Consider the following 144,179-nt stretch of genomic DNA (forward strand, 5'->3'; position numbering starts at 1 on the left):
TTATTTCACTTATAATTCACTGTATCACAATTCCAGTGGGTCAGAAGTTTACATACACTAAGTTGACCACAGTATAAACAGCTTGGACAATTATGTCATGGCTTTAGAAGCTCTGATAGGCTAATTGACATCATTTGAGCCAATTGGAGGAGTACCTGTGGATGTATTTCAAGGCCTACCTTCAAACTTTCAAGGCCTACCTTCCTTTGCTTGACATCATAGGAAAATCAAAAGAAATCAGCCAAGACCTCAGAAAAGAAATTGTAGACCTCCACAAGCCTGGTTCATCCTTGGGAGCAATTTCCAAACGCCTGAAGGTACCACGTTCATCTGTACAAACAATAGTACGCAAGTATAAACACCATGGGACCACGCAGCCGCCATACCGCTCAGAAAGGAGACGGGTTCTGTCTCCTAGAGATGAACGTACTTGGTGCGAAAAGTGCAAATCAATCCCAGAACAACAGCAAAGGACCTTGTGAAGATGCTGGAGGAAACAGGTACAAAAATGTCTATATCCACAGTAAAACGAGTCCTATATCGACATAACCTGAAAGGCCGCTCAGCAAAGAAGAAGCCACTGCTCCAAAACCACCATAAAAAAAACCAGACTACAGTTTGCAACTGCACATGGGGACAAAGATCGTACCTTTTGGAGAAATGTCCTCTGGTCTGATGAAACAAAAATAGAACTGTTTGGCCATAATGACCATTATGTTTGGAGGAAAAAGGGGGAGGCTTTGAAGCCGAAGAGCACCATCCCAACCGTGAAGCACAGGGGTGGCAGCATCATGTTGTGGGGGTGCTTTGCTGCAGGAGGGACTGGTGCACTTCACAAAATAGATGGCATCATGAGGCAGGAAAATTATGTGGATATATAGAAGCAACATCTCAAGATATCAGTCAGGAAGTTAAAGCTTGGTTGCAAATGGGTCTTCCAAATGGACAATGACCCCAAGCATACTTCCAAAGTTGTGGCAAAATGGCTTAAGGACAAGAAAGTCAAGGTATTGAAGTGGCAATCACAAAGCTCTGACCTCAATCCAATAGAACATTTGCGGGCAGAGCTGAAAAAGCATGTGCGAGCAAGGAGGCCTACAAACCTGACTCAGTTACACCAGCTCTGTCAGGAGGAATGGCCCAAAATTCACCCAACTTATTGTGGGAAGCTTGTGGAAGGCTACTAAAAACTTTTAATCCAAGTTAAACAATTGAAAGGCAATGCTACCAAATACTAATTGAGTGTATGTAAACCTCTGACCCACTGGAAATGTGATGTAAGAAATAAAAGCTGAAATAAATCATTCTCTCTACTATTATTCGGACATTTCACATTCTTAAAATAAAGTGGTGATCCTAACTGACCTAAGACATGGAATTTTTACTAGGATTAAATGTCAGGAATTGTGAAAAACTGAGTTGAAATGTATTTGGCTAAGGTGTATGTAAACTTCTGACTTCAACTGTATATGGTCTGACTACATAGTTAGTAGCCTCCCATCTTTGTGACAACGAGTCAGCTGATGTTTCTGCTACCCTCTGCAGCATGGGGGATCCGCGTTCGGAGGACGACACGGTGGATTCTCAGACATTGATGTGGAGGAGAAGGATTTGGCTCCAGGGCAGCCAAAAGCCCCCTGGCTATGGAGGTTGCAGGAGACACCCAGGGGGATAACGCGTCCTTCATTGGACGGTGTCGCAGAGTGACCGGTCATGTGACCGGTCATGTGGCCTGATCCCCTCCTGTAACAGAGGGCGACTAGGTTCTGTGGGATCTTCCTGCCTCCTGTGCCTACCTTAGTCTGGCACGCCTGGCCTCTCTTCCCAGACATTGAAGACGAGCTGAAGGCAAGCTGTGACAAGCCTCGTTCAGGTCGACTATTCCTGGATGTGGAGGGAATGAAGGAAGCTTGTGCATGCACCCCCGGTGGAGGAAAAGCTGGCTAGCAACCTGCCCTCGTCGACAAATGGGAGTGGGGCTAATGCTAACTCCACTCTCCCTTCTGGGCAGTGTCACTTCTCAAGCTTCCCAGCTGGACAGATTGTACTGTGCTGAGGGACAAGTTCCCCAGTCGCTGAGCTCGGTCACCATGCTACAAGTCTATCACCGTGCGCACACTCAGGAACAGCATGATCGCTACAGTAGTGGCCCAGCGCCATCTTTAGCTAACACTCTCTCTGAGATGTCGGAGGAGGACCAGCAGCTCTACCTGGGTGAGCCGATCTCTCCTGGTGGGTTATTTGGCGCGGCATTCTAGTCGCTGCAGACGAGGCGTTGCAAGTCATCCTTCCGCGTAGGTCCTTTGCGTCCGTCTGGAACGACTTTGGGCCCCTGGCATCTAGCTCGGGTAACCTAGCTCGGGTAACCTAGCTCGGGGGGTGTTGACACAGGGTTTGAGACACCTGTTGTGCCCTCCACAAAAGTTTACTGTGAAAACAGTGCATCACCATTGACTGGAGCCCCTTTGACTAGAACCCCTGTACCCAAGGGGGTCCGTACTCCATATCTGCAGTCACGAAACCACAATGTATGTTGGAAGCATATCCACTGCAATAATGCCCCTTCTTTTACCCCTTAGTTCCACAGTGTTCAAGGAGTTCAACTGGTTTTGTTTTTTTCAGTATTAAAGTAATACAATTAGTTCACCTCCATATTCAGACACGTTGTGTTAAGAGTGGTGAAGGTAAATAAACATTTAAAAAAGGGCAACTCGCCCATAAGGGGCCACCCCTCTGGGTGATCGTCGCCGATTCTGGACGTGACGTGCACTCACACTAGTCCCTATAATGTGTTTAGTTCGGCGGTTATGGTCTCCGTAGGCGATTGATTGGTGGCAGCGGCGCCTAGGGAAACAAGCAGCGTTGAATACACCTGTGCTATTATTTCACGCACAGTTTAAATTATAAATTGTTTCTACAGAGGGTGTCTGTATTTAAAAGCCATCTGTCCTGTTTCCAGCCAGGTTACAGCGTTTTCGCCAGTACCTAGATCTGTTGGGTATGATAATCCCCGTGGTAACGTTTTTTTCCCCCTGGGTGTTTTTCAAATGCGTGCACTCCAGCGTTGGGTTCTAGCCTGTTACCTGGACACGTCACATCTAACCACCTAAACGGGGTGCTTCAGGTTTCACCTTCTTACCTACAGGCCCTGTCTCTGTGGCGAGACCCTCTGCTTCGGCACAGGGTGGTCCCATGGGCAGGACTTTATCAGGAGATATGATAACGCCATCCAGTGAGGGGCATAGTAGATCGATACGGGGATGTGGAGAGCTTACTCCATATATAATGCCTGATGTTGTTCTCGCTCTCAAACGACAAGGAGAGGGACTCTGTTCTCTCCCTCTCAATGTGGGCTTGTGGTGAATGCCACAAACTTTACTCAGTTCCTCCTCTGGGGCTGATTCAGCACTGGGTAGGGTGCGTCTGAAGGTCTTTAGTTCTTTTAGCCTCCCAGCTATTCCCATTTTGGCCCCTCTGTTGCGTCGGAGGCGCTAGTGTGACCAGCTTTTTGTCTGTATTGCTAGTCCAACCCGTGGTAGAGCGCTTTATAAGCAAACTCTCTTCCACATGATTATGGAGGCTATCTTCTTGGCATGTAACAGCGAGCGGCAGGGGTCACCTAGTGGTACACACCGTCGTGAGTGTCTTTCACGGGATTGAGTGTTAGTGATGGCTGTGTGGCAGCCAGTTGGGCATCGGCCCACACGTTTGAGGTTTTATCGCTTGGATGTCACTCGTCTCTCTGTGGCTTGCAGTGTTCTTACTGCAGGGACAGTAGAGCGTCGCTAGGCAGCGTGTCGTTATGCGCCATATCCAGGTCACCACATTTTATGCGGATTAGAGTGATGGGTGGTCTGCTGTGGGCCGTTCTCAATTGCTATTCGCTGGCGTCAGCTTGTGTGTGTGTGTGGGGGGGGGGGGGTGATTGTATGTCCCCATAGCTGTGTTGTACAAACTGAACTGACTGAAAGGGGACTTAAAGTTATGAATATAACTACTGTTCCCTGAAGGAAGGGAACGAGGTAAAACAAAGTAGAAGAACTTGGTCTTGGTAGGAGGACCTCTGTTCTATCCATTTTCTCTTGTTTGGATTGGTCGCCTTTTTTTAGGGGAGGAGTGAAGTGAGCAGGGAATTTGTGTGAGGTAAGAAAAGTCCATGGGAAGATAAAAGGGGCATAAAAAGGGTTTAAGTAATAAAGTAAAAGACCATAGAGTGGAATTTGTGTATTAAAACCCGGTTTGGATGGGCCTCCCGAGTGGCGCAGCGGGCTAAGGCACTGCATCAGTGCTTGAGGCGTCACTACATACCCGGGTTTGATCCCATGCTGTGTCACAGCCGGCTGTGATCGGGAGACCCATGAGGCGGTTCACAATTGGCCCAGCGTTGTCCGGGTTAGGGGAGGGTTTGGGATTTCCTGGGCCGGGCGCCTGCAAGATAAGGTGTTTCCTCCGACACATTGGTGCGGCTGGCTTCCGGGTTAAGCGAGAAGTGTGTCAAGAAGCAGTGCTTGGCAGCATTGTGTTTTGGAGAACGCATGGCTCTCGCCTTTGCTTCTCCTGAATCCGTACGGGAGTTGCAGCAATAGGACAAGACTAACTACCAATTGGAGATTGGGGAGAAAACATTTTTTTTTTACGGTTTGGGGTAGGTTAGTAGTGTTCAGTATGGTGGAGAGTCCTTGGGGGAATGAGGCTGCACCCCTTGATTTTATCACCTTTTGAAGCGCAGTTTCTTTGTCCTTGTCCGGCGTGATTGAAAGGTTCTTCAGACAACTAGCAAGGGTTGCGACTCCCCCATAGTGTGTCGTACCTATTTCCTTCAGTGAACAGTAGTTATAGTCATAACTTTACATGTTGTGTACTCTTATTTTCTTTAGCTCTATCAGATAAAAAGAGCCAGAGGACCAAAAGAAGAAACGTGGGAAAGAAGCCTGCATCTTTGGTTCTGATGAACCCTCGTAAACAGGATGAAACCGCTCAGCAACTTCATCATGTGTCTACGCTGCTTGATTAACTGATGAATGAGCCTGTACAGTCAGATCATCTTTAAACATGTCTGACAACATAAGTCCACAAACCTTGTCAGAGGCCATGGCAGAGACACAGTTGACAGTGGAGCAAGGTGACAAGCACATTGGGCAGAGTAATGTTCTTCAATCGCCTACGAAACAGACATTCAAGTCAGCTCCAAATGGCACTATTGCCGTTATACCAGACTCAGGGGACAAGTTCTCCAGCTCCTCTCATCAGTCCCTTTCAGAGGAAGGAACAAAGATCGCTGGTCAAAAGGCTGATGCTAAAAAAACTAAAAGCAAGAGAAATATGGCAACTTTGGACAAGAATGCTGAAGACCAGATTGTGAACCAGAATAGGCAACCCGACCTACAAGACCAGGACTCTGCGCAAACTACTGCTGTTGTTAAGGATATCTGTTTTGGTTCTCAAAAGGTATCGTAGCTTTTATGATTTAAAGAGGATTTTGTTTGATCAAGTAAAAATATGTCATTTTCAGTTATATAGTGAGGGCCATCTGTGGCCGTTTTGGTTTCTTGTTGAGGTATTTGAGTGTTAAATTTGTTTAAATTTACTTCACTGAACAGACCGAGACCATAGGTTCCAGTGTTGACCCACCGGAAGTGGAGCCTATGGAGATTGAGCAGTCTTCACCAACTAGTCCAGATTTTAAGATGGAACCAAAGGACAACACAATAATTGGATCTGAGGTATCGTAGCTACTTGAATGTTAAAGAGGATTTTGCTGTTTGAACAATTTTAAACTGATGGATCCAATACAATTTGTCATAAGAATTGGGGGATCTATTTGGCCATTTTGTTTCATTTTGAGGGGCAGTTAAGTGTTAATGTGTATTACATGTTTTACTTTACTGAACAGACGGAGGGCGGAGGTGCCAGTGGGGACCGACACTCCGAGCCTATGGAGGTTGAGCAGTCTGCCCATGGGAAAGAAGATTCCTCCCTTTCACCAACTAGTCCAGATTTTAAGAGGGACAACACAAGTGATGCCTCTGAAAGTCCGGCTGAAAGGTATCCCAACATTTTCTTCTAGTCAGAAGTCACTCAATACTCATACTTATTTTTAAATGACCTTAACCAAGACAATTCCTGCTCACTTCATCTTAAGACAATATTCATCTGAATTTTGTTTTTTCTTTGTTCCAATTCCAGCACAGCCATGGTTGGATCAGAGGTATCGTAGCTTCTTGATTTTTAACCCTTTACACTGGTACCCGTAGGCGGGTTGAAAATGGCAGATTTGGGCACTGATAAGCACCTAAACTGGATCGCAGTGGCTGCAGGGCCGTAACTAGGGTTTTAGTGCAGTTCGTAAGGATGCTGTAGGTTCATCAGTCGATCGGCTGTGTTTTTTGTAGAAACACAGCCAATCTACAAAAAACACAGCCGATCTACAAAAAACACAGTCGATCTATTAGCTGTACAATTGTAATGTTATACACCTGAAATGGGGGAAATATTAGAAATGATCCACACTGACATGTAGCATCAGTAGCAAAACAAAAAATGTAGGACATTTTTATAACTGTATTGTTTGCATTTTAATGTCAGCCTATAGGGAAGATAGGCCCTGTGGAGGTGTTCATATTGAAACATACAATAGTTATATTTTAATGTCAGCCTATAGGGAAGATAGGCCCTGTGGAGGTGTTCATATTGAAACATACAATAGTTATATTTTAATGTCAGCCTATAGGGAAGATAGGTCCTGTGGACGTGTTCATATTGAAACATACAATAGTTATATTTTAATGTCAGCCTATAGGGAAGATAGGTCCTGTGGAGGTGTTCATATTGAAACATACAATAGTTATATTTTAATGTCAGCCTATAGGGAAGATGGGTCCTGTGGAGGTGTTCATATTGAAACATACAATAGTTATATTTTAATGTCAGCCTATAGGGAAGATAGGTCCTGTGGAGGTGTTCATATTGAAACATATTTTTTTAAGTTCCTAATTTCTTTGATAAGTATAGTACAGGTTCTTTTAGGGGACCCACCCCATGTTTGGGAACCACTGTACAAACCTCTTTCTGCTTGCTTCCTCCCTCTCTCTGTCTCCTCTGCTTCCTCCTGCATGCATTGCAGTCTGCCAAAGCCTCACCACTGAGCTCCACATCACTGCCTGTCTCCGTAGCAGAGCATGTGAGCGGAGTTGAGCGGTTGGAAATCCCGCTCATCGCTCATGGAGCTCCGGCGCTCCATGTCCTTTCCTGCTGCTCTGCTAAAAACCACTCACTGCTTACAGGATCACAGGGGGAAAAAAACTGCAGCTCCAAATTCGTTCCATTCATTAAAATCGCAATTTAACCAACACCCATCTATTTTTGGTACTACCTGGACCTACCAATTGGTTTATATTTATTGAAACCAAACCATATGGATTTGAATGAAAAGTATTTGAATAATAATGGAGAGGTGAATGTAAGAAGCGAACAATTTCAAATAGGCTACATGTCCTATTAAACAGCATATACAGTGTATTCGGAAAGTATTCAGACCCTTTGACTTTTTCCACATTTTGTTACGTTACAGCTTTATTCTAAAATTAATTAAAAAATAAATAAATCCTCATCAATCTACACACCATAACTCATAATCACAAAGCAAAAACAGGTTTTTAGATTTTTTTACAATACATAAGTATTCAGACCCTTTACTCTGTACTTTGTTGAAGCACCTTTGGCAGCGATTACAGCCTCGAGTCTTCTTGGGTGTGACGCTGCAAGCTTGGCACACCTGTATTTGGGGAGTTTCTCCCATTTTTCTATGTAGATCCTCTCAAGCTCTGTCAGGTTGGATGGGGAGCGTCGCTGCACAGCTATTTTCAGGTCTCTGCAGAGATGTTAGAGCGGGTTCAAGTCCGGGCTCTGGCTGGGCCACTCAAGGACATTCGGAGACTTGTGCATCCATCCTCCCAGTCTCTGCCGCTGAAAAACACTCCCACAGCATGATGCTGCCACCACCATCCTTCACCGTAGGGATGGTGACAGGTTTCCTCCAGATGTGACCCTTGGCATTCAGGCCAAAGAGTTCAATCTTGGTTTCATCAGACCAGAGAATCTTGTTTCTCATGATCTGAGGATCCTTTAGGTGCCTTTTGGCAAACTCTAAGCAGGCTGTCATGCTTTTTACTGAGGAGTGGCTTCCATCTGGCCACTCTACCATAAAGGCCTGATTGGTGGAGTGCTGCAGAGATGGTTGTCCTTCTGGAAGTTTCTCCCATCTCCACAGAGAAACTCTGGAGCTCGGTCAGAGAAACCATTGGGTACTTGGTCACCTCCCTGACCCAAGGCCCTTCTCCACCGATTTCTCAGTTTGGCGGCCAGCTCTAGGTGAAGTCTTGGTGGTTCCAAACTTCTTCCATTTAAGAATGATGGAGGCCACTGTGTTCTTGAGGACCTTCAATGCTGCAGAAATGTTTTGGTAACCTTCCCCAGCTCTCTGCCTCAACACAATCCTGTCTCGGAGCTCTACGGACAATTCCTTCGATCTCATGGCTTGGTTTTTGCTCTGACATGCACTGTCAACTGTGGGACCTTATATAGACAGGTGTGTGCCTTTCCAAATCATGTCCAGTCAATTGAATTTACCACAGGTGGACTCCAATCAAGTTGTAGAAACATCTCAAGGATGATCAATGGAAACAGGATGCACCTGAGCTCCATTTCGAGTCTCATAGCAAAGGGTCTGAATACTTATGTAAATAAGTAATTTCAGTTTTTTATTTTTAATACATTTGCAAAAAAAAAAAAAAAAATGTAATACATTTTAGAGAATGAGGCAGTAATGTAACTTGGAAAAGGGAAGGGGTCTGAATACTTTCCGAATGCACTCTAAATAGGTCAGGAGCCAAACAGGGAGCCTAAGATGGAACCGATAATGAATTATTTAGCTATATTATTTCAATTAATTCAAGGCTATAGCCTACAAAGAAATGTGTTGTGACAAATTTGCTAGTGTGACACAATAGGCTGGTAGGGACATAAAAGCACTCAGCATTTAGACAACATTTCATTGTATTGAATCATTATAGTTTATAAATTGTGCGTTTAGGCTGTGACTTACTTAGAATGAAATTCATATTTTATTTTTTTAAAGAAACACGAGTTTGGTCATCTGTGGTTTCAGGCTCATGTAATGGTGCCTGGAGAGCTGACCAGCTGACCATATCCTCTCCACACGTGTAGCGCCATTGGGGATGCTAGACACCCTTTTGGCCACTCCTGTCAGACAATAGTCTATGTGAAATAGTTAACAACATAATAAAGAAATAAGACGCTGATGAGATTGGTAACTACATAATATACTTATACCAACCTCCTCTGTATATTTCTCAGAAAAATGTATTTTATTCAGGATTGCTCTGTCTTTGGCCAGCTTCTCTATGAACTCCTGGCAGGGGAGGTTGAAGTTTGTCTTCACAATAAGCATGGCCTTGATGGTAGGAACAGTGAACCTATTTCTTGCTGCTGTCCATAGATCATTCATTTGGGAGAACACTCTCTCGACTGGTGCATTACTTCCAGGTAAACACATGACAACAGACGCTAATCTAGCCAGGTTAGTGTGTGGGATGTCATTCTCTTTGAAGTGGGTAACCACCGTGCTCCATCTCTGGCTAAACGGTGTCTCAGATGTTTTCCATTCTTCAAGCGATCCCCCCTTTAGGAACTCTTGCAGGCCAGTAACCTCGTCACATAATGTATCCTCATTGATGGTCACATTGGGGCATTTATCCTGCAGTTTGCCTGCTGCCTTCTGGATCTCTTCACGCTGAGGTTGCCTTTTTAAAAGGAGACAATGTAAATATTTTAGATGATCTGTGTGCTTTCCCCATGCTTGCAAGTAGTTCACAGCCGTAGTGAAGAATGATTGGGATGTTTTGAGAAAGCTCTCTTTAGACATGGCTCCATTTCCCTCTAGCTCTCTCAGAAGTCCTCTGACCAAAACTGGAATGAAGTTCTCATCACGTCTTGCAGTTAATTTTGCCTCAACGTTTCTCAGAATTGCAGCGGACTCCACAGCACAGCGGTCCTGGCCTCCAAGCATCTTGATCGTGTCACTGAATACGGTCAAGTTTCCACGGACAAAGGCCAGCCAAAGTTCAGTCAGTGGATCTTCAAACATTGTTCGCAGGACAACAGGGCATTTGTCTTCAGAAATAAAAGGATTTCAATGGCACATACTTTTTCAGCACTCTTTCTAGAGCAGGGAGCATGGACATCCAGCTGTGGACATCCAGCGAACATTACTGTGTCCTAAAATGTTATGGTACTCCTGGCCAACAAACTCACAAAAGCCCTTCAGTCTTTCTACTCTGACGGTGAAAATATGAACATATCCAAATATCTTTGTGAGCAGGTACTCAACATCATATCCAAAGCTGTTCTGGCCGTGTTATGAATGATGTGGGCAGGACAACCTAAGCCAATCACCTCCCGCTGCAGAGCATTTTTAACTTTGGTATGGACATTGACCCTCCCCAGCCTCTTCAGTCCTCTAAAGTTGGTATTTGTTGTCGGCAGAGAATGTTTTCCAGGTTACATTTTTAGATGACCACCAGGACCTCAGCTGCAATCTCCTCTGCTGTTTCTCCTTTCAATTCAACAAAATCAAGCAGTTTTGTTTCCACAGATGTGTTGCCACCATATATCTTACAATATCTGACTACTATTGGCAGTAGCTTCACATGTCCATGATTGGACGCATCAATGGACAGGGACACAAATTCAACCTGGTCTAGGTCCTGTGTTACCAAAGTAGTTGTCCATGTTGCTAACACGTTACTCACTGTGGCGTCACATTTTGTCCTAGCACTTGTAAACTTCGGCTCATAAAGCTTCCGTGTCAGTTGTGCTGTGCAGTCCATAGATCTGTAACTATGATTGTGTCGCATAGTGTGGTATGCAAAGACACCCTCCTGCACAGCTAAATCATATTCTTCTTGGGAAGGCTCTACCTTCTTGAAGAATGTGGTGACAGAGGGCATACCAACACGGCCAATCAGAGAGGCTTTATGCTTTTTCATCTGCTGATGTTCTACCACTGCCGTTCTTCTCCGGCTGCCAATTGAAAGAGAGGAATTACAAAGGGTGCGGTGAACCATTCTATCGTCTTGACCTGAGCGTATAAATGGACATTCTCTCATCATGTTTTTCATAAAAAGCGCATTTACGTTTCTTGGAAAGAGTCATTGTATCTCCTGTCTTCTTCTTCACTCTCCTTGTGTCACTCTCCTTACTCTAACTTTTTCTCCTCCTCTTTTCTTCACTCGTCTTCCTTTCCTTCTCTTCCTTTCCACCTCACTCTTCTACACTCTCCTTGCTTCACTCTTTTTACTCCCTTAATTTTTCCTTCTCCTTCCTCTCCAATCTGTATTAATAAATAGCACACTATTAGATAAAATACTTTGGTTAACAGATTCCCATTGTTTGCCTCATTTTTGTATTTTATCTTAAAAACATTGTTTGGAATAATAAATTGGCAGGCTCTGTAACCATATCTTTACCTTTCCTCCTCTGTCTCCTTCACTCTTCTTCCTATCCAGTCTTCCTCCTCTCCTTCCTCTCCACTGCTAATGTTATCCATGAACATTTCTAAATATATTTTCACACTACTTATTATAATGCCAAACCATTAAAATTGTAATCTACAAAAATATTCTCCGAATTAATTGTGCATTAATATAATCATTTTCAGAATCGCCCGTCCACTTCATATTTACATGTGAACATTTCTTAACCTAGCTACCATAACAGTAGCTAGCTAACTTAGTCTACATAGCTAACGTTAGCTACCATAACCTATTTAAAACCTTATAGAGCAGATCATCTATCTAATATAATAAATTGTGACATTATAATATCACTAGCTAGTATCTCAAACGATTGTAACCTGGCTTGAAAAGACGTTTGTGGTGATGATGTGGATTCACTTGACACTTGCTAGCTTCTGGCCGAGCTTTCTACAGCAGTTTTCTCCAAAACTATCGCGAGCAAGTAGTTGGTAGAAGAAGAAGAGTGAATGGAGCTGCTGTAGCGAGCAGGTAGTTAGTAGAAGAAGAGTGAATGACGCTGCTATAGCGAGCAGCCCCCTCTGCTGGACAAAACAAGCACAACGCGGTTGAGACGTCAACCGGTAGGCTCTGCTGCCCGGTCTTTCTTGCCAAGTAAAATATTTCACTTTGCGGTCTGTTTTTAACGCACAGTTAAAAACGGGGACATTTCTGGGGACAGCTCCAGCCGGGGACAGGCCACCAAAAACGGGGACTGTCCCCGGCTAACGGGGACGTCTGGTCACCCTAATCTATAAGCGACTGTTTAATGGTCGACTTTGGGCACGAAAAACGGTCCAACTCCTCGTCTTTCTGAACTTTTAAAGAGAAATGGGGTGTGCTTTTGGTGGTTCATCTGTTTCATTCTGGTCATGCATGCCGCGACCGTCGTAGCTAGTTCGTTAGCTAATGGTGCTTTCAATACAACTGGGAACAAAAACAAAAGTGAGGTCAAATCACAACGTCAGTGATCTTCCGATCGGAAAGTCAGAGCTCTAGAAAGAGGCCCCCGTTCCCGACTTGGAATTCTGAGTTGGGATGAACGTTCAAAACAAATTTTCCTAGTCGGAGTAATTTTTCCCCCCAGAATTCCAGGTTGTCTTGAACGCACTGAAATCGCACATCGTATATTTCCCAGATCTGAGTTCCACTTGAAGAAACTTTCAAAGTTCTTGAAATGTTCTGGATTGACTTACCTTCATGTCTTAAAGTAATGATGGACTGTCATTTCTCTTTGCTTATTTGAGCTGTTCTTGCTAAAATATAGACTTGGTCTTTTACCAAATAGGGCCATCTTCTGTACACCACTCCTACCTTGTCACAACACAGCTGATTGGCTCAAACACATTAAGAAGGAAAGAAATTCCACAAATGAACTTTTAATAAGGCACACCTGTTAATTGAAATGCACTCCAGGTGACTACCTCATGAAGCTGGTTGAGAGAATGCCAAGAGTGTGCAAAGCTGTCATCAAGGCAAAGGGTGGCTACTTTGAAGAATCTCAAATATTAAATAGATTTTGATTTGTTTAACACTTTTTTGGTTACTACATGATTCCATATGTGTTATTTCATAGTTTTGATGTCTTCACTATTATTCTACAATGTAGAAAATAGTAAAAAAAAAGAAAGAAAGGAAAAACCCTTGAATGAGTAGGTGTGTCCAAACTTTTGACAGGTACAGTATATATGACCTAGAATTAATTACAATATGAGTGAAATAGTTTTCCTTACAAAAAAATAAATAATTTAGTCTGTTAAAAAAAGCATATTTTCTGTGTCGGAATGGTGTGGGCATACCCCAACAACAGAAGGGTGTGGGCGCATACTGGTCATTAAAAATATAATAGTAAGCATTTCACTGTTAGTCTGCACCTGTTGTTTACGAAGCATGGGACCATTTGAACTAGTCTGTTTGAGAACATTTTCCTCCAATTTATGATTTGGCAACATACATATAGGATGAGTCAAACATTATTTGGGTATGAGTTAACAGAATATTAACTTTTAAAAGTGACATTTTCAGTGGACAGTTACTTTAAAACTGCAATATTTTCTCTCATCCTCATGACAAAATGTGAAGAATAGCATCAGATTATCTATAAAACAGCAAATGTTTCTCTCTGCCCCATTGCAAAATTTGTAGAATTGTAGGACATTCGCTTTAAAAATGCAAAATGTTCTGACTCATGACAAAATGTGTAGAATATCATTATAAAACTGAAAATATTTCTCTGCCTTATGGTAAAATGTGTTTAAATGCAGGAAGTTAGCTGTTTGGAGGGGGTCCCACTTTCCACTTATGTGTTTTCAAAATACCCCTCCCTATAGCCTTCTCTATTCGCCTCCAAATTGCCTTCCCCTAATTGTGTGATGACGGGGTTGCAGAGTTGTGATCAAAACAACTGGAAGTGTGCTTGCTGTAGCTCCTCAACGGCACAGCTAGGAGAGCTCAAATAACCACCTTATAGTTGAACAGTCTTCTTTGAGTCATATAAACTCATTGAAATGACTTAGGAACTGTGCCCACTTTGGAGAGGTGTGTGGCCACTTGGAAACACTAGTTTAGTCCTCTCACTCAAACCCTTGTCATGTGTCTTATGTTGCACCTACCCCACATTTATCATGTCCCAATGTATCCAGAGTATTTTCTGGTTTCGTTATCGACAAATGTGGCAAAAAGTACAGTAAATATAAAACGCACATAAAATCAACAGTGTAACGATTCAGTCTTGTGTCAGGTGAACTGTTGTTGTGTCCTTAACTTTGGTCTAATCATTTTCCCATAATCCACAAACTGTTCACTTTCAATTTCTACCATGCTACGCATATGATCTTCATATTTCTTCTGTAAGAAACATTTCAATTTAGCCCTATCCATATCATTATATATATATCATATCCATATTGGCCAATTCCAATGAGTGTAAAGGGTTAAAAGGATTTGCTGTTTGAGCAATTGAAACTAATGGACCCAATAAAAGTTATAATGAGAGGTCTATTTGGTCATTTTCATTTGAGGGACAGCTAAGCGTTAACAGGTGTTTTGTATGACTTGTTTAACAGACAGGCAGCATCCCCTCCAGTGTTAGCCTACAGGAGGATGCCATGGAGGTCGACCAGTCTGACCAAAGGAAAGGAGACACGAAAAGTGATAACTCTGGAACTATGGAAGAAAAGTATCCTTGTCCACCTCCAAAAAGGTATCCATTCCAAAACGTTCTGCTAAACAGATGTCATTCAGTGCTCATGGTTATTTAAATCCCCTTCCCCAATACAAATCCTGCATACCTGCATATGTTTAGACTCTCCAACCATCTTCTAGGTTTTTCACTCCAACCCAAATTTAGCACACCTGATTCTAATAATTAGCTGGTTGAACCAAGTTAGATCAAATCAAATGTTATTGGTCACATACACATGGTTAGCAGATGTTAAAGTGTAGCGAAATGCTTGTGCTTCTAGTTCCGACAGTGCTGTAATATCTAACAAGTAATCTAACAATTCCCCAACAACTACCTTATACACACAAATCTAAAGGGGTGAATGAAAATATGTACATATAAATATGAGCAATGGCCGAGTGGCATAGGCAAGGTGCAATAAAACACAGTATACACATACGATATGAGTAATAAAAGATATGTAAACATTATTAAAGTGGCATTATTTAAAGTGGCATTGTTTTAAAGTGACTCGTGATCTATTCATTAGAGTCCAGTGATTGGGTCTGTGTTGGCAGTAGTCTCTCTGAGTTAGTGATGACTATTGAACAGTCTGGTTGGCCTTGAGATAGAAGCTGTTTTTCAAACTCTGTCCCAGCTTTGATGCACCTGTACCCCAGTTACAACTGGAGTTGGACCAAAACGTTACAGGAGGGTAGTGCTCCAGGAACAGAGTTGTAAGACCCCAGGTTTAGACAATACTCATCTGATTATTGTTTCTTTTCATTTCAGGACAGCCACAGGGAATTCACAGGTGTCGGCTAAAGAGAGACTTAAAATATATTTCCACGCAATCCTCTCAAAGGACTTCAATCTTGACCAGAATGAGGATCGCCTTTTCATATGGGCAGGGGAGGAAACGGGGAGCTGGGAATCCAATGCAGTTGAGCTAACCGTGACAAAGTGGGTTTTGGTTCACGTGTATGTCTACTGTATGTTCAACCCGGAATTTAGTGGTTTGTCCCATTTGTGTGTTGCCATAAAAAGTAATCCTATAAGTAATGTCATTCTACATAAAGAATGATGTAACACATCCTAACGTTATAACCCTTGTTATGTTTTAAAGCCACAAACTAAATAGAAGTAGTCAGGTTTCCATTGACCCGGGTTTATTCCACACGCAATGTCGGCCCCAAAAAAACATTTTTGACGTGTGTAATAGAAACGGCAGATGTACGAGAAATCTTCTAAAGATCAACACATTTGATCTGTTCGACGGGTGGGTTTTTCTTTTGTCTTAACTTTCTTTTCAGCGACACATTATGGTGTTTTTCAAATAAATGTTGATTGACGAATCATTTTTGAAGGTACAGCGGGGCAAGTGATGTCATCATGTAACTATAGAACAATCCGCTCCACATTTAAATTCTAAAGGTCTACTGCTCGCAAAATCATTTTTTTTTTTAGCTATATATTTTTTTAGCTATAAAAATTGTGTTTCTTTGCAGGACAACGATTGTCTTGAATTTCTGAATTGCTCACCTTGCTTGGTGAAACTCTGGTTGCAAGTTTCACCATCCCAATTGTTTCAGATCTATAGGAGTGTAAAGTTTCACCATCCCAATTGTTTCAGATCTATAGGAGTGTAAAGTTTAACCATGGCACGGACGTGGCTAAAAGTTGGCACATGAGTATTGTTAGAATATGGCAAATATTATTCAATTCTATCCATGCTGGCTATTGCGGGCTACCTGTCACATGATAAATATAGGTGACAGCCTGCTCACCTATTTGTTAAGGCTCCATTTGCTTAATTGGATAATGGAAACACTTTCAACCGCATCTTTGTTCGACGTTCTAGGTTTTGGTGAAAACATTTATTTTTTATGGTGTGACTCATTACGTCCAGCTGTTTTTATCAACGCGACAGTTCGATGGAAACGCAGCGTGGCACAGACGTCAGGTCAACGTCTAGCTTTGATTTACATTCGGTTGAGTTGTCAACTAACGTGAATTCATTGGATTTAGGTTGAGTGAAGTAGATCAAATTCCCTTAACATTGATGACTTTTTAGCAAATCCAATCTGTTTTCTACGTTGATTCAATGTCATCACATGGAATTTTTGTTGTTGTTGAAATGTCGTGTTGATTCAACCAGTTTTTGCCCAGTGAGAAGTAAATCTATTTTCTATGCAAACGTTCTAAATGTCGGCAAAACAATCCCTGGACAAGTTAATGGAAACCTAGCTATATTGAACCCGTATTTCTCCAACACTCGCTGCCTCGGGTCTGCGTTGAAACTGAGGCAACAGGGCGTTCAGTGTCGTTACTCCTGACCTGTGGACTGCCCTTTTGTCACGGCCGTTGAATGAAGAGGACCAAGGTACCGCGTGGTGAGCGTACATATTCCGTTTTATTAGGTGATGACGCCGACTAAACAATAAACAATACCAAACAACCGTGAAGCTTAAGGCTAAGTGCCACAAACAAAGTTAACCTCCCACAAAGACAGGTGGGAAAAAGGGATACCTAAGTATGGTTCTCAATCAGAGACAACGATAGACAGCTGTCCCTGATTGAGAACCCTACCCGGCCAAAACATAGAAATACAAAAAACATAGAAAATAAAACATAGAATGCCCACCCCAAATCACACCCTGACCAAACCAAATAGAGACATAAAAAGGCTCTCTAAGGTCAGGGCGTGACACCTTTCTAGGGTAATCAGGGTGGCACACATCGGAAAATACATCAGGTTAATCAAAAATTATTTTAAAGTTTTCTTATGTTTTTACATGTTTACTTACAATCTCTGCAGGGAACTGGGAGTACATGGATTCTTAGTCGAAGGAATCCTGGTCACTGACCAAGCTGTGTCCATACCATACCAATATCTTGTCTACAGTTCCAAAAAGGCAACGTATGAGTATGAGTACAGTGATTCTACACATCCCCCCAGAAGAAGAAGTCTTTCTGTAAAGACCAAACTACTCGATGAGGAAGGTAGGAGTTTTGTAGAATTTCTACAACTGTTTTTAATTGCGATGGATGCATTTAATTGGAACACATGAGATGACAGCTTTTGGGTGATGCTCATCCCATTTTAGAAACACTTTTTTTTAGCTTTGTCATTATGGGGTATTGTGTGACGATTGATGAGGGAAAAACAAACAATTTAATCAATTTTAAAATAAGGTTGTAACATAACAAAATGTGGATAAAGTCAAGGGGTCTGAATACTTTCTGAATGCCCTGTAGATTCAGCTTGATCTGACTTTATTAAGCAAGCACCATTCTCCATTCATCACTGAACATCGCCAGAGTAGCCTGTTCTTTGGGCAGCTGAACAGGTAGAGCAGAGATTGTGCGTAAAGAACAAAATCCCACTCATACGCATAAGCTTCAAACTTACAAAAAAAATTATCTAAATCAACTATTTTAGGTCAAACTCGACTGTAAACCAAGTTGAAATTAGTTTTGAATCAAGTGCATAGTATTCCTTTTTTATTTATTTTTTTAGCAAAATATCAAATTATTTGTGCTGTCAAAATGTTTCTTTCCTGCTTTGCCAAGAACATCACATAAACCGGCTAAAGTGGCATCTTTTTTTTGTGTCCACCCCTCCTCCACCACACCCCTCCTCCACCACACCCCTCCTCCACCCCTCCCCTCCTCCCCCCTCCTCCACCACACCCCTCCTCCACCCCTCCCCTCCTCCCCCCTCCTCCACCACACCCCTCCTCCACCCCTCCCCTCCTCCCCCCTCCTCCACCACACCCCTCCTCCACCCCTCCCCTCCTCCCCCCTCCTCCACCCCTCCCCTCCTCCACCAAACCCCTCCTCCACCCCACCACAGGGGCTTGGCATCAGTATGATGACATTATCTGTGCCTCGCCATCCAAGGATGTGTCCAAAAGAATAATCCAAGGCAGAGAAATCGCAGGGAAGATAATGCTTCAGACTATTTTTGAACTCCTTCACAGCTGGAATGACATTCAACTCAACTGTTTCATGAAACGACTGATTCAATTTGAACAGATTTACAGGAAACCGTCATTGTATGCAGGCACCAACAAGAATATGAAAAAACAAGAAACAAATAAAGATGTGAGTTATTTTAAAATAATTGTTAAATAAACATAATGGCATTCAGATAATGCATAGACCAGCGATAATGCATAGACGTTATGCCAAATTATTCATAGAAAAATATATGCTGTTTTACAGTGATTAAATAGATGAGAAAGAAATGCATTGCCGTTTACAAATGTCTTAAACAGTCTTCTAACATTCTGTTTTACTCCAAGGTTCAAAAGCTGCTGAAACAGTTCATTCTGGAGAGTGTGCTTCCTCAGCTGGTGAAGAAGGGAGAGGGAAAGAGTCCCACTATTCAGGACCAAATGAAGGCCGCTGTGATCGTACTGTATATGTGTAAACATTATGAGATCCCACTAGACAAAGCAGAAATTGCTGGTCTATGCTTTGCTCTCTGCCTGCCCAACCTGCCTAAAGACGAGTTCCTGCAGTATTGGACAGATTTTACACAACCCGTCGTACTTCTCAAAAAGTGAGTACATTGTTTTAACATGACAGTTTCTCAGCTATTGGCCTAAACCAAAGATGGGATGCTTCACATACAATTCAATAACTCAGTGGCAGTTGCATTTCCCTACAGGTTATATAGAGGCGGACGGACCAGAAAGGCTGTTGGTTTAATGCTGCATTCATAACCAAATGGAAAGGTGGTAAATACCAGTTGTTAAGTTGGATGCATTCACATGCTTTCAACTCATTGAGAAACACGACTCCAATCAAGTTGTAGAAACATCTCAAGGATGATCAATGGAAACAGGATGCACCTGAGCTCAATTTTCGAGTCTCATAGCAAAGGGTCTGAATACTGATGTAAATGTAATTTTTTAATTTTATACATTTCCAAACGTTTCTAAAAACCAGTTTTTCCTTGTCATTATGGGTTATTCCAAATCAAAGTTTATTTGTGACGTGCGCCGAATACAACAGGTCTACACACCTTACAGTGAAATGCTTACTTACAGGCTCTAACCAATAGTGCAAAAAAGGTATTACATGAACAGTAGGTAAGTAAAGAAATAAAAACAACAGTAAAAAGACAGTGAAAAATAACAGTAGCGAGGCTATATACAGTAGAGAGGCTATATACAGTAGAGGCTATATACAGTAGAGGCTATATACAGTAGAGAGGCTATATACAGTAGTGATGCTACATACAGTAGAGAGGCTATATACAGTAGCGAGGCTATATACAGTAGCGAGGCTATATACAGTAGCGAGGCTACATAAATAGCGAGGCTACATACAGACACTGGTTAGTCAGGCTGATTGAGGTAGTATGTACATGTAGGTATGGTTAAAGTGACTATGCATATATGATGAACAGAGAGTAGCAGTAGCGTAAAAAGAGGGGTTGACGGGTGGTGGGTGGCGGGACACAATGCAGTGTGTAGATTGCAGTGTGGTGGGACACAATGCACTATTGTGTGTACATTGATGAGGGGGGGAAAACTATTAAATCCATTTTTGAATAAGGCTACAAAATGTGTAACAAGTCAAGGGGTCTGATTACTTTCTGGGATGCTGGCCTTCTAGGCAGAGTTCCTCTGTCCAGTGTCTGTGTTCTTTTGCCCATCTTAATCTTTTCTTTTTATTGGCCAGTCTGAGATATGGCTTTTTCTTTGCAACTCTGCCTAGAAGGCCAACATCCCGGAATCGCCTCTTCACTGTTGACGTTGAGACTGGTGTTTTGCGGGTACTATTTAACGAAGCTGCCAGTTGAGGACTTATGAGGCGTCTGTTTCTCAAACTAGACACTCTACTGTACTTGTCCTCTTGCTCATTTGTGCACTGGGGCCTCCCACTCCTCTTTCTATTCTGGTTCGAGCCAGTTTGCGCTGTTCTCTGAAGGGAGTAGTACACAGCTTAGTAGTACACAACAGATCTTCAGTTTCTTGGCAATTTCTCGCATGGAATAGCCTTCATTTCTCAGAACAAGAATAGACTGCCGAGTTTCACAAGAAGGTCTTTGTTTCTGGCCATTTTGAGCCTGTAATCGAACCCATAAATGCTGATCCTCCAGATACTCAACTAGTCTAAAAAGGACAGTTTTATTGCTTCTTTCAATCAGAACCACCGTTTCCAGCTGCGCTAACATAATTGCAAAAGGGCTTTCTAATGATCAATTAACCTTTTTAAAATGATAAACTTGGATTAGCTAACACCACGTGCCATTGGAACACAGGAGTGATGGTTGCTGATAATGGGCCTCTGTACGCCTATCTAGATATTCCATGAACAAATCTGACGTTTCCAGCTACAATAGTCATTTACAACATTAACAATGTCTACACTGTATTTCTGATCAATTTGATGTTATTTTAGTGGACCAAAAAAATGTGCTTTTCTTTCAAAAACAAGGACGTTTCTAAGTGACCCCAAACTTTTGAACGGTAGTGTTTTATTTGTTATGTTTCCCTTTGATACTGGGGTTAGCGATTCAAGTCCAGGAGTGTCAGATATATTTGAGATATTTCCACAGTGAGAATCATGGGCGGAATAGCTGCCGGTGGCATGAAAAGGTTTTTGATGAATAAATAAGTTGTAGGTGTGATGAGGGCTTGACTACTCACTGACCAATCATAAGTTGTAGGTGTGATGAGGGCTTGACTACTCACTGACCAATCATAAGTTGTAGGTGTGATGAGAGCTTGACCACTCACTGACCAATCAACGTTCCCTATTGTTCCCTATTGCTTAATACTGTTTAATACTGCTTGCCGTTGTCTCAAAATGTGTAGATTATTGACAGTCTTTGATTGGCTGGAGGGTAAGGATTATTCTCGTCCTAGTCCAGTGTGAATTGATAGGCTAATTTTTAAATAGCATCATGCTAAATAGGTTTGGCGTGTTTCTAGTCCACATTGTTGTAATTGGCTTCAACATGTAGTCTAGGCATAAATGTCTTTAAGCATCACATAGACATTACTTCTCTCCTAAACAGATTGCCAGATCTGTTGGTGACATTACTTCTCTCCTAAACAGATTGCCAGATCTGTTGGTGACATTACTTCTCTCCTAAACAGATTGCCAGATCTGTTGGTGACATTACTTCTCTCCTAAACAGATTGCCAGATCTGTTGGTGACATTACTTCTCTCCTAAACAGATTGCCAGATCTGTTGGAGAAACTGATAGACATTGCGAAGGAGGAGGGGATTCTAGTGATTCCCATGCTCCATCTCCTCAAAGGTTCCTCAAAACCATTTGAACCAATCCCTGTCACAATTACACCAAGTTGCAAGACTTGGGCAGGTCTGCAAAATACTTGGGCAGGTCTGCAAAAAGTGACCAACACCAGCAAGGACAGCAGGTACCATATTTCTCTCCCGTTTCACGTAGGCAAATATTTGTGACTATCGGGGTTGGGGTCTGTTCCATTTCAATTCGGTGAATTCAGTGTCCAACTGAAATTCTCATAAAAAAAAAAAAAATCTCATATAAAAGCATTGAGGAAAATTTGAATTAGAATCTGTTTAGGCCTAGTGAATTCACTGAATTGAAATGGAATTAGCCCCAACCCTGGTGACTATATCACCAGATAAAAGTGAATATTTTACTTTTAGCTTAGTTTAGTCCTCTTACATGTTTTTCTTTTGGGGGGTGGACGTTACTAATAACCCTTAAAACTCCTCCATTTTTAGAACAATGTTGAATCTCATTAAAGCCAATGGACATCTAGTGGAGATGGACAGACTAGCGAGCCGATCCTGGATGTGTCTACTGACCGTAGACGATCTGGCAGAGTTCAGCTCCATCGTCAGAGTTGAGCTCCTGGACATGCTTGTTGTTTTTACCGTGAAGGCTCCTGTGAGTGTATCCAGCAGCAACAACAGGGTGAGTTAAAATCACTACTGTGAGTTGAAGACATTCTATTGTACTAAGGTAACGCACCAAGAATGGTACTAACTTAAATGTTATTTTCATGCCTTACAGAATTTCACTGCCACTCTTTCACATATTCAAAAGCATCTTAAAGAGCAAAAGTACAGGTGATTTGACATGTCTAATGAGTTTGTTTCAATATTGTCCGTTTTGTTTCTTTGATGACAGTTGAAAACTATACATATTTTTTTTTTTTTGCAGTTGTTTCAATGATGGTTATGGGAGTGAGTGCTTGGCAACAACAGTGGAACTGCTTAAGAAGATATGCAATGGAGGCCGATCCTCAAAATTCACAGCCGTCCCTGTAGACTGTGTGAGCTTGTTAGTCTCAGTGTCAAACTTTTCCCAGTCCAAGGTATGTAGAAATTATATTACTGTTACCATTATTTAATCAGGAAGGTTATGGAGAACACATTCTCTGTGACAAAAACAACCTGATGACCTGACCGTTCTCTTTCACAACAACGATATATAAAGCAATGCTGGCAATATACTGTCCGGTATTAGAATGATTTTGAACAATTCACTTGTTGAAGAACCTAATGTCAGGCAGTGTCCATGTTATGTTTACATGGCTGTGTGACATCGTATGTAATAATATCATTAAAAATATATATTATAAACTGGGTGGTTCCAGTCCTGAATGCTGATTGGCTGACAGTCGTGGTATATCAGACCGTATACCACGGGTATGACAAAACATTTGTACTGCTCTAATTTACGTTGGTAACCAGTTTATAATAGCAATAAGGCACCTCGGGGGTTTGTGATATATGGCCAATATACCACGGGCTAAGGGCTGTGTCCATGCACTCTGCGCTGTGTTGTGCCTAAGAACAGCCCTTAGCTGTGGTATATTGTCCATATACCACACCCCCTCAGGAGCTTATTGCTTAAATAAATACTAGGATATATATCCTCAGCAGTCTTGACTCTGAGGTAATGGAACCAGTGTCTTTAAACCTAAACCATTGGCACCAGTGTCTTTAAAATCATACTAGTTCCTAGTATTAGATTTAATGGGATGGCCGTGTCCGAATACTCATACTAGTGTTCTAAAGTATGCATTTTAGGTAAGCGAAAACAGAAAGTTTTGTATGCTTTAAATGCCAGAATGTCATATTCATTTCGGCTTTGCATCTAGTAGAATTCGCTGCACACTAAAAAGACGATCGTCTTTTTCCAGATTCACATGTTTAACAACAGCTGATAATCAAATAATGAGATAAGGGGGACACGCTGTACCCAAAATGTACGAATGGTGGGAATCGACACAGTTCTGCATTAGATGAGGAATTCTCAGGATGCCAGTGGGTTGTTATGTGCTGCTTACTGCATTCGTTTTTACTGAACAGTAAGTATGTACTGTAGTGTAATGTAGTAGTAGGCAAGTCAGATTTCGGGCACAGCCATTAGATTTCCTACTGCCAAACAATAATTACCAGACTTTATGTAGACTATAGATTAATAAATCAAATTCAAATCAAATGTATTTATAAAGCCCTTCTTACATCAGCTGATGTCACAAAGTGCTGTACAGAAACCCAGCCTAAAACCCCAAACAGCAAGCAATGCAGGTGTAGGTGCACGGTGGCTAGGAAAAACTCCCTAGAAAGGCTAAAACCTAGGAAGAAACCTAGAGAGGAACCAGGCTATGAGGGGTGGCCAGTCCTCTTCTGGCTGTGCCGGGTGGAGATTATAACAGAACATGGCCAAGATGTTCAAATGTTCATAAATGACCAGCATGGTCAAATAATAATAATCACAATAATAATAGATTTGGTTTGACATGTACTAGAAGCACAGGGGGGGGGGGGGGGTTGTTCATGTAACCTGGTTGTCATATTTATTGGTGGCTTGTATACAAGGATACCATACAATCGATCAAATATCGAAATCTTAATTACATTTTCTTATCACTTTTTATAAACAAATGGATGTGATTTACTTGTTTTGAACTAATCCTTGTGGGTTCTGTATTTCCTAAGAGTAAAATCCTAACCTGATATCTGTGATCCCTCAGACGATTGCACGAGTCATGCAATCATTTTCAGAGATATATATGTGATTTAAGATTTTTTTAAACGATTAATTTTCTAACTTAAAAAAAAAAAAGTAATTTTGAAAATGTCATTTTTTTTAAGACATGTGACGCGGGAGAAGACACTATCCGTTCAAAGAATCAGAGGCTGTTGTCTGAGTCAATCGACATCGTCAGATCCTGGATCAGCACGACCTTCAAAGACAAGTTACGCGATACCTCAGAGATCAAGGTGAGGGAATTACTTAACTTTTTAATTGCACATATTATGGGCCACGCATTTTTTAAGCTACATTTAAGCTACAATGTACATTTAAGCTACATTGTTAATGCGGTAACCTTTTACTTGCATGCAGGTGTGTCCATGTTATGTTTACATGGCTGTGTTACATCGCATGTAATAATATCATAAAAAAAAAATATTATAAACTGGGTGGTTCGAGCCCTGAATGCTGATTGGCTGTCAGCCACCACGGGTATGACAAAACATTGTATGCATGTATGAGCCTTTTATATTATATTATAACTGACTCAAAACAGCTGCTATTTAGTCAGGATTTCTCTTATAAGACATTATAAAGGGGTCATACACCACAAGTTTCATAATGTATCGTACATGCTAAATAAATATATAAATAGATAGTTAATGTCAGATTCATTAATGCCGTATGTTGTCTTATAGCAGTTTTTTTATTAAATTTAAAAAGTATTATTGTACGTTAATTTGTTAACCACCTGCTCTCCTTATTGGTTATGATTCACAGATGTGGAATAGCATCATCTCTCTCAGTTTTGTAAATGTGGATTTCACCAAGAAATGGAGACAAACTTTCTGTACGGATTTAGAGGGCAAACTTAAACAGGTGTGGTGGAACTGCTACAAAGAGCATTGATTTTTAACTCTCTTATTATTATTTGTGTCCGGTGGAAATGTTTTGATTTGTTAAAAACACGTTTTCAGATCTCCTCTCTGGATCAAATAGAGATATACTGCTCCAAGATGGAGGAACTGGATAACTGTCATCCTAATGTGACTTGTAGTATTGAGAAATGTGCTCTTGAAGCTGTCCCCTCGTTGTGCCAGGTATGAGTACTCCTCAAGTAGTCCAAATGGAAACCTTTTTAAATCCTCATATTTCCGCATCCACTTTTTAAATGAACAGGAAAAATGTGTTTAAAATGTTTGTTGGGGCCTAATGCTTACAGGAATACTTTTTGTTGGTAATAAATACAGGTAACTGCCAAAATAATGGAAACACTTGAGTAAATTAGGTTTTCTGGCGGCTCTGTTGTGGAGTGCATTTTCCTGGCATGGTTTAGCTCCACTCAACCCCTTAGAGGCCAAGGTAAATGCCAATAAATACACAGCCATTCTGAGTGATCTACTTTCAGCCTATGGGGAATCATCTCGATCCTGATGGGAGTGGTCTCTTCCAGGATGACAACGCCCCCATCCACAGGGCACGAGGGGGTCAATGAATGGTTTGTTGAGCATGAAAACGATGTAAATCATATGCCATGGCCGTCTCAGTCTTCAGGTCGCAACCCCAAACTTAACACTTATGAGAGATTTTGAAGTGGGGCCTGAGACAGCGTTTTCCACCATCAACAAAACACCAAATGGTGGAATTTCTCGAGGAAGAATGGTGTCACATTCCTCCAATAGAGTTCCAGACACTTGTAGAATCTATGCCAAGTGCTTTGAAGCTGTTCTGGCGGTTGGTGGTGGCCCAACACCCTATTAAACACTATGTTGGGGGGGGGGGGGTCTTTTATTTTGGCAGTTACTTGAATGAGTGTAGGCATATGCACGTGCTGCATTACAAATGGAAAATAATCTTAAACTAATGTAATTTTGAATGATTTTTCTCACACAGAGTAAATCAGAGGGGAAACTCTTTGAGAGGTTTCAGATTAACAGGAAGTTTGGGAAACTCATCACAGCCATAATCCAGAAAACCTGGCCAAGTGATAACCATGGAAACAAGGACGAGGTGGTCTTCCAACACCTCATGACTTGGACTGCAGCCAAGAATATATTTGAACTACATGGTACTTACGCTTTTCTATTAAGCGTCGTGTAGCTCAAAACACTTCATCCATTCAAACACTTAAAATGTACCGTGTGTCGTTCTTTGCGTGTCGTTTTAGATGCTGATGACAAGCTGATCGAGCAACTCTCTAAAGAGGCCACGGTCAAAATTACTGAAGCAATCTCATCCTTCAAAGTCATTTGTAACCGGCTGATCGACGGAAGCATCAAGATCAAACTGCTCAACGACATCTTAGGAAAGACAGATACTTTCACAGAGCTGATGGCGATAGGTAATGGAAGGTTGTGTGTTCTATCTGGGGGCGGCAGGTAGCCTAGTGGTTAGAGCGTTGGGCCAGTAACTGAAAGGTTGCTGGATCGAATCCCCGAGCCGACAAGGTAAAAATGTGTCATTCTGCCCCCTGAACAAGGCAGTTAACCCACTGTTCCCTGTTCGGCCGTCATTGTAAATAAGAATTTATTCTTAACTGACTTGCCTAGTTAAATAAAAAAATATATATATTTTTAAGGCTTGTGATCAGCTCTGTTTTTCTGCTCATGAGGAAATGGGTAAGTTATAATGACATTAACGGCTGTGATATGCTTGTTTGGATCTCAATGCAGATTGTCTATCTTTGAATGAGAAGTGCAAGAGCCGTGCCTCCGTGGAGACGCTCCTCAATCTGAGGTCTGAGGAGGCTAGAGCTGTCAGCCATGAGAAGGAGCTGGTGGACATCTTGCTCACCATGAGCCGCAAACTAAACGAACACATCACAGGTGTGTGTGTGTGTGTGTGTGTGTGTGGGTGTGTGTGTGTGTGTGTGTGTGTGTGTGTGACTGGGAGAATCTGATTGTAATAGCAACATATTTTTTACTGTTTTTATGTGCCATTTGCAGTTCATTTTGGGGACATGGAAGAGAGACAACTGACCAACATTGAGGACATGACCTTGGACCAGTTCATGAAGGTTCACCCGTTTGACCAGCCCTCCTCTGGAATGCATGGTGTGGTTACGTACTTTGATCTTGATCAGAGCATGCGAGAGATGGCAGATGTTTGGCACATGTTTGGAGACAGCCACATATTCAAGATGTTGTGGGAGAAACAGACCAAAGACTTTGCTTCTGAATTTGATTCCTTGGTAACACCAAAGGAGGTAACCAATGGTATTTTTAGACCTTGCTACACTAAATACAAGAAGAACTACGAAGGCCTGAAGAATGGCAGTCTCAAGCTTAAAAAGGTTGATATCCTCTTCAATGACTACAAGGGCAAATATGAAAAGCTGGCAATGGATTTGGACATTATGTGCAGACTTAACAAGTCAGATAACAAACACTGGATCAAGGAAAGGGTCCAGCAGATTGAGCAGTACCATGGCCTTCACTTGGCTGTGAAGTCTGCTCAAGTTATTATGAAGGTCAAGGAGACCCTAAATCTTCAAGGCGACTTCAAGGCCCTACAGACACTGCTAGACATTGTAAGGAGCTGATTTCTGAATTTAAATTGTCTAAATTTTTGTGAAACTCCCATTTTTTGTTTTTGCATGATTTTACTCAAAACCCATAGTGAAATAGATTTACTCCTAAGCGTGAAATAAGGGATAATCAACGAGGGCAGGGGGAGTCCTGGGTAAATAACCCTTGATGAGAAGCGCACCCCGACACGCAGCGGAGGGGCTGACCTAGCATGTAGTGGGTTCGTTCCGCAGGACTCAACAGAGCCCTGAGTTATATAACGCGTACACCATGGCTGTTGCCACAGAAAACAATACTAACGCACACATTTGCCAGTAGAAAAGTATTCAATTGAAATAATTCATTGTCTCCTTACTCCCGAGTGGCGCAGCAGTCCCTGGTTCAAATCCAGGCTGCATCACATTTGGCCGTGATTGAGAGTCCCATAGGGCGGCGCACAATTGGCCCAGCGACGTCTGGGTTTGGCCAGGGTAGGCCGTTACTGTAAATAAGAATTTGGTTCTTCACTAACTTGCCTAGTTAAATAAAGGTTAAATAATAAAAAAGATTCTGTGAACATCCACTGAAGCTAGCTAGCGAACTAGTTATCTAGGTTACAAAAATCTATTTTAACAATGCCAATTACGTTTTTTAAAATTATTTTTTAATTAACCTTTGAAACAGCAGATCAGAGGGAACATGTGGTAATGTTTGACGTTCAGTTTCACCTCTTGGCAACATTGTAGCTGTCTAGACCGAGGTGATTCATATGGCTCCTGCACCACAAACCAAATGTGGCAAAAAACATGACAGAGCTTGTCAAAAGTAAATGAATGCTAGCTAGCTAAATTAATCTGCCTCCTCTGTCCACATTGGTCTTTGGTTTGTGTAGATAGTAAAGTCGTTTGTAGCTAACATTGATGCCAATGAATATAAAGTCAAACCAAATGTGATTTGTCACATACACACGGTTAGCAGATGTTAATGCGAGTGTGGCGAAATGCTTGTGCTTCTAGTTCCGACCATGCAGTAATATCTAACAAGTAACCTAACAATTTCACAAGTAAAGTGGGTTTTGTGAATGGATATTGTACGTACAGTATTTAGGTACTTTTTTGGGGGTTTGAATTTCTTCTTAGCCGTGGAATATAATTTTTTTTGCCGGGTGTTTATTTGTCAAGTCAAGCTAGGATTAAGTGTGTATAAAGTGATTATTTTGACTTTTAATCTAACCGTTTGCTGCATTCACTTTTATTTAATTGCTTTTAGTAGTTGTACACCACAACATAAACCAGTGGTAACTGAACAACAATGGATCCAGGTACATTTCTCAGGGTTTTTTCTTCTTCTGTTCTCAGATGAGTACAGATTTGAATGAAGAGCACCTTGATCGGATTGACAATGACCTAATGCAGGCCAAGACAGATCTGGTGGACGTCACAGAGCCTCGCAGACTATGCCTCTTGGAACTTGGCCACGCAAAAGATTTTGTCATCTGGGTTAAAGAGGCCCTGAAAGGTAAAGAGGCTTATGGTTAAACATTTTCGTTACTCTAATACAGAGTTTCCTAACGTGCGGCCATCTTGAACTAGGGTCACTGGATCCCAAGGGGTGACCGTTTTGGGTTTTTGGCCTAGCACTACACAGCTGATTCAAATAATCAACTAATCATCGAGTTTTGATCATTTTGAATCAGCTGTTTAGTGCAACAACAAACAAAAAAACGTGCACTGCTTGAGGTCCAGAGGACTGAGTTTAGGAAACGCTGCTTTAATACATAAAAATCTGTAAAATAAATCTGCATTGATTATAAATATTTTTTTACAGATATCAATGAGCTGAAAGTGTTTGTTGACCTGGCCTCCATCTCTGCCGGGGAGAATGATCTTGATGTGGACCGTGTGGCCTGTTTCCACGACGCCGTTCACGGATACTCCTCACTGCTCTTCGAACTGAAGCAAGATTCTGGTTTTCAGACCGTTAAAGAGGTGATGAAGAAGCTCTGGAGAACATTGGATAATGATTCCAACCTCCCAAAAAAGCTGGTGAGATGAACATTTAACATTAAAAATAAAAAAAACGACCGTTTTAATAATCCGTTTTGAATGAAGCAGTCAATGTCCGACACTTAATTCTCTGTTTGAAGCATGACACAGCACGACACTTGGAGTGGTTGAAAACTGTGAAGGATTTCCACGGGTCTGTGGAGCTGTCCTCCATCTCCTTAGCAACCGCCATCAACAAAAAGGGCATCTACACCATCAGTGCACAGAACCAAAAGAAGGTAGACAATATTACCATGTAATATATACTGTATGGATAACATTTTCGTCAACAACAAAAAAAAAATCAGATCTGCAATGTGATTTAGGTTCTATCTTAAACAACGTGCGTGAGATGGAGGCCATTGCATGATGCCATTACCATGTGAAGTATTAGGAACTACCTGCTATCAGACGGGCAAAGTGTTGTACACCCTATATGTTGTTGTACCACAAGGGGTTCTAGTCCTGCAGACTGTGTTGTTGTGTAATTTAAGTTTCACAGATAAGATGATATGCACAAATAAAATGCCCAACGGACCAATGAGCATACATCTGACTTTCCCCTGAAGCGTAAAGAAACGTCCATTTTTAAGAATGTTGTGTGAAAGTAACACGGATACATTATTCTGTGTTCATTCTGAAACATTAAAGGAATATTATGTGCATTTTTTTTAATTAACATTTTTTAAACTTCATAACAACTGGACAGATGTTGTGTTTTAAAGAAACCGGTCTTATGTAATGACCCACAGCCTAATTAATGTGTCCACAATCTACTTACATGTTTTGGGAATGTTTAGAGAACACAAAAAATGTAGTCAACATACCCAAGTTGCACAGTTTTGCGAAAATCAAATCAATAAGAACTGTAAAATGTAAAATGTATCTCTGTGTGTTGCTTTATTCTCAATCAAGTTGAGTCTTGAGACTGCCCTGAAGTTACACATCTCTGAGGAACATGGTGAGGAACAGGAGATGCGTTCCTACTCACTGGAGGACCTGAGGGAGCTGCAGAACAAACTGATGCTCATGTCTGGCAAAGGGGACCAGTCTGAGGTGAACCACTTTTCAGAGGTAAATCTCTCAGTATTTCAAAATGTTTTCAGATACTACTTGTAATGTTGTTGTGCCTTAGTTTAACTAGAAGGAACATTTGATTTTTTCAGTTATAATTAAGCACTTTTGTGTTCATTTTCTTAGGTTTTCGCCAGTGTCCAGAGATTGGCTGTGGCATTCATTGCCCTGTTTACAGCTGGGAACCCCCTGTTCCGAAACTGGAAAGCCAACATCAACTGTAGTTCACTCAGTGAGGAGGCTGACATTATCATGGACTTTAACCTGGGCAGTGTTGTCAGTCTGATTACGGTGGAGGGCAACATCGTGGATCAGCTTCCGGAGCTGTGCAGGAAGCTGGAGAAATGTCTGAAGTACTGGAATGACTTTATGGACAAACAGAGATCCCACCATTACTACCTGAACTACTACAATGCAGAGCAGATAGTCTACCTGTGCAGTAAGCTGACTCAGCAAAATGATTTTGAAGACCAAGTTCTCATGATGCTGTCGTTCGTCAAACCCAACTGCACAGCCTCTGATCTGAGACAGTCCCTCCATGCACTGCAAAGTGAGATCCTCACCGTACAATCAGAGCAAAATGAGGAAATTGAATTTCATACCTTTGTTGAAGTGTCAAGCAGCAGAGAGAGAAGTCCAGATTTTATGGTGAAGTTGAGTGCTCTATCCGATAACCTGCCGAGTCTCATCGAACAAGAAATTGGCTCAGGAAAAGTTCATCTGATTTGGAATGCTTACATGAGAGACATGAAGAACTTTCTTCCAGACACTCTTGATGTCAGAAGCTTCGGACGATTTTTAGAAATATTGGCCAACAAAAAGGAATATAAATATTTGCCAAAAAAATGGAACGACAAACCTATTCAAAGGGATCTGCACAAGGGCCTAGCTATTGGGAGCCCAAACCTTATTGTTTGCCCTCACGACGAGATCCTGGCATCTTGCATCTCCGTTTACATGAGTAGTGAATGTCAGCCATTGCCTACGTATGATGAGGTGCTACTGTGTAACTCTACCACACCTTTTGAGCAAGTGGAGCTGTTCCTCAGACGCTGCCTCACCCCAGGCTACAGAGGACAGAAGATCTACACCATGCTCTACGGGGATCAGCTGAGTTATGAAGTGAGCTCCAAAACGGAGAGATTTTTCAAGAGTATCGCAATGCAGTGCCGGAAAGACTACAGGCTTGTGATCATCTGCAGTTTGGATCGAGAGCACACCTACCTTCCCTCAGCCTTCAGCCAGTACAGGTTACACATGGTGCCCCAGGAACCCTTGGTCATGATTCAGCGTTACCTGAGCAGACACTATACAGTCCCAGCAGATCAGACCAGTGCTGCTGCTGTGTTCAAAGACCGACAGTTTGTTGGAGTTGTGTCGTCTGAAAGAGCAGGAGTTGGTCAGTATATTTTGTTGACATTTCCTGCCTGTAAATTAGTACAAATATGTAGATAATGTCTGCAGAAGTAAATCATGTATTGAAGTGACTTTAACCCAACATCTAGCGACCTCATCAAGAGGTTTAGACGGTTAAGGTGTTGGCTTGGCAGTTGTTGGACCAGGGTTTAAGTCCCGGTTGGGGCTACCCCCCCAGAATTTTGTTACAATTACATTTTCTGAACATCATTTGACACTAATAAGTAATACAAAAACAATTATTTCACACACATCCCTTTACAGATGTTTGTTTTAGGGTTATGATAAAGTAAGGAACTAGTGCTAAGCTAGGTCAGATAGTTATATGCTGTTTTTTTTTTTAACAAGGGAATTGAAACGGTCACTAAATTGCTACATGTTGCTCCTGAAGACGTTTGATTGACTAATTTGTCTTTATTTAAAATGCCTCACTCTTCAGCTTGTTTGGTTCCTCTCAATAATAACATGTTGTTGACCCTTTCAGGTAAATCCCTTTATATCAAGAGGCTATTTGAAAAACTGAAGGACATCTTCATGAAGGCTACAGCGCTGAAATGCATTCGCTTGATCAAGCCAACGGTTGATGAAAATGTAATTCTTCAGTCTCTTCTCAACAACCCTGGGAAGAAAGAGCTGACCATCTTCCATTTTGATGTCACATCTACGGTAATTATATTGGGGGGTATTTATTAAAGCTAGTTAGGTTTTCTCATGTGGGGGGGGAAAAAATTGTGCCTCTGAAATTGATTTGCCTTGTAGGCTTTAGGAAATAATTTTCCTGGCGATTTCCCACAACAATCATTTGTGCGAATTGCCTGCGAGCCTTTAGTTTTGAGCTATGATGTTTTCACATCAAACACTTATTTTTTTTTTTATATATATATATATTTTTTTTATCCCATTTTCTCCCCAATTTTCGTGGTATCCAATCGCTAGTAATTACTATCTTGTCTCATCGCTACAACTCCCGTACGGGCTCGGGAGAGACGAAGGTCGAAAGTCATGCGTCCTCCGAAGCACAACCCAACCAAGCCGCACTGCTTCTTAACACAGCGCGCCTCCAACCCGGAAGCCAGCCGCACCAATGTGTCGGAGGAAACACCGTGTACCTGGCCCCCTTGGTTAGCGCGCACTGCGCCCGGCCCGCCATAGGAGTCGCTGGAGCGCGATGAGACAAGGATATCCCTACCGGCCAAACCCTCCCTAACCCGGACGACGCTATGCCAATTGTGCGTCGCCCCACGGACCACCCGGGAGGCCCATCAAACACTTATTTTATACAAACAGTGACTTGTAAAAGATGTTGAACTACAATAAATGTAACTTCCTGGACAGACAAAAGCTGAGCAACTGACAGGTAAGGAGTTCTGATGACCCTCTGAACTGCTGTACCGTGTGCTGAGCAGCAAGGCAAAACACACAATTGATGACTTGTCATTTTCACAGTTACTGGTCCTAATGGCCATGGCTAGTGCTGAATATGCTCTGTGTGAGGTCATGGGTCAACTACCGAAACTGTGGATTATGATAGGAGGATTTGGTAGGAATAGGCGTGACTCTCGCTCACACTTAAAATCTTGATGCTTCATATATATCCGATTCGAGTTAAAATCGTTTCGGACGTCAATGTCCTTCATCTGATTGCAATAACATCCCAACCCGACACTACGATCATAGGACTTCACAACAATCATGAAAGTTTGTCTACAAAAATAATCGGAGTGAAATCAAAAACAACAGAAATGATTGATATGCTTGAATCTACTTTGAACTTAATTACATTTAGTCTTTTTTTGTAAATTCTTTTACCCTCATTGTTTTTAATGCAACGTTTAACAGATACAGAAGGGTCTGGATGAATGTCTGTTTAAACTGCTGGTCCTGGGCTATTTGATGGATTCTGAGGGAAGGATGTGGAAATGCAGCAACAAGCAGTTGTATGTGATTGAGATTCTACAGTCTACCGTAAACCAGCACAGAAATGAACCAACACTGGTATGTTTTTTTTTGAAGACTATCCCATGTTCATTTGTTATCAGAGCCTGTAATCAATGTATATGTATTTCTTGATTTTCTTAATCACACTTCTCTCCTCTTTACAGAAAGCACCTGTCAACTTTACCTTCCCGGCTGTGTTCCCAAACGTCTTCTGCCGCCCACCCAATGAGATTCTAGAGCTGGAAATGAGGATGCAACACGATCCCTCCATTACGAAGCCTGAAGACCCACTTATGGATGACCAAGAGTTCAAGAGTGACGCTTACCAACGACCATACCAATATCTGACACGATCTCATAATCACATCAACTTGGACAGTTTTATGTACAGTGGAGTTGAAGGGAGCCATGTCAAATGTCTCCAGTTGCTCCTTCTGTACTGTGGAATTAAGGACCCCTCGTGGGCGGAGTTGAGGAATTTCACATGGTTCCTTAACCTTCAGCTGCGAGATTGTGAGACGTCCGTCTTCTGCGATGCCTCTATCACCGGGGACACTCTTCAGGGATTCAAGAACTTTGTGGTGGACTTCATGATTCTGATGGCCAAAGATTTCGCTACTCCTTCACTCAGCATCTCTGACCAGAGCCCTGGGAAGCAGCAGATAACCGGAATACGAGAAGAAGACTTGGCACCCTTCCGGATCAGAAAGAGATGGGAGTCAGAACCACATCCTTACATCTTCTTCAATGATGACCACATGTCAATGACCTTCATCGGCTTTCACCTTCGGCCCAATAAAGAAAACTGGGTAGACGCCATTGATCCATCCACAGGGAGTGTGATCAAAAGAAACATCATGACCAAAAAACTGTTTGACGGCCTGACGCTACAGAGAGTCCCTTTCAACATTGATTTCGATGAACTGTCGAGACGGGATAAAATCGAATGCATTTGCAATGTTATGGGAATCCGGCAGCATCTTGATCCTGATGAAACATATGAGCTTACGACTGACAATATATTGAAGATGCTGGCAATTCTCATGCGGTTCAGGTGCAGCATCCCTGTAGTGATCATGGGGGAGACGGGGTGTGGGAAAACGAGGCTCATCAACTTCCTCTGTGAACTACAGAAGAGAGCCGTGACCACTCAGAATATGAAGCTAGTCAAAGTGCACGGAGGAACTAGCTCAGACATGATCTACAGCAATGTCAGAGAAGCAGAAGCCATTGCTTATCGCAACAAACAAAGCTACGGCTTTGATTCTGTTCTCTTCTTTGATGAAGCCAACACAACAGACGCCCTCAGCAGTATTAAGGAGGTCATATGTGATCATACTGTAGAAGGAGAACCTTTGCAATCCCAATGTGGCTTGCAAATCATTGCTGCATGCAACCCTTACAGAAAACACACAGATGAGATGATTCACAGATTGGAGTCAGCTGGCCTAGGATACAGAGTACGAGCTGAAGAGACAGATGAAAAGCTGGGGTCCATCCCTCTCCGCCAGTTGGTGTACCGAGTCCAGGCCTTGCCCCCCAGCATGATCCCTCTGGTGTGGGACTTCGGACAGCTCAATGATCACACTGAAAATATGTACATCAAGAAAATTGTCAAGAGGGTGGTTCAGACCAACATGATCAATGTGACATATGCAAGTTGGATCACAAATGTCCTGTCGGCTTCACAGAGGTACATGCGGAAAAGGAAAGATGAATGTAGCTTTGTAAGTCTCAGGGATGTGGAGCGTTGCATGCAAGCTTTTGTCTGGTTTTACAAAAACCATAAGATGCTACTTGCTGCTCTGTGGGAGTTTGAGAGAAATCAAAATGCGGAGAGGCGTGAAAAAATCCGAAGAGATCCAGTCTTGTGGTCTCTGGTGATGGCAGTGGGCGTGTGTTACCACGCCTGCTTGGAAAACAAAGAAGAGTACAGACAAAATATCTGCAAGTATCTCACTGGAATATACACCCCATTGAAGGTGATGCAGGAAATCTCACTCATGCAGGATCTTTTCCTGAGTGGAGTGCCGCTGGGGGAAACAATTGCACGAAACAATGCTCTGAAAGAGAACGTCTTCATGATTGTCATCTGCATTGAGCTAAGAATCCCTCTCTTCTTGGTAGGGAAACCTGGGAGTTCTAAATCGCTGTCTAAAACCTTGGTGGCAGACGCCATGCAGGGTCAAGCTGCACACTCTGACCTCTACAAAAGGCTGAAGCAGATTCACCTGGTGTCCTTCCAGTGCAGCCCTCACTCCACACCAGCCGGCATCATCAACACGTTCAAGCAATGTGCTCGTTTCCAGGAGGGAAAGAACCTGAAGGAATACATATCTGTGGTGGTGCTGGATGAAATTGGATTGGCTGAGGACTCTCCCAAAATGCCCCTGAAAACCCTCCATCCTCTGCTAGAAGAGGGATGCATTGATGATGAGCCATTACCACACAAGAAGGTTGGATTCATTGCCATTTCCAACTGGGCTTTGGACCCCGCGAAGATGAACAGAGGGATCTTTGTTTCACGCGGTGACCCTGACGAGAAGGAGCTGATTGAGAGTGCGAAAGGCATATGCTCGTCTGACACAATGATTTTGGAGAAAGTCAGAGATTTCTTTCAACCCTTTGCTAGGGCCTTCCTGAACATCAGTCCAGAAAAAGGCAAAGGTTTCTTTGGTTTACGTGACTACTACAGCTTAATCAAGATGCTTTTCGCAATTACCAAGTCCTCAGAGCAGATCCCTAGTGCAGAGAAGATTGTGGAGGCGGTACTGAGGAACTTCAGTGGAAGAGATGATGTGGACGCGGTCACAGTCTTCACCGAAACACTTAAGATCAATCCAAATCTGGAGAGGATCAGTGCCATTGAGCTTGTGAGACAAAACCTCTCAGCTCAGGAGGAAGACTGCCGCTATTTGCTGCTACTGACCAAAAACTACGCCGCTTTACAGATCCTCCAGCAGACCTTTTTCTCAGAGAGCTGCCAGCCTGAGATTATCTTTGGGTCCAGCTTCCCCAAGGACCAAGAGTACACCCAGATCTGCCGCAACATCAACCGAATCAAGATCTGCATGGAAACCGGTCGAACCGTTGTGCTCCTGAACTTGCAGAACCTCTACGAAAGTCTCTACGATGCTCTCAACCAATACTACGTCTGCTTAGGGGGACAAAAGTACGTTGACCTGGGACTGGGAACCCATCGTGTCAAATGTAGAGTTCACAAAGACTTCAGGCTCATTGTCATTGAGGATAAAGAAGTGGTCTACAACCAGTTTCCAATCCCTCTCATCAACAGGCTTGAGAAACATTACCTGGATATCCATACTGTCCTCAGTAAAGAACAAAGGGAAATTGTTGCGGACTTGGAGAGATGGGTTGGGCAGTTTGTAGATCTTCGACAAAGCTCACCTGCACCACAGACCTACAGGTACCAACCTCCTGATGTTTTCATTGGCTTCCATGCGGACACGTGTGCCTCGGTGGTTCGTCAAGTGACAGAGAAACCGAGGGGAGACATGGACATCCCAGACCAACAAAGAAGAGTACTAGATGAGGCCAAACTCATCCTGGTGAACTGTGCCACTCCAGACTCTGTGGCTCGGCTGGACTGCACAGGACTCTCTAAAGTGGAGATCGACCATCTGACCAGGTTCTACTATGAAGAGCGAAAGCACAGCTCTTTGGCTGACTTTGTCTGTCACACACAACAGGTTGAGCAGAGCGCTTCCTGCTTCATAGAGGTAATTTAGTCGTAGTTGAATTCGAACAGTACATTTTATGTCTTATTTCTCCACCCCTTAATTTTATATCGTAACTTCCCCAGGTGACGACATTTTCCAGACTGTTGACAGAATCGGATATTGGACCTCTGAAGGAGGTGGTGCACAATGTAGAGCTCCTGTCACTACAGCAGTTTGACACAGAGCTCTCTTTCCGCAAGAAGATCAGGTTGACTTATTTTCAATGTTTTAGGTCTGTAAATCCTATATTTAGTGTTGTTTTTTCTCTCCAGTTAACATAGTTGTTTTTCCCCCCTAGGGAATTTCTGACACCTGGAGATGCATCTAACAACAAACTCCTCATTATTCAGTCAGATTTGGATGAAGCATCCCACAATGCAAGTGTCATAGCATCTGCAAAGTAAAGTCAATATAGTTTCATAAATATCTGCAAATAAATGAAAACTAGGGTCGATCTAATTTCATAAATATCTGTGAACTAAATGAGATACTGTCTGAGAAAATGTTTCGTTGTTTTCAGGTACTCTGCCATAAATGAAATCAACAAATCAAAACATGAGGAGATTGAAGGCAAGGTGTTTGTCTACTTCATTACCAAACTGTTAAGATTGGACAGTGGCACTTCCTTTGTTGGATTTCATGGAGGTGAGATGATCTTATCAATACCGTTTTAAAGCCTGTTGTGATTAAAAAAAAAAAAAAAAGCAATTTATAACATGGAATCAGAAAGTGTCAATAAAAGGCTATTGGTCATTTTCTGCCAATAGGCCCCTGGACGTCCGTTCACATTGATGACCTCAGAAGATCCAAAGATATTGTGTCAGACATCAGAGTCTTGCGGAACCTTGCCATCTGTCAACTGTTTGAGGAAAAGCAGGATCAGCCTCAAGGTAAAAAATAAATAAATGAAAAGCTGTGTGTGATTATGTAAATGACCTGCTATGAAAATCCTTCTGACACTGAGTACAGTTACACGCACACAATAATGAGATTATTGTGGATAGTCAGATTAATATAATAGTTTGTCTATCCTGTTTACATGGATACATCTGAAATCAGGCTACCTGATGACACACTGATAAATGCAGAAAATCGGCAATCAAAATAAACGTTCTACCTCAGCGACTGTTATTTTTTGGGAAGCACATTTTATCCTGAGTTCGGACATATAAAGTTTATATATGAAAACTACTTCTAAGACATACATTTTGTTGTTTCCGAGAACACACCACTCGCTCTATAGAGGGAGGCATTTAGTTGTTCCGAGAACACACCACTCGCTCTATAGAGGGAGGCATTTAGTTGTTCCGAGAACACACCACTCGCGCTATAGAGGGAGGCATTTAGTTGTTCCGAGAACACACCACTCGCTCTATAGAGGGAGGCATTTAGTTGTTCCGAGAACACACCACTCGCTCTATAGAGGGAGGCATTTAGTTGTTCCGAGAACACACCACTCGCTCTATAGAGGGAGGCATTTAGTTGTTCCGAGAACACACCACTCGCGCTATAGAGGGAGGCATTTAGTTGTTCCGAGAACACACCACTCGCTCTATAGAGGGAGGCATTTAGTTGTTCCGAGAACACACCACTCGCGCTATAGAGGGAGGCATTTAGTTGTTCCGAGAACACACCACTCGGGCTATAGAGGGAGGCATTTAGTTGTTCCGAGAACACACCACTCGCGCTATAGAGGGAGGCATTTAGTTGTTCCGAGAACACACCACTCGCTCTATAGAGGGAGGCATTTAGTTGTTCTGAGAACACACCACTCGCGCTATAGAGGGAGGCATTTAGTTGTTCTGAGAACACACCACTCGCGCTATAGAGGGAGGCATTTAGTTGTTTCGAGAACACACCACTCGCTCTATAGAGGGAGGCATTTAGTTGTTCCGAGAACACACCACTCGGGCTATAGAGGAAGGCATTTAGTTGTTCCCGAGAACACACCACTCGCGCTATAGAGGGAGGCATTTAGTTGTTCCGAGAACACACCACTCGCGCTATAGAGGGAGGCATTTAGTTGTTCCGAGAACACACCACTCGCGCTATAGAGGGAGGCATTTAGTTGTTCCGAGAACACACCACTCGGGCTATAGAGGAAGGCATTTAGTTGTTCCCGAGAACACACCACTCGCGCTATAGAGGGAGGCATTTAGTTGTTCCGAGAACACACCACTCGGGCTATAGAGGGAAGCATTTAGTTATTTCCGAGAACACACCACTCGGGCTATAGAGGGAGGCAGTTAGTTGTTCCGAGAACACACCACTCGCTCTATAGAGGGAGGCATTTAGTTGTTTCCCGAGAACACACCACTCGCGCTATAGAGGGAGGCATTTAGTTAATATGTTAATATGTCCTAATAGTTCTAAAGATTGCTCAGGAAACCAGGGCTTTTAATCAGCGTATGTTTACTTCGATTGTGACCTCACACCGATTTTAAGATAAGCAGAGTTAAGGTTGTTCACATGACTGTTGCGTAATCTACCTACTGCCAATAGCAGTTTAATATCAAATGATTGGTGTGCATGTAAACGTACTCATTGACTCCTGAGGTGATGACCTGTTGCACCCTCTATACCAGGCTCAGATAATAACCATATAATAATAACAATAATATAATAATGATAACCATATTATGCTGGTCATCGCTGATCGTCTTGAATGTGTTGAATAACGATAAGGCCTTAATGGCCACACGTACTCTTTTTACATTTATTTTCTCCCCAATTTCGTGGAATCCAATTGATAGTTTACAGTCTTGTCCCATCGCTGCAACTCCCGTACGGACTCGGGAGAGACGAAGGTCGAGAGCCGTGCGTCCTTCCGAAACACAACCCAGCCAAGCCGCACTGCTTCTTGACACAATGCCCGCTTAACCCGGAAGCCAGCCGCACCAATGTGTTGGAGGAAACACCGTACACCTGGTGACCGTGTCAGCGTACATTCTGCCCGGCCTGCCACAGAACTTGCTAGTGCACGATGGGATAAGAACATCCCTGCTGGCCAAACCCTCCACTAACCTGGACGACGCTGGGCCAATTGTGCCCCGCCCCAAGGGTCTCCCGGTCGCGGCCGGCTGCGACAGAGCCTGGACTCGAACCAGGATCTCTAGCTAGCACTGTGATGCAGTGCTTTAGACCACTGCTCCACTCGGGAGGCCCAAGGCCACATGTACTCTTAAATCTCCACCCAGCACAGCCAGACGAGGACTGCCCCCACCCCCTCGGAGCCTGGTTCCTCTCTAGGTTTCTTTCTTAGGTTCCTGCCTTCTAGGGAGTTTTTCCTAGCCACTGTGTTTCTGCATCTGCATTGCTTGCTCTTTAGGGTTTTAGGCTGGGTATCTGGATAAGCACTTTGTGCTTTACAACTGTTGATGTAAAAAGGACTTCATAAAATAGATGTGATTGATGGAAATGCAGAGCGAAGTAGACAAAGTATAATTTCATGATCTCATCCCATGTCAGGAAGTACTAACTGAAATCTGTAAAACACTTCCCCTAAAAAAAACAAATTGTTTGACTTACAATTACAAAAACATTCTTAAATTTTGTGCAGGTTTGGATGACATATATACTGGGACAGATAAACATGACATGGAATTTGAAGGCCAAACCGTGAGTAATATCCAAATTCATCTGCAATTTGATCGACTGATCATGCACAAATATATATATATATATATTTTTTTAGCATTTTCATTTTCCTTGGGCTCTCTCTACCTTCAGCAGGGCTGGAAGGATGTCCTGGACACCACACTGTTGCTGCGTAGCTGTGTGCAGAGCGCAGTGGGCATGCTCAGAGACGAGATGGAGGGTGGGTTCCGTAACACCAGGAGAGTGGAGATCCTGCTGACTCTCCTGACCGACAACGAAGAACAACAAGGTAGTAGAGCTGAGCAACAGTTATTCCGTAGTTTTTTTTAGTAATGCTATCCGTTCACATTTCATCCGACTGTTTCTAATTCACGTTTAAGGAACAGCTGGATTTCTGAGCATTCTTAAGAGACGTCTCCACTCCTTACTGGAAACTCGGGAAAAACACACTAACTTAACAAAAAACTGGGTCATTAGTGAAGCTTCCAACATTGATGCCTTGCATGAGGGAGGGACATTTAGGTGAGTGAGCAATGAATTGAGAGACACAAACCCCATCCATATGCTTGTGAAAGATGTCGAAATATTGACTGAAAAAAAAAAAAAAATCTAGACTTGAATAACACAATGTAGCTGTTTTACTCAGTGCCTTACTAAGCTAGTTTTTGTGCTTTATTAACAGACAAACCCTATGGAAACGAGTTCAGGCGGTGGTCATTCCACTTTTGGCACAACTGGTCTCTGTCATTGACCGTGATGGTAATCTAGACCTCCTGCTGGACACCAACTCTGAAGAGCCAATTAAAAAGTTGTGGTTAGACATCTTTGGGGACGATAAACTACTTGATGTTCCCTTTCCCTATTCTAGTGTGGACAACAAGTAAGTGGCCTCGGTGACGAGGAGCATTGTCTTCTGTATGGTCTTATTCATTGTGAAAATGTAACATTTTCTTTTTAATATATTTTTTAAATTGGACGATATATTAATCACGTACAGGTGTATGTTCTTCGTCTCGGCACCCAGAACCAAATCTTGTGAGTGCCTGCCTGCTCAGCTACTTAGAAATGTTTATTTAGCTTATTCTAGATCTTCTATGCAGGATATTGGCTATTGACATTCGTTTACTCACCATGGCTGGTCTATAACCTAAATTAAAGGACAAGTTAGCTTTCTTTTCTTTCTTTTTTACCAAGTGTCACTTAGTTTTGAGAAACTTTGAGAAACTTAACCCACCAGCGATAGACTTCCTCAGGTTTATTTTGCAGTTTGGATAAAACATGAACAAAGGCTCCAGAAACACAGAAATACGTCCTTTTTAAAAACATCAAAGCTCTCAGTATAGTGACGCAGGTCTTTAAACGTTGTACACATTAAATTGTGTCATTCCGAACTTTATCGTTATATTCCATTTTGTTTTCCGTGTTTGAGCCATACACATGCCTTCTCGTTCCCATTGAGGTGATGGTAATTTGAGGTGATGGTAATATGGAAAATGTTGAATTGGAATTTGGTTTACTTTCTGAATTTAAATGGAATTGGAATCCCAACTCTCTGGAATGCATTAGCCTGGGTTCTATTCCTGCTATGTCTAAAACAGAATCAGACTGGCACCAAGGCTAGATGTCTGTGCCCTATTCTTAGGGTTGTTAATATCCAGAAATATTTAAGCGATTCCAAGAGTTGATTCCTGGATTTGGAAATCGGATTCCAAGAGTTGATTCCTGGATTTGGAAATCGGATTCCAAGAGTTGATTCCTGGATTTGGAAATCGGATTCCAAGAGTTGATTCCTGGATTTGGAAATCGGATTCCAAGAGTTGATTCCTGGATTTGGAAATCGGATTCCAAGAGTTGATTCCTGGATTTGGAAATCGGATTCCAAGAGTTGATTCCTGGATTTGGAAATCGGATTCCAAGAGTTGATTCCTGGATTTGGAAATCGGATTCCAAGAGTTGATTCCTGGATTTGGAAATCGGATTCCTGGATTTGGAAATCGGATTCCTGGATTTGGAAATCGGATTCCAAGAGTTGATTCCTGGATTTGGAAATCGGATTCCAAGAGTTGATTCCATAGCAAAAGCGGTACAAAACACGTTCACACAAGTATAATAATATGTATTTGCTATTTATAGCTATTTAAAGCTATTTAAAGCTATTTATAGCTATTTATAGCTATTTAATGGCCTGTGCCATTAAACCCCTACAACTCATCCAGAACGCCGCAGCCCGTCTGGTGTTCAACCTTCCCAAGTTCTCTCACGTCACCCCGCTCCTCCGCTCTCTCCACTGGCTTCCAGTTGAAGCTCGCATCCGCTACAAGACCATGGTGCTTGCCTACGGAGCTGTGAGGGGAACGGCACCTCAGTACCTTCAGGCTCTGATCAGGCCCTACACCCAAACAAGGGCACTGCGTTCATCCACCTCTGGCCTGCTCGCCTCCCTACCTCTGAGGAAGTACAGTTCCCGCTCAGCCCAGTCAAAACTGTTCGCTGCTCTGGCACCCCAATGGTGGAACAAACTCCCTCACGACGCCAGGTCAGCGGAGTCAATCACCACCTTCCGGAGACACCTGAAACCCCACCTCTTCAAGGAATACCTAGGATAGGATAAAGTAATCCTTCTAACCCCCCCCCCTCCCCCTTAAAAGAGTTAGATGCACTATTGTAAAGTGGTTGTTCCACTGGATATCATAAGGTGAATGCACCAATTTGTAAGTCGCTCTGGATAAGAGCGTCTGCTAAATGACTTAAATGTAAATTTAAAGCAATTTTGGAATGGAAAATATACATTTTCTACCTGAACCATGTGCCATTATCAAAATTGCACAAAACCAACAACAACAAAAAATACTCACAAAACCTGAAATTTGATGGAAAGTACCATTTTTAAAGTGACAGGAATCGATTCTTGAAAAATAATCAATTCCTCGTGAAGAAATCTATTCTGATTCCCACTACTGTTAGGAATTGGGAATCGACAATTTTTGGGGGGGAAATGACTCCCCTGCATTACATTTTTTAAATGTAATTCCATTGTAAATCAACCTCCCCTTGTCCCAGTGCTACGTCCAAGACCTTCCTGGTCCAGAATAACATCCCAATAGACAAGAATATCAGCTGCATCATGCCATTCAGCTGGAGGATCAAGGACTACCTGAATGAGCTCTGGATTTATGCTCTTCAACATGAAGGTAGTAGCTTATCAGAACACATCTGCGGGGGGGGTCGTCGTCATAGTGTAACCTATGCATTGCACTGTTACAATTTAATTTTTGTTTCCCTATTGTTTGACAGGCCAAAGTCAGAGGCAGTTGGAGGAGTTTTTTGGGAAGACTCCTCTGGGCCGCTACATTGCGATAGCGGACAATGAGATCCAGACAGAGCTTTTCCACAGATACCTGCAGGATTTCATTACCATGACCATGAATGTGACTTGTGAAGAGGACCTACAGGTTGGATTTCTCTTTGCACTTTCGCCATGATTCAGTGTTTCCCCTATGATTATTTTCAGCAGCGGTGGCAAAGTTAGCATAGGGGTGGGACATTTTACAGTTTCTGCAATTCTACCAATTTTGTCACTGCTTATGCTGTGTTCTTATGCTATTTAAGTGACTCAAAATATTATAACAAAATGAATGGGGGCCCTGTGCATCTACTCATTCAATGATTTTTCTTTATTTTTACTATTTTCTACATTGTAGAATAATAGTGAAGACATCAAAACTATGAAATAACGCATATGGAATCATGTAGTAACCAAAAAAAAAGTGTTAAACAAATCAAAATATGTTTTATATTTGAGATTCTTCAAAGTAGCCATCCTTTGCCTTGATGACAGCTTTTCACATGCTTGGCATTCTCTCAACCAGCTTCACCTGGAATGCTTTTCCAACAGTCTTGAAGGAGTTCCCACATATGCTGAGCACTTGTTGGCTGCTTTTCCTTCACTCTGCGGTCCACCTCTTCCCAAACCATCTCAATTTGGTTGAGGTCCGGTGATTGTGGAGGCCAGGTCATCTGATGCAGCATTCCGTCACTCTCCTGGGTCAAATAGCACTTACACAGCCTGGAGGTGTGTTTTGGGTCATTGTCCTGTTGAAAAACAAATGATAGTCCCACTAAGCACAAACCAGATGGGATAGCGTATCGCTGCAGAATGCTGTGGTAGCCATGCTGGTTAAGTGTGCCTTGAATTCTAAATAAATCACAGACGGTGTCATCAGAAAAGCACCATCACACCTCCTCCTTCGTACTTGACGGTGTGAACCACGCATGCAGAGATCATCCATTCACCTACTATGCGTCTCACAAAGACACAGCGGTTGGAACCAAAAATCTCAATTTTGGACCGGTCTAATCTCCATTGCTCGTGTTTCTTGGCCCAAGCAAGTCTCTTTTTCTTATTGGTGTCCTTCAGTAATGGTTTCTTTGCAGCAATTTGACCATGAAGGCCTGATTCACACAGTCTCCTTTGAACAGTTGATGTTGAGATGTGTCTGTTACTTGAACTCTGAAGCATTTATTTGGGCTGCAATCTGAGGCTGGTAACTCTAATGAACTTATCCTCTGCAGCAGAGGTAACTCTGGGTCTTCCTTTCCTGTGCCGGTCCTCATGAGAGCCAGTTTCATCATGGCGCTTGATGGTTTTTACGGCTGCACTTGAAGTTATTGACCTTCATGTCTTAAAGTAATGATGGACTGTTGTTTCTCTTTGCTCATTTGAGCTGTTCTTGCCATAATATGGACTTGGTCTTTTACCAAATAGGGGCTATCTTCTGTATACCACCCCTACCTTGTCACAACACAACTGATTGGCTCAAACGCATTAAGAAATTCCACAAATTAACTTTGAACAAGGCACACCTGTTAATTGAAATGCATTCCAGGTGACTACGTCATGAAGCTGGTTGAGAGAATGCCAAGAGTGTGCAAAGCTGTCATCAAGGCAAAGGGTGGCCTCGTTGAAGAATCTCAAATATAACATATATTTTGATTTGTTTACCCCTTTTTTTCTGGTTACTACATGATTCCATGTGTGTTATTTCATACTTTTGATGTCTTCACTATTATTCTACAATGTAGAAAATTGTAAAACAAAAACAACAAAAAAACACTGGAATGAGGAGGCGTGTCCAAACTTTTGACTGGTACTGTATATCTATAATTTTTTCAAAGCTCACTCCAGGTTGTCAGAGGGATGTGTAATATCTTGAGGTGTGTGTGTGTGTGTGTGTGTGTGTGTGTGTGTGTGTGTGTGTGTGTGCGTACGCAACCATGCAGCTCCTTTGTGGCGCCTTGACCTGTTGTGTGAACGAGCTGCGACTAGGTCATGATGCTATGTGTACGGAGGTGGCCTCTCTGCCTTGGGTCCATGCCGCCTACAACCAGTTTAAGAATCGCCTACAGAACTTGTCCAGAATGATCAGCATCCCCCGAGTGGGTCAGGGCCTCCTGGCGAACACACACATCAGAGAGGGGATGGAGCTGGTGAGTATATACTAGGCTACTACATTCTCATGTAAAGGGAAAAAAAGCCCCAATTGATATTAATGCAAGTACGGTGAAAGTAAGGGGGGGGTGAAAGCCTGTTTCTTTGCCTAGCCAACTCTTATTGTTAACGGTCACTGTTTGCATAAAGGACGCAATAGTTGCTCAAATAATGTACATGATGCTGTGAGTTTATACAAGTATATCTAAAGGGTGTTTTTTCAGCATTATCCTCTATCCCTTGCTATCTAAAGGATTTTTCAGCATTATCCTCTATCACTCGCTATATCTAAAGGGTGCTTTTCAGCATTATCCTCTATCCCTCACTATCTAAAGGGTTTAGCAGCATTATCTTCTATCACTAACTATATCTAACGTTTTTTCAGCATTATCCTCTATCTAAAGGGTGTTTTGTTGCATTGTCCTCTATCCCTCACTATCTAAAGGGTGTTTTTATAGCATTATCCTCTATCCCTCACTACATCTAAAGGGTGTTTTTCAGCATTATCCTCTATCCCTCACTGCTCGCCAGGTCCTGGACGTGTATGCAGCCTTGGCCTGTGTGGAACACCTGGAGCCCCAGGCTCTGGACTCAGATGCCCAGCGGCTACACTGGCTCAGGCAGGTCAAGAGACTCCAGGTGCCCATAGAGCTGGTCTGCTCTGAGGAGAGTCGTAGACACTATGGGGAGAGAAGCAAGGCCATGGTCTGCAGAGTCCAGTGAGTTCAACGGGATTAGAATAAGAATTAATAATTGTCCATCCGAAGATATACATTTAGGCATCGCCTTACATAAATGACACAAACAACACATCATACCCGTTATTACACGTTACAAACAGGATGGACGGCGAGGATGACACGCCAGACCTACTATACATTTGAAATACAATATTTATATTATTTAATATATTTATATTTAATCCCATAGGACATCATGCTTTCCACAAACATGTAATCCTGCCTTCTATTGCATTTACACGATTGATCTAAGTAACTCAACTACTGTTCTGTACATGAATATATAGGTAACTGTCAACTACTGTTCTATACATGAATATATAGGTAACTGTCAACTACTGTTCTGTACATGAATATATAGGTAACTGTCAACTACTGTTCTATACATGAATATATAGGGAACTGTCAACTACTGTTCTATACATGAATATATAGGTAACTGTCAACTACTGTTCTATACATGAATATATAGGTAACTGTCAACTACTGTTCTATACATGAATATATAGGGAACTGTCAACTACTGTTCTATACATGAATATATAGGTAACTGTCAACTACTGTTCTATACATGAATATATAGGTAACTGTCAACTACTGTTCTGTACATGAATATATAGGTAACTGTCAACTACTGTTCTATACATGAATATATAGGTAACTGTCAACTACTGTTACATACATGAATATATAGGTAACTGTCAACTACTGTTCTATACATGAATATATAGGTAACTGTCAACTACTGTTACATACATGAATATATAGGTAACTGTCAACTACTGTTACATACATGAATATATAGGTAACTGTCAACTACTGTTCTGTACATGAATATATAGGTAACTGTCAACTACTGTTCTATACATGAATATATAGGGAACTGTCAACTACTGTTCTGTACATGAATATATAGGTAACTGTCAACTACTGTTCTATACATGAATATATAGGGAACTGTCAACTACTGTTACATACATGAATATATAGGTAACTGTCAACTACTGTTACATATATGAATATATAGGTAACTGTCAACTACTGTTACATATATGAATATATAGGTAACTGTCAACTACTGTTACATACATGAATATATAGGTAACTGTCAACTACTGTTCTATACATGAATATATAGGTAACTGTCAACTACTGTTCTGTACATGAATATATAGGGAACTGTCAACTACTGTTCTGTACATGAATATATAGGGAACTGTCAACTACTGTTCTATACATGAATATATAGGTAACTGTCAACTACTGTTACATACATGAATATATAGGTAACTGTCAACTACTGTTCTGTACATGAATATATAGGTAACTGTCAACTACTGTTACATATATGAATATATAGGTAACTGTCAACTACTGTTACATATATGAATATATAGGTAACTGTCAACTACTGTTACATACATGAATATATAGGTAACTGTCAACTACTGTTCTATACATGAATATATAGGGAACTGTCAACTACTGTTCTATACATGAATATATAGGTAACTGTCAACTACTGTTACATACATGAATATATAGGTAACTGTCAACTACTGTTCTGTACATGAATATATAGGTAACTGTCAACTACTGTTCTGTACTAGAATATATAGGGAACTGTCAACTACTGTTACATACATGAATATATAGGGAACTGTCAACTACTGTTCTATACATGAATATATAGGGAACTGTCAACTACTGTTACATACATGAATATATAGGTAACTGTCAACTACTGTTACATACATGAATATATAGGTAACTGTCAACTACTGTTCTGTACATGAATATATAGGGAACTGTCAACTACTGTTCTATACATGAATATATAGGTAACTGTCAACTACTGTTACATACATGAATGTATAGGTAACTGTCAACTACTGTTCTGTACATGAATATATAGGGAACTGTCAACTACTGTTCTATACATGAATATATAGGGAACTGTCAACTACTGTTCTATACATGAATATATAGGGAACTGTCAACTACTGTTCTATACATGAATATATAGGGAACTGTCAACTACTGTTCTATACATGAATATATAGGTAACTGTCAACTACTGTTACATACATGAATATATAGGCAACTGTGAACTACTGTTCTGTACATGAATATATAGGTAACTGTCAACTACTGTTCTATACATGAATATATAGGTAACTGTCAACTACTGTTCTGTACTAGAATATATAGGGAACTGTCAACTACTGTTCTATACATGAATATATAGGGAACTGTCAACTACTGTTCTATACATGAATATATAGGTAACTGTCAACTACTGTTCTGTACATGAATATATAGGTAACTGTCAACTACTGTTCTGTACATGAATATATAGGGAACTGTCAACTACTGTTCTGTACATGAATATATAGGTAACTGTCAACTACTGTTACATACATGAATATATAGGGAACTGTCAACTACTGTTACATACATGAATATATAGGTAACTGTCAACTACTGTTACATACATGAATATATAGGGAACTGTCAACTACTGTTCTGTACATGAATATATAGGGAACTGTCAACTACTGTTCTATACATGAATATATAGGTAACTGTCAACTACTGTTCTATACATGAATATATAGGGAACTGTCAACTACTGTTCTATACATGAATATATAGGGAACTGTCAACTACTGTTCTGTACATGAATATATAGGTAACTGTCAACTACTGTTCTGTACATGAATATATAGGTAACTGTCAACTACTGTTACATACATGAATATATAGGGAACTGTCAACTACTGTTCTGTACATGAATATATAGGGAACTGTCAACTACTGTTACATACATGAATATATAGGGAACTGTCAACTACTGTTCTATACATGAATATATATGGAACTGTCAACTACTGTTCTATACATGAATATATAGGGAACTGTCAACTACTGTTCTGTACATGAATATATAGGTAACTGTCAACTACTGTTCTATACATGAATATATAGGTAACTGTCAACTACTGTTCTGTACATGAATATATAGGTAACTGTCAACTACTGTTACGTACATGAATATATAGGTAACTGTCAACTACTGTTCTATACATGAATATATAGGGAACTGTCAACTACTGTTCTGTACATGAATATATAGGTAACTGTCAACTACTGTTACATACATGAATATATAGGTAACTGTTAACTACTGTTCTATACATGAATATATAGGGAACTGTCAACTACTGTTCTGAACTAGAATATATAGGTAACTGTTAACTACTGTTCTATACATGAATATATAGGGAACTGTCAACTACTGTTCTGAACTAGAATATATAGGTAACTGTCAACTACTGTTCTATACATGAATATATAGGGAACTGTCAACTACTGTTCTGTACATGAATATATAGGTAACTGTCAACTACTGTTCTGTACATGAATATATAGGTAACTGTCAACTACTGTTCTGTACATGAATATATAGGTAACTGTCAACTACTGTTCTATACATGAATATATAGGGAACTGTCAACTACTGTTCTGTACATGAATATATAGGGAACTGTCAACTACTGTTACATACATGAATATATAGGTAACTGTCAACTACTGTTCTATACATGAATATATAGGGAACTGTCAACTACTGTTCTATACATGAATATATAGGGAACTGTCAACTACTGTTCTGTACATGAATATATAGGTAACTGTCAACTACTGTTACATACATGAATATATAGGGAACTGTCAACTACTGTTACATACATGAATATATAGGGAACTGTCAACTACTGTTCTATACATGAATATATAGGGAACTGTCAACTACTGTTCTATACATGAATATATAGGGAACTGTCAACTACTGTTACATATATGAATATATAGGGAACTGTCAACTACTGTTCTATACATGAATATATAGGGAACTGTCAACTACTGTTCTATACATGAATATATAGGTAACTGTTAACTACTGTTACATACATGAATATATAGGGAACTGTCAACTACTGTTCTATACATGAATATATAGGGAACTGTCAACTACTGTTCTGTACATGAATATATAGGTAACTGTCAACTACTGTTCTATACATGAATATATAGGGAACTGTCAACTACTGTTCCATACATGAATATATAGGTAACTGTCAACTACTGTTCTATACATGAATATATAGGGAACTGTCAACTACTGTTACATACATGAATATATAGGTAACTGTCAACTACTGTTCTATACATGAATATATAGGTAACTGTCAACTACTGTTACATACATGAATATATAGGTAACTGTCAACTACTGTTCTGTACATGAATATATAGGTAACTGTCAACTACTGTTACATACATGAATATATAGGTAACTGTCAACTACTGTTCTGTACATGAATATATAGGTAACTGTCAACTACTGTTACATACATGAATATATAGGTAACTGTCAACTACTGTTCTATACATGAATATATAGGGAACTGTCAACTACTGTTCTGTACATTAATATATAGGTAACTGTCAACTACTGTTCTATACATGAATATATAGGTAACTGTCAACTACTGTTACATACATGAATATATAGGTAACTGTCAACTACTGTTCTATACATGAATATATAGGGAACTGTCAACTACTGTTCTGTACATGAATATATAGGTAACTGTCAACTACTGTTCTATACATGAATATATAGGGAACTGTCAACTACTGTTACATACATGAATATATAGGTAACTGTCAACTACTGTTCTATACATGAATATATAGGGAACTGTCAACTACTGTTCTGTACATGAATATATAGGTAACTGTCAACTACTGTTCTGTACATGAATATATAGGTAACTGTCAACTACTGTTCTGTACTAGAATATATAGGGAACTGTCAACTACTGTTCTATACATGAATATATAGGGAACTGTCAACTACTGTTCTATACATGAATATATAGGGAACTGTCAACTACTGTTCTGTACATGAATATATAGGTAACTGTCAACTACTGTTCTGTACTAGAATATATAGGGAACTGTCAACTACTGTTACATATATGAATATATAGGGAACTGTCAACTACTTTTCTATACATGAATATATAGGGAACTGTCAACTACTTTTCTATACATGAATATATAGGGAACTGTCAACTACTGTTACATACATGAATATATAGGTAACTGTCAACTACTGTTCTATACATGAATATATAGGGAACTGTCAACTACTGTTCTATACATGAATATATAGGGAACTGTCAACTACTGTTCTGTACATGAATATATAGGGAACTGTCAACTACTGTTCTATACATGAATATATAGGGAACTGTCAACTACTGTTACATATATGAATATATAGGTAACTGTCAACTACTGTTACATACATGAATATATAGGTAACTGTCAACTACTGTTCTATACATGAATATATAGGTAACTGTCAACTACTGTTCTGTACATGAATATATAGGTAACTGTCAACTACTGTTCTATACATGAATATATAGGTAACTGTCAACTACTGTTCTATACATGAATATATAGGGAACTGTCAACTACTGTTACATACATGAATATATAGGTAACTGTCAACTACCGTTACATACATGAATATATAGGTAACTGTCAACTACTGTTCTGTACATGAATATATAGGGAACTGTCAACTACTGTTCTGTACATGAATATATAGGGAACTGTCAACTACTGTTCTATACATGAATATATAGGGAACTGTCAACTACTGTTCTGTACATGAATATATAGGGAACTGTCAACTACTGTTCTATACATGAATATATAGGGAACTGTCAACTACTGTTACATACATGAATATATAGGTAACTGTCAACTACTGTTCTATACATGAATATATAGGGAACTGTCAACTACTGTTCTATACATGAATATATAGGGAACTGTCAACTACTGTTCTATACATGAATATATAGGGAACTGTCAACTACTGTTACATACATGAATATATAGGTAACTGTCAACTACTGTTCTATACATGAATATATAGGGAACTGTCAACTACTGTTCTATACATGAATATATAGGGAACTGTCAACTACTGTTCTGTACATGAATATATAGGTAACTGTCAACTACTGTTACATACATGAATATATAGGTAACTGTCAACTACTGTTCTGTACATGAATATATAGGTAACTGTCAACTACTGTTACATACATGAATATATAGGGAACTGTCAACTACTGTTCTATACATGAATATATAGGGAACTGTCAACTACTGTTCTATACATGAATATATAGGGAACTGTCAACTACTGTTACATATATGAATATATAGGGAACTGTCAACTACTGTTCTATACATGAATATATAGGGAACTGTCAACTACTGTTCTATACATGAATATATAGGTAACTGTTAACTACTGTTCTATACATGAATATATAGGTAACTGTCAACTACTGTTACATACATGAATATATAGGTAACTGTCAACTACTGTTCTGTACTAGAATATATAGGTAACTGTCAACTACTGTTCTGTACATGAATATATAGGTAACTGTCAACTACTGTTCTGTACATGAATATATAGGGAACTGTCAACTACTGTTCTATACATGAATATATAGGGAACTGTCAACTACTGTTCTATACATGAATATATAGGGAACTGTCAACTACTGTTACATACATGAATATATAGGTAACTGTCAACTACTGTTCTATACATGAATATATAGGTAACTGTCAACTACTGTTACATACATGAATATATAGGGAACTGTCAACTACTGTTCTGTACATGAATATATAGGGAACTGTCAACTACTGTTCTGTACATGAATATATAGGGAACTGTCAACTACTGTTCTATACATGAATATATAGGGAACTGTCAACTACTGTTACATACATGAATATATAGGGAACTGTCAACAACTGTTCTGTACATGAATATATAGGGAACTGTCAACTACTGTTCTATACATGAATATATAGGTAACTGTCAACTACTGTTCTGTACATGAATATATAGGTAACTGTCAACTACTGTTCTATACATGAATATATAGGTAACTGTCAACTACTGTTCTGTACTAGAATATATAGGTAACTGTCAACTACTGTTACATACATGAATATATAGGTAACTGTCAACTACTGTTCTATACATGAATATATAGGTAACTGTCAACTACTGTTACATACATGAATATATAGGTAACTGTCAACTACTGTTCTATACATGAATATATAGGTAACTGTCAACTACTGTTCTGTACATGAATATATAGGTAACTGTCAACTACTGTTCTATACATGAATATATAGGGAACTGTCAACTACTGTTCTGTACATGAATATATAGGTAACTGTCAACTACTGTTCTATACATGAATATATAGGTAACTGTCAACTACTGTTCTATACATGAATATATAGGTAACTGTCAACTACTGTTCTGTACATGAATATATAGGGAACTGTCAACTACTGTTCTATACATGAATATATAGGTAACTGTCAACTACTGTTCTATACATGAATATATAGGTAACTGTCAACTACTGTTCTATACATGAATATATAGGTAACTGTCAACTACTGTTCTGTACATGAATATATAGGGAACTGTCAACTACTGTTCTGTACTAGAATATATAGGGAACTGTCAACTACTGTTACATATATGAATATATAGGGAACTGTCAACTACTTTTCTATACATGAATATATAGGGAACTGTCAACTACTGTTCTATACATGAATATATAGGGAACTGTCAACTACTGTTCTATACATGAATATATAGGGAACTGTCAACTACTGTTACATACATGAATATATAGGTAACTGTCAACTACTGTTCTATACATGAATATATAGGGAACTGTCAACTACTGTTCTATACATGAATATATAGGGAACTGTCAACTACTGTTACATATATGAATATATAGGGAACTGTCAACTACTGTTCTATACATGAATATATAGGGAACTGTCAACTACTGTTCTATACATGAATATATAGGTAACTGTTAACTACTGTTCTATACATGAATATATAGGTAACTGTCAACTACTGTTACATACATGAATATATAGGTAACTGTCAACTACTGTTCTGTACTAGAATATATAGGTAACTGTCAACTACTGTTCTGTACATGAATATATAGGTAACTGTCAACTACTGTTCTGTACATGAATATATAGGGAACTGTCAACTACTGTTCTATACATGAATATATAGGGAACTGTCAACTACTGTTCTATACATGAATATATAGGTAACTGTCAACTACTGTTACATACATGAATATATAGGTAACTGTCAACTACTGTTCTATACATGAATATATAGGTAACTGTCAACTACTGTTACATACATGAATATATAGGGAACTGTCAACTACTGTTCTGTACATGAATATATAGGGAACTGTCAACTACTGTTCTGTACATGAATATATAGGGAACTGTCAACTACTGTTCTATACATGAATATATAGGGAACTGTCAACTACTGTTACATACATGAATATATAGGGAACTGTCAACAACTGTTCTGTACATGAATATATAGGGAACTGTCAACTACTGTTCTATACATGAATATATAGGTAACTGTCAACTACTGTTCTGTACATGAATATATAGGTAACTGTCAACTACTGTTCTATACATGAATATATAGGTAACTGTCAACTACTGTTCTGTACTAGAATATATAGGTAACTGTCAACTACTGTTACATACATGAATATATAGGTAACTGTCAACTACTGTTCTATACATGAATATATAGGTAACTGTCAACTACTGTTACATACATGAATATATAGGTAACTGTCAACTACTGTTCTATACATGAATATATAGGTAACTGTCAACTACTGTTCTGTACATGAATATATAGGTAACTGTCAACTACTGTTCTATACATGAATATATAGGGAACTGTCAACTACTGTTCTGTACATGAATATATAGGTAACTGTCAACTACTGTTCTATACATGAATATATAGGTAACTGTCAACTACTGTTCTATACATGAATATATAGGTAACTGTCAACTACTGTTCTGTACATGAATATATAGGGAACTGTCAACTACTGTTCTATACATGAATATATAGGTAACTGTCAACTACTGTTCTATACATGAATATATAGGTAACTGTCAACTACTGTTCTATACATGAATATATAGGTAACTGTCAACTACTGTTCTGTACATGAATATATAGGGAACTGTCAACTACTGTTCTGTACTAGAATATATAGGGAACTGTCAACTACTGTTACATATATGAATATATAGGGAACTGTCAACTACTTTTCTATACATGAATATATAGGGAACTGTCAACTACTGTTCTATACATGAATATATAGGGAACTGTCAACTACTGTTCTATACATGAATATATAGGGAACTGTCAACTACTGTTACATACATGAATATATAGGTAACTGTCAACTACTGTTCTATACATGAATATATAGGGAACTGTCAACTACTGTTCTGTACATGAATATATAGGTAACTGTCAACTACTGTTCTATACATGAATATATAGGTAACTGTCAACTACTGTTACATACATGAATATATAGGTAACTGTCAACTACTGTTCTATACATGAATATATAGGTAACTGTCAACTACTGTTCTGTACATGAATATATAGGGAACTGTCAACTACTGTTCTATACATGAATATATAGGGAACTGTCAACTACTGTTACATACATGAATATATAGGGAACTGTCAACTACTGTTCTGTACATGAATATATAGGGAACTGTCAACTACTGTTCTATACATGAATATATAGGGAACTGTCAACTACTGTTCTATACATGAATATATAGGGAACTGTCAACTACTGTTCTGTACATGAATATATAGGTAACTGTCAACTACTGTTCTATACATGAATATATAGGTAACTGTCAACTACTGTTCTATACATGAATATATAGGTAACTGTCAACTACTGTTACATACATGAATATATAGGTAACTGTCAACTACTGTTCTATACATGAATATATAGGTAACTGTCAACTACTGTTCTGTACATGAATATATAGGTAACTGTCAACTACTGTTCTATACATGAATATATAGGGAACTGTCAACTACTGTTCTGTACATGAATATATAGGTAACTGTCAACTACTGTTCTGTACTAGAATATATAGGGAACTGTCAACTACTGTTACATATATGAATATATAGGGAACTGTCAACTACTTTTCTATACATGAATATATAGGGAACTGTCAACTACTGTTCTATACATGAATATATAGGGAACTGTCAACTACTGTTCTATACATGAATATATAGGGAACTGTCAACTACTGTTACATACATGAATATATAGGGAACTGTCAACTACTGTTCTATACATGAATATATAGGGAACTGTCAACTACTGTTCTATACATGAATATATAGGTAACTGTCAACTACTGTTCTATACATGAATATATAGGTAACTGTCAACTACTGTTCTGTACATGAATATATAGGTAACTGTCAACTACTGTTCTGTACATGAATATATAGGGAACTGTCAACTACTGTTCTATACATGAATATATAGGGAACTGTCAACTACTGTTCTATACATGAATATATAGGGAACTGTCAACTACTGTTCCATACATGAATATATAGGGAACTGTTAACTCTTGTTACATACATGGAAAAAGTCACATTCCTGTACATGTACATAAGATTCCTTAGTTGCTGCTACTACATGAGTGGTTGTTTTCTGGTCCCTGTAGGAGCAGATGGAATCGTATCTTTGTCCTGTCTCTATTTGTGGAGCACTTGTTGCTGGGCGTCGAGAAAGTGGACAAGAGGCTGAAACCTTTCGTTTTGGCATCCGTACGACGGATGTGTAACGTGAGATTCATCTTATCCTCCTCTCTGTTATAATTAATCTAATGTAAAGAAATTGCATAACATAAAAAAATATATATATATATTTTTAACTCTTTTTTTAATTAATCAAGGTACTGGAGAGGGATGCAGACGTTAAAATGAAGCAGGCGTTTGAGGAAGTGCTCAATATACTTAAGGCCTGCAGAGAAGAAGCAGTTGAAAACAGATGGTGGGGAAACTCATGTTTATATTTAAATCGTTAAGGTTATGTTTCACCTTGTCAAATACTGTTTGATTTACCACTGACAATTCTAAATGTAATTACCATAACGCCAATTATCACTCTAATATCCATGCAAACCACTGTGTGCTAGCGTCAGAGAAGCTTGAAAGTCAATGATTAATCAACCAGTCAGATGACTTCCTGTACGTCCTGTGTGTACTGTACAAGGTAGATTTAGACAGAAGTCTACGGGAGAGTGGAATGTTCTTAGTACATCTTAGTAGTCGCGTGTTGAATCAATTCAATTGATTTTCAAGATTCTCTGTCGCTATTGGCAACACAGATATATATTGATAATGGGTGAGGGGCTATTGGTGACATCAGTAAGGTCATTCAGAAGTGAAGTACCAATTCAAAACATGTTAAATGTCACTCTTCACACATGTACTTTCGGTTTATCCTGAAGTGAAATGGAAATTTGGACAACCCTGTCTTTTCATTGTTTTATTGTGCAGGAATGCCAAGCGGTTCAAGAAGAAGTGCAGTGCTTTCTTCATTGACCTGGTCTCTACGGTGTGCTTCAAGGACAACTCTCCGCCCTGTACGGCCATCATCCTCCACCTGTTGTCCTTCCTCACAGTGGAGGCTCAATCTAGTCCTATCATCAGAGGTACCCTCCTTCCAGCTGACGGATTGTCCCAGGCAAAAACAAGCCCCCTAAATTCTATGTGTTTTCGGATCTGAAAGAATGGGATAAGTATAAACAATATGGCAAAAGTTCCACAAATTCCATCAGATCTTCAAACCCAGAAGGCCAATGGGGCTTTGTTTTTGGACGGGCCATTGTGTCCCTTCAGTGTTTGCAAATCTGATGTTTGTGTGTATTTTTGTTTCCCTCTTGGCCAGGACATCGACAGATTCAGAGGCGCTCTCGCTTTGATCAGTCTGTGGACAACATCCAGTGGTTCATTGGATCGGTTTGGTTGTTATTCATCAAACTGCTTCACCTGCTCTTCCACCTGCTGAACTTACTCATGGTGGAGGCTCAGTCTGCCCTCAGTATCAGAGGTACCCTCCTGCTGTCTGACAGCTTGTATCAGCATGATATAGAAATGTGACTTTGTATTTCTTACAACTGTTTTCTTTACCAGGACCTTTTCGCAGACCAACCAAAACAATCTCTCCCTTTGGTGTTGATGTGGACAAAAGTCCAGTGGTTTGGTCAGTAGTGCTGAAACTCCTGCTCAAGTACAGGTGAGGTGCTGGTTGTCTACTCTTTATATCATGGGGTTAAAAGTTTATCAAGATATCCGCCAAAAAAAAATGTTTTATTGAATTGTTTTTGTATGTTTTTTCTTGGAAGCTTTGATGATGTCAAAGGCCACCTGCAGCAGCATCTGACACAAGTTGAGAAGAGTGATATCTTGGAGGAATCAAGAAAAACTGAACTTTATTCCTTATACATAAACTGCATGGAGGTATGAACACAATTTCACATTTAACTTTGCAATAGCATTTATCTAATTGTGAATGGGAAGATTATTATGCACTGTTGATTAAAATGTTAGAGCCATTGATTAGGACACATGTTCCCAAACAGTGGATTGTTTGGAACAACTGTTAAAAATCACTGTAAAAGGGGGCTGCACAGCAGTCTAATTTCTATATCAAATCATTCAGGGTAACAATGAAGTTACTTACAATAATTGTTATCAATTCTAATGAGCAAAAAATAAACCACAATATAATTTTGGGGCAAATCATAATTTCTCAATCCAAGCATTTTTCCAGGATGCTTGGGCATAATTGAATTATGGCATAATACACATCAGATAATTATGAATTGCGTTCTGCGATTAGGAAAGTCACTAAAACAAACTACATAAAACATCTGGAGGAGCATTTCAGTGTTAAACGTGACATTTCAGTGTAACGGCTGTTGGAAGGAGAGGACCAAGGTGCAGCGTGGTATGTGTCCATATTTCTTTAATGAACACTGAAATAACAAAAATAATAAAGAGAACGACCGAAACAGTTCTGGCTGGTGCAGACACACAACACAGAAAACAACTACCCACAAACACAGGTGGGAAAAGGCTACCTGAGTATGGTTCTCAATCAGAGACAACGATTGACAGCTGCCTCTGATTGGGAACCATACCAGGCCAAACACACAGAAAAGGACAACATAGAACAAAACATAGAATACCCACCCCAACTCACGCCCCGACCAAACCAAAATAGAGACATAAAAAAGGAACTAAGGTCAGGGCATGACATTCAGGTCATATGCGTTGTTTAAATACGGTAATAAATAAATAATACAATATTTTATATAGCGCTTTTCAATACTTTCAGAATCTCAAAGACATTTTAGAAACCAAACTAATGTAGATATGTGGCAGTTATTGGGCAATGGTATTCCACAGATTCAGATAATGCATATAAACAATATGGCTATTTTCATTTAGTCATATTGGTGAGGTTCCTGCAATGTTAAACACTACTTCCGTATTGGATAGATTTGAGACCAATCAGATCTCTGGAAATGAGAAAGTAGTTTTTACAACCACCAAGTCGATCTCTGTGATTGGTCAGGTTATTTACCAAGACCAGATGACGTCACCTGACCCTCTGATAAAACCAAGAAGGAAATATACATCCTCAGACTGCTACTGTATGTGTTCCTATAGTATACACTGAATGACAAAACATTAAGAACACTTTCCTAACATTGAGTTTCGCCCCTTTTTGCCCTCAGAACAGCCTCAGTTCATCGGGGCATGGGACTCTACAAGGTGTTGAAAGCGTTCCACAGGGATGCTGGCCCATGTTGACTCCAATGCTTCCTACCGTTGTCAAGTTGGCTGGATGTCCATTGGATGGTGGACCATTCTTGATACACACGGGAAACTGTTGAGTGTGAAAAACCCAGCAGTGTTGCAATTCTTGACATTCTCAAACCGGTGCGCCTGGTACCTACTACCATAACCGGTTTAAAGGCACTTACATATTTTGTCTTGCCGATTCACTCTCTGAATGGCACACATACACATTCCATGTCTCAATTGTCTCCAGGCTTAAAAATATTTCTTTACTGTCTCCTCCCCTTCATCTAAACTGATTTGAAGTGGATTTAACAAGTGACATCAGGGATCATAGCTATCACCTGGATTTATATTTATGTATGTATAGTGTATATATATACATAAAGGACACCCTTTCAAACAGTCGTGGAAAAAGTACCCAATTGTCATACTTGAGTAAAAGTAAAGATACCTTAATAGAAAATGACTCAAGTAAAACTGAGTCACCTAGTAAAATACTACTTGAGTAAAAGTCTAAAAGTATTTGGTTTTAAATATACTTAAGTATCAAAAGTATAAATCATTTCAAATTCCTTATATTAAGCAAACGAGACAGCCCAATTTTCTTTTTTACATTTACTAATAGCCAGGGGCACACTTCAACACAATTTACAAAACAAAGCATTTGTGCTCATTGAGTCTGCCAGATCAGAGGCATTAGGGATGACCAGGGATGTTCTCTTGATAAGTGTGTGAATTAGACAATTTCTGTCCTGCTAAGCATTCAAAATCTAACTAGTACTTTTAGGTGTCAGGGGAAATGTAAGGAGTAAAAATAACATTTATTTTCTTTAGGAATGTAGTGAAGTAAAAGTAGTCAGAAATATAAATAGTAAAGTACAGATACCCCAAAAAACAACTTAAGTAGTACTTTAAAGTATTTTTACTTAAGTACTTTACACCACTGCTTTCAAGTTAGTGGATTCGGCTATTTCAGCCACACCCGTTGCTGACATGTGTATAAAATTGAGCACACCGCCATGCAATCTCCATAGACAAACATTGGCTGTAGAATGAATGGCCTTACTGAAGAGCTCAGTGACTTTCAAAGTGGCACTGTCATAGGATGCCACCTTTCCAACAAGTCAGTTCGTCAAATTTTTCCCTGCTAGAGCTGTCCCCGGTCAACTGTAGTGCTGTTATTGTGAAGTGGAAACGTCTAGGAGCAACAATGGCCCTGACCTCAACCCCATGAAACACCTTTGGGATGAATTGAAACGCTGACTGCGAGCATTTCAATTAGCAGGTGTTCCTTGTTAATTTGTGGAATTTCTTTCCTTCTTAATGCATTTGAGCCATTCAGTTGTGTTATGACATGGTAGGGATGGTATACAGAAGATAGGCCTATTTGGTAAAAGTCCATATTATGGGAAAAAAAACTGCTCAAATAAGCAAAGAGAAATGACAGTCCATAATTATTTTAAGACATGGATGTCAGTCAATCCTGAACATTTCAAGAACTTTGAAAGTTTCTTCAAGTGCATTCGCAAAAAGTGAAGTCAAGTAAAATGTTATGTCTCATGTGCCGAATACAACAGGTGACAAGGTAGGGGTGGTATACAGAAGATATATATATGTATCTCTATGTAGGACTCCTAGTCAGTCCCCTCTCTATATACAGTATGTACAGTTAAAGTCGGAAGTTTACATACACTTAGGTTGGAGTCATTAAAACTCGTTTTTCAACCACTCCACAAATGTCTTGTTAACAAACTATAGTTTTGACAAGTCTGTTAGGACATCTACTTTGTGCATGACACAAGTCATTTTTCCAACAATTGTTTACAGACAGATTATTTCACTTTTAATTCACTTTATCACAATTCCAGTGGATCAGAAGTTTACATACACTAAGTTGACTGTGCCTTTAAACAGCTTGGAAAATTCCAGAAAATGATGTCATGGCTTTAGAAGCTTCTGATAAAGTATGTCAATTAGCCTGAGTCAATTGGAGGTGTACCTGTGGATGTATTTCAAGGCCTACCTTCAAACTCAGTGCCTCTTTGCTTGACAACATAGGAAAATCAAAAGAAATCAGCCAAGACCTCGGAAAAAAAATGTAGACCTCCAAGTCTGGTTCATCCTTGGGAGCAATTTCCAAACGCCTGAAGGTACCACGTTCATCTGTACAAACAATAGTACGCAAGTATAAACACCATGGGACCACGCAGCCGTCATACCGCTCAGGAAGGAGACGCGCTCTGTCTCCTAGAGATGAATGTACTTTGGTGTGAAAATCAATCACAGAACAACAGCAAAGGACCTTGTGAAGATGCTGGAGGAAACGGGTATAAAAGTATCTATATACACAGTAAAACGAGTCTTATATCGACATAACCTGAAAGGCCGCTCAGCAAGGAAGAAGCCACTGCTCCAAAATCGCCATTAAAAAGACAGACTACGGTTTGCAACTACACATGGGGACAAAGATTGTACTTTTTGGAGAAATGTCCTCTGATCTGATGAAACAAAAATAGAACTGTTTGGCCATAATGACCATCGTTATGTTTGGAGGAAAAAGGGGGAGGCTTGCAAGCCTAAGAACACCATCCCAACCGTAAAGCACGGGGGTGGCAGCATCATGTTGTGGGGGTGCTTTGCTGCAGGAGAGCCTGGTGCATTTCACAAAATAGATGGCTTCATGAGGAGGGAAAATGATGTGGATATATTGAAGCAACATCTCAAGACATCAGTCAAGAAGTTAAAGCTTGGTCGCAAATGGGTCTCCAAATGGACAATGACCACAAGCATACTTCCAAAGTTGTGGCAAAATGGCTTAAGGACAACAAAGATAAGGTATTGGAGTGGCCATCACAAAGACCTGACCTCAATCCTATAGAAATTTGTGGGCAGATTTGAAAAAGCGTGTGCGAGCAAGGAGGCCTACAAACCTGACTGAGTTACACCACGTCTGTCAGGAGGAATGGGCCAAAATTCACCCAACTTATTGTGGGAAGCTTGTGGAAGGCTACCCAAAACGTGTGACCCAAGTTAAACTATTTGAAGGCAATGCTACCAAATACTAATTGAGTGTATGTACAGTCGTGGCCAAAAGTTTTGAGAATGACACATATCAATTTTCAAAGTCTGCTGCCTCAGTTTGTATGATGGCAATTTGCATATACTCCAGAATGTTATGAAGAGTGATCAGATGAATTGAAATTAATTGCAAAGTCCCTCTTTGCCATGCAAATGAACTGAATCCCCAAAAAACATTTCCACTGCATTTCAGCCCTGTCACAAAAGGACCAGCTGACATCATGTCAGTGATTCTCTCGTTAACACAGGTGTGAGTGTTGACGAGGACAAGGCTGGTGATCACTCTGTCATGCTGATTGAGTTTGATTAACAGACTGGAAGCTTAAAAAGGAGGGTAGTGCTTGGAATCATTGTTCTTCCTCTGTCAACCATGGTTACCTGCAAGGAAACGTGTGCCGTCATCATTGATTTGCACAAAAAGGGCTTCCCAGGCAAGGATATTGCTGCCAGTAAGATTGCACCTAAATCAACCATTTATCGGATCATCAAGAACTTCAAGGAGAGCGGTTCAATTGTTGTGAAGTAGGCTTCGGGGCGCCCAAGAAAGTCCAGCAAGCGCCAGGACTGTCTCCTAAAGTTGATTCAGCTGTGGGATCGGGGCACCACCAGTACAGAGCTTGCTCAGGAATGGCAGCAGGCAGGTGTGAGTGCATCTGCACGCACAGTGAGGCGAAGACTTTTGGAGGATTTCCTGGTGTCAAGATGGGCAGCAAAGAAGCCACTTCTCTCCAGGAAAAACATCAGGGACAGACTGATATTCTGCAAAAGGTACAGGGATTTGACTGCTGTGGACGGGGGTAAAGTCATTTTCTCTGAATCCCCTTTCCGATTGTTTGGAGCATCCGGAAAAAAGCTTGTCCAGAGAAGACAAAGTGAGCGCTACCATCAGTCCTGTGTCATGCCAACAGTAAAGCATCCTGAGACCATTCATGTGTGGGGTTGCTTCTCAGCCAAGGGAGTGGGCTCACTCACAATCAGGAACAGTTTGGTGACGAACAATGCCTTTTCCAGCATGATGGAGCACCTTGCCTTAAGGCAAAAGTGATAACTAAGTGGCTCGTGGAACAAAACATAGATATTTTGGGTCCATGGCCAGGAAACTCCTCAGACCTTAATCCCATTGAGAACTTGTGGTCAATCCTCAAGAGGCAGGTGGCCAAACATAAACCCACAAATTCTGACAAACTCCAAGCATTGATTATGCAAGAATGGGCTGCCATCAGTCAGGATGTGGCCCAGAAGTTAATTGACAGCATGCCAGGGCAGATTTCAGAGGTCTTGAAAAAGAAGGGTCAACACTGCAAATATTGACTCTTTGCATCAACTTCATGTAATTGTCAATAAAAGCCTTTGACGCTTATGAAATATAATTATAATTTGTAATTATACTTCAGTATTCCATAGTAACATCTGACAAAAATATCTAAAGACACTGAAGCAGTGAACTTTGTGGAAATTAATATTTGTGTCATTCTCAAAACTTTTGGCCACGACTGTAAACGTCTGACCCACTGGGAATGTGATGAAAGAAATAAAATCTGAAATAAATAATTCTCTACTATTATTCTGACATTTCACATTCTTAAAATAAAGTGGTGAGCCTAACTGACCTAAGACAGGGAAATTTTACCAGGATTAAATGTCAGGAATTGTGAAAAACTGAGTTTAAATGTATTTGGCTCAGGTGTATGTGTAACAGTTTAACTTTAGTCCGTCCCCTCGTGCGAACCAGGGACCCTCTGCACACATCAACAACAGTCACCCACGAAGCATCGTTACCCATCGCTCCACAAAGGCCGCGGCTCTTGCAGAGCAAGGGGAACCACTACTTCAAGGTCTCAAACCGAGTGACGTAACCGATTGAAACGCTATTAGCGCGCACCACCGCTAACTAGCTAGCCATTTCACATCCGTTACATATGTAAACTTCCGACTTCAACTGTATTTGGCTAAGGTGTTTGTGAACTTCCGACTTCAACTGTAGGTAGTAGAGTAGCCCTTTGATTAGCTGTTCAGGAGTCTTATGGCTTGGGGGTAGAAGCTGTTAATAAGCCTTTTGGTCCTAAACTTGGTGCTCCGGTACCGCTTGCTGTGCGCTAGCAGAGAGAACAGTCCATGACTCGGGTGGCCGGAGTCTTTTACAATTTTGATTCCTTTTGGGGCATTAATAGAAACACGAATGACGAAGTCCCTTTGGATAAAAGTGTCCGTTAACTTGCGTATATTAACTGAAAATACCATACCCGTCATTGCTCAGGTTTTTTAGCTCATCGAGGGTCTTTTAGCGCATGGAGTAACGTCACCCATAGTGGCATGATCTGATTTATTTTACTGATATCATCCCCATTGTTCCTCCAGGACTCCATGCATGAGAAGATGCAGTGTTGCACAACGGTGGAGCAGCAGGAGTGTCTACAGAATGAGAGCGCCTTCCTGAGTGACTTCCTGCGCTCAGGCGCTGCATCTAGACAGATGGCCACTATAGAGTGCTTCCAGCAGGTGGCCAGGATACGCATGTGTCTGGATATGGCTGGGAATCTGTTGGTAGACAAACAGTTGGGTGCCACAGGTATTTAATTCAATTTTTGCCCAAAATGATACATGACCATAGCGATTAATAACAAATACTGTGTATATAGTAGTTTTTTTTTTGTAACCAGTTATTCCAAAAGTTATTTATTGTCTCCAGGTTTAATGTCTACACTTGCTTATTAATGTATATATATTACTGTCTACAGTATCAATTTATTTAAAAAATATATATATATATATTTTACCTTCATTTAACTAGGCAAGTCAGTTTAGAACAAATTATTATTTACAATGACGGCCTAGGAACAGTGGGTTAACTGCCTGTTCAGGGGCAGAACGACAATTTTACCTTGTCAGCTCGGGGATACGATCCAGCAACCTTTCTGTTACTGGCCCAATGCTCTAATCACTAGGCTACCTGCCGCCCAAATCAATGACATGACCAGCATTCTTTCAGTCATTTCTGCTGCCCATGGTACCTTTTTGTCTCAACCTGCATGTTACGAATCCCTTTGGCCCGACAATCTAGGGGGGATGGTAATGGGACCCGTAACATAACTCATGCAAATTATAGTAGTGACGAAGTAAGAGTGAGAACGAAATAACCACGACAACTAAGATCTACCGTCAAACACTCAAGGTTTATTTATAAACACACGGTAATGGGGGGAGCAGGAAAAGGGGCTGGACCCAAGGAAAGAAATAATAAGTATCCACAAACACCCCTAAGCTAGACTAGCCTACTTCACCAACAGCTAACTAACTAACCAAAAATACAGGGGGTGGTACGCCCAGTTCGAACTAGTGTATTTAACAAAGTTTACCTACGGGTAGTGTATGCCCATGGGCGACTTATCGCGGTACCCCCTTTTCCCACCGTCAAACAAACACCATAACAAAACCAATACTCACAGGTGGGGACAAAGTGACATGTAGATGCTAAACCACACAATAGATCTACAGACATATAGCATTGACAGAGAGATTGAGCTCCTGAGAAAACAACTGACCTTGGTTTTAAACCAAGGGAAAGGAACTGTGATTGGGTAAGGGAAAATGAGCAGGTGTCTTCCGATTAGCGACTGATTGATGACTGATTGGGGAATGATGATTGTCACCTGTGAGTAGGGGAGAAGGAGAGAAAAGAAATACACAGGATACACACAGAATACTTGTATCCGTAACACTGCACGAACGTGAAGTTGTTTTATGATCTGTCCCTTGATGAGCCCTTGTCTACGTGTCACTCATAGATAAAGGGGGCACACAGATAAACGTCTAAAATTACTTAAAGTAGAAATTCCTAAGGTTTCCATAGATTTACCAAAATGACCTGGTAATTACCTACTTATTCCTAAAAATCCTTGGGAATATAGGGTTATGCAACCCTATCTAGATTAAGTAAAACATTTGTCTATACTGTAAGAGCATCTGATGCAATCACATGCTCTACCCAATCTGTGTGAAATCTCACATGACAGAAGGTATTAACAATTTAATCATGAGAGGTTGGCTGGTACTTGGTGATCTATGCAAACAGTGAGGATTTACATCGTTGATCTGGTTCATATTGTATTTTCATTCAGGCATTGGGTATCATTGATCTGGTTTATATAGTATTTTCATTCAGGCATTGAGCATCATTGATCTGGTTTATATAGTATTTTCATTCAGGCATTGAGTATCATTGATCTGGTTTATATAGTATTTTCATTCAGGCATTGAGCATCATTGATCTGGTTTATATAGTATTTTCATTCAGGCATTGAGCATCATTGATCTGGTTTATATAGTATTTTCATTCAGGCATTGGGTATCATTGATCTGGTTTATATAGTATTTTCATTCAGGGATTGGGTATCATTGATCTGGTTTATATAGTATTTTCATTCAGGCATTGGGTATCATTGATCTGGTTCATATAGTATTTTCATTCAGGCATTGGGTATCATTGATCTGGTTCATATAGTATTTTCATTCAGGCATTGAGCATCATTGATCTGGTTTATATAGTATTTTCATTCAGGCATTGAGCATCATTGATCTGGTTTATATAGTATTTTCATTCAGGCATTGGGTATCATTGATCTGGTTTATATAGTATTTTCATTCAGGGATTGGGTATCATTGATCTGGTTTATATAGTATTTTCATTCAGGCATTGGGTATCATTGATCTGGTTTATATAGTATTTTCATTCAGGGATTGGGTATCATTGATTTGGTTTATATTGTATTTTCATTTAGGGATTGGGTATCATTGATCTGGTTTATATAGTATTTTCATTCAGGCATTGGGTAAAATGTGCATATATTTTCAAGTAAGTTGCACTTTTTATTTTTTTAAACTTATTATGGTCCAACAGAGAGAGAATTCCTGACCAGCGTGGGAGAACTGTGTCAGCGCAGTGGGAATGACTGGTATCGGGTCTACCTGATCCGTAAGATCTGCAACCAGCACGGAGTGGAGTATGTCCAACACTTCCTGACAGTAGCAGACATGCAGTGGCTGTTCCCACACGAGGTCCTGCAGAAGGTACTGGTTTGTATTCAGGGGCGCCGTACTACTATGGCTGACCCTGTAAGAGAACACACGTCACCTCACCTCTCCGGTGTATGTGACAATATAAAACAAGTTCACGTATAAGAAGATAAACTTCTACGTGCTTCTACATCTGCATTGCTTGCTGTTTGGGGTTTTAGGCTGGGTTTCTGTACAGCACTTTGTGATATCAGCTGATGTAAGAAGGGCTTTATAAATACATTTGATTTGATTTGATAAACCTTGTATGTAGCACTCTATTCATTTGATTATATAACACATTGTTCATGTGTAATTAACTGATTGCATTTCCAGAAAGCTTTTCCAGGTTTTCTGTGCTTTAAATAAAGGTTAAATACAATATATAAATACAATTTTAAAATGGTGGAGGGGAACTCATCTCATCCACATTCATTTCACTGTCTTTCAGAATCAAGATGGCAGCCAGATTGACCAGTATCTTGTGTGTGGAGAGGACTACAAGACTATCCGAGATGTGGTCGGCAAAGCAATACTGGAGGGCAAAATTAAGGAAATAGATCGTGCTTGTAAGGTATTGAAAGGCTCATAAGAGATAGCAAATTGAAGTCAGTGATTTTACGTGTCTGAATAATTTTTCTATTCTTTTTACAAAGCATAAGCATTATTTATTTGGTCCGGTATGTGTGTAGGGTTCTTCGTGTCCAAAAAATAAGAGGACAATGTACCTGCTTTTGGCTCTGTTCAGAGAAGTCACCTGTCTCTATAGAGCAGCCAATCCCAACCTTCGTCCTAACTCGGAGGTAAGAAGAGCCCATGGAGATAATACTGTAGCAAAGTTCATCTCATATACGGCTTGTCTCTACATACAGCATCTTTGTTTAACGTTCCGGTTTATTTCCTAGTTTTGTCAAGCACTGGTGGATTTCATCCAGGCCTCAACGGTTCTTGCAAGCCAAAATGTGAAGGAATTCGCCCTGGACCTGGTAGCCAACCGGCTGGGTCCCCTGACTGTCCAGAATGGGGCCTCTGGTGCCCAGTGGGTGGTGGTGGAGCTGGCCATCCACTTGTCTGCAGTGCTGCTCTGTGGGAACCAGGGCCTACTGGGACCCCTCCAGCAGCTGGCGCTTTTCCCTGCTAACATGCAGGTGTGCCCCCCCCCGTCTGCACCCTACAGTCAGCAGTGAACCTATTGTTCTTCAGCATAAATCACTCAATTAAATATATGTATTACTTTTAATAACAGAGAGCCTTCATACCCACCATGCCGGAGGATATGCTTGCAGTTGTACGCCAAGCCATTACAGGGATGACGTGGTACAGTAAGTATTGTTTCAGTCAATTAAAAAAATACTTTAAAAAGTAACTTCTATAACTAGAATGCAAAAAGTTATAATGGGTAAATGCCTGTTACAAAATTCAAAAGTCCCAGAGAAACAGAGTAACAAAATGACTATTTTGTTATTCATTAAACCTTTTATGCATTCTAGTTTTTTGTGTGTTTTTTTGTTCCATGAACCCATGAAGAACCCCCCCCCCCCCCTTTATTTTTCCTTGCTAAAAATGATCCGTCATTGTGCTCACTTCTACACCCCACAGATTGTCCGAATGGTCACCCTTGCGCCATTGGTGAGGTATGTAGAATTGTGTTGATTCTGGGTTAAGAAGTGTGGCCTGTCATGACTCTAGTTACATTTCCTTCAATCATGTCCCACCTGCTCTCCTCTCTAACCCCCACCTCAGTGTGGCAAGCCCATGGAGACGAGCCGTTGTGTGGACTGTGGAGCTGAGATCGGAGGGCGCAGCCACAATCCTGTCACGGGCTTCACTACTGCTCGGATCCGGTAAGTGGGCAATTCTATACGAGATTGGCCCATAGATATTTATGATTTTTTTTTTTTTTGAAATGAAATGAAATCCATAGAAAGGTCCTTTGGAGGAAGGATGATTTTGAAATCTGTATCCAAAATGATTGTTGAAAATGAATTAATTATATATTTTTCCTGGTGATGGCTTGGAATTTGAAAGGTCTAAACTGTCCTATTAAATGTGTCAGCTGTCTTGATATCCTAGCAAGAAACCTTGTTGATACAGAAACACAGCTCCAAGCTCCAAGAAACACATCTGCTCCAAAAGGACTCACTTAGAATAGAGAACCGTTTGTACACACTGGTTGATTTTTCATCAGCCCCAAACAAAACTAAAGGTGTTACACAAATTACATAAGTATATACAAATGAGCAAAACATATTTATACACAAATAATACATTATTTGATGAAATTGAAAGAAAAAAAATGTAACACTCAAATCTCAGGATATAAAATAATGTGATTTTTTTTTCTTAAATTAATAATGTCAAAAATATATATAATAATAACTCATGATCTACAGCTGTCCTTTAAGTGGACCACAACACATGAAATACTTAGGATGCTTAGTAAGTGACAACAAACAACAAATATTTAAAGATAACTTTATCCCATTACTGAACAACATGAAAGCAGATCCAATGAAATGGATCAATCTTCCCATAGATCTTAGTTAGAATAAACCTATTCAGAATGGCATGGCTCCCAAAGTTTTTATATTTGTAGGTAATACCAATTACCCCACCGAAGACATTCTTTAAAGTATACTTGGTCATGACAAACTTTATATGGGCAAATTAATATGAATAGGATATATTTTACACCTAAGTCAGAGGGTGATTTTAACCTTCCAGACTTAAATGCACTAAAGAGGAACAATGGGTACATATTCAAGATGTGCATGCTCATCCCCAGAATCTTTTTACGTGTCTATTATCAAAAGATAAAGCTAACAACATGAATAACTTCATAGTTAAGAACACTATAACAATATAGAACACTATAACATTATATAACACTATAACAACATAGAACACTAAAACAATATAGAACACTATAACAATATAGAACACTATAACAATATAGAACACTACAACAATATAGAACACTACAACAATATAGAACACTATAACAATATAGAACACTATAACAATATAGAACACTATAACAATATAGAACACTACAACAATATAGAACACTACAACAATATAGAACACTACAACAATATAGAACACTACAACAATATAGAACACTACAACAATATAGAACACTATAACAATATAGGACACTACAACAATATAGAACACTACAACAATATAGAACACTACAACAATATGGAACACTATAACAATATAGAACACTACAACAATATAGAACACTATAACAATATAGAACAATATAACAATATAGAACACTACAACAATATAGAACACTACAACAATATAGAACACTACAACAATATGGAACACTATAACAATATAGAACACTACAACAATATGGAACACTATAACAATATAGAACACTACAACAATATAGAACACTACAACAATATAGAACACTACAACAATATAGAACACTACAACAATATAGAACACTACAACAATATAGAACACTATAACAATATAGAACACTATAACAATATAGAACACTACAACAATATAGAACACTACAACAATATAGAACACTACAACAATATAGAACACTACAACAATATAGAACACTATAACAATATAGAACACTATAACAATATAGAACACTATAACAATATGGAACACTATAACAATATGGAACAATATAACAATATGGAACAATATAACAATATGGAACACTATAACAATATGGAACACTATAACAATATGGAACACTATAACAATATGGAACACTATAACAATATGGAACACTATAAAACAATATAACAATATAGAACACTATAACACTATAAAACAATATAACAATATAGAACACTATAACACTATAAAACAATATAACAATATAGAACACTATAACAATATAGAACACTACAACAATATGGAAGAAAATGAAAATGTATTCTACAAGAACCAATATCACTCGCTAAAAACAACAGTATGAAACAATCCTTGGATAGCTTTTCATGATTTTGTATTTAAATTGAACCTCTATTTAACTAGGCAAGTAAGTTAAGAACAAATTCTTATTTACAATGATGGCCTACCCCCGGCCAAACCCGGACGACGCTGAGCCAATTGTGCGCCACCCTATGGGACTCCCAATCACGGCCGGATGTGATACAGCCTGGATTCGAACCAGGATGTCTGTAGTGACGCCACAAGCACTGAGATGCAGTGCCTTAGACTTCTGTTCCACTTGAGCAGCCTAAAACACACTTGCTTCACACTTGCTTCAAGTCCACATGGAAAACTTAAGGTATAGCAACTGTAAATGACTTGGTAAGAGGAAATAAATGTCTTTCCAATAAATAATTCAAAAGCAATTTTAGACTGACCAATGTAGATATTTTCAAATACATGCAACTTACAAGTTTCATATCAAGACATTTCGATTTGAAATCTTTTGGACATCAGAGAAATCTTGAGGGAACCCTATTTGAGTCAAAAAATATATTTTCATATGATCGGTAAAATATAGAAAATCTTGCAGAGAGCCTATCCAACTGACTATCTCTTTAGAAAAAAATATAAACTACTGGAACCAAAACTTAAAAACAACTGATATTGGTACAAGATGGAGGGAATGTTGGAACATAACTAATGAAATTACAGTTATCGAAGATGTACGCTTTATCAAATCAAATTTTATTGGTCACATACACACGGTTAGCAGATGTTATTGCGAGTGTAGCGAAATGCTTGTGCAAAGTTTCCTAAGAACTAGAAGCGAGGCAGCCCTCTCTGTCGGCGCCATCTAATCCAGTATAAACTAATGTATAGAATTTATTACACGAGACAAAATTCACAAATTCAAAAGCACAACGACAGAGTCATGTCTTAAGTGTAAAACCAGCAATGACTCAATAATCCATGCCTTCTGGGAATGTTATAAAGTCCGGGAGTTGTGGGCGGAGTTGGAAAGTTGTCTCTCAGAAGTATTACAATGTACTATTCATCTGTATGTCTGCATATTTCAAGACCTGGCATATGAGGGAGTCAGTGAGATACCAATGAGTTGGACGATTCTTTTCTCATCAATCATCTTGAAAAAAGGGTACACTTAAAAACTGGAAATCAATCGGTCCTCCATCGTTAACACAATGGAAAGGCCAAATGCTTTATTATCTAATTGTTGAAAGTGAGTGGGTGATGGAGAGAAACAAAATGGTGCAGTTTGAGGCCATGTGGCGGAGAGTGATGTGGGCGCTGGAGATGGGAGTGTGAGCAGGTGGGTTTGGGCAGGGGTGATGTTATGGATGTTGGGTGTGCATATCTGTATGTGTATGTTTTGTATTGTGTATATATAGTTTTTTTCTCAAGGTGAAGGACCAAGAATGCACAATCACTTTCATTACATGTATCCATAATGGAAAGAAAATTGCCTTTATTAATGTGTACGCTCCAAATTCAAATGATCATACGTTTTTTGATTTTCTGAACAGCATATACTGCATGTTGGAATTAACGGAATTAAATCTTGTTATTGAGACAGACATTAATGCCATTTTAAACATGATGAATCTAATGAGACCTACTACAATCCACACGCAACCAAGGCTCTCCAGCCATATAGTCTCTGATTACAACCTCATTGATTCCTGACGAGTATATAATCCTAAAGAAAAAGAGTACACTTTCTACTCAAACAGGCAATCATTCTCACGAATCGATTTCATACTATTATCTACACCAAATTTGACATGCAGTGCCTTCGTTAAGTATTCAGACCCCTTGACTTTTCCACATTTTGTTACGTTACAGCCTTATTCTAAAATTGAATAAATAACAAGAAATCCTCAGCAATCTACACACAATACCCCATAGTGATGAAGCACCTTATTTACATAAGTATTCAGACCCTTTGCTATGAGACTCAAAATGGAGCTCAGGTACTTCCTGTTTCATTTGATCATCCTTGAGATGTTTCTACAACTTGATTGGAGTCCACCTGTAGTAAATTCAATTGATTGGACATGATTTGGAAAGACACATACTGTACATAAGCTCCCACAGTTGACAGTGCATGTCAGAGCAAAAACCAAGCCATGAGGTTGAAGGAATTGTCCGTAGAGCTCCGAGAGGATTGTGTCGAGGCACAGATCTGGGGAATGGTACCAAAACATTTCTGCAGCATTGAAGGCCCCAAGAAAAGAGTGGCCTCCATCATTCTTAAATGGAAGAAGTTTGGAACCACCAACACTCTTCCTAGAGCTGGCCGCCCGGCCAAACTGAGCAATCGGGGGAGAAGGGCCTCGGTCAGGAAGGTGACCAAGAACCCGATGGTCCCTCTGACAGAGCTCCAGAGTTCCTCTGTGGAGATGGGAGAACCTTCCAGAAGGACAACCATCTCTGCAGCACTCCACCAATCAGGCCTTTATGGTAGAGTGGCCAGACGGAAGCCACTCCTCAGTAAAAGGCACATGACCACCCGCTTGGAGTTTGCCAAAAGTCGCCTAAAGACTCTCAGACCATGAGAAACAAGATTCTCTGGTATGATGAAACTAAGATTGAACTCTTTGGCCTGAATGCCAAGCGTCATGTCTGGAGGAAAGCTTCACCACCTACAGTGAAGCATGGTGGTGGCAGCATCATGCTGTGGGGATGTTTTTCAGCAGCAGGGACTGGGTGACTAGTCAGGATCGAGGGAAAGATGAACGGAGCAAAGTACAGAGATCCTTAATGAAAACCTGCTCCAGCGTGCTCAGGACCTCAGACTGGGGCGAAGGTTCACCTTTCAACAGGACAACGACCCTAAGCACACAGCCAAGACAAAGCAGAAGTGCCTTTATTAATGTATCCTTGAGTGACCCAGCCAGAGCCTGGACTTGAACCCGATCGAACATCTCTGGAGAGATCTGAAAATAGCTGTACAGCAACACTCCCAATTTAATTAATTTTAGAATAAGGCTGTAATGTAACAAAATGTGGAAAAAGTCCAGGTGTCTGAATACTTTCCAAATGCACTGTATCTACCTCTATCACTCCAGTATTCTGGCACATTTTAAATATGGTATTAGAACTGACCCTGTATAACTTCTTACTTTCTCGTGTTCTTATTTTAGTTTTTTGTGTTGTTTCTTGTTTTGTTCAACCTTATGTTAGTTTTAGTGCTACATTGATATTCATTACTGCATTGTTGGTTTTTGAGCTTGCAAGTTAGGCATTTCACTGTACTTGAGCAAGTGACATTAACAACTTGAAACTTAAGCCCCTCTTTTCTATATTTACAATTTAAGTCAGCTATGCTGGCCTAGGGTTTCCCAAGGCACTCAAAACTACCCAACCATCTAAATAGGGATTTATAAATAAATTACCTGCGCTCCCAAAAGGACTGATCTGTACAATATATAAACAACTTTTGGAAAGCTCATATTCTGAGCTAGCCATTAAAAAGTATGGTCTACAGATCTAATTTAATGTGAACAATCCTTTAACTGGAACAGAATATGAAAAATATGACCATGGCATCCCATAATCCAAACCATCAATTTATACTGTACACTGTACATTTTTTCACAGACTGTATTTAACACCAAGGAAACGTTTTACTATTAAATTGGCCCCAATTCCCAACTGTTCACTGTGTCCCCTAAAATCAGGTAGGCACATTCCTTCATATGATGTTGGAGTATCCTGCAGTTAAATGCTTCTGGAGCAAAGTTACAGAATTAATTTTGAAGTGCATGAATTGAAATATTCAATGTTTTGCATCTATTATGTTACTTAACAATGATAGCCCCTTGAATCTCTCAATCGATCAAAAAAACAAGGCTTTCGGGAAGGATTGCGGGCAGGTGGATGGGGACTGACAGAGGGAATGGATTGGGGTTATCTTTGTATGCATTTCATTTATTGTTTTTATTTTATTTATTTTTTTGTACTTGTAACCACCCTTCTGAGAATGACTAAAGAGTTGGTCACAAACATGTTTTTTAAATTAAAGTTAGAAAATGTGTAATATTTATGCACATGCTACAAAGCCAGTCTTAGTCTCATTTTAAAACTTACTTTGTGCTATGAATTATGAGTAGTATTTAGATTGAGAATACCATGTATTTACGTTCATTTATGGATAATAAAAAATTGGCTATTTTTTACTTTTGAAGATATGCTGAATTTTATTCATAGAAATTGACATTATAGGGCAGGCTAATCACCATCATAACCAATCACAGTCCTCCTTTTAGGATTTAGCAAGTCACCAGCAGAGGGAGTTCCCTTTTTGAATCTAATTTCCCATTCACAATGTTGGTGGTTCTCACAGCACACTATAAAGTTTCAAATTACACTTTTAAATGACATTCAAAAATAAGTTTGGATACAGATTTCAAAGGTGTGCCGAACATCCTTCCCCTAAAGGACCTTTCATTTCAGGGAAACCCAAAACATCATAAATATCTATGTGATTTCCCAAGTGAGGCTTTTAATGAGTCACAGTACTGAAGAATGAAAACATTTTTTTCTTGTCTTTTCATAAGGGGTGACAGTACTGAGACTGGCCACGTCCTGGGAGACCCTGGGCGGAGGGACCACCCAGACATGCAGGACACAAAGAACATGTCCTCTGTTCCTTTCAACCTGGTCCGGCTTCTCACCCACATAGCCATGCTACTAGGAGCCAGAAGTAACCCACAGGTACAACACAGCAAATCATACCAGAGGGACCTATGGATTTGTGTGATTTAAAGGGACAGTTCCCTCATATGTTTCCTTGAAAGCAGTCTATGGACAAGGAGAGACAGCAGATACTTTTTTCTCTCTCATTTCTGTCCATAGACTTCAATGAAGAAATTATCCCTGGCTTTAAGTTGATAGCCAGCAGATTTGTTTAGCTGTGACGTGACATTTTGCTTCTTACAGTACACTTACCTTAGTGGCAGGGGCCTGTTCAGAAACCCCTAGCTCTTTCCCGTAGTCCCGACCCTATTCAGTGGATAAGGAGCTAGTCCCGACCCTATTCAGTGGATAAGGAGCTAGTCCCTACCCTATTCAGTGGATAAGGAGCTAGTCCCTACCCTATTCAGTGGATAAGGAGCTAGTCCCTACCCTATTCAGTGGATAAGGAGCAAGGAGAAAGAGCTAGACCCTACCCTATTCAGTGGATAAGGAGCTAGACCCTACCCTATTCAGTGGATAAGGAGCTAGTCCCTACCCTATTCAGTGGATAAGGAGCTAGTCCCTACCCTATTCAGTGGATAAGGAGCTAGTCCCTACCCTATTCAGTGGATAAGGAGCTAGGAGAAGGAGTTGGTTCCTAGTGTCTTATCTCTGTCTTTCTTTGTCTTTGATAGGCCATTGCTGCTATCATCAAGCCCCAAGTCCCTGACCCCCCCAGTTTGTTCCTCATGGGTCACCTGCTGAAAGACATGGAACACGTGACTAGGTTTATAGGGAAGGGGAGAGATGACACAGTCAATGCCATCCACCTGATGATCAGTAGCCTACTGAAGCCTCAGCGTCGTGGTAAGGCCCAGTACAAATACATAAGAGACGTAACGGTTTTAAGGACTTTTAGAACTAAGTTTGTTTGATCTGAAAGGTCTAGTTTTAGAACGTCTCAAGTCGTAGGCTGCAGTTTCCGATATTCAACATGTCAAATCTTTAGCTAAAGTCTTGCGACGAGACAAATCGATTTAGCCCATCAGAGAATAGTGCGCTAAGGTTCTGTGTTCAGCCAAGCAGAGAGCTAGCCAAGCAGAGAGCTAGCCAAGCAGAGAGCTAGCCAAGCAGAGAGCTAGCCAAGCAGAGAGCTAGCCAAGCAGAGAGCTAGCCAAGCAGAGGGCTAGCTAGCTATTTTGCTGCACATAGCTAGTTTAGCTTGCTGATATTTATCTGACAAGTCACAAAGTATACCCTGTTTCTGAGAGCTCTATTCTGTTTCTGAGAGCTCTATTCATGTCATCTGACCATAGTACCGCCTGGATATTGATAGATGGCATTGGAACTAGTGCTGTGGTCAGATGACATGAAAATAGAGCTCTTTGGCCACTCACACCAGTGTTGAAAAACGGAAGCATTTGCAGAAAAGTGCCTCATACCTACTGTAAAATATGGTGGTAGATATTTGATGTTATGGGGCTATTTTGCTTCCACTGGTCCTGGGGCCCTTGTTAAGGTCAACGTCATCATGAACTTTACCACGTAAAAATGTATATGTTTTTATTGTCCTTTACACCGGATAGGTGCAGGTGAAATGTGTTGTTTTACAAGGTCAGACATAGTAGCACAGTGCCCCAGGAGCAAATTAGTGTTAAGCTCCTTGATCAAGGGCACATTTTTCACCTTTCGGTTACTGGCCCAACGCTCGAACCGCTAGGCTACCTGCTGCCCTGCCATGACATTTTAGCCAAATCAACAAATCAACATTTTGCAATGACCATCTCCAGTCTCTGGGACTTGAGCCCCGTTGAAAACCTGTGGTTTGAATTAAAGAGGGTAGTCCGAAAGTGCAGACGAAAGGATATGAAGGATCTGGAGAGATTCTGTATGGAGGAACGGTCTAAAATCCCTTCCAATGTGTTCTACAATTTCATACCGTTTTAGAAAAATGCTCAGTATCAGGGGGTGGGTGCTGGAGTATTGAAAACAGGGGTACCACTTACCCTCATCTTTTTTAGATTTTATTTTATTACTTGTTTTCTTTTTAAATAAGCTTTTTCTTTGAGCAATTGTATTAGTATAAAATATACTTTTCCCCGCAAAAAAGAATGTGTATAATATAGCTCAGTATTTGTAGTATTTATTTTCTACAATCTTTTCTTGCTGATATTTATTAAGGGACGGGATATTAGGTGAAGATGTGTCCGTTGGTTCTGTTCTTGTTGTCAGTTTAACTGGAATCAGATTATGTACAGTTTAAACTTCTCTCCTCAGGTTGTGCTGATAATCATCTCTCTACCAAAGAGGCCAGAAATGACTGGGAGATTACAGTCGGTAATGAAATAATCTCCCCTCAGCTGAAGGTAAAAAAAAAACATGATACCAGAAAAAAACACAGTTTTTACTGCCTTTTAATGATCTGACCATGTAGGACAGATGTGTTTTTTAATGAATCTAATTCCCAGTTCTAATTCCAGGATTGGATAGGTATAAGCGATAATGATTGTAGCGCTACCTTGTTTTCCATATTGATTTTAAGGTTGACAGAATTACCTAGAAGTCATAAGGTTGACAGAATTACCTAGAAGTCAGGGTTGGGCTCGAATTCAGTGTTTTGTAATTGACTCCCATTCAACTCATGAGTTGGTATTCAAATTTAAATTCGGCCACACCCCCACATGATGTAGAATTAGAATTTGAGAAAATATTTTCTGCGGTTGCTGAAGTTCATCACTGACATCCTGGAACTGCAGAGAAATCTGGTGAAGACGTGTCGGAACGTGACTGATCTGTCCCACAGCACCAATTCCTAATATTGAGTTGCACCCCCCCCCCTTTTGCCCCTCAATTTGTTGGGGCATGGGACTCTACAAGGTGTTGAAAGCGTTCCACAGGGATGCTGGCCCATGTTGACTCCAATGCTTCCCACAGTTGTGTCAAGATGGCTAGATGTCCTTTGGGTGGTAGACCATTCTTAATACACACGGGAAACTGTTGAGTGTGAAATACCCAGCAGCATTGCAGTTCTTGACACAAACCGGTGCTCCTGGCACCTACTACCATACCCCCGTTCAAAAGGCACTTCAATCTTTTGTCTTGCCCATTCACTCTCTGAATGGCACACATACACAATCCATGTCTCAAATTGTCTCAAGGCTTAAAAATCCTTCTTTAACCTGTCTCCTCCACTTCATCTACACTGATTGAAGTGGATTTAACAAGTGACATCAATAAGGGATCATCACCTGGATTCACCTGGTCAGTCTGTCATGGAAAGAGCAGATGTTCTTAATGTTTTGTATAATCAGTTTATAGATCTCATTTGTTTGGCTTCTTTTTGAAGGCCTAAGGGTCCTGTTAAGGGTTAAACTAATGCACTCTGGGAAATGTATTTTCCCCATATTGAACTAAATTTAAGTGGTTAATGAAATATAATAACTTAGAATATTTGCATACAGGTTTTGTTTGTCCTGAAAATCAATTGTTTCAACAATATTTTATATGCGTGTATAAACGACCTGTTGGTGTTTTATGTATATTTGTATACACCTAATATAAAATAGAACAGGCATTTGAATTTCACTGAATTCAATTAATTTTCCTTTAATTCAAATTCAAATTGCAATTCTATATCCTGTTTACTACTTCAATAAAAATTCAATACAATAATTACATTTTAATTCATGAAGCATTCTCAATTCAATTCTGAATTGAGCCCAACCCTGCTAGAAGTACCTAGGAGACAGGTGTCAATTTGGAATTGAGCCCAACCCTGCTAGAAGTACCTAGGAGACAGATGTCAATTCTGAATTGAGCCCAACCCTGCTAGAAGTACCTAGGAAGACAGGTGTCAATTTGGAATTGAGCCCAACCCTGCTAGAAGTACCTAGGAGACAGATGTCAATTCTGAATTGAGCCCAACCCTGCTAGAAGTACCTAGGAAGACAGGTGTCAATTTGGAGTTGTAGTTTAATTACCCCACGCTGGCTGTCTCCTCCTATCACGTCTCCAGGACCTGGACCGGCGGCTGCAAGAGGTGAACGCCTTCATCAGGGATGACTCAAGGTTGTCCTCCAACCCTATCATGAGGGTGTTGTCTCCGGAGCCACGCCTGTTCCTGACCTCGCTGCCCCACAACTCCCAGATCCACAGCCCAGCGGTGTGGAACTGCAGGGAGAGGGTGTCCCTGCTCAGCCTCACCCGCATTGTGGAGCAGAATGACGGAGAAAACACCCTGCCAGTGCTCTGGAGGTTCCTGCACAAGGTAAGAGGTTTATTTCACCTTTATTTAACTAGGCAAGTCAGTTAAAAACAAATTCATATTTACAATGACGGCCTACCCCGGACAAATCCTCCTCTAACCCGGACGACACTGGGCCAATTGTGCGCCGCCCTATGGGACTCCCGATCAGGGCCGGGTTGTGTTACAGCCCGGATCGAACCCGGGTCTGTAGTGACGCCTCTAGCACTGCGATGCAGTGCCTTAGACTGCTTCATCACTCGGGAGGCCCGGCTATGTTATGTCATTGAGAGAAAATGAACAATGAAATAAGGAAAAGCTTGCTCAGTGATGATAGATAAAAAGCCTGCTGCGTTTAAATGTAAACAGGCCTCATTTGTATTATTGGGCTCTGACTTTCTTTTCAATCGTAACCTTAGCTGCTCAGCATGTATAGACCTACGGTTTACCAGTCAGTAGTTCTATGCCTTGTGATTGGTTGCAGTCTGTCAGCAGATACTTTACTGAACCCTGTGATTGGTTGCATGCTGTCAGCAGATATTTTACTGAACCCTGTGATTGGTTGCATGCTGTCAGCAGATATTTTACTGAACCCTGTGATTGGATGCAGTCTGTCAGCAGATATTTTACTGAACCCTGTGATTGGTTGCATGCTGTCAGCAGATATTTTACTGAACCCTGTGATTGGTTGCTTGCTGTCAGCAGATACTTTACTGAACCCTGTGATTGGTTGCATGCTGTCAGCAGATATTTTACTGAACCCTGTGATTGGTTGCATGCTGTCAGCAGATATTTTACTGAACCCTGTGATTGGTTGCATGCTGTCAGCAGATATTTTACTGAACCCTGTGATTGGTTGCATGCTGTCAGCAGATATTTTACTGAACCCTGTGATTGGTTGCATGCTGTCAGCAGATATTTTACTGAACCCTGTGATTGGTTGCTTGCTGTCAGCAGATATTTTACTGAACCCTGTGATTGGTTGCAGTCTGTCAGCAGATACTATACTGAACCCTGTGATTGGTTGCCTGCTGTCAGCAGATACTTTACTGAACCCTGTGATTGGTTGCCTGTTGTCAGCAGATACTTTACTGAACCCTGTGATTGGTTGCAGGAGGCAGAGCTGCGGTTGCTGAAGTTCATCACTGACATCCTGGAACTACAGAGAAATCTGGTGAAGACGTGTCGGAACGTGACTGATCTGTCCCACGGCACCATTGCCAAATTCCTCCAGAGACAGGAATCAGGTACTATTAACACAGGTGTCAAACTCATTCCATGGAGGACCGAGTGTCTGCCCGGCTTCCACTTCTCGCTTGTACTTGATTGATCAATGAAGGTCACTGATGAGTTAGGAACTCCCCTCACCTGGTTGTCTGGCTCTTAATTGGACAACCTCACCTGGTTGTCTGGGTCTTAATTGGACAACCTCACCTGGTTGTCTGGCTCTTAATTGGACAACCTCACCTGGTTGTCTGGCTCTTAATTGGACAACCTCACCTGGTTGTCTGGCTCTTAATTGGACAACCTCACCTGGTTCTCTGGCTCTTAATTGGACAATCTCACCTGGTTGTCTGGCTCTTAATTGGACAACCTCACCTGGTTGTCTGGCTCTTAATTGGACAATCTCACCTGGTTGTCTGGCTCTTAATTGGACAACCTCACCTGGTTGTCTGGCTCTTAATTGGACAACCTCACCTGGTTGTCTGGGTCTTAATTGGACAACCTCACCTGGTTGTCTGGGTCTTAATTGGACAACCTCACCTGGTTGTCTGGGTCTTAATTGGACAACCTCACCTGGTTCTCTGGCTCTTAATTGGAAGGAAATAACAGACTGCCCTCCAGGACTGTGCTGTATCTTCTGATTGATGCAGTATTTCCCAGTCCTAGTCCTTGGGACCCAAAGGGGTGCACCTATTTGGTTTGGCCCTGACACAACCTGATTCAACTTATCAAAGGCTTGATGAGTTGAGGAGTTTAATGAGTTGTGTTAGTGCTAGGACTAAACCAAAACCACTAGGCTCCAAAGGACCAGGACTGGGAAACACGGAATTAATGGCACTGAGACAAATCTTAACTTTAGATGTTAGCGAATTACACCTCTTCGTTTGCAAATATTCTATGTACATTACTGCAAAATCTACGTGAAAGTTTAAGTAAGCCAGGCTTATCAACTATACTGTAAGCATTCCGTAAAACGTGTCATAAAAGAATTGGAGGAGATTTAAGGCTGCATTCAATCCGTATCGCGGAAGATCTGCGCTACAGTTTGAAGGTCCTATGCAAGTGTACAGTGAATGAAGTCTCCGCGACCACTGGAACCTTGCCTTTAATTGTTAATCACGCTACTAGAGCAGATCTTCAGCACCACGGATTGAATAGAGGCCAAAGTTTGTAACTGGTTATGTCTTTGTCCATCTATCCACAGTTCCACTGAGAGCCTGGCATGAGAAACGGATCAACATCTTCCTGACAACATGGAATCAGCTTCGGGGCTCGCTGGCAACCAATGGTAATAGCACAGATAAAGTATCATATACCATTTGGGGTCTAATAAGCACAGATACAGTATCATATACCATTTGGGGTCTAATAAGCACAGATACAGTATCATATACCATTTGGGGTCAAATAAGCACAGATACAGTATCATATACCATTTGGGGTCTAATAAGCACAGATACAGTATCATATACCATTTGGGGTCTAATAAGCACAGATACAGTATCATATACCATTTGGGGTCAAATAAGCACAGATACAGTATCATATACCATTTGGGGTCTAATAAGCACAGATACAGTATCATATACCATTTGGGGTCTAATAAGCACAGATACAGTATCATATACCATTTGGGGTCTAATAAGCACAGATACAGTATCATATACCATTTGGGGTCTAATAAGCACAGATACAGTATCATATACCATTTGGGGTCAAATAAGCACAGATACAGTATCATATACCATTTGGGGTCAAATAAGCACAGATACAGTATCATATACCATTTGGGGTCAAATAAGCACAGATACAGTATCATATACCATTTGGGGTCAAATAAGCACAGATACAGTATCATAAACCATTTGGGGTCTAATAAGCACAGATACAGTATCATATACCATTTGGGGTCTAATAAGCACAGATATAGTATCATATACCATTTGGGGTCAAATAAGCACAGATACAGTATCATATACCATTTGGGGTCAAATAAGCACAGATACAGTATCATATACCATTTGGGGTCTAATAAGCACAGATACAGTATCATATACCATTTGGGGTTCAATAGTGATCTGGTACGCCCTGTATATAGCCTCACTACTGTTATTTTATTGTTGCTCTTTAATTATTAGTTATTTTTATATTTTCTTTTTTTAAATGTTATTTTACTTCAGTTTATTTTAGTAAATACTTAACACTTATTTTTCTTAAAACTGCATTGTTGGTTAAGGGCTTGTAAAGTAAGCATTTCACCTGTTGTATTCGGCACGTGACAAATAACATTTTATTTGATATTTAATTACTCGCACACACGCATTTTCAGTACATATTTGTTGACGTTTTTTGTCAAACAACGGCAACCTTAAAATAAAGCATGTGTTGGGCTCTCAGAGATCCTAGGGCACAACTTCCTAGTGAACCCAAGCATGTGTTGGGCTCTCAGAGATCCTAGGGCACATCTTCCTAGTGAACCCAAGCATGTGTTGGGCTCTCAGAGATCCTAGGGCACAACTTCCTAGTGAACCCAAGCATGTGTTGGGCTCTCAGAGATCCTAGGGCACATCTTCCTAGTCAACCCAAGCATGTGTTGGGCTCTCAGAGATCCTAGGGCACAACTTCCTAGTGAACCCAAGCATGTGTTGGGCTCTCAGAGATCCTAGGGCACAACTTCCTAGTGAACCCAAGCATGTGTTGGGCTCTCAGAGATCCTAGGGCACAACTTCCTAGTGAACCCAAGCATGTGAAATATTCCCACTTCCCACTCTCCTAAATATCTAAATTAATTCAATGATGACCCCTGGCTCTGCTGCTGCTATACAGATGAAAAGCCAAATCGTGTTCCTGTGTTCCCATAACATCAGAAACAATGTGTTTTGTTTGGTTCTGTAGGAGAGATTAAGATCCCTGTTGAGTTCTGCCGGAAGGATCTGGACATGACCAGTGACTTCCAGGTCCTGTTGCCACGGCGTCACGGTCCTGGTCTCTGCTCCACAGCCCTGGTCAGCTACCTCATCGCCCTGCAGAACGAGCTGGTCTACTGTGTGGACAAGCACCTTGGAGAGGAGACTAGGTGGATGCTTGTTTACTTGTACTAATTTGGTGTGAAATAGGGGTCGGCAACATGCATGATTAAAAAAAAGATTTATTTTTAAATCCCAAGTTTTTAGGTACAAAAGACTAAAATCACCAGGAATTCAGTTAAAAATGAGTTTAATTTAGGAAATCTGTTCCCAAGTATTCCCACAAATATAAAAACAGACATGACCATGTCCATGAGACATGAGACATGAGAAAAGAGACATGACCATTCAAGATATGAAATTATTGTTTTATTCAAATGCAATCTCTTATTGGACTTAGCGTTGGTCAATTTGGAGTGCACTAATTATTATAATTATGCTCCGTTCCCCCAACCATCCGCCTCGACAAAAATCGTCCTTACTACCCCTGATGTAGTCCCAGCACACATCCGGGCTTTATGTCAAGGCATATCTGTTTTGAAATATCCTAGTGTTGCATTTGAGTGAGGAAAATGTATAGAGAGAAAACAGCACATTGAGACGGAAGCAGAAACGGGTGATTCCACAGACCCGTCGTTTCAGCCCATTTTGTTGACTTCCATTTTTCGTTCCCCAGCTTTAAAGTGAGCCCGGCGGACCTAACGGACCTGCATGTGATTCAATATGATCTGGAGAGGGACCTGCTGCCGCTGGTCCTGTCCAACTGTCAGTACAGCATGAAGCAAGGCAAGGAGACCCTGCACGAGTACGACCTGCCCAAGATCCAGCAGCAGATCCTCTCCCGCTTCTTGCAGGGCAGGCCCATCATCACCCTCAATGTGAGTGCCAATCGCTCAGTTGGTAGGAGCATGGTGCATCCAGCACTAGTGTCGTGGGTTTGATTCCTGAATGGACGAGGTATACTGACAGAATATACTGTATGTTAACTGTAAGTCAGTTTGGATAGAAGGAATGTTAAATGACCATATGACCACCAGCGTTGGTGTCAATTCAATTCATTAATAAATAAAAGTACCTAATATATAGTATCTAATAGACACAATTAGCATTATTTGACATTTCAATTGGAATTCACCCCAACCTTGATGCTATAAGTATTTACTTTCATCAGCTATTCATGATGTCCATTATTGGTTTCTACAGGGAATCCCAACACTGGTGAACAGACATGATCGAATTCATGAAATTATTCTGAAGGACATGAGAGGAAAGATTGAACAAGTAAGTTCCGTTAAAATCTAAAAACGATCATTTTGCCCTGTCTTCTTCCCAAAACATTCACAAATGATGAATCACCATTTTCAGATGATTTTATTTATTTAAACTTTATTTAATAACTAGGCATGAACTTTATTTACTTGTTAATTGCATTTTCTGCAGGTCTGAAGGAACCAGATCGACTTCAGTAATATGGTGATGGCTCCACGTAGCCACAAATACTGGATTTGGGCGGAGCCTCTGTCATATTCTGTCTAGTTGTTTCAGATCTAAAAACACTGGGAAAGAGCTTGGGCTTTGTCCTCTCTACTTTGGAGATAGGGAGGTTGACCTCTCTACTTTGGAGATAGGGAGGTTGACCTCTCTACTTTGGAGATAGGGGGGTTGACCTCTCTACTTTGGAGATAGGGGGGTTGACCTCTCTACTTTGTAGATAGGGGGGGTTGACCTCTCTACTTTGGAGATAGGGAGGTTGACCTCTCTCTGCTTTGTGTCTCTAGGTGCCTCTGCCCTCGCGGGCCCTATCGACACTAGTTGGGGAGCTGAAGTCGTACAATGAGGTGTGTGAGGCCCTCTCGACCGTGGAGGTGGCCCTGGGGTTCCTGGCTATGACCGGGGGAGAACCACACATGCAGCTGGGCAGCTACCTGGAGGAGGTGCTGCAGATGGGAGATCAAACAGCTCCACACATCCTAACGGTCAGCCTTGTGATTCTGGACTTTAACACTAGCTTCCATGTCAAGTCGTCTCCAATAGGCGCCGATCTTTCATAATAGCTAGGGCACGCTTTACATTTTACAAATTGACGTCTGTAATTAATGTGATTTCCGCTCTGCTCATTTCACAACAGTCAAAGACACAAGTCTGTCCCTTTATTATAAACGTAGCCAGTGAAATCAATCAATGAGTAAGATTTTTATTTTAAGAACAAATTCTTATTTACAATGACGGCCTACCAAAAGGCCTCCTGCGGGGACGGAGGCTGGGATTTAAAAAAAATTGTAAAAAAAATAAATAATAATATATGACAAAACACACATCATGACAAGAGAGACACCACAATATAAAGAGAGACCTAAGACAACAGCATAGCAGATAAGACAACAGCATAGCAGATAAGACAACAGCATAGCAGATAAGACAACAACATAGCAGATAAGACAACAGCATAGCAGATAAGACAACAGCATAGCAGATAAGACAACAGCATAGCAGATAAGACAACAGCAGAGCAGATAAGACAACAGCAGAGCAGATAAGACAACAGCAGAGCAGATAAGACAACAGCAGAGCAGATAAGACAACAGCAGAGCAGATAAGACAACAGCAGAGCAGATAAGACAACAGCAGAGCAGATAAGACAACAGCAGAGCAGATAAGACAACAGCATAGCAGATAAGACAACAGCATAGCAGATAAGACAACAGCAGAGCAGATAAGACAACAGCAGAGCAGATAAGACAACAGCAGAGCAGATAAGACAACAGCATAGCAGATAAGACAACAGCATAGCAGATAAAGTTACTTTTGTGGAACAATACCAAATACATTTTTGTAACATCTCCTGTGCATTCTAAATGCAGACAGGGCTATTGATGATATACTGTACATTATAATCTGCCATATTTGAGTCATTCCACCAATAGAGTGCCTTGTGGGTAGTGTAATTTTGTCCCCCAAAAACTTTTATATCACCTAATTGTAAAATGTATGTACGCTTTGGATAAAAGCATCTGCTGAATTATATTATTATTTAACTTTCTGTCATAAACAACACGTTAAACTTCATAAACATAAACATTTACTCATCTCAAGAGGTTAAATAAAATTATGAATAAAATACCAAAATCAAGTAACAGGGTTGATGTTCTCATCTCGTTTCAAAAGTTTATTTTGAAATAAAAATTCTAAAAGTGAATAGTTTCCACCATATTAAAATGAGTTGTAAACAGAGTTGACCTTAAAATTAATTGTAAACATAGTTGACCTTAAAATGAGGTACAGATGAAAATGAATCACATCAAATACATAATATTCTTCAGACATGACTTTGTCAAAGACACAAAAATAACCCGGGCTTTATAATATTGGAGAAATGTTGGAGTTACGTGGGTAAAATGACGAGGGACATGTGGAAAATGCAGATTTTTTCAAATGTTTCATCTGTTTCGTATTAAAAAGGCACATCGTTTAATATAACAGGCTTTTAATTCAATATTAATTTACATGTTCCACTTAAAATATCAAAGGGACGCAAAAGGCAATCTATTCGTGAAACAACACATTTATGTAATCATAAACATGTTATCATAAAAGGGTGAGGTGGGATGTCCACACCTCCAAAAGGGTACAAACAATATCCTCCAACAAACGCCAGGGGTGTAGTCTGAGCCGGGGGTGTAGTCTGAGCCGGGGGTGTAGTCTGAGCCGGGGGGTGTAGTCTGAGCCGGGGGGTGTAGTCTGAGCCGGGGGGTGTAGTCTGAGCCGGGGGGTGTAGTCTGAGCCCGGGGGTGTAGTCTGAGCCCGGGGGTGTAGTCTGAGCCCAGGGGTGTAGTCTGAGCCCAGGGGTGTAGTCTGAGCCCAGGGGTGTAGTCTGAGCCCAGGGGTGTAGTCTGAGCCCAGGGGGTGTAGTCTGAGCCCAGGGGGTGTAGTCTGAGCCCAGGGGGTGTAGTCTGAGCCCAGGGGGTGTAGTCTGAGCCCAGGGGGTGTAGTCTGAGCCGGGGGTGTAGTCTGAGCCGGGGGTGTAGTCTGAGCCCGGGGGTGTAGTCTGAGCCCCGGGGGTGTAGTCTGAGCCCAGGGGTGTAGTCTGAGCCCAGGGGTGTAGTCTGAGCCCGGGGGTGTAGTCTGAGCTTGGGGGTGTAGTCTGAGCCCAGGGGGTGTAGTCTGAGCCCAGGGGGTGTAGTCTGAGCCCAGGGGGTGTAGTCTGAGCCCAGGGGGTGTAGTCTGAGCCCAGGGGGTGTAGTCTGAGCCCAGGGGGTGTAGTCTGAGCTTGGGGGTGTAGTCTGAACCAGGGGGTGTCGTCTGAGCCAGGGGGTGTCGTCTGAGCCAGGGGGTGTCGTCTGAGCCAGGGGGTGTCGTCTGAGCCAGGGGGTGTCGTCTGAGCCAGGGGGTGTCGTCTGAGCCAGGGGGTGTCGTCTGAGCCAGGGGGTGTCGTCTGAGCCCAGGGGTGTCGTCTGAGCCAGGGGGTATTCAATATTGGTATCTCTGATGCGAGACCACTGAGAGTCAACTTGTTACCAATTATGTCATGTTTATACAAGAGATTTGCTCACCACTATTATAGATCTGAAAGGAAGCGATGTATAGTTATAGCCTTCTGATAGGCCAGAGGGAATTATTGTCATATTTCTGTGCACCTATCCAGTTAATTCATACACAAAGTGCTTAGTCATTTAAAGCAGGGGTAGTTTGTGTGTAAGATGGAGGCTAACCTCAGGTGTTGTCGGCCATGGGCAGATACTATCTGAAGCATGACTAACCTCAGGTCTTCTTCTATTGTCCTCAGGCCCTGGGCAGATACTATCTGAAGCACGGCTAACCTCAGGTCTTCTTCTATTGTCCTCAGGCCCTGGGCAGATACTATCTGAAGCATGACTAACCTCAGGTCTTCTTCTATTGTCCTCAGGCCCTGGGCAGATACTATCTGAAGCACGGCTAACCTCAGGTCTTCTTCTATTGTCCTCAGGCCCTGGGCAGATACTATCTGAAGCATGACTAACCTCAGGTCTTCTTCTATTGTCCTCAGGCCCTGGGCAGATACTATCTGAAGCACTGTTTGGCACTGTGGCAGCTCCTGACATCACTCAAATCAGAAAACATGCTGTGGCTCAAGAGGGTAAGACACCTACTCAAATTGCTGGCTTGGGAGCCTCTTGGATGTTTTATTATGGTAAAATGTGCCACAGGGCCTCAAATGCGGTAGTCCAGCTCTGGGCATGGGTTAAAATCGAGGGTGGGGGAGAGAGCAAGCCTGCTACAGCTGTATTAGATGGGACTTGAAAATCGGCAACAACAATAAAATGTTTTATCATAGCGACCATATTTTTGGGAAGCCCAAATGATTCTGAGTTTGGGCTTATAAAGTTTATATGTAAAAACTAGTTTCACACAATAAACTTCACATACTTTCCGATTTTTCCGAACTCACTTCCTTGTTTAGCCTAAATCACTTGCACTGCTCGTGCTTTGTGTTTTCCACAATGTAGAGGGGAGGTCCTAAGGGTCATGCTAGATGGTGATGGACTGAGCGAGATCAGCCAATGAAATTCCAGTGGGAGTTTTTTCCCTCTCTTGCCATAGGTTCCATTCAAGTCCCTTTCTGAGGCGCTGTGAACGAGATTAACCCCTTACCCACTTGGCACTTAAGCTATAAGAGGGCAATGTTAAGTGCCTAAAGGTGCTTCCACGTTATAAGCACAAGAGGGCATTGATCCAATGTGTGCTTGTGTCTGTAATGGTATTGAGCAGAGAGCAAGAGGGCATTGATCCAATGTGTGCTTGTGTCTGTAATGGTATTGAGCAGAGAGCAAGAGGGCATTGATCCAATGAGTGCTTGTGTCTATAATGGTATTGAGCAGAGAGCAAGAGGGCATTGATCCAATGTGTGCTTGTGTCTATAATGGTATTGAGCAGAGAGCAAGAGGGCATTGATCCAATGTGTGCTTGTGTCTGTAATGGTATTGAGCAAGAGGGCATTGATCCAATGTGTGTTTGTGTCTGTAATGGTATTGAGCAGAGAGCAAGAGGGCATTGATCCAATGTGTGCTTGTGTCTATAATGGTATTGAGCAGAGAGCAAGAGTGCATTGATGCAATGTGTGCTTGTGTCTGTAATGGTATTGAGCAGAGAGCAAGAGGGCATTGATCCAATGTGTGCTTGTGTCTGTAATGGTATTGAGCAGAGAGCAAGAGGGCATTGATCCAATGTGTGCTTGTGTCTATAATGGTATTGAGCAGAGAGCAAGAGGGCATTGATCCAATGTGTGCTTGTGTCTGTAATGGTATTGAGCGGAGAGCAAGAGGGCATTGATCCAATGTGTGCTTGTGTCTATAATGGTATTGAGCAGAGAGCAAGAGGGCATTGATCCAATGTGTGCTTGTGTCTGTAATGGTATTGAGCAGAGAGCAAGAGGGCATTGATCCAATGAGTGCTTGTGTCTATAATGGTATTGAGCAGAGAGCAAGAGGGCATTGATCCAATGTGTGCTTGTGTCTATAATGGTATTGAGCAGAGAGCAAGAGGGCATTGATCCAATGAGTGCTTGTGTCTATAATGGTATTGAGCAGAGAGCAAGAGGGCATTGATCCAATGTGTGCTTGTGTCTATAATGGTATTGAGCAGAGAGCAAGAGGGCATTGATCCAATGTGTGCTTGTGTCTGTAATGGTATTGAGCAAGAGGGCATTGATCCAATGTGTGTTTGTGTCTGTAATGGTATTGAGCAGAGAGCAAGAGGGCATTGATCCAATGAGTGCTTGTGTCTATAATGGTATTGAGCAGAGAGCAAGAGGGCATTGATCCAATGTGTGCTTGTGTCTATAATGGTATTGAGCAGAGAGCAAGAGGGCATTGATCCAATGAGTGCTTGTGTCTATAATGGTATTGAGCAGAGAGGAAGAGGGCGGCAGGGAAGCGCTGACTTACTAACGTAGTGAAGAAGAATATATACTTTTGTTGTTGCTGCGCTTGGCTTTTCAGCACATAGAAGACGTAGTGTGGACATAGCATAAATGTAACTCTCTCTCTCTTACCCTACCTGTTAGGGGTTAACTCTCTCTCTCTCTCTTACCCTACCTGTTAGGGGTTAACTCTCTCTCTCTCTCTCTCTTACCCTACCTGTTAGGGGTTGACTCTCTCTCTCTCTTACCCTACCTGTTAGGGGTTGACTCTCTCTCTCTCTTACCCTACCTGTTAGGGGTTAACTCTCTCTCTCTTACCCTACCTGTTAGGAGTTGACTCTCTCTCTCTCTCTCTCTTACCCTACCTGTTAGGGGTTAACTCTCTCTCTCTTACCCTACCTGTTAGGGGTTGACTCTCTCTCTCTCTCTCTCTTACCCTACCTGTTAGGGGTTAACTCTCTCTCTCTTACCCTACCTGTTAGGAGTTGACTCTCTCTCTCTCTCTCTCTTACCCTACCTGTTAGGGGTTAACTCTCTCTCTCTTACCCTACCTGTTAGGAGTTGACTCTCTCTCTCTCTCTCTCTTACCCTACCTGTTAGGGGTTAACTCTCTCTCTCTTACCCTACCTGTTAGGGGTTAACTCTCTCTCTCTTACCCTACCTGTTAGGGGTTAACTCTCTCTCTCTTACCCTACCTGTTAGGGGTTAACTCTCTCTCTCTTACCCTACCTGTTAGGGGTTAACTCTCTCTCTCTTACCCTACCTGTTAGGAGTTGACTCTCTCTCTCTCTCTCTCTTACCCTACCTGTTAGGGGTTAACTCTCTCTCTCTTACCCTACCTGTTAGGGGTTGACTCTCTCTCTCTCTTACCCTACCTGTTAGGGGTTAACTCTCTCTCTCTCTTACCCTACCTGTTAGGAGTTGACTCTCTCTCTCTCTCTTACCCTACCTGTTAGGGGTTGACTCTCTCTCTCTCTTACCCTACCTGTTAGGGGTTAACTCTCTCTCTCTTACCCTACCTGTTAGGAGTTGACTCTCTCTCTCTCTCTCTCTTACCCTACCTGTTAGGGGTTAACTCTCTCTCTCTCTTACCCTACCTGTTAGGGGTTGACTCTCTCTCTCTCTTACCCTACCTGTTAGGGGTTAACTCTCTCTCTCTCTTTCTTACCCTACCTGTTAGGGGTTAACTCTCTCTCTCTCTTACCCTACCTGTTAGGAGTTAACTCTCTCTCTTACCCTACCTGTTAGGGGTTAACTCTCTCTCTTACCCTACCTGTTAGGGGTTAACTCTCTCTCTCTCTTACCCTACCTGTTAGGGGTTAACTCTCTCTCTTACCCTACCTGTTAGGGGTTAACTCTCTCTCTCTCTTACCCTACCTGTTAGGGGTTGACTCTCTCTCTCTCTTACCCTACCTGTTAGGGGTTAACTCTCTCTCTCTTACCCTACCTGTTAGGAGTTGACTCTCTCTCTCTCTCTCTCTCTCTTACCCTACCTGTTAGGGGTTAACTCTCTCTCTCTCTTACCCTACCTGTTAGGGGTTAACTCTCTCTCTCTCTTACCCTACCTGTTAGGGGTTAACTCTCTCTCTCTCTTACCCTACCTGTTAGGGGTTGACTCTCTCTCTCTCTTACCCTACCTGTTAGGGGTTAACTCTCTCTCTCTCTTACCCTACCTGTTAGGGGTTGACTCTCTCTCTCTCTCTCTTACCCTACCTGTTAGGGGTTAACTCTCTCTCTCTCTCTCTTACCCTACCTGTTAGGGGTTAACTCTCTCTCTCTCTTACCCTACCTGTTAGGGGTTAACTCTCTCTCTCTCTCTTACCCTACCTGTTAGGGGTTAACTCTCTCTCTCTCTTACCCTACCTGTTAGGGGTTAACTCTCTCTCTCTCTCTCTTACCCTACCTGTTAGGGGTTAACTCTCTCTCTCTCTCTCTTACCCTACCTGTTAGGGGTTAACTCTCTCTCTCTCTTACTCTACCTGTTAGGGGTTAACTCTCTCTCTCTCTTACCCTACCTGTTAGGGGTTAACTCTCTCTCTCTCTCTCTTACCCTACCTGTTAGGGGTTAACTCTCTCTCTCTCTTACCCTACCTGTTAGGGGTTAACTCTCTCTCTCTCTCTTACCCTACCTGTTAGGGGTTAACTCTCTCTCTCTCTCTTACCCTACCTGTTAGGGGTTAACTCTCTCTCTCTCTCTTACCCTACCTGTTAGGGGTTAACTCTCTCTCTCTCTCTTACCCTACCTGTTAGGGGTTAACTCTCTCTCTCTCTCTTACCCTACCTGTTAGGGGTTAACTCTCTCTCTCTCTCTCTCTTACCCTACCTGTTAGGGGTTAACTCTCTCTCTCTCTCTCTTACCCTACCTGTTAGGGGTTGACTCTCTCTCTCTCTCTTACCCTACCTGTTAGGGGTTGACTCTCTCTCTCTCTTACCCTACCTGTTAGGGGTTAACTCTCTCTCTCTCTTACCCTACCTGTTAGGGGTTAACTCTCTCTCTCTCTTACCCTACCTGTTAGGGGTTAACTCTCTCTCTCTCTTACCCTACCTGTTAGGGGTTAACTCTCTCTCTCTCTTACCCTACCTGTTAGGGGTTAACTCTCTCTCTCTCTTACCCTACCTGTTAGGGGTTAACTCTCTCTCTCTCTTACCCTACCTGTTAGGGGTTAACTCTCTCTCTCTCTTACCCTACCTGTTAGGGGTTAACTCTCTCTCTCTCTTACCCTACCTGTTAGGGGTTAACTCTCTCTCTCTTACCCTACCTGTTAGGGGTTAACTCTCTCTCTCTCTCTCTCTTACCCTACCTGTTAGGGGTTAACTCTCTCTCTTACCCTACCTGTTAGAGGTTGACTCTCTCTCTCTCTCTCTTACCCTACCTGTTAGGGGTTAACTCTCTCTCTCTCTTACCCTACCTGTTAGGGGTTAACTCTCTCTCTTACCCTACCTGTTAGGGGTTAACTCTCTCTCTCTCTCTCTCTTACCCTACCTGTTAGGGGTTAACTCTCTCTCTTACCCTACCTGTTAGGGGTTAACTCTCTCTCTCTCTTACCCTACCTGTTAGGGGTTAACTCTCTCTCTCTCTTACCCTACCTGTTAGGGGTTATCTCTCTCTCTCTCTCTTACCCTACCTGTTAGGGGTTAACTCTCTCTCTCTCTCTCTTACCCTACCTGTTAGGGGTTATCTCTCTCTCTCTCTCTTACCCTACCTGTTAGGGGTTAACTCTCTCTCTCTCTCTCTTACCCTACCTGTTAGGGGTTGACTCTCTCTCTCTCTCTCTCTTACCCTACCTGTTAGGGGTTAACTCTCTCTCTCTTACCCTACCTGTTAGGGGTTAACTCTCTCTCTCTTACCCTACCTGTTAGGGGTTAACTCTCTCTCTCTCTTACCCTACCTGTTAGGGGTTAACTCTCTCTCTCTTACCCTACCTGTTAGGGGTTAACTCTCTCTCTCTTACCCTACCTGTTAGGGGTTAACTCTCTCTCTCTTACCCTACCTGTTAGAGGTTGACTCTCTCTCTCTCTCTTACCCTACCTGTTAGGGGTTAACTCTCTCTCTCTCTTACCCTACCTGTTAGGGGTTATCTCTCTCTCTCTCTCTTACCCTACCTGTTAGGGGTTAACTCTCTCTCTCTCTCTCTTACCCTACCTGTTAGGGGTTAACTCTCTCTCTCTCTCTCTTACCCTACCTGTTAGGGGTTGACTCTCTCTCTCTTACCCTACCTGTTAGGGGTTGACTCTCTCTCTCTCTTACCCTACCTGTTAGGGGTTAACTCTCTCTCTCTCTTACCCTACCTGTTAGGGGTTGACTCTCTCTCTCTCTTACCCTACCTGTTAGGAGTTGACTCTCTCTCTCGCTCTCTCTTACCCTACCTGTTAGGGGTTAACTCTCTCTCTCTTACCCTACCTGTTAGGGGTTAACTCTCTCTCTCTCTTACCCTACCTGTTAGGGGTTAACTCTCTCTCTCTTACCCTACCTGTTAGGGGTTAACTCTCTCTCTCTCTCTCTTACCCTACCTGTTAGGGGTTGACTCTCTCTCTCTCTCTTACCCTACCTGTTAGGGGTTGACTCTCTCTCTCTCTCTCTCTTACCCTACCTGTTAGGGGTTGACTCTCTCTCTCTCTTACCCTACCTGTTAGGGGTTAACTCTCTCTCTCTCTTACCCTACCTGTTAGGGGTTAACTCTCTCTCTCTCTCTCTCTCTCTTACCCTACCTGTTAGGGGTTGACTCTCTCTCTCTCTTACCCTACCTGTTAGGAGTTGACTCTCTCTCTCGCTCTCTCTTACCCTACCTGTTAGGGGTTAACTCTCTCTCTCTTACCCTACCTGTTAGGGGTTAACTCTCTCTCTCTCTTACCCTACCTGTTAGGGGTTAACTCTCTCTCTCTTACCCTACCTGTTAGGGGTTAACTCTCTCTCTCTCTCTCTTACCCTACCTGTTAGGGGTTGACTCTCTCTCTCTCTCTTACCCTACCTGTTAGGGGTTAACTCTCTCTCTCTTACCCTACCTGTTAGGGGTTAACTCTCTCTCTCTCTTACCCTACCTGTTAGGGGTTAACTCTCTCTCTCTTACCCTACCTGTTAGGGGTTGACTCTCTCTCTCTCTTACCCTACCTGTTAGGGGTTGACTCTCTCTCTCTCTCTTACCCTACCTGTTAGGGGTTGACTCTCTCTCTCTCTCTCTCTTACCCTACCTGTTAGGGGTTAACTCTCTCTCTCTTACCCTACCTGTTAGGGGTTAACTCTCTCTCTTACCCTACCTGTTAGGGGTTAACTCTCTCTCTCTCTTACCCTACCTGTTAGGGGTTAACTCTCTCTCTCTCTTACCCTACCTGTTAGGGGTTATCTCTCTCTCTCTCTCTTACCCTACCTGTTAGGGGTTAACTCTCTCTCTCTCTCTTACCCTACCTGTTAGGGGTTAACTCTCTCTCTCTCTCTTACCCTACCTGTTAGGGGTTAACTCTCTCTCTCTCTCTTACCCTACCTGTTAGGGGTTGACTCTCTCTCTCTCTCTTACCCTACCTGTTAGGGGTTAACTCTCTCTCTCTCTCTCTCTTACCCTACCTGTTAGGGGTTATCTCTCTCTCTCTCTCTCTCTTACCCTACCTGTTAGGGGTTAACTCTCTCTCTCTCTTACCCTACCTGTTAGGGGTTGACTCTCTCTCTCTCTTACCCTACCTGTTAGGGGTTGACTCTCTCTCTCTCTCTTACCCTACCTGTTAGGGGTTAACTCTCTCTCTCTCTCTCTCTTACCCTACCTGTTAGGGGTTAACTCTCTCTCTCTCTTACCCTACCTGTTAGGGGTTAACTCTCTCTCTCTCTCTTACCCTACCTGTTAGGGGTTAACTCTCTCTCTCTTACCCTACCTGTTAGAGGTTGACTCTCTCTCTCTCTCTTACCCTACCTGTTAGGGGTTAACTCTCTCTCTCTTACCCTACCTGTTAGGGGTTAACTCTCTCTCTCTCTCTCTCTCTCTTACCCTACCTGTTAGGGGTTAACTCTCTCTCTCTCTTACCCTACCTGTTAGGGGTTAACTCTCTCTCTCTCTTACCCTACCTGTTAGGGGTTGACTCTCTCTCTCTCTCTTACCCTACCTGTTAGGGGTTAACTCTCTCTCTCTCTCTTACCCTACCTGTTAGGGGTTAACTCTCTCTCTCTCTCTTACCCTACCTGTTAGGGGTTAACTCTCTCTCTCTCTTACCCTACCTGTTAGGGGTTAACTCTCTCTCTCTCTTACCCTACCTGTTAGGGGTTAACTCTCTCTCTCTCTCTTACCCTACCTGTTAGGGGTTAACTCTCTCTCTCTCTTACCCTACCTGTTAGGGGTTAACTCTCTCTCTCTCTCTTACCCTACCTGTTAGGGGTTAACTCTCTCTCTCTCTCTCTTACCCTACCTGTTAGGGGTTAACTCTCTCTCTCTCTCTTACCCTACCTGTTAGGGGTTAACTCTCTCTCTCTTACCCTACCTGTTAGAGGTTGACTCTCTCTCTCTCTCTTACCCTACCTGTTAGGGGTTAACTCTCTCTCTCTCTTACCCTACCTGTTAGGGGTTAACTCTCTCTCTCTCTTACCCTACCTGTTAGGGGTTAACTCTCTCTCTCTCTTACCCTACCTGTTAGGGGTTAACTCTCTCTCTCTCTCTCACCCTACCTGTTAGGGGTTAACTCTCTCTCTCTCTCTCTTACCCTACCTGTTAGGGGTTAACTCTCTCTCTCTCTTACCCTACCTGTTAGGGGTTAACTCTCTCTCTCTCTTACCCTACCTGTTAGGGGTTAACTCTCTCTCTCTCTTACCCTACCTGTTAGGGGTTAACTCTCTCTCTCTTACCCTACCTGTTAGGGGTTATCTCTCTCTCTCTCTCTCTCTCTTACCCTACCTGTTAGGGGTTGACTCTCTCTCTCTCTCTCTTACCCTACCTGTTAGGGGTTAACTCTCTCTCTCTCTCTCTTACCCTACCTGTTAGGGGTTAACTCTCTCTCTCTCTCTTACCCTACCTGTTAGGGGTTATCTCTCTCTCTCTTACCCTACCTGTTAGGAGTTGACTCTCTCTCTCGCTCTCTCTTACCCTACCTGTTAGGGGTTAACTCTCTCTCTCTTACCCTACCTGTTAGGGGTTAACTCTCTCTCTCTCTCTCTTACCCTACCTGTTAGGGGTTATCTCTCTCTCTCTCTCTCTTACCCTACCTGTTAGGGGTTGACTCTCTCTCTCTCTTACCCTACCTGTTAGGAGTTGACTCTCTCTCTCGCTCTCTCTTACCCTACCTGTTAGGGGTTAACTCTCTCTCTCTTACCCTACCTGTTAGGGGTTAACTCTCTCTCTCTCTTACCCTACCTGTTAGGGGTTAACTCTCTCTCTCTCTTACCCTACCTGTTAGGGGTTAACTCTCTCTCTCTCTTACCCTACCTGTTAGGGGTTATCTCTCTCTCTCTCTCTTACCCTACCTGTTAGGGGTTAACTCTCTCTCTCTCTCTCTCTTACCCTACCTGTTAGGGGTTAACTCTCTCTCTCTCTCTTACCCTACCTGTTAGGGGTTGACTCGCTCTCTCTCTCTTACCCTACCTGTTAGGGGTTGACTCTCTCTCTCTCTTACCCTACCTGTTAGGGGTTAACTCTCTCTCTCTCTTACCCTACCTGTTAGGGGTTAACTCTCTCTCTCTCTTACCCTACCTGTTAGGGGTTGACTCTCTCTCTCTTACCCTACCTGTTAGGGGTTGACTCTCTCTCTCTCTTACCCTACCTGTTAGGGGTTAACTCTCTCTCTCTCTTACCCTACCTGTTAGGGGTTAACTCTCTCTCTCTCTTACCCTACCTGTTAGGGGTTGACTCTCTCTCTCTTACCCTACCTGTTAGGGGTTGACTCTCTCTCTCTCTTACCCTACCTGTTAGGGGTTAACTCTCTCTCTCTCTTACCCTACCTGTTAGGGGTTGACTCTCTCTCTCTCTTACCCTACCTGTTAGGGGTTAACTCTCTCTCTCTCTCTCTTACCCTACCTGTTAGGGGTTGACTCTCTCTCTCTCTCTCTCTTACCCTACCTGTTAAGGGTTGACTCTCTCTCTCTCTCTCTTACCCTACCTGTTAGGGGTTAACTCTCTCTCTCTTACCCTACCTGTTAGGGGTTGACTCTCTCTCTCTCTTACCCTACCTGTTAGGGGTTGACTCTCTCTCTCTCTCTTACCCTACCTGTTAGGGGTTGACTCTCTCTCTCTCTCTTACCCTACCTGTTAAGGGTTAACTCTCTCTCTCTCTCTTACCCTACCTGTTAGGGGTTGACTCTCTCTCTCTCTCTCTTACCCTACCTGTTAGGGGTTGACTCTCTCTCTCTCTTACCCTACCTGTTAGGGGTTAACTCTCTCTCTCTTACCCTACCTGTTAGGAGTTGACTCTCTCTCTCTCTCTCTCTTACCCTATCTGTTAGGGGTTAACTCTCTCTCTCTTACCCTACCTGTTAGGGGTTAACTCTCTCTCTCTCTTACCCTACCTGTTAGGGGTTAACTCTCTCTCTCTTACCCTACCTGTTAGGGGTTAACTCTCTCTCTCTTACCCTACCTGTTAGGGGTTAACTCTCTCTCTCTTACCCTACCTGTTAGAGGTTGACTCTCTCTCTCTCTCTTACCCTACCTGTTAGGGGTTAACTCTCTCTCTCTTACCCTACCTGTTAGGGGTTAACTCTCTCTCTCTCTTACCCTACCTGTTAGGGGTTAACTCTCTCTCTCTCTTACCCTACCTGTTAGGGGTTAACTCTCTCTCTCTCTTACCCTACCTGTTAGGGGTTAACTCTCTCTCTCTTACCCTACCTGTTAGGGGTTAACTCTCTCTCTCTCTTACCCTACCTGTTAGGGGTTAACTCTCTCTCTCTTACCCTACCTGTTAGGGGTTAACTCTCTCTCTCTCTTACCCTACCTGTTAGGGGTTAACTCTCTCTCTCTCTTACCCTACCTGTTAGGGTTAACTCTCTCTCTCTTACCCTACCTGTTAGGGGTTAACTCTCTCTCTCTCTTACCCTACCTGTTAGGGGTTAACTCTCTCTCTCTTACCCTACCTGTTAGGGGTTAACTCTCTCTCTCTCTTACCCTACCTGTTAGGGGTTGACTCTCTCTCTCTCTTACCCTACCTGTTAGGAGTTGACTCTCTCTCTCGCTCTCTCTTACCCTACCTGTTAGGGGTTAACTCTCTCTCTCTTACCCTACCTGTTAGGGGTTAACTCTCTCTCTCTCTTACCCTACCTGTTAGGGGTTAACTCTCTCTCTCTTACCCTACCTGTTAGGGGTTAACTCTCTCTCTCTCTCTTACCCTACCTGTTAGGGGTTAACTCTCTCTCTCTCTTACCCTACCTGTTAGGGGTTAACTCTCTCTCTCTCTTACCCTACCTGTTAGGGGTTAACTCTCTCTCTCTCTCTTACCCTACCTGTTAGGGGTTAACTCTCTCTCTCTCTCTTACCCTACCTGTTAGGGGTTAACTCTCTCTCTCTCTCTTACCCTACCTGTTAGGGGTTAACTCTCTCTCTCTCTCTCTCTTACCCTACCTGTTAGGGGTTGACTCTCTCTCTCTCTTACCCTACATGTTAGGGGTTGACTCTCTCTCTCTCTTACCCTACCTGTTAGGGGTTAACTCTCTCTCTCTCTTACCCTACCTGTTAGGGGTTAACTCTCTCTCTCTCTCTCTTACCCTACCTGTTAGGGGTTAACTCTCTCTCTCTCTCTTACCCTACCTGTTAGGGGTTAACTCTCTCTCTCTCTCTTACCCTACCTGTTAGGGGTTGACTCTCTCTCTCTCTTACCCTACCTGTTAGGGGTTGACTCTCTCTCTCTCTTACCCTACCTGTTAGGGGTTAACTCTCTCTCTCTCTTACCCTACCTGTTAGGGGTTAACTCTCTCTCTCTCTCTCTTACCCTACCTGTTAGGGGTTGACTCGCTCTCTCTCTCTTACCCTACCTGTTAGGGGTTAACTCTCTCTCTCTTACCCTACCTGTTAGGGGTTGACTCTCTCTCTCTCTTACCCTACATGTTAGGGGTTGACTCTCTCTCTCTCTTACCCTACCTGTTAGGGGTTAACTCTCTCTCTCTCTTACCCTACCTGTTAGGGGTTGACTCTCTCTCTCTCTTACCCTACCTGTTAGGGGTTAACTCTCTCTCTCTCTCTCTCTCTTACCCTACCTGTTAAGGGTTGACTCTCTCTCTCTCTCTCTTACCCTACCTGTTAGGGGTTAACTCTCTCTCTCTTACCCTACCTGTTAGGGGTTGACTCTCTCTCTCTCTCTTACCCTACCTGTTAGGGGTTAACTCTCTCTTACCCTACCTGTTAGGGGTTGACTCTCTCTCTCTTACCCTACCTGTTAGGGGTTGACTCTCTCTCTCTCTCTTACCCTACCTGTTAGGGGTTAACTCTCTCTTACCCTACCTGTTAGGGGTTGACTCTCTCTCTCTTACCCTACCTGTTAGGGGTTAACTCTCTCTCTCTCTTACCCTACCTGTTAGGGGTTGACTCTCTCTCTCTCTTACCCTACCTGTTAGGGGTTGACTCTCTCTCTCTCTCTCTTACCCTACCTGTTAAGGGTTAACTCTCTCTCTCTCTCTTACCCTACCTGTTAAGGGTTAACTCTCTCTCTCTCTCTTACCCTACCTGTTAGGGGTTAACTCTCTCTCTCTCTTACCCTACCTGTTAGGGGTTGACTCTCTCTCTCTCTTACCCTACCTGTTAGGGGTTAACTCTCTCTCTCTCTTACCCTACCTGTTAGGGGTTAACTCTCTCTCTCTCTCTTACCCTACCTGTTAGGGGTTAACTCTCTCTCTCTTGCCCTACCTGTCCTAAGGACCCATTTGAAGGGATCTCAGAAGAGTACAGGAAGGCCCTGGGAGAGGAGGAGCACAGGCTGCTCACTGGGTTCTTTAATAAAACCGGCACTGATTCCATCCTGCTGGAGATGCACGAGTTCCTGATACTGGTCCTGAAGGGTCCCCGCGCATCTGACACCTACAGGCCTGACTGGGGGTAAGGCTACAGCCTGCAGGACACACTCTCTCACACACACACACACACACACACGTGCTAGTAAAGGCCCAATGAGCAATGTGGAGTGGTTGTACTTGCAATTTGTATAGAATGCTGAACATTCAAATGTTTCATGTGTAGCACTTAACCCTCTGGAAACGACGTCCACACGGACACACATTAGCACAGTATGACTGGGGGGAAATGAATGAAGTGCAATGGGGAACTTATTTTCTCCACAGATCATTGATGATCTTCCCTGATGTTTCCCTGAACTTTAAAATACCTTTCTGGTGCCCTTCTTATCCCTTCAAAAGCATACTTTCCTCCGACTGAAAGTCAAAAATATATTTTAAAAAAAATGTCCATCTTAACCAGTAAAAATCATTCAACTAGTTCTGTGAACCTCACATGTCCATTGTATTGCCTTTCTCTTCTAGTCTGAAAGACACACTTGTGGCCTACATGGAACGTAAGAACCTGGACATGCCACCTGATGTCGAGGAGTTCTTCCCTGAAGAGATCGAACTGTCTCAGTACATCGAAGCCTGGAAGTTTGCGGTGGCATTGAAACGGGAGAGGAGTCAGAGGTAGCTCCAACCTCTCACACTCACGCTCATTGATTTAATATGCAATGGAGAAGAAGGGGGAAAAAAACAGCAAATGTAAACACATCTGGGAGCCCCCTCGTCATTAGTGAAGGAAGGTACAAAGCTGCAGTTACTGTCTCCTAGCGGTCTAAACGGCTGCCTCCAGAACACATATGCCTCTGCAGCATGGGTTCCAATCCGGCACAATGATATCTCAGCAAAAAACTCTCTATACTATCTTTCCCACTGTCTCTCCTCTATCCAATAAAACATATATTTTTTTAAATGATTAAAAAAAAGATATACCTTTTTTTAAAGCTGCGGTTACTAGGAAAGGATAAGAGCAATAGTAAAGTGAATACGTGAATTTTGTTTCGCCGTAAGTTGGTTAGCTAGCCAGAGTTATGTGCATTTTATTTACAGCTATCTACCACTCGTACTCGCTTTTCTTCATGCCTCCAAAATGCTGAGACTCTAGTTATGTCAAGGTTCTGACAATGGAAGAACAGGTGATGGCATTCCAGGCCTTTACATTTTTTGATTTTATGTTAAAAAAATATATAATAATTGGGGGAATAATTACTTTTATTAGATTTACTTTAACTTCAATTAAATGTAGGTTGGTTAGGCCTACTGTCATCATAGTTTCTGACACATCACTAGCTTTTAAATGTGTAATAAGTACATTAAACACAAGAATCGGGAACATTGTCAGTGAAGAGTTGTGAAAATATGTAGTAAGGAAAATGCATAGAGTTAGATAGAGGACTCATCTTTGTATTTGTGCCATTGTAGTGTCTGTAACAGCCTCAATGGCACTGCCCATTCTATCTCCAATTTTGAAGTAGTCAATTTTCTTATTTTTTTGTGTTTAAAAAAAACATATATATATATACACAAATATTGGTGGTTTACTGGCACCAGCAGTGTTGAAGTCTTAAACTAAATGATGTGTGTTATTCCAGTTGACTATTTAAAAATTGTGGAAGCCTTAAATATCAATCTTAAAAAGGGTTATATCTATTTAGAGTCCTCTAACTTACTATGGTAAAATGTCAGCAACAAAACATGTACCAGTTACACCTCCGACATCGCAATGATATGCTATGCAGTTTAATGTAGATCTGATTAAATCTAGATGATATGCAGTTTAATGTAGATCTGATTAAATCTAGATGATATGCAGTTTAATGTAGATCTGATTAAATCTAGATGATATGCAGTTTAATGTAGATCTGATTAAATCTAGATGATATGCAGTTTAATGTAGATCTGATTAAATCTAGATGATATGCAGTTTAATGTAGATCTGATTAAATCTAGATATGCTATGCAGTTTAATGTAGATCTGATTAAATCTAGATGATATGCTATGCAGTTTAATGTAGATCTGATTAAATCTAGATATGCTATGCAGTTTAATGTAGATCTGATTAAATCTAGATGATATGCTATGCAGTTTAATGTAGATCTGATTAAATCTAGATATGCTATGCAGTTTAATGTAGATCTGATTAAATCTAGATGATATGCTATGCAGTTTAATGTAGATCTGATTTAAATCTAGGCCCTAGTCTAGACTTGAAGTATAGTAAATTGTCAGTTTGTTCATTTGGAAGTTATTTTATATTGCAGTTGGGCAATTGATCATGAATCTCAAGGATGAAATTGGTTTGTGAAAAATGTTATTGTGCTTATTAAAACAATGATTGAAACAAAAAATAATTGTGCTATCGAGTGTGTGTGTGTGTGTGTTTTTGGGGGGGGGGGGGGGGAATATTTTACTCCGTCACTAACATATGCCGCGTTCAAGTGCTATCGGGAACCTCAGAGTTAAAATTAACATAATTTATTTGCGTAGTGCCTCCTATTGATGGATTCTGGTACTTTCAAGTGGGGGAAATCAGAGCTCATGTTTCTACCACAAGTTTCTGTGTTGGAAATGTCACAGTCTCCTAGGTCTGACTAGCAGGTGAACACAGCATTAGACCCAGCGACCCATGAAGATCATAGGCCATCATCACTCCATAGTTGAGAACAACAATAAAAAAGATTAGCTTCACTGTCCTAATACATACTATAAACTGGGTGGTTCGAGCCCTGAAGAGGACTGGCCACCCCTCATAGCCTGGTTCCTCTCTAGGTTTCTTCCTAGGTTTTGGCCTTTCTAGGGAGTTTTTCCTAGCCACCGTGCTTCTACACCTGCATTGCTTGCTGTTAGGGGTTTTAGGCTGGGTTTCTGTACAGCACTTTGAGACATCAGCTGATGTACAAAGGGCTTTATAAATACATTTGATTTGATTTGATTTTGATTTGAATGCTGATTGACTGACAGCCGTGGTATATCAGACTGTATACCACGGGTACGACAAAACATGACATTTTTACTGCTCTAATTACGTTGGTAACCAGTTTATAATAGCAATAAGGCACCTCGGGGGTTTGTGGTATATGGCCAATATACCACAGCTAAGGGCTGTGTCCAGGCACTCCACATTGCGTCGTGCTTAAGAACAGCCCTTAGCCGTGGTATATTGGCCATATACCACACCCCCTCATGCATTATTGCTTAATTGAGGGTTCAGTTTCTAAGTGGTATATAATATGCAATTGGCCTTTCATTAAACAGCATATTTTTCCATACTTTTATATTTTTTTTAATTCAAAGTTCACTGAGTTTTGTAACTGGGTTCTTTCTTGTAGGCCTTTTTGAAATTTGATTGATGGACGAATAGTTAATAATGAAAGCCCACAATTGTCAATGTTCCTGACATTCTGCTATGTAATACTCTCCCCTTTTACCTGTGTTTTGGAATCAAGCTCACTTTATTAAAAAATAAATAAAAATGTAACCCTAATTTTACCTGGTAAGTTGACTGAGAACACATTCTCATTTACAGCAACGACCTGGGGAACGGTTACAGGGGAGATGAAGGGGGATGAATGAGCCAATTGGAAGTTGGGGATGATTAGCTGGCCATGACGATACGAGGGCCATATTGGGAATTTAGCCAGGACACCGGGGTTAACACCTCTACTCTTACAATAAGTCCCGGGGGATGTTTAGTGACCACAGAGAGTCAGGACACCCGTTTAACGTCCCATCTGAAAGACTGAGTGGTCCGTGTGTTTTTACTAGAACGTTCCCATGAAACTACAAGACTTACTGTAATGTTGTTTTGAATGGGTAGTATTCTTTTAGTTGATTTGAGAATAATTGATTGTGCATGAAATGATGGGAGCCATTTAAAATGTGTTATTTCAGGTTTATTTATGATCTGAAGGATGATGACTTCAGGGGCTCTGTACTCCTGATGCTCATACAGTCCATCAGTGGCCAGGAGTCAGCAGATGGCTCGGGTAATGGCTCTTGCTCATACAGTCCATCAGTGGACAGGAGTCAGCAGATGGCTCGGGTAATGGCTCTTGCTCATACAGTCCATCAGTGGACAGGAGTCAGGAGATGACTCAGGTAATGGCTCTTGCTCATACAGTCCATCAGTGGACAGGAGTCAGCAGATGGCTCGGGTAATGGCTCTTGCTCATACAGTCCATCAGTGGCCAGGAGTCAGGAGATGGCTCGGGTAATGGCTCTTGCTGATACAGTCCATCAGTGGACAGGAGTCAGCAGATGGCTCGGGTAATGACTCTTGCTGATACAGTCCATCGGTGGACAGGAGTCAGGAGATGGCTCGGGTAATGGCTCTTGCTCATACAGTCCATCAGTGGACAGGAGTCAGCAGATGGCTCGGGTAATGGCTCTTGCTCATACAGTCCATCAGTGGACAGGAGTCAGCAGATGGCTCGGGTAATGGCTCTTGCTGATACAGTCCATCAGTGGACAGGAGTCAGCAGATGGCTCGGGTAATGGCTCTTGCTGATACAGTCCATCAGTGGACAGGAGTCAGCAGATTGCTCAGATAATGGCTCTTGCTGATACAGTCCATCAGTGGACAGGAGTCAGCAGATGGCTCGGGTAATGGCTCTTGCTCATACAGTCCATCAGTGGACAGGAGTCAGCAGATGGCTCGGGTAATGGCTCTTGCTGATACAGTCCATCAGTGGACAGGAGTCAGCAGATGGCTCGGGTAATGGCTCTTGCTGATACAGTCCATCAGTGGACAGGAGTCAGCAGATTGCTCAGATAATGGCTCTTGCTGATACAGTCCATCAGTGGACAGGAGTCAGCAGATGGCTCGGGTAATGGCTCTTGCTGATACAGTCCATCAGTGGACAGGAGTCAGCAGATGGCTCAGATAATGGCTCTTGCGTTGTATGATTCATTATGACAGTTAGGTTTTTTGAATTACGATGTTTAACTAGAGCCTTATTTAGGGCCAGGAAGTTTTCCCTGGTCAAATCACATGATCCTGGGGAAAAACTCCTGGCCCTGTTGTGGTAAACTTGGAATATCTTTGGTAACTGTGGTTACCCCAGTCAACAAGCGCCAAACCAGCATGCGTTTGCAGAGAGTAGAATGATCTGTGGTGGCTGCTTTGCACAACGTGCTATCCATGCTGTTTCCCTATCAGATAGTAGATCTGTGACTGGTGCTACGTGCTGGAGTCCATGATGATTGTTCTCAACACTACGTACAGTAAGAAGAGTCCTGTTATACACACACACAGGTGACACTGGCTCTTAAGCAAACCTCTCACATTTCAGCCATGTCCGATGTCCCTTTAACTACGACGACCCCTGAACCCACTACTACACACCACCACTACACATAAACCTACAAAAGCTCCTGATGCTGACACCGAACCCTCGACTACAACAACAGCTCGCCGCTGAACACCTGACACCACCACAAAGAAACCAACCCTGGCTACTGTCACTACCGCCAAGGCAACACCGAGTCCACCTATGGAGGCTCCAGAGCTGGTGTGTGGGTCGGAACCTCCTAGAGGTGGGTCTCAGCCGGGCTGGCCTGGAGTCCATTGGTCTGGATGCTTCCACTGCTCACCTGGCCGACCAGCTCTGCTCCCCAGGAGCATATAAGGACACAGTGTGGCACCAGGGGGAATGCAAGGCGGGCAGCTGTGGAAACCCTGAAGGTGAGAAAATGCATATTATGTTCAGTCATGTAGGGTCTATGGTAACATTGTGTTAACCCTTCCTGGTCACCTGTGCTATAACCCATCCTGGTCACCTGTGCTATAACCCATCCTGGTCAACTGTGCTAACCCTTCCTGGTCACCTGTGCTAACCCTTCCTGGTCACCTGTGCTATAACCCATCCTGGTCACCTGTGCTATAACCCATCCTGGTCACCTGTGCTATAACCCTTCCTGGTCACCTGTACAAACCCTTCCTGGTCACCTGTGCTATAACCCTTCCTGGTCACCTGTGCTATAACCCTTCCTGGTCACCTGTACTATAACCCTTCCTGGTCACCTGTACTAACCCTTCCTGGTCACCTGTACTATAACCCTTCCTGGTCACCTGTACTAACCCTTCCTGGTCACCTGTACTATAACCCTTCCTGGTCACCTGTGCTATAACCCTTCCTGGTCACCTGTGCTAACCCTTCCTGGTCACCTGTACAAACCCTTCCTGGTCACCTGTGCTATAACCCTTCCTGGTCACCTGTACTATAACCCTTCCTGGTCACCTGTACTAACCCTTCCTGGTCACCTGTACAAACCCTTCCTGGTCACCTGTGCTATAACCCTTCCTGGTCACCTGTACTAACCCTTCCTGGTCACCTGTACTATAACCCTTCCTGGTCACCTGTACTATAACCCTTCCTGGTCACCTGTGCTAACCCTTCCTGGTCACCTGTACTATAACCCTTCCTGGTCACCTGTGCTATAACCCTTCCTGGTCACCTGTACAAACCCTTCCTGGTCACCTGTGCTATAACCCTTCCTGGTCACCTGTGCTATAACCCATCCTGGTCACCTGTGCTATAACCCTTCCTGGTCACCTGTGCTAACCCATCCTGGTCACCTGTACTAAAACTTCCTGGTCACCTGTGCTAACCCTTCCTGGTCACCTGTACAAACCCTTCCTGGTCACCTGTGCTAACCCTTCCTAGTCACCTGTACTAACCCTTCCTGGTCACCTGTACTAACCCTTCCTGGTCACCTGTACTAACCCTTCCTGGTCACCTGTACTAAAACTTCCTGGTCACCTGTACAAACCCTTCCTGGTCACCTGTGCTATAACCCTTCCTGGTCACCTGTGCTAACCCTTCCTGGTCACCTGTACTAAAACTTCCTGGTCACCTGTACTAAAACTTCCTGGTCACCTGTACTAAAACTTCCTGGTCACCTGTACAAACCCTTCCTGGTCACCTGTACAAACCCTTCCTGGTCACCTGTGCTATAACCCTTCCTGGTCACCTGTGCTATAACCCTTCCTGGTCACCTGTACTAACCCTTCCTGGTCACCTGTACTAAAACTTCCTGGTCACCTGTACTAAAACTTCCTGGTCACCTGTACTAAAACTTCCTGGTCACCTGTACTAAAACTTCCTGGTCACCTGTACTAAAACTTCCTGGTCACCTGTACTAAAACTTCCTGGTCACCTGTACTAAAACTTCCTGGTCACCTGTACAAACCCTTCCTGGTCACCTGTGCTATAACCCTTCCTGGTCACCTGTGCTATAACCCTTCCTGGTCACCTGTGCTATAACCCTTCCTGGTCACCTGTGCTATAACCCTTCTTGGTCACCTGTGCTATAACCCTTCCTGGTCACCTGTCCTATAACCCTTCCTGGTCACCTGTCCTATAACCCTTCCTGGTCACCTGTCCTATAACCCTTCCTGGTCACCTGTCCTATAACCCTTCCTGGTCACCTGTGCTATAACCCTTCCTGGTCACCTGTGCTATAACCCTTCCTGGTCACCTGTGCTATAACCCTTCCTGGTCACCTGTGCTATAACCCTTCCTGGTCACCTGTGCTATAACCCATCCTGGTCACCTGTGCTATAACCCATCCTGGTCACCTGTGCTATAACCCATCCTGGTCACCTGTGCTATAACCCATCCTGGTCACCTGTGCTAACCCATCCTGGTCACCTGTGCTATAACCCTTCCTGGTCACCTGTGCTATAACCCTTCCTGGTCACCTGTGCTATAACCCTTCCTGGTCACCTGTGCTATAACCCTTCCTGGTCACCTGTGCTATAACCCTTCCTGGTCACCTGTGCTATAACCCTTCCTGGTCACCTGTGCTATAACCCTTCCTGGTCACCTGTGCTATAACCCTTCTTGGTCACCTGTGCTATAACCCTTCCTGGTCACCTGTCCTATAACCCTTCCTGGTCACCTGTCCTATAACCCTTCCTGGTCACCTGTCCTATAACCCTTCCTGGTCACCTGTCCTATAACCCTTCCTGGTCACCTGTCCTATAACCCTTCCTGGTCACCTGTCCTATAGCCCATCCTGGTCACCTGTGCTATAACCCTTCCTGGTCACCTGTGCTCTAACCCTTCCTGGTCACCTGTGCTCTAACCCTTCCTGGTCACCTGTGCTATAACCCTTCCTGGTCACCTGTGCTATAACCCTTCCTGGTCACCTGTGCTATAACCCTTCCTGGTCACCTGTGCTATAACCCTTCCTGGTCACCTGTGCTATAACCCTTCCTGGTCACCTGTGCTATAACCCTTCCTGGTCACCTGTGCTATAACCCTTCCTGGTCACCTGTGCTATAACCCTTCCTGGTCACCTGTGCTATAACCCTTCCTGGTCACCTGTGCTATAACCCTTCCTGGTCACCTGTCCTATAACCCTTCCTGGTCACCTGTGCTATAACCCTTCCTGGTCACCTGTGCTATAACCCTTCCTGGTCACCTGTGCTATAACCCTTCCTGGTCACCTGTGCTATAACCCTTCCTGGTCACCTGTACTATAACCCTTCCTGGTCACCTGTGCTATAACCCTTCCTGGTCACCTGTGCTATAACCCAGCCTGGTCACCTGTGCTATAACCCTTCCTGGTCACCTGTGCTATAACCCTTCCTGGTCACCTGTGCTACCTATATACACACACGTGACCCATGACCCCAACATATAGTGTCCTCTAGCGTACAAAACAAGTCAAAATAACCCTTGACAGACAACATACACAACTCATAAACAGACCAAAATGTCTCCTACACAGATAGTGATTGGATCATTTTGATCAGTTCACGAAATCCACATGTTAGCACAAGGTGTTAACGAGGATTCTTACTCCCCTTGCTCTTTCCCCCTCAGACTTGTTCAAGGAGGAAGAATCCACTCCGTATCCCGCTCTGTCCCAATCAAGACCCTTACTATCGGACCAATCACCTGTAAGTATGAACCATAGAAATAGTAATTCTAGTTAATTCATTCTAGTAATTCCATTTCTATGGTACGAACCTCAGTAGCTTGTGAAATTCTGCCAGTCAGAAGAGAGCTGGACCTGATGCTGTTGTTGATGTCATAGTGGGACTAGACCAGTGGTTTTCAAACCTCTCTTTGGGGACCACCAGACGTTTCACAACGTCTCACCTGATTCATCTAGTCAAGGGCTTGATGTTTTAATTGACGAGTTCAATCAGGTGAGCTAGCTGTGGAATTGTTCAAATACATGGAAACAGCTGTGGGTGAGGTTTGGAGAGGTTTCCCTCTCAACGAGAGGTTTGAAAACCCACTGGACTAGATGAACAGGTGACTGTCTTATTCTCTTTGACCTACAGGGGACCAGGATCTGGAGGGAGCTGTACGTCATCACCTACCTGTTTCCTGTCTTCTTATCCATATGTCCCTCGAGCACGTCTAGTGCCACCCCCCTCACTCTTTTTATTTAGAACATAAAAAATGTCTTATTTGGAACGGGAGGAATCCTAGAATAAGCCTCACTGCCCTACAATGTCCTAGGAAATCTGGTCATCTTTCTTTCACCAACTTTAAGCTATAGTACTTGGCTTTTCAGATGAGAACATTTAAGACCTGGCTAGACCCTACCTCCGATGTGCCTTGGCGAATAGTCAACAACAAAAAGATATGCTTTGTGCTCCCCAATCAGAATGCAAGATCTTCCATTTTCTGGGACAAAGCAAAAAACTTTGTCTCACATTGGGTCTATATCAAGCGCCTTGATTGTTTTGGCAGCAAATCAATAACTTCTACTCCTCAATCTTAATGAAATCTCACAGATTTTGGAATAATTTCCTACTGTCTGGTTACATGCCCTTCACCTTTCCCCAATGATCTGGTATACATGTACTGTCAGATATCTGTAATTCACAAGGTCATAGTTAATTTCAAGTTTTTAAAAGAATCATATCCCCCTCACTGGTTCTTATGATGTACCTTGGGATGCCAGACCGGCCCTTGGTCTTGTATCTGCAATGTACAACAGGCATTCCTCCTCATTATAGTTAGGGAAGTTAGGGAAAATATATTCTTAAACACTGTACTGGAGTGGGATTGGTCCTCAATTTGGGGTAACATTAATTATTCAAAGAACCAGCTCATCCACTATAATTTTCATAAGACTTATCATAATCCTGAATGTAGATTTAAGATGAATCATAGGATTTATCATAATCCTGAACATAGATTTAAAATGAATCATGGGATTTATCATAATCCTGAACATAGATTTAAAATGAATCATAGGATTTATCATAATCTTGAACGTAGATTTAAGATGAATCATAGGATTTGTCATAATCCTGAACGTAGATTTAATCTGAGTGACACTGATTTATATAACTTCTGTTCATGTTCTGAAGTTGGTCATTTAATGCACATATTTTGGAACTGCGCAAATATAAAAACCATTCTCAAATAATATAATCAAATGTTATTTGTCACATGCTCCGAATACAACAGGTGTAGTAGACCTTACAGTGAATTGAGGATGTCGATTACGGTAACAAGTCTGCTTTTTAACAGAGGACCATGTCCCTGCCCTAGCCGACAGTGACCTGCGCAAAATACTACGCAGCATAATCTGGATATGCATGCAACAAAAGTTCAACATTCACGTTCTGCTACCGTTTCTGTCAAGCCGTCGACACATACAGTTTGACGTATACGTTCGATAAATCGAACGTATGCACCACACAGAACGCACTGCAACTATCGTCTGCAACGCAATGCTGCAAGGCAAACGCAGCGTTTCATTGGAAATGAATGTAATTCTGGTGTACCAAAATGCATGAAACTCTCGATGTGATCGAAGCGTGAATGGCCTAATCTGAACCAGGACTTTCTGGTCAGGGATTTACTCTTGATCAAACCATTTACATTTCAGTAGCCTAGTACATGCATTGTGGGATGTATGCCTTTTTACCACTAGATGGCAGCAAATATGTACTTTTCATTGACAATATCAGTAATTCTGAGGCTGGAAAGAAATTACTTCTGTTGAAATACATGGCCATGTCAAATAATAAGCTTCCAATCACACTGGATTATTCAAAACCAATTCCCATACTACTCACACACTAATAAAGCCTTTTTACAGAATCAGACACCACCACTACACCTCATACAAGTACTTGGGAGTATGGCTAGACAGTACTCTGTCCTCTAGACTTGGTTTCCTCTATCGTAATCGCTCCTCTTTCACCCCAGCTGCCAAACTAACCCTGATTCAGATGACCAGCCTACGTAAGTTATAGATCAGCAGGTAAGGGTGCTCTCGAGCGGCTAGATGTTCTTTACCATTCGGCCATCAGATTTGCCACCAATGCCCCTTATAGGACACATCACAGCACTCTATACTCCTCTGTAAACTGGTCATCTGTATACCCGTCGCAATCACCTACTGGTTGATGCTTATTTATAAAACCCTCTTAGGCCTCACTCCCCCCCCCCCCATCTGAGATATCTACTGCAGCCCTCATCCTCCACATACAACACCCGTTCTGCCAGTCACATTCTGTTAAAAGTCCCCAAAACACACACATCCCTGGGTCGCTCGTCTTTTCAGTTTTATGTAGTGTTGTCTCTCTTGTCCTGATGTGTGTTTTGTAATGTATTTTTTTATTTTTAATCCCAGCCCCCTGTCCCCACAGGAGGTCATTTGCCAATTGCATTTGCCTTTTGGTAGGCCATCATTGTAAATAAGAATTTGTTCTTAACTGACTTGCCTAGTTAAATAAAAACACACTAACTCCAGCACCAGACACAACCATTACTTGGCCTACGTGTGAGCCAGTCTAAGATTTTTTTATTTTTAATCAGCAAAATGTGTATCACAAAGCATTAATTTCCATAGATCATAATCAATGCAGCACACAATCATTATGCAATTTATTATATTGTTGTCTGAGTCATGTTTTATCATTTGGTTTAAAAACACAGGCTAATTGAGGAGCTGCTTTTATCTGAGTCTGCTTGATTCTTTCAACACCTTGTACCGTCACGGTGCATGCATAGCGGGACCCTGTGATCCAGTCAGCGTATTGGCAGTGGACTCACTTGATTCCAGATCTGATATATGTGTGCGTGCCGCAACAAGAGGTCATTTGAACGCGGGTGGTGGAGAAATACACACAGCGCACGCTTGTTGGAACCCGCGTCCATAGCCTATATTCGCTCTTTCCTATCCGTGACAGAGGCTGCAAAAAAAATGACGATCAAGAAAAGTAAAACCGTCGTTTTTGAAAAACGTGCAGGGGATTTAACGGCGTTGTATTGTATGAATGATTGGATGATTGCAGTGGTGTTGGCTATTATTGCCATGATGTCTGTATGGGCTGCACTCATCATATACAGATATATACAGACAGAGAGAGGTAAAAGAAGGAAGGTTGATGACGACACTATTTTGGAAACTGAAAAGGACGAAAATGAGACGAGAAACGAAGAAAAAATACTATCCTGTGTCGAGTCAACAGGTAAATCAACATTTATTAGTGTTCATTCTTCACTGATCGGTCCTAGGATTTTAATGAAGTCGAACGTGGCCCATATGCAGCATAATTGCCGTCTACGCGTGTTATGTTTTGCGCTATATCAGAGATCCGCCATGATAATAGATAAGGAAGCCTACTACAGTCATGTCTACAAACACGTGTGCGCAGGTCTCCTTGAAGCCGTCAGCTGTGTGAGCGCGCAGGAGATTGGAAATATAAATTGTTATATCAATGAAGCCCTTTGCTTAAGTGAAAAACAAATATCAGTTGTCTCTAACAAAATTCCGTAGTTTAATTGTCTGTATAATGCTTTAGATATTACAGTAGCTATGTTTGCTGGGTCGGATAGGTTACTTTCTAGTTACTTGTCAGAAATTGTAATCAGTAAAGTAACTTTTGTTTTACACACACTCTAACGTAGTTTGATTACTTTTGCATTACTTTCCCCTTAAAGAGGCAGACAAAAATAATCATAGTGGTCTCTGTATGGGGTCAATTTCACGCCATATGGTATTGAATTCAAAATAAAATAAATCGTGAACATGAAAAATAAAGTTGAGAATGTAAACATAGTTTCGAGGACGGGTGAAATAATGGATGTTGAAATTAAAACCAAACAATTGAAAGCAAAATGTATACAATTGTAAACAAAAATAAGACATCAAAAGCAAAACCCCAAAACTTGTAATCAAAGCGAGAGCAAAACTATATGACAAATTATTAAAATATTTGAAAACGAATGCAAACATCGTTTCCCGTTAAACTTTCCCAGCAACCAATCCTATTGAATACGTTTTGCCTACGCTCTTGCCTGCATGTACTACCTTTTGGTTACGCTACTCGTATCTTTGTTTTCAGCGTCAGTCCTTTCGAGTGTGAGGTTTGGCATTATTTTTCCGTGAAGGGCGGGATTTAGAGGGAAGCGTAGACAACGAGTCTCCATTGGTCCGCTAGGTTTGGAGTGACGGTTCTATCATCAACAGAGTTATAGGCTACACTACAGCAAGGACCTGCATGCTTTTCATGATCAGGAAACCTCAGTTGACCTTGTCATTTCAGATAATGTGACAGTAGCCTCACAATATCTCTCAATATGCCACCATTAATTGGATATTTGAGTGATTTATAAAATAAAAGTGAGCTATACCTGACAAGTATGAGTGGTTTAGGTTAATTTCCCATCCTTTGTGGGCTCTGCCTGTCAAGCAGCAGAAGGGCGCATTTGCCGATGTACAGTTAACGTTAGCTAGTAATGTTAACTTTGCTAGCTACTGGTAGAAACTTCAGTTAGCTAGTAATGTTAACTTTGCTAACTTACTGGTAGAAACGTTGTACAGTTAGCTGGTAATGTTAACGTTGCTAGCTACTGATAGAAACTTTTTACAGTTAGCTGGTAATGTTAACTTTGCTAGCTACTGGTAGAAACTTTGTACAGTTAGCTAGTAATGTTAACTTTGCTAGCTACTGGTAGAAACTTTGTACAGTTAGCTGGTAATGTTTACTTTGCTAGCTACTGGTAGAAACTTTGTACAGTTAGCTGGTAATGTTAACTTTGCTAGCTACTGGTAGAAACTTTGTACAGTTAGCTAGTAATGTTAACTTTGCTAGCTACTGGTAGAAACTTTGTACAGTTAGCTGGTAATGTTTACTTTGCTAGCTACTGGTAGAAACTTTGTACAGTTAGCTAGTAATGTTAACGTTGCTAGCTACTGGTAGAAACTTTGTACAGTTAGCTGGTAATGTTAACTTTGCTAGCTACTGGTAGAAACTTTGTACAGTTAGCTAGTAATGTTAGCTTTGCTAGCTACTGGTAGAAACTTTGTACAGTTAGCTGGTAATGTTAACTTTGCTAGCTACTGGTAGAAACTTCAGTTAGCTAGTAATGTTAACTTTGCTAGCTACTGATAGAAACTTTGTACAGTTAGCTGGTAATGTTAACTTTGCTAGCTACTGGTAGAAACTTCAGTTAGCTAGTAATGTTAACTTTGCTAGCTACTGATAGAAACTTTGTACAGTTAGCTGGTAATGTTAACTTTGCTAGCTACTGGTAGAAACTTTGTACAGTTAGCTAGTAATGTTAGCTTTGCTAGCTACTGGTAGAAACGTTGTACAGTTAGCTGGTAATGTTTACTTTGCTAGCTACTGGTAGAAACTTTGTACAGTTAGCTGGTAATGTTTACTTTGCTAGCTACTGGTAGAAACGTTGTACAGTTGGCTAAACGTATAGTGGTAGGTAGACCTAATGTACTTTTTATGTAGAACCCATTGAGGGGATCCCAACAACCAATGAAGGTGTAGACCTAGCGAATTTAGCTAGCATCCCCTTTTCAACATTTGTTTTTCCAGAGTGTTTAATCACGATTGCTGCTGACAGACATGATAGGCTACATTGATTGATGGATCACATCAAATTGGCTAGCTAGGTAACAGATCACGTCAAAATGGCTAGTTAACAAGCTAACTTTCAGGGGATAAACTAGACGGCTATATCAAAATAGTGTTTGATTTGCTTTCCATCTATAGTGACAGTAGTCTGACTGACAACTTTACCAGGACGAGGACTTGGCCATGTCAAGCTCTTTCCAAAAGGGTCATGTCTGATGAAGCAAGCTAAATGACACGTTGTTTGCTTAGCTAGCTAGCTACATCCAAAATGGATATGCTACCTTCACGTATCTGAAATTACATGATCAATTGGTGTTTACTGATCATGAAAAGCATGCAGTTACTGTATAACTCTGATGATAGAGCTAAATGTGGAATAATATGAAATGTGTAGTTCTCACTAGGCTCTTAAAGAGGTGACGATATTAAAACAAATTAGTTATAACATTTATTTATCAATCTCTTGAAAACGGCACATAGTTGTCAATGGTTTTAGCAGAGCTGGGGGTCTCCTCGCATCCCAGCAGCCAAATTGAAAGCTCTGCACCTTATTGTGACGTTTTATTAACGACCTATTCATTCCAATTAGACTGGTTTGGATTCCTCCTTGGAACTTTGAGGGTTTATGACATGGTCCATCCAGTAATTTAATAGGATCTCCAATGTGCTTATTTTCCAGAGGAGGGTGAAGAAGTGGCGCCAGAGACACTGGAGAGCTGGGATGGAGAGGAATGGAAGAGAGAGCCAATGGAATGGATTCCAACAACCAGTGAGAATGTAGAACCCTTTGAGGAGATCCCAACAATAACCAATGAGGATGTAGAACCCGTTGAGGGGATCCCAACAACCAATGAGGGTGTAAAACCCATTGAGGGGATCCCAACAACCAATGAGGGTGTAGAACCCATTGAGGGGATCCTGACAACCAATGAGGGTGTAGAACCCATTGAGGGGATCCCAACAATAACCAATGAGGGTGTAAAACCCATTGAGGGGATCTCAGCAACCAATGAGGGTGTAGAACCCATTGAGGGGATCCCGACAACCAATGAAGATTTAGAACCCATTAAACAGATCCGAGCACGGACCAATGAGGATCTACAACCCATTAGACGCATCCGAACACTAACCAATGAGGATCTAGAACCAATTAGACGGATCCGAACAGCAACCAATGAGGATCTACAACCCATTAGACGGATCCGAACAACAACCAATGAGAGCGATGGTCCTTACACGTGGGAGTCATATGCTGAGTGGCAGATCGTTGAGGAGTTTCATCTCGGCTCTCAACCTCAAGAGCACTGTGAAGGCATATGTCAGCACTATGACGGCTTATGTCAGGTCTGTGGAGGCTTGTGTCATTGCAGTGAATGCTTATGTCAGTTCTACGAAGGCTTATGTCAGGACGACGCCGAGTCCCAGACTGACCGTACCGTGGATCAAGAGGAGCAGGCTTCTACCAGTCACTATTCCCTCAGTGACATAAACTATCAATCTGGACATGAGAAGGATACCGACTTGTATAACCAGGACGAGGAGGGTTTGAAGGAAGTTGAACTGAGTGACGATTGTCAATGTGAGAGCACAGAGGAGGAGTCCGAGGTAAACCATCCACATGCCTTTGCCATCAAGCCTCAGAGAGATCTGGAAGAGCTCAATGAAAATCTCCCTGACATCATATTGACTGACTCTGACCTTACAGAACCTGACCATGTGTGTTATACAGAGATACAGGAAGTACAATACCCAGATGATGACATGACCAGCCATGTTGCCACTGAGATGATATTGAGTGACACTGACCCTACAGAACCCCTGCCTAAACATCTGTGTGATACGGATAAAGAGGAAGTTGAATGTCCAGAAGATTATATGAACATCCACGTTAACATCACGCCTCAAGAAAAGAGGCCTGACATGATATTGACCAACACTGACCTTACAGAACCTCGGCCTGAGCATGTGTGTGATACAGAGATACAGGAAGTAGAATACTCCGATGATGACATGATCAGCCATGCTGTCTTTTCCAACGAGCCTCAGGAAGAGAGGCCGGAGATGACATTGACTGACACTGAACATGTGTCGGATAAAGAGAGAGAGGAAGTAGAATATCCGGATGATGATAGACACAGCCATGTTGCTTTTGCCAAAGTCCAGGAAATTGAAAATCTCCCTGAGATGAGATTGACTGACACTGACCGGATAGAACCGGAACATGTGTATGAGGTGGAGAGAGAGGAAGTGGGAGTAGAATATCCAGATGAGGTAATCACTGAAGGTCCAGAACATCCCAGTGAAAACATCACTGAGATATTGAGTGACACTGACCTCCAACAACCTGGCAATTTATGTGAAGAAGAAATACAGGAAGTAGAATGTACAAGTCATTATATGGACAGCCAGGTTGCCTTTGTCAGGGACACTCAGGAACCAGAACATCCCAATGAATATCTACCTGACATGATATTGACTGACACTAAGACTGAAGAACTTGACCGTGTGTGTGATACAGAGATACAGGAAGTAGAATGCCCAGACGTTGAGGCAAAAAATCATGTTACCTTTGACAATGAGCCTCAGGATGAAAATCTGGACTTGAGTGACACTGGCCATGTGTGTGATTCAGAGATACAGGAAGTAGAATACCCAGGTGCAGACATGACCAGCCATGTGCCATCAGTCTCTGAGAGGACAGTGGAAGACGATATGAAAGAAGCTATGGTAGAGGATCTTGACATGGAAGCTATGGTAGAGGATCTTTGGAGGAAGGACTGTCTACTTCATGACTATGTCATTGACGGGTTGAGCCAGCCACCCGATGTTAGAGACACCCATGTGGCTGAGAGGAAAGGAGACATCGTTGATAATAACAGCAAGGACACACGTGTAGAGGAGGAGAAGAAAAGACAGAGTGATGAGACACGGATAGAGGAGAGTTATGAGAAAGTTGAAATTAACATAATGGAAGCCACGATGGACTATAATGAATGGATGACAGTCAGCGGCACAGAGGACAACAGTGACTCACCATGGGTGAGGATAAGCCACTCGTCCATCGAATGCTCTTCTACTGAGGCGGAGCATCATCCCACAGAAACGCATCACAATTCAGATGATCCAACGGTGCCTGACGCAACCGCATTCAAGGAGGTCAAAGAAACAGGAACCAAACCTGTATCGCTAGATGGAGACCTGCGTAGGAATAAGAAGATGGCAGCTGTGCTTCCTATCAAACCCAAGACTGTACGGGTGAGGTTCTGTGTCCACTACCGCACCCATTCTCCCTGGCAGGAGCTGGCTGTGACAGGGAACCAGCAGGAGCTGGGGAGCTGGACGGGCTTCGTTCCGCTGGAGAGAGCCCAAGACGGGTTCTGGGCCAGCTGGGTCGTCCTCCCCGCGGAGAAGCAGGTGGAATGGAAGTTGGTGCTGGTGGAAGACGGAGAGATCCTACGCTGGGAGGAGGGTGGTAATAGACACCTGGAGACAGGTTGGGGTGGTAGAGAGGTGTATCTCAACGAGTGGTGGGGCAGCCTCTGAGTGACAGGTTCCTACTGGGCACCAACTGGTTGTCACAACGCTGTTGTACACAAAATATATACACTGCTCAAAAAAATGAAGGGAACACTAAAATAACACATCCTAGATCTGAATGAATGAAATATTCTTATTAAATACTTTTTTCTTTACATAGTTGAATGTGCTGACAACAAAATCACACAAAAATTATCAATGGAAATCAAATTTATCAACCCATGGAGGTCTGGATTTGGAGTCACACTCAAAATTAAAGTGGAAAACCACACTACAGGCTGATCCAACTTTGATGTAATGTACTTAAAACAAGTCAAAATGAGGCTCAGTAGTGTGTGTGGCCTCCACGTGCCTGTATGACCTCCCTACAACGCCTGGGCATGCTCCTGATGAGGTGGCGGATGGTCTCCTGAGGGATCTCCTCCCAGACCTGGACTAAAGCATCCGCTAACTCCTGGACAGTCTGTGGTGCAACGTGGCGTTGGTGGATGGAGCGAGACATGATGTCCCAGATGTGCTCAATTGGATTCAGGTCTGGGGAACGGGCGGGCCAGTCCATAGCATCAATGCCTTCCTCTTGCAGGAACTGCTGACACACTCCAGCCACATGAGGTCTAGCATTGTCTTGCATTAGGAGGAACCCAGGGCCAACCGCACCAGCATATGGTCTTACAAGGGGTCTGAGGATCTCATCTCGGTACCTAATGGCAGTCAGGCTACCTCTGGCGAGCACATGGAAGGCTGTGCGGCCCCTCAAAGAAATGCCACCCCACACCATGACTGACCCACCGCCAAACCGGTCATGCTGGAGGATGTTGCAGGCAGCAGAACGTTCTCCACGGCGTCTCCAGACTCTGTCACATGTGCTCAGTGTGAACCTGCTTTCATCTGTGAAGAGCACAGGGCGCCAGTGGCGAATTTGCCAATCTTGGTGTTCTCTGGCAAATGCCAAACGTCCTGCACGGTGTTGGGCTGTAAGCACAACCCCCACCTGTGGACGTCGGGCCCTCATAACACCCTCATGGAGTCTGTTTCTGACCGTTTGAGCAGACACATGCACATTTGTGGCCTGCTGGAGGTCATTTTGCAGGGCTCTGGCAGTGCTCCTCCTTGCACAAAGGCGGAGGTAGCGGTCCTGCTGCTGGGTTGTTGCCCTCCTACGGCGTCCTCCACGTCTCCTGATGTACTGGCCTGTCTCCTGGTAGCGCCTCCATGCTCTGGACACTACGCTGACAGACACAGCAAACCTTCTTGCCACAGCTCGCATTGATGTGCCATCCTGGATGAGCTGCACTACCTGAGCCACTTGTGTGGGTTGTAGACTCCGTCTCATGCTACCACTAGAGTGAAAGCACCGCCAGCATTCAAAAGAGACCAAAACATCAGCCAGGAAGCATAGGAACTGAGAAGTGGTCTGTGGTCACCACCTGCAGAATCACTCCTTTATTGGGGGTGTCTTGCTAATTGCCTATAATTTCCACCTTTTGTCTATTCCATTTGCACAACAGCATGTGAAATTTATTGTCAATCAGTGTTGCTTCCTAAGTGGACAGTTTGATTTCACAGAAGTGTGATTGACTTGGAGTTACATTGTGTTGTTTAAGTGTTCCCTTTATTTTTTTGAGCAGTGTATATATACTGTATATGAGGGGACTGACTAGGAGTCCTATATAGATGCATTCCCATTCTCTGTCCTTTTTCTCTTAAAGAGTTCACTTCCCTACATGGATTCCAAAGGAAAAGGACTGATGTCAGATATCTAGTGGAAACTAGCACAGGCTTCTACCAATCCAAGGGCTGTAAAAGCACAAGTGTACACTTGGACAGAGGATAGGGAAGTGACAATGTATAATATACTGTCCATGTACCGTCTACGTACCGGCTATATACCATCTACGTACCGTCCACGTACCATCTATATACCGTCCACGTACCATCTATATACCGTCCACGTACCATCTATATACCGTCCACGTACCATCTATATACCGTCCACGTACCGTCTATATACCGTCCACGTACCGTCTATATACCGTCCACGTACCGTCCACGTACTGTCCATGTACCGTCTACGTACCGGCTATATACCATCTACGTACCGTCCACGTACCATCTATATACCGTCCACGTACCATCTATATACCGTCCACGTACCATCTATATACCGTCCACGTACCGTCTATATACCGTCCACGTACCGTCTATATACCGTCCACGTACCGTCTATATACCGTCCACGTACCGTCTATATACCGTCCACGTACCATCTATATACCGTCCACGTACCGTCTATATACCGTCCACGTACCGTCTATATACCGTCCACGTACCGTCTATATACCGTCCACGTACCGTCTATATACCGTCCACGTACCGTCTATATACCGTCCACGTACCGTCTATATACCGTCCACGTACCGTCTATATACCGTCCACGTACCGTCTATATACCGTCCACGTACCGTCTATATACCGTCCACGTACCGTCTATATACCGTCTACGTACCGTCTATATACCGTCCACGTACCATCTATATACCGTCCATGTACCGTCTACGTACCGGCTATATACCATCTATATACCGTCTACGTACCATCTATATACCATCTACGTACCGTCCACATACCATCTATATACCGTCTACGTACCATCTATATACCGTCCACGTACCATCTATATACCGTCTACGTACCATCTATATACCGTCCACATACTGTATTATAGCAATATAACTATTATGCAACTACGATATTGTCAATGAATGATAATAATCTTGAAAATGAAAAATCCACCTTTATTCCCTGTTGTTCAGTGGAGCGCCTCCAGTGTCCCACTGTGGTATTACAGCAGTATTAGTGCTGTGACATTACAGCAGTAGTAATCGCAGGTAGAATTATGTACTGTTATGTATTAACCAGTTTATGTGATGCTGAAATGTAAATATATATATATATATATTGAGTTATTTTTTTTGGTGGGGGGGGGGATCTGTTGAATGAACGTTGTCATGGTAAAAACCCAACCAGTATCATCTACACTAATAAGTCCCTTGGAACCTTTTGATAGTATGTTTATCAACAGGGTTTGTTCATCATAAATGTTGTTGTCTTTTTGTTTTCGTCGGTTTGACTTTGGTTGTTTTTTTTCCCTTCTATTTGCTTACATTTGATTTGATCACAATTAATCGTGTTGTTTTTGGTTCTCACTGAGTTTTAACCTTTTTTTGTAAAAAAAAAAAAAAAAGGTTAGTTAAATATGACACTTAAATGTTGTTTAGGTGGAGTAGAGTTTTTATCTATTACCCAGTGAACATATTTTCTTGGAATGCAGTAGTCTTTTGGACTCATACTTCCAGGTTAGACCTATATATTAGCTACTGCTGTCCTGTTAGTTCCAGGTTAGAACTATAGCTACTGCTGTCCTGTTAGTTCCAGGTTAGAACTATAGCTACTGCTGTCCTGTTAGTTCCAGGTTAGAACTATAGCTACTGCTGTCCTGTTAGGTCCAGGTTAGACCTATATATTAGCTACTGCTGTCCTGTTAGTTCCAGGTTAGACCTATAGCTACTGCTGTCCTGTTAGGTCCAGGTTAGACCTATATATTAGCTACTGCTGTCCTGTTAGTTCCAGGTTAGACTTATAGCTACTGCTGTCCTGTTAGTTCCAGGTTAGACTTATAGCTACTGCTGTCCTGTTAGTTCCAGGTTAGACCTATATATTAGCTACTGCTGTCCTGTTAGTTCCAGGTTAGACCTATAGCTACTGCTGTCCTGTTAGTTCCAGGTTAGACCTATATATTAGCTACTGCTGTCCTGTTAGTTCCAGGTTAGACCTATATATTAGCTACTGCTGTCCTGTTAGTTCCAGGTTAGACCTATAGCTACTGCTGTCCTGTTAGTTCCAGGTTAGACCTATAGCTACTGCTGTCCTGTTAGTTCCAGGTTAGACCTATAGCTACTGCTGTCCTGTTAGTTCCAGGTTAGAACTATAGCTACTGCTGTCCTGTTAGTTCCAGGTTAGAACTATAGCTACTGCTGTCCTGTTAGTTCCAGGTTAGACCTATATATTAGCTACTGCTGTCCTGTTAGTTCCAGGTTAGAACTATAGCTACTGCTGTCCTGTTAGTTCCAGGTTAGAACTATAGCTACTGCTGTCCTGTTAGTTCCAGGTTAGAACTATAGCTACTGCTGTCCTGTTAGTTCCAGGTTAGAACTATAGCTACTGCTGTCCTGTTAGTTCCAGGTTAGAACTATAGCTACTGCTGTCCTGTTAGTTCCAGGTTAGAACTATAGCTACTGCTGTCCTGTTAGTTCCAGGTTAGACCTATAGCTACTGCTGTCCTGTTAGTTCCAGGTTAGACCTATAGCTACTGCTGTCCTGTTAGTTCCAGGTTAGAACTATAGCTACTGCTGTCCTGTTAGTTCCAGGTTAGAACTATAGCTACTGCTGTCCTGTTAGTTCCAGGTTAGAACTATAGCTACTGCTGTCCTGTTAGTTCCAGGTTAGACCTATAGCTACTGCTGTCCTGTTAGTTCCAGGTTAGACCTATATATTAGCTACTGCTGTCCTGTTAGTTCCAGGTTAGACCTATAGCTACTGCTGTCCTGTTAGTTCCAGGTTAGAACTATAGCTACTGCTGTCCTGTTAGTTCCAGGTTAGACCTATAGCTACTGCTGTCCTGTTAGTTCCAGGTTAGACATATAGCTACTGCTGTCCTGTTAGTTCCAGGTTAGACCTATAGCTACTGCTGTCCTGTTAGTTCCAGGTTAGACATATAGCTACTGCTGTCCTGTTAGTTCCAGGTTAGAACTATAGCTACTGCTGTCCTGTTAGTTCCAGGTTAGAACTATAGCTACTGCTGTCCTGTTAGTTCCAGGTTAGAACTATAGCTACTGCTGTCCTGTTAGTTCCAGGTTAGACCTATAGCTACTGCTGTCCTGTTAGTTCCAGGTTAGACATATAGCTACTGCTGTCCTGTTAGTTCCAGGTTAGACCTATAGCTACTGCTGTCCTGTTAGTTCCAGGTTAGACATATAGCTACTGCTGTCCTGTTAGTTCCAGGTTAGAACTATAGCTACTGCTGTCCTGTTAGATCCAGGTTAGACCTATAGCTACTGCTGTCCTGTTAGTTCCAGGTTAGACATATAGCTACTGCTGTCCTGTTAGTTCCAGGTTAGAACTATAGCTACTGCTGTCCTGTTAGATCCAGGTTAGAACTATAGCTACTGCTGTCCTGTTAGTTCCAGGTTAGAACTATAGCTACTGCTGTCCTGTTAGTTCCAGGTTAGACCTATAGCTACTGCTGTCCTGTTAGTTCCAGGTTAGAACTATAGCTACTGCTGTCCTGTTAGTTCCAGGTTAGACCTATAGCTACTGCTGTCCTGTTAGTTCCAGGTTAGACCTATATATTAGCTACTGCTGTCCTGTTAGTTCCAGGTTAGACCTATAGCTACTGCTGTCCTGTTAGTTCCAGGTTAGAACTATAGCTACTGCTGTCCTGTTAGTTCCAGGTTAGACCTATAGCTACTGCTGTCCTGTTAGTTCCAGGTTAGACATATAGCTACTGCTGTCCTGTTAGTTCCAGGTTAGACCTATAGCTACTGCTGTCCTGTTAGTTCCAGGTTAGACATATAGCTACTGCTGTCCTGTTAGTTCCAGGTTAGAACTATAGCTACTGCTGTCCTGTTAGTTCCAGGTTAGAACTATAGCTACTGCTGTCCTGTTAGTTCCAGGTTAGAACTATAGCTACTGCTGTCCTGTTAGTTCCAGGTTAGACCTATAGCTACTGCTGTCCTGTTAGTTCCAGGTTAGACATATAGCTACTGCTGTCCTGTTAGTTCCAGGTTAGACCTATAGCTACTGCTGTCCTGTTAGTTCCAGGTTAGACATATAGCTACTGCTGTCCTGTTAGTTCCAGGTTAGAACTATAGCTACTGCTGTCCTGTTAGATCCAGGTTAGACCTATAGCTACTGCTGTCCTGTTAGTTCCAGGTTAGACATATAGCTACTGCTGTCCTGTTAGTTCCAGGTTAGAACTATAGTTACTGCTGTCCTGTTAGATCCAGGTTAGAACTATAGCTACTGCTGTCCTGTTAGTTCCAGGTTAGAACTATAGCTACTGCTGTCCTGTTAGTTCCAGGTTAGACCTATAGCTACTGCTGTCCTGTTAGTTCCAGGTTAGAACTATAGCTACTGCTGTCCTGTTAGTTCCAGGTTAGACCTATAGCTACTGCTGTCTTGTTAGTTCCAGGTTAGACCTATATATTAGCTACTGCTGTCCTGTTAGTTCCAGGTTAGACCTATAGCTACTGCTGTCCTGTTAGTTCCAGGTTAGAACTATAGCTACTGCTGTCCTGTTAGTTCCAGGTTAGACCTATATATTAGCTACTGCTGTCCTGTTAGTTCCAGGTTAGACCTATATATTAGCTACTGCTGTCCTGTTAGTTCCAGGTTAGAACTATAGCTACTGCTGTCCTGTTAGTTCCAGGTTAGACCTATATATTAGCTACTGCTGTCCTGTTAGTTCCAGGTTAGACCTATAGCTACTGCTGTCCTGTTAGGTCCTGTTTTAAATATACCTACGCCTGAATTGTTCAGTTTTCTCAGTTTAAGCCTAGTTTCTGGGAGGGCACTTGATGCTGTTTATAACAAACGGAGAGATGTCATGAAGGATGTATTATTTATGGGGCTTTAGAAGCTCTATTAATATATTCCTCTCAGAATGAACAGAATAAAATTGTTACTTCACTCCCTCCAGTCTCAGATAGAAAATAGCTTGATTTAACTCTGATCAATGTGCTTGTCCTCTTATCTGTAACAGATGGTTTATGCAAAATGTATGTTTACGGTTATGCAAAATGTATGTTTACGGTTATGCAAAAAATGGTGAAGATGAGTCTGTTCAGATCTAACATAAACCTTACGTCTGTTGGCATTTTCATTTTAAGCTTATTAATGATTTTATTGTCCACAAGTGAACGTGACTCCAGTATTTAACGGATTCTCTCTCTCCTCTGAGATCTATGTGTTGAAGAGACGGAGAGGGAGACAGACAGAGAGAGAGAGAGCATGGAGTGTACTCTACACCAGTTCTGTAAATCATGTATATCAACTGCAGTGAATTGGCGTGTTGGATCATTATCAGCTAAAGCAGAGGGACTGAGATCACATGGGCTGAATATGGGTAGAATATCATGTTTGGTCAGTGTAGTCCTCCTACTGGTATATTGTTGATGTGTCAAATTGTATGGTACGTAATCTGCAGGCTATAATGACTAAATTACATTTTGAGAAGGGTTTGTACATCAGAGCCTTAAGGCCTTTAGTAACAATGGATCTGTTCCCTGGGCCTTGTGGAACAGACCTGGGCCTGGGCCTTGTGGAACGGACCTGGGCCTTGTGGAAGAGAAATGGATAGAAATGGTGTCCACATTTCTGTTGTAAACCCCCACCATGACTGTGACAGAGAGAGGGTTCAGGGGTCACCGTTACACCACGAGATAAGTCTGTCCATAGAGGTCAGGCAGAGACACAGATAAGGTGATGAAAAGGTGACCTGGTGCCTATTGGGGTAGTTTGGAGACCCAGATGTCGCCGTCTCATCGGTGAGAAGAAGGTGATGCCCTACTTTAGAAACCTTGCAACACCAAAGTCGTGGGCTTCATTTCCGTCGGGATCACATTCTAAACTCAGCAAAAAAAGAAATGTCCCTTTTTCAGGACCCTGTATTTCAAAGATAATTTGTAACAATCCAAATAACTTCACAGATCTTCATTTTAAAGGGTTTAAACAATGAACCATAAACAATTAATGAACATGCACCTGTGGAACGGTCGTTAAGACACTAACAACTAACAGACGGTAGGCAATTAAGGTCACAGTTATGAAAACTTAGGACACTAAAGAGGCCTTTCTACTGACTGGAAAAACACCAAATGAAAAATGCCCAGGGTCCCTGCTCATCTGTGTGAATGTGCCTTAGACATGCTGCAAGGAGGCATGAGGACTGCAGATGTGGCCAGGGCAATAAATTGCAATGTCCGTACTGTGAGACACCTAAGACAGCGCTACAGGGAGACAGGACGGACAGCTGATCGTCCTCGCAGTGGCAGACCAAGTGTAACAACACTTGCACAGGATCGGTACATCTGAACATCACACCTGCGGGGCAGGTACAGGATGGCAACAACAACTGCCCGAGTTACACCAGGAACACACAATCCCTCCGTCAGTGCTCAGACTATCCGCAATAAGCTGAGAGGCTGGACTGAGGGCTTCTAAGCCTGTTGTAAGGCGGGTCCTCACCAGACATCACAAGCAACAACGTCGCCTATGGGCACAAATCCACCGTCGCTGGACCAGACAGGGCTGGCAAAAAGTGCTCTTCACTGACGAGTCACAGTTTTGTCTCACCAGGGGTGATGGTCGGATTCGCATTTATTGTCAAAGGAATGAGCGTTACACCGAGGCCTGTGCTCTGGAGCGGGATCGATTTGGAGGTGGAGGGTCCGTCCTGGTCTGAGGCAGTGTGTCACAGCATCATCGGACTGAGCTTGTTGTCATTGCAGGCAATCTCAACGCTGTGCGTTACAAGGAAGACATCCTCCTCCCTCATGTGGTACCCTTCCTGCAGGCTCATCCTGACATGACCCTCCAGCATGACAATGCCACCAGTCATACTGCTCGTTCTGTGCGTGATTTCCTACAAAACAGAGCCCGGATCTCAATCCCATTGAGCACGTCTGGGACCTGTTGGATCAGAGGGTGAGGGCTAGGGCAATCCCCCCAGAAATGTCCGGGAACTTGAATGTGCCTTGGTGGAAGAGTGGGGTAACATCTCACAGCAAGAACTGGCAAATCTGGTGGAGATGCACTGCAGTACTTAATGCAGCTGGTGGCCACACCAGATACTGACTGTTACTTTTGATTTTGACCCCCCTTTGTTCAGGAACACATTATACCATTTCTGTTAGTCACATGTCTGTGGAACTTGTTCAGTTTATGTCTCAGTTGTTGAATATTGTTATGTTCATACAAATATTTACACATGATACGTTTGCTGAAAATAAACGCAGTTGACAGTGAGAGGACGTTTCTTTTTTGCTGAGTTTATGTTTGCATTCGCTGTATACTCGTGGGCCAAGTGTATCGTAGAGTAACCGTGAGTCCATGACACTTGCAGCCCTTAGCAACGGAGGGGCTACCGTGGAAACGAGTCTCTTCTTTGGGTCTGCATCGTCTTCATTTTGGTATATGTATTTGTTCCCTGGAGTAACATTTTATGTATTTTGAATTTAAAGACACGGTGAAGTACCGTCAAAGTACTTCATGCAGGACAAATCCTCATCTTTTGGTGTTAATGTGAAAATGAAAAGTGTATATGCTCTAATTTCCCCCTCAAGCGTCAGGGTGATCCTTTATTTAGACACAGGACTTCACAGAGAGGTAAGTCTAGTTGCTCTAGGATCAGTGCTCACTTACTGCTAACGCTGGGGTCTTATAATGCTGGGGTGTTAACACTGGGGCCTTATAATGCTGGGGTGTTAACACTGGGGTCTTATAATGCTGGGGTGTTAACACTGGGGTCTTGTAATGCTGGGGTGTTAACACTGGGGTCTTATAATGCTGGGGTGTTAACACTGGGGTCTTATAACGCTGGGGTCTTATAATGCTGGGGTGTTAACACTGGGGTCTTATAACGCTGGGGTCTTATAATGCTGGGGTCTTATAACGCTGGGGTCTTATAATGCTGGGGTCTTATAATGCTGGGGTCGTATAATGCTGGGGTGTTAACGCTGGGGTGTTAACACTGGGGTCGTATAATGCTGGGGTGTTAACACTGGGGCCTTAACACTGAGTAACTGACTGGAGATATGGGCTGGACTAGAGCATGTGACCGTCACATGAGGATACAGTGAAACCCAGCACATGTTCAGTCGGGGGCACTGTAGCAATTTTTTTTTAAATGGGAAAACAAAAATGAGGTCTTCTTATTGGACAAGTCCCTCCTGCTTTCTGTCAGTTTTTCTTCCATTTAGTACCTAATGAACATGACCCTGACTTTGATATCTGATATTCTTTCCCCACACATTGACTCACAGGTCACAAAGCAGTGGGTATCTGTTTCCTACATGGCCTGATAAACAGGCCAGTGGCAGAGGGTCTCTGTTTCCTACATGGCCTGATAAACAGGCCAGTGGCAGAGGGTCTCTATTTCCTACATGGACTGATAAACAGGCCAGTGGCAGAGGGCCTCTGTTTCCTACATGGCCTGATAAACAGGCCAGTGGCAGAGGGTCTCTGTTTCCTACATGGACTGATAAACAGGCCAGTGGCAGAGGGTCTCTGTTTCCTACATGGACTGATAAACAGGCCAGTGGCAGAGGGTCTCTGTTTCCTACATGGACTGATAAACAGGCCAGTGGCAGAGGGTCTCTGTTTCCTACATGGCCTGATAAACAGGCCAGTGGCAGAGGGTCTCTGTTTCCTACATGGACTGATAAACAGGCCAGTGGCAGAGGGCCTCTGTTTCCTACATGGCCTGATAAACAGGCCAGTGGCAGAGGGTCTCTGTTTCCTACATGGACTGATAAACAGGCCAGTGGCAGAGGGTCTCTGTTTCCTACATGGACTGATAAACAGGCCAGTGGCAGAGGGCCTCTGTTTCCTACATGGCCTGATAAACAGGCCAGTGGCAGAGGGTCTCTGTTTCCTACATGGACTGATAAACAGGCCAGTGGCAGAGGGTCTCTGTTTCCTACATGGACTGATAAACAGGCCAGTGGCAGAGGGTCTCTGTTTCCTACATGGCCTGATAAACAGGCCAGTGGCAGAGGGTCTCTGTTTCCTACATGGACTGATAAACAGGCCAGTGGCAGAGGGCCTCTGTTTCCTACATGGCCTGATAAACAGGCCAGTGGCAGAGGGTCTCTGTTTCCTACATGGCCTGATAAACAGGCCAGTGGCAGAGGGTCTCTGTTTCCTACATGGCCTGATAAACAGGCCAGTGGCAGAGGGCCTCTGTTTCCTACATGGCCTGATAAACAGGCCAGTGGCAGAGGGTCTCTGTTTCCTACATGGACTGATAAACAGGCCAGTGGCAGAGGGCCTCTGTTTCCTACATGGCCTGATAAACAGGCCAGTGGCAGAGGGTCTCTGTTTCCTACATGGCCTGATAAACAGGCCAGTGGCAGTGGGTCTCTGTTTCCTACATGGCCTGATAAACAGGCCAGTGGCAGTGGGTCTCTGTTTCCTACATGGCCTGATAAACAGGCCAGTGGCAGAGGGTCTCTGTTTCCTACATGGACTGATAAACAGGCCAGTGGCAGAGGGTCTCTGTTTCCTACATGGCCTGATAAACAGGCCAGTGGCAGAGGGTCTCTGTTTCCTACATGGACTGATAAACAGGCCAGTGGCAGAGGGTCTCTGTTTCCTACATGGACTGATAAACAGGCCAGTGGCAGAGGGCCTCTGTTTCCTACATGGCCTGATAAACAGGCCAGTGGCAGAGGGCCTCTGTTTCCTACATGGCCTGATAAACAGGCCAGTGGCAGAGGGTCTCTGTTTCCTACATGGCCTGATAAACAGGCCAGTGGCAGAGGGTCTCTGTTTCCTACATGGCCTGATAAACAGGCCAGTGGCAGAGGGCCTCTGTTTCCTACATGGCCTGATAAACAGGCCAGTGGCAGAGGATCTCTGTTTCCTACATGGCCTGATTGACAGGACAGGACAGAACAGTGATCATCTCAAGAGTGGAATTGTGGTGTAGATATTAAGGGGGGCTAACAGTAGAGGTTTTAAAACATTTAAAAATGCATTTCCTGCTCTTCTCTACAGTTTGACTTATTCCTCTCTTGAGGGGTATTCTGAAAACACAATATAAGTATAACCTTTTGTTGGTGGGGAGAAACAGCTAACTTCCTGTCCTGCATTTCAAAACATTTTGCCATGGGACAGAGTGAAAATGTGTAGTTTTATAATGCTATTCTACACATTTCGTCATGAGTCAGAGGTTTTTCTTTGCAGTTTTAAAACTAATCTCCTGCTACTCTACACATTTTGTCATGGAGCTGAGATAAAATGTTGCAGTTTTAAAGTAATTGTCCACTTTTAAAAGTTAATATTCTGTTAACTCATACTGAAAATAATGTTGATGATTCGTCCTATACTCGTGTTTGTGGCTAAAGCATAAATTGGAATGGGGGAAAAAAACACCACAAACTTGTATCTCAAGCAGACTGTTTAAAAAATGCTATTTCCTCATAGAGGATGATGTTTTGGACTTTAACATTAGGCATGTCACCATGTGACCCCTCTCACCATGCTGACCCCTTCTCACCATGTGACCCCTCTCACCATGCTGACCCCTTCTCACCATGTGACCCCTCTCACCATGTGACCCCTCTCACCATGCTGACCCCTCTCACCATGCTGACCCCTCTCACCATGTGACCCCTTCTCAGTTTGCAGTTTTTCCCAATTGTTTACACACAAAAATTGGAACTTGAAACGCAATCACTGAAACTCATGTACCAAATCCCTTAACCAAGTCTGTAAAATTGCAAGCACAATTCCTGCTTTACACTCCGTTTTCAATTCTATATCACACTTTTTGCAAAACACTACACACATTAGGCACAACATTCAAAATTAAAATATATTTAGTCCCTTTGGAAAGCAACACAAAGCACAATGTTAAGCTCTATACACCAATTGGCAACACCCACTCCTCACAGGTGTAAACACTAGTTGCTGAATTGTTCACTTAGAAATCAGAGCTTCAGCCTTGTAAAAGGCCACAGATGAGCTCTCCTGTTCTGGAGGAAAATGGAGGTCAATGGTGAAGCAAGAGCTAGAGGTGAAGGAGTGAGAGGAAGAGGAGGATGAGGAAGGACAGTTGTCTCAGATGAGATCAGGGCCACATCGGTTGACCACGTACTCAACCATAGATTGAGTATGAGGGAGGCCTAAGCCGCTACACAGTTGCATCTATCATCTGAACATTCAGAAATGAGAACCGGTAAGTTACCTACCATCTACACTATGCTCTTTATGTATGTATACTGTAGTATACTGCGGTCTGACATATCAGCAGGCCTATGTTACTCAGGGATTGTTGGTCAATGTTACAGTAATATAATTATATATTGAAAGAAATTGATTATTTTAGCTTACTGTAACCAATCATATTATATTTGTGGATCTTCTGCAGAACTGAGAGACGGCCAGGCCATGGTGGAAGACACTGGCTGTTCACACCAGAACAGGAGACCGCTATTGTGAACATTGTGGTGGCAAACAATAGACTACGAGAAATCCAGAACCACATAATTGCAGACAACACAATATTCAATAGCGTTCCCCAGGTGGGCTTGTTTACATTGGACCGTGTATTACAGCGCAAACGAATCAGGATGGAACAGGTGTACAGGGTGCGAAACTCATAGAGGGTTAAAGAACAGCACTATGAATATGTGCAAGTAAGTACTATACTGTGAATTTACTATTATATCAGCACTGTATAGACACATTACAGTACTGTAATCCAGTGTATTGTGCCTCACCATATTGACTGCTCTCGGGCTATGTCACATATTGTCTTGTCTGTTTCAGCGTCGTGGAGCTGGATGCCGCTGCAATTCAGCACATTTATATTTACATTGATGAGGCTGGCTTCAACCCAGCCAAAAGAAGGGGACGGAACATTATTGGAAACCGTGCCGTTGTGAATGTCCCTGGACAACGTGGAGGGAATATCACAGTGTGCGCAGCCGTTAGCCAGCAAGGCGTTCTCCATCACCATGCCAACCTTGGTCCCTACAACATGGTCCTTCTCGTCACATTCCTGGACACACTACGTGGCATCCTCATTCCAGCCGAGCAGAGGGGTGGGACCAGAGCAACCCAGGTATGTTGTCATCTGGGACAACGTAAGTTTCCACCGGGCTGCTCTGGTCCGCAACTGGTTCATCGACCACCCACAATTTATTGTTCTATACCTCCCACTATATTCCCCATTTCTTTCGGCGGCTGGATCCGTCACTCCAGAAGATTCTTTCCCCGCTGTTTAGCCAGGGAGAACATGGCTTGTCATGTAGATGAGGTGATGTGGCCAGACCAAAATAGGAGGCAGGATGCAGCCGAATGTCATTTTTATTACGTTTTGCAGGTGTTTTTTTTGGACAGAAAACCCTTTATCTTACTGAAAGTTTTTCCCTGGTTTTCTCCTGTTGGGTACGGAAAGTGTTACATACAAAACACAAGTGTTAAAAAATACTGCATTTTGGAAATAAATGACAATGTTTTTGTTACTGTAGTGCATTTGTGTGTGTTTATTTATGTATATTTGAGTAGGTATACATTACTGTAACAATCTTTTACAGCCGGCTAAAGTGTAACACCGAAAATGCAAAAGGCCTAAACCTACTGATGGGATATTCATAGTAGTGTTTTGTGTAGAGCACATCAGTGTGTTGTTGGTTGGTAGACAGATATATTCATATAGATCTGTGTGTGTGTGTGTAAAACAGTTTTGAATACAGTGTTTCCTTTTGCTAGAGATTTGTGGTTTTGGGAAAATGGGCCAAAGATTCAGCAAACGTGTGTAAACTGTAATAAGGAGGAATTATGTTTTCTAGCACACAGTAGGAAGGATCTGCTAACCCTTGTAGGCTATCCAGAGTGGAAGCGAAGACCTAGAAAATGGACAGAACCCACAGATTCAGAAGTATATATCTATGGACGTACCACTCTGCTATGAGGTAACTATCTGTCATTGTTAGAATAAACAATTCTCTGTGTACCTTGAAGCCTGTTTGCTGCCTCACTCTCCTCTTTCCTCTCTCAATTCAATTCAAGGGGCTTTATTGGCATGGGAAACGTGTTAACATTGCCAAAGCAAGTGAGGTAGATAATATACAAAAGTGAAATAAACAATAAAAATGAACAGTAAACATTACACATACAGAAGTTTCAAAAGAATAAAGACATTACAAATGTCATTATGTATATATACAGTGTTGTAACAATGTACAAATGGTTAAAGTACACATGGGAAAATGAATAAGCATAAATCTCTCTCTCTCATACTATTAATAAAACATACCACTCCTCGTGCTGTCTGTGATTTCACTGTAGCTTCGACTGACCTTCAGTAGGGACAGTCTATAAAAAGTCCTAGTAAGGAAAGAATCCAGAACACAGAAATAGAATCACTAAAACAATTCCATTGGTTCCATATTCCATTCCATATCAATGTCCTACATGTAATGCTATAATAGCCAGTTTTAGCAACAATAAACAGTTTTAAGGTGCTACATGTGATCAGAAATAGAGATCTGTGATTGTGAGAAGGACCTGGACCTGTGACATCATCAATCCCAGACTGCATAGCTGCAGGGTCAGGGCCCCTTCTGCTGTTTCAGAGCACTGAGCTAAGCATGCTGGGAGAGTGCACTGACTCAAATAACACTACACTTATGTCGTGATATTTATGGGAACTTCTCCATGGATGATAGTGGGGAAAGTCAAGACACAGTCTGGAAGTAAACACAGAAATAAAATGTTTTATTTTATTGTATTTTGGACATATACACTACATGACCAACAGTTTGTGGACACCTGTTCGTCCAGCAGCTCATTACAAAATGATGGGCATTAATATGGAGTTGGTCCCCCCTTTGCTGCTCTAACAGCCTCCACTTTTCTTGGAAGGATTTCCACTAGATGTTGGAACATTACTGTGGGGATTTGCTTCCATTCAGCCAAAAGAGCATTAGTGAGGTCCGGCACTGATATTGGGCGATTAGGCCTGGCTTGCAGTCGGCTTAACAATTCATCCCAAAGGTGTTTCATGGGTTTGAGGTCAGAGCTTTGTGCAGGCCAGTCAAGTTCTTCCACACTGATCTTGACAAACCATTTCTGTATGGACCTCACTTTGTGCATGGGGGCATTGTCATATTGAAACAGGACCTGCCCCAAACTGCTGCCACAAAGTTGGAAGCACAGAATCGTCTAGAATGTCATTGTATGCTGTAGCGTTAAGATTTCCCTTCACTGGAACTAAGGGGCCTAGCCCAAACCATGAAAAACAGCCCCAGACCATTATTCCTCCACCAAACTGGGGTGTCCAGTTGTGTTTTGGGTCATTGTCCTGTTGAAAAACAAGCGATCGTCCCACTAAGCGCAAACCAGATGGGATGGCATATCGCTGCAGAATGCTGTGGTAGCCATGCTGGTTAAGTGTGCCTTTGAATTCTAAATAAATCACTGACAGTGTCACCAGCGAAGCACCATCCCACCTCCTCCTCCATGCTTCACGGTGGGAACCACACTTACGGAGATCATCCATTCACCTACTCTGCCTCTCACAAAAACACAGCGCATGGAAGCAAAAATCTCACATTTCAAAGATCAAAGGACATATTTCCACCGGTCTAATGTCCATTGCTCGTGTTTCTTGGCCCAAGCAAGATCTCTTATTATTATTGGTGTCCTTCAGTAGTGGTTTCTTTGCAGCAATTTGACCATGAAGACCTGATTCACACAGTCTCCTCTGGACAGTTGATGTTGTGATGTGTCTGTTACTTGAACTCTATGAAGCATTTATTTGGGCTGAAATCTGAGGTGTAGTTAAGTCTAATGAACTTATCCTCTGCAGCAGAGGTAACTCTGGGTCTTCCTTTCCTATGGTGGTCCTCATGAGAGCCAGTTTCATCATAGCGCTTGATGGTTTTTGCGACTGCACTTGAAGAAACGTTCAAGTACTTGAAATGTTCTGTATTGACTGACCTTCATGTCTTAAAGTAATGATGGACTGTTGTTTCTCTTTGCTTATTTGAGCTGTTCTTGCCATAATATGGACTTGGTCTTTTACCAAATAGGGCTATCTTCTGTATACCAGCCCTACTTTGTCACAACACAACTGATAGCAGTGGATTGATGCTAACACGTGGGTCGGCATGTGGAATTCAATAGGAATTCCTTTCCGTCTGCATTCAGCATTCCCAGGCCCTTGCTTGCTAAGAGATGTCTTTATGTAACTCAACATCGCCACCCTCTGGCCACCACCGAGCAGAGGACAGACACTTCATGAGCTATGCATAGTAGAAAAGCGCAAAGCAGATTTACCCAAGCAAAGCATTACAATTCTACCAAAATTCACCACTCCCGATGCTTAACTACAATCAACTCTTCAATCAACTCGAGTTGCTCCTTAATCTGCTTTTTATTTTTCTGTATACCTCAATTCAGCTTTTACCTGCAAATGTGTAGAAGTACAAATAAACCTTACTATAAATGTGTTAATAACATGCAGTATTTCAGGAAAACCATATTTTTGGAAAATGGTTCATTATCTTACTGTTATTTGATTTATTTTTCTCTTTTTTGAGGAAGTCTTGCAAAACATAAACATGCATACAGTGCCTTCAGAAAATATTCACACCCCTTGACTTTTTTCCACATTTTGTTGTTTTAGCAACAAAAAAAATTAAATAACTGTTTTTGCTTTGTCATTATTGAGGTGTTGTGTGTAGATTGGTGAGGTGAAAAAACAATTTCATAATCAATTTTAGAATAAGGCTGTAATGTAACAAAATGTGGAAAAAGTCAAGGGGTCTAAATACTTTCTGAATGCACTGTATAGCAGAACCCAGGATATGTAAAAAATACAATAAAATAAAAAATCGTAAACCTTCCATCTGTCTGTTATTTAAACAGTGCATCTGTACGGTCCATTCTTATATAAGATGTGTATTTTCTTCTCAAGACCAGTCTTTCAACACACACTCACACACACACACACACACACACACACACTCACACACACACACACACACACACACACACACACACACACACACTAATGTGAAAACAAAGAAAACAGTACTTTTTTTTTATTTAAAAAAATAATAATTTAATCCCCTTTTCTCCCCAATTTTCGTGGTATCCAATCGCTAGTAATTACTATCTTGTTGTTACGCACGCCTCTAAAAAGAGGGAACGCAACTCCCTGCTGCAACTCAACTCTCCGTGAAGCGAAAGAGGTATGGACCGTAGGTGCGAGAAAGGACGACAAAGGCAGAATTACCGTTTACTAGGATTTATTTCCTACACGGTAATATGGGGAAAAGGGGCTGGACGGAACCAAAGGAAAGAAAGTAAATATCAAAGCTCCCCCTCTCCTATCTAACCTGCCTACCCACTTAACTTACCTAACTAAGCACCACCTGGTGCCCTAACCAAAATACAGGGGGTGGTCCGCCCAGGTCTTACCTAGTGTGCCTAGACATTGAATATACTACGGGTATATGTATGCCCTCGGGCCTCTTGCCTAAGCACTCCCTAAGTGCCTTCCCCTTCCCCCCTGGGAACAAATGAAACAGAATAATTATTAAATAAATATATATATATATACAGTACCAGTCAAAAGTTTGGACACACCTACTTATTCAAGGGTTTTTCTTTATTTTGACTATTTTCTACATTGTAGAATAATCGTGAAGACATCAAAACTATGAAATAACACATGTGGGCTATACTTGGCCTTGTCTCAGGATGGTAAGTTGGTGGTTGAAGATATCCCTCTAGTGGTGTGGGGGCTGTGCTTTGGCAAAGTGGGTGGGGTTATATCCTTCCTGTTTGGCCCTGTCTGGGGGTATCATCGGATGGGGCCACAGTGTCTCCTGACCCCTCCTGTCTCAGCCTCCAGTATTTATGCTGCAGCAGCTTATGTGTCGGGGGGCTAGGGTCAGTTTGTTATATCTGGAGTACTTCTCCTGTCTTATCCGGTGTCCTGTGTGAATTTAAGTATGCTCTCTCTAATTCTCTCTTTCTCTCTCGGAGGACCTGAGCCCTAGGACCATGCCTCAGAACTACCTGGCATGATGACTCCTTGCTGTCCCCAGTCCACCTGGCCGTGCTGCTGCTCCAGTTTCAACTGTTCTGCCTGCGGCTATGGAACCCTGACCTGTTCACCGAACGTGCTACCTGTCCCAGACCTGCTGTTTTCAACTCTCTAGAGACCGCAGGAGCGGTAGAGATACTCTTAATGATCGGCTATGAAAAGCCAACTGACATTTACTCCTGAGGTGCTGACTTGCTGCACCCTCGACAACTACTGTGATTATTATTATTTGACCATGCTGGTCATTTATGAACATTTGAACATCTTGGCCATGTTCTGTTATAATCTCCACCCGGCACAGCCAGAAGAGGACTGGCCACCTCTCATAGCCTGGTTCCTCTCTAGGTTTCTTCCTTGGTTTTGGCCTTTCTAGGGAGTTTTTCCTAGCCACCGTGCTTCTACACCTGCATTGCTTGCTGTTTGGGGTTTTAGGCCAGGTTTCTGTACAGCACTTTGAGATATCAGCTGATGTAAGAAGGGCTATATAAATACATTTGATTTGATTTGATTTGATCATGTAGCAACCAAAAAAGTGTTAAACAAATGAAAATATATTTTATATTTGAGATTCTTCAAAGTAGCCGCCCTTTGCCATGATGACAGCTGATTCTGCTTTACAATAGGTGTAGAGCCTAACTGGCATACAGTTACGCTCGAGTCACTCTTTAGAATGGGGTTTTCCCGCTAATTGATTGTTATTTTGGAACATTCGAGCGTATAGCCTACTGCTGTGTGTGCATTGCTGCGCTTCTAATGTGATGAAATAGCCTAATTGTTTATTAACATTTTAAGCTAAACGTTCAGATTTGTTGAGTCAATCTCATTGCTTTAAAAATAATGTTTTAATGCTAGTGGTTGTATTAATTTGGGATTCATCACATCCCACAACTGTCCCTATTTCTCACACAGAATAGAATAGGTCAACTTTTGTACTATGGGGGATAGTAGATTGACATAGGCTAGTACTTTTGCTGTTCGTTAGGCCTACTCATTTTATTGGCTAAAGAAGTAAATGTGGACATTTCTTCCAACATCTCTAAAATGCTCCTCAGAATTCGATGTGTCTGTCTTCACTTATAGCCTGTGAGAAGGACCCGGTCACGTGACGGGCATTAGCAAATAAGAATTGAGATATCTGAGAGAGCCATGTAGAGTGAGAGGTGCTTCGGAGCACGCAGCAGAGAGAAGAGAATTATAATTGTTATATTTAGCCCAAGGGCACAACGGCCACTGGCCGCAAACGGCATAGATTTTTTTAGGAGGCGTTACTGCCACACAAAGGGGATGCCGACAGGGAAATTCGAGGCATTATCAAGTGCTTGTCAAATTGTGAATGAGAGACTGATGAAGTGTGTACAGCCTGCGCAAAAAAAAACAAAGCGGAGCTTGTGCCTTTCATGCGACTTTTTTCAAATCATCATTAGAGTCGCATCATGAAGCCTTAGAATGTATTACAAATCAAAACATTAAGCCCAATGTTTGTACCACAACTAAAGTTATATAAATAACTCTAAATTAAGCATATAGGAAGACCTGTTTCTTTGTTAAACGCTCAACATAGAATACCTGCATGTGCGCACACTCTCTCAAATAATTTGGAGAAAATATCCTTTCTATTTTATTCAGCTTTGTTCAATTGTATTCTTCATACTATAAAATAATGCCACAGAATTCAAAGCAAAACTTGTCTGCTAAATGAACTAGTGTAGCCCACAGCCATATGGCATAGCCAGATCAGGACCTAACATAAGACCACATTTTCTTCATATCATGTTTCTTTAGACCTAAAAATAATGGATTTATTGGGATGGTGTAGACTATATTACATGGATTTATTGTGATGGTGTAGGCTATATTACATGTATTTATTGTGATGGTGTAGGCTATATTACATGGATTTATTGTGACGGTGTAGACTATATTACATGGATTTATTGTGACGGTGTAGGCTATATTACATGGATTTATTGTGATGGTGTAGACTATATTACATGGATTTATTGTGATGGTGTAGACTATATTACATGGATTTATTGTGACGGTGTAGGCTATATTACAGGGATTTATTGTGACGGTGTAGACTATATTACATGGATTTATTGTGAAGGTGTA

The 144,179-nt window shown here is 42.0% G+C and overlaps 1 protein-coding gene across 1 annotated transcript; it reads left to right on the forward strand.

Moving 5' to 3' along the window:
• Positions 1-4,895: 4,895 nt before the first annotated feature.
• Positions 4,896-107,117, forward strand: LOC120026149 (E3 ubiquitin-protein ligase rnf213-alpha-like). The gene is made up of 62 exons (XM_038970969.1): positions 4,896-5,448; positions 5,601-5,723; positions 5,894-6,045; positions 6,187-6,208; positions 14,657-14,793; positions 15,547-15,717; positions 17,573-17,757; positions 18,611-18,861; positions 19,062-19,321; positions 22,490-22,682; positions 25,518-25,634; positions 25,733-25,855; positions 26,649-26,823; positions 26,923-27,096; positions 27,428-27,580; positions 27,701-28,284; positions 29,620-29,779; positions 30,089-30,306; positions 30,408-30,545; positions 31,222-31,380; positions 31,507-32,779; positions 33,281-33,462; positions 34,636-34,791; positions 34,899-38,474; positions 38,558-38,699; positions 38,793-38,874; positions 38,995-39,119; positions 39,242-39,364; positions 42,034-42,092; positions 42,204-42,360; positions 42,458-42,593; positions 42,754-42,951; positions 45,132-45,262; positions 45,366-45,523; positions 47,352-47,558; positions 48,091-48,278; positions 59,094-59,214; positions 59,325-59,422; positions 59,932-60,086; positions 60,568-60,670; positions 60,780-60,894; positions 67,681-67,891; positions 70,220-70,389; positions 70,826-70,948; positions 71,067-71,177; positions 71,280-71,524; positions 71,623-71,696; positions 71,974-72,008; positions 72,118-72,218; positions 78,873-79,029; positions 79,686-79,857; positions 81,268-81,356; positions 83,006-83,257; positions 84,348-84,480; positions 85,662-85,745; positions 87,353-87,533; positions 88,100-88,301; positions 88,627-88,704; positions 89,202-89,399; positions 92,447-92,536; positions 104,627-104,805; positions 105,246-107,117. Exons 1-62 carry the CDS (start codon positions 5,053-5,055, stop codon positions 105,397-105,399), a joined length of 14,415 nt encoding a protein of 4,804 aa, XP_038826897.1. The 5' UTR covers positions 4,896-5,052; the 3' UTR covers positions 105,400-107,117.
• Positions 107,118-144,179: the final 37,062 nt, after the last annotated feature.

This window comes from Salvelinus namaycush, chromosome 31, assembly GCF_016432855.1.
Source record: "Salvelinus namaycush isolate Seneca chromosome 31, SaNama_1.0, whole genome shotgun sequence".
NCBI classification, from domain to species: Eukaryota; Metazoa; Chordata; class Actinopteri; order Salmoniformes; family Salmonidae; genus Salvelinus; species Salvelinus namaycush.

Excerpts from the sequence above, each read along its gene's own strand:
- LOC120026149 (XM_038970969.1), top strand. The coding sequence starts at position 5,053 with ATGTCTGACAACATAAGTCCACAAACCTTGTCAGAGGCCATGGCAGAG. Across the intron at positions 71,697-71,973 it reads TACAGGGATGACGTGGTACA|ATTGTCCGAATGGTCACCCT; the intron begins GTAAGTATTGTT and ends TACACCCCACAG. Across the intron at positions 79,030-79,685 it reads GAGCCAGAAGTAACCCACAG|GCCATTGCTGCTATCATCAA; the intron begins GTACAACACAGC and ends TGTCTTTGATAG.